This window comes from Hetaerina americana, unplaced genomic scaffold (assembly GCF_022747635.1).
Source record: "Hetaerina americana unplaced genomic scaffold, ioHetAmer1.1.p SCAF_4, whole genome shotgun sequence".
NCBI lineage: Eukaryota > Metazoa > Arthropoda > Insecta > Odonata > Calopterygidae > Hetaerina > Hetaerina americana.
The window spans coordinates 73,371,554-73,515,732 of record NW_027286985.1 but is presented as its reverse complement, the minus strand read 5'-3'; the positions used below and the strand labels follow the sequence as shown (position 1 = coordinate 73,515,732).

Genomic DNA, 144,179 nt, shown 5'->3' with positions numbered 1-144,179 from the left:
TTTTTACTCTATTACGGTCAAGTTGTGAGTAAAAAATAATTAAATGCAATATACTTAGCGGTAAAATTATTTTTTTGATTTTCCACGAAAATATCAATGCACATTTTCTAAACTTTTTCAAGAAGATAATTAAACTATCCAGGGAATGTACCGTTATCCAATGCTTTCCCGCCTCTGGAAGGACTCCCTGTGCCTAAAAGTTACCGAATCCTAAACGAATTTATAAATTTAAATCCTTTCCGATTCCCCAATTCCGCTCCTTGCTCGCACACCCCGCCGTACACTGTTTAGTAGTTTTCTTTGTCTGTAAGCACGTGGATAAGGATGCAATTATCCAATGTTTCACATTAGCCGTAGTTTATGAAATTGGATTTGAACTTAACACTTGCAGCAGAGAGTTTAACCGGGTCAATCGATGTGGTCACAGCCGAGGTCACTGTGGTTTCAGGCGGACCACTACCCGGCGACCCGCTCCCAGGTCCCAGGATGGCCAATTCGTCACCACGTACGACCTACTCTTATATCTATTTGCTATTTTTTCTTTGCACACTTTTAAGGTCTGCATATTTGCACGCTCTACGAACACGGATAAGGGTGAAAACGTTATAGACGAAGTCACATCCTTCCTTAGGTAGAGAATATAATATATAATATGAATCGAATTCTAACTGAATTTAAGATTGTTAAGAACTCATTCTCGTTCTCTGGATCCTTTCAAACGGCGTCCGATAAAACATACTGTATGTCAGAGCACATGAATCGCTGAAATGTTCACTTATGCCTATTGTCTTATGCATGCCCCCACGATAAATTTTAGAATTTTTGCAGAAAACACTTAACGTAATCGTCAATGACTATAAAGCAAATAGTGATCTTAAGCTGCAAGTTGCTTGAATATAGTATGTCGACCAGTCAAAAAAATTTACATGAAGGTAGGACTCAATTATAAGTCGATAAATTAACACGGGGAGAGAATTTCAATTAGATAATTAATTTTCCAACAAGAGAAAACTATATCGTCGATGTTAATTTGGTGAAGACACACAAAATATATAGTAGATACGAAATTCTTCATGAAATTAGAGACAACTCTGATGTAAAGTGACATCTTTATTTATATAAATTATGATACAAATAATTAACAACGTAAAAGATTGATCTACTAATTCAGTATGCAAAAGAAAAAATAAACCCTTTACCATACTCGAGAAAAGAATATCCTAAATCCGCCATAAATTAGTCCTCAGTGTAAAAACTCTCATAATTGAAAAAAATAAAAAATGATTGCTGATGTTGATGAAAAGTTTTTAATTTCGTAAAAGTTTTAACCGTAGTATTAGCGAAGCTACTAAAAGATTATTTTAAATGAGCTTTTTCTCTTAAATAATATAAAGTTCAATGCCCATTTTAAACTTTTTTATCGACGAGGAAATTATGACAATATTTTATATGTACTTCATTCCTCAATTGTATAATGATTTATGCACAAATATGAGAAGTAATCAATCAAATGGAAGCGTCACCGACCCAAGCTATAAAGGAACGAGGTCATTGGAATGAAAAACTTGATTTGTTCAGGGTGGCCAAATGGAATAACGTCGCTTTACATCAAATATTAACTATGGCCCTAGTTGACTTCCGTGAAATATTTCATTACACCCTATTCTTCCGTAATTGAACTTTCGGCTTGTAAATAGAAATTTCAACTGCAGATACACGATATTTACTTCTAGTCTCAATTGCTCACGGTGCTGTTAATCTCGCCGTAATATTAATACTCCAATGTTAACATGCAACTAAATTTATTCTAATAAATGCTTCCGAGTAGAAAAACCTCCATTTGAGGAATAATATGCTTATCACTCAAAATGCCCACCCTAGATGAGAATATCGTTGAGCATTCCTGTACAAAATTACGCCTTAACGTACTAATTGATTCTTAAGGCTGTTATCATAGAGGCGTTCGGCCATCCACTGCATAAAATTTGCAACATTGATTCATCCCCCAATTAAATTAACGTAAGAGCGCATGTCTTCAACGAACGTCGGCGTTCATTAGTCCCTATCTCTCGAATGAATGAATTCACGAAGAATAAAGGTCTCCTAGACACCGGTTCATTCGCTGATGGTGGAAGCAATTGACTGCAAAACAGAAAAGTGTAGGGATAAATAAGGGGGTAGAGGAGGAAGCAATAATTTCGCAATTTGACGAATCACTTGACAAATTTATGCGCTCGCTTACGGCAGAGCACTCCTACCCCACCACGGATTGTCACAACCTCCTGGTCGAGCTTGAGGTCACACGAAATCGAAAACGTATTTGAAAAATTCAAACCTTTTGGAACTGACTCGGATTCAGTGAGGTAAAAAATTGGCCATTTTGCGACATCAATCAAAATTTCTGATTTCTGAGATTAATGTGATGCCATTGAAGCGAGTTATATTCACCGCTATCCTTTGAGTTTTCTAACTCGAAGGAATAATTACGCAAGCTACTTGTACTTATGAAATAACCTCCTAATTTTTGTCTCTCTAAGTTTTTATGGCTTTTTCGTGCTTTATGGTTATTAAATTAATTTTATAAAGGGAAAATGAATTGAAAATATAGCTTTTTTCCTAGGGAGATACCTGAATAAAATGATGTCTCTCATCTACGATGTGAAGATTGTGAATACACACGCATCCTCGTTCTACCATACATCGGGGTAAACGTTAAATTTCTCTCTTTTAAGTGCATCCCACATGAGCAACGTCGCTCAAAGATAAAAATCATGTAATTTTTGTAACATATTTTTTAATTTTAAATTAAGACTCCGACGTTATTATGCTACTATTAGTATAGTTTTTAATCAAATGATAGGTATGCGAATGTTTCAGAATTACGAGACATTGCGTATTGACTTTTTCGCCGGTTAATCGAATTAATCAAGCTTAATATTCAAGATTACAGATAAGAATGCAAATAAACCTAACGTAAAGTGTGGACTTTTTGTAGCTGTTACAAGGTCAGACTAATCGATTTAGAACTCTAGGCTGCGTTGCTTAGTTTGATACTGTTTCCATTCTCCTAATCCGTACTAAGAATAAGAACGTGCAGGCATTTGAACGCCTTAAAAAAAGGGTTACTTCGTGTCCCAAAGTGTCGAGGTGGTCCGTTCTGTGGGATGCCGAGCGTGCCTGCAATGGATGTGTAGGCTACAACAATCCCTCCGCCCGGTCTCAGGTGGAATACCGTGACCGTGAAGGGAATATCTTAATTTTTTTTCCCCGATTTCATCATATTCACAACGAGGGCTGCTGTTGCGAAGGGAACGGTGAGAACGGGAAATTGGAAGGACGATTTTTACGGCTCCCGCCTGGACTTCTTCACCAAAAAAATAATGTCGTCCCCTCTCTCGAAGTAGAGGGAGGGAGGATGGATATGGACGGGCAGCAGGAAAAGGTTCGGGAGTGGACGGGGGCGTTCGGTTTCCTTTGCTCGGACACAAGGCCGGGAGGAATCGGGAAGAGGGCAGCGGCGAATAGTAAGAATGCAAACGCAAATGGAAAAAAAATAATATCGCCACCTCTCTAGTAGCCTTTCAAAGCCAAAGTTGGGTCACTCCTGAGCATTGGGAAATTCATATCGGATCGGGAAAAACAGCAGGTGGCATGAAGCGAGGAAACAGGAGGTTGTCGCTGAAAAATGAGGCGGGGTCCGATCAACGTGTTTTCGAAACTGCATTCAGGAACATATTGCGATCCAAATCAAATTTCGAGGACTTCCCGAAGAATCATTTCTTATAGGATGGAACTTTTCTAAGATCATTCTCTCTAATGTATATACTGGGTATGTACGCTAGAGGATGAGCGCAGAGAGGAGGTTGTATGTATATACAATATATCATACATTACACGCCGTCTCCACTTGTTCCCACGCTACCACTCAGCCCCTTACTCTTTATATAGCTGACGACCCAAATTCATTGTTTTACGATATATACCTGAAGAAGCTGACGCAGTAACGGCGGCACGTGTTGTATTTTGTAAAAAAAGTATAGTGAAAGAGTAAAAACCTAAGTCACTTATCAGAAGTTTCTAGAAATTAGAACCTCCTAAAGTATCCGAGATTAAATTATACCTGTAGAGTGTAACAACTAAATATATCCTTTTCGTGTTCCATCCTGAATCATGTTTTTGTGAGCGAATCTTTTAACGCGTTCATCAAACGTCGTTCTTTAAAATAGTGACGATTTTCATCCTATTTATTATCCAAGAATACAATTAAATAAATCCAATTACAGCGAATGGAAAATGGAATTTCAGAATATTTGTCTTTTCTGAGCATGATAATTGGGGAGCAAAAATCAAGAACGCTTAAATATTCTTCTTCTCAAAATATCGCTTCATGTCAGTTTCCAAGGCTATGGGGCTTACTTCTGAATGAGAGTTAACATTCAATCCATAAATCAACGAAGACCCGTGAAAGTAATGATTTCGAGGCAAAAGGCCTTTTGTGTGCTCCTGTATGGCACAGTGTTAATCAAATCACGTTTTCAACCTATAAGCGAGAGATGAGATGTGTTTGCGTTTAATGTATTTGGTTGCGGAGGAGGAAGAAACGTTGGCGGGAAAATAAATTCTTCTGTCGTATATATTCACCGATATGTTTTGGAAGGACGTAATTACTCTAAATAAATCTTTTATTACAATTATCGCCGTGAGTGTTGAATGTGAGTGAAAATGGTTGACCGTGACCACGAATTACCTAAAATTGAACGAGGATGTAGTGATCTCCCAAAGTAGTTTATGTAGATTTTAAGTCATTCTCAGGGGAAATATCAAAGGGGAAAGTCAGTCTGGTTATTGTGTATGTCAACCGTTCAGTTAAGAGGTAAAACATTTCGTTTAAAGCTTAACCTAACAGCCAAATGGAGCTATCTACTGTGTATATTTTACGTTGAAGATTAAGTTTTGGGAAAACTGTTGGAAGCATTTTGCGCTCCCAGCAGTTGTCTGTTGGATGTTTAAAATATTTTTTTTGCTTTTTCTTGGGAGTTTTAGATGGTTATAATCCAAAAATATGTATCTTCCGTCATTTTATACATACTCGTAAGTAGCAGTCTTTAGTGTATAATTACATTTTATTTAAGATGAAAGATGCTTCTCATTCATCCGATTTAATGTAAAAACAATTCTTTCCTTTAATTCAGCAGAAAACTGGAGTTGATTTCAGTACCATATACCCTAATAAGTAAAAACACAGGTTTGATTTGAACTCAATAGACTTTAACCGAACCAATTTTTACTCCTTTCGTCAATATGTTAATTGAGGATTCATTTCATGCGACGAAATCCTCGGCTGTGAGTACTGAAGAGCTAACTATGAGCTTTGAAATGTGCCCTTCTTTTCAGCTGAAGTAAAATAAACCTGTATCAAGAAGAAAGGGGAAGAAAACTCCAATGGCCGTAAGGATTAGTTGCCAATCTCTCGTCAGACCAATTGTTGTGTTGGTGTGACGGGAATCACGTCAGGGACCAACCACAACCTCTCGACCAGAATACCCTCTGTGGTGGTTTACGGGAGATTAATCCGCGTCAGGGACCAACACACAGCCACACGCACACTATCCTGCCTGAAATCCTTCACGAGGCTGTGAGACCCTGTTAAAGAATTTCAGATGGAGATGGAATCCTTCACGAGGCTGTAGAGTAGACCCCGTTAAAGATTCCAGGATATTCTCAAGCACACACTCTGTGGCGGTTTACGGGAGATTAATCCGCGTCAGGGACCAACACACAGCCACACGCACACTATCCTGTCTGAAATCCTTCACGAGGCTGTGAGACCCTGTTAAAGAATTTCAGATGGAGATGGAATCCTTCACGAGGCTGTAGAGTAGACCCCGTTAAAGATTCCAGGATATTCTCAAGCACACACTCTGTGGATGGCACAGACCAAACACACACACAAGCACTCGAGAAACGCACACACACTCAAAAGGGCCCAACTTCTGGGAGAATCTTTAACGGGGTCTACTCTACAGCCTCGTGAAGGATTCCATCTCCATCTGAAATTCTTTAACAGGGTCTCACAGCCTCGTGAAGGATTTCAGACAGGATAGTGTGCGTGTGGCTGTGTGTTGGTCCCTGACGCGGATTAATCTCCCGTAAACCGCCACAGAGTGTGTGCTTGAGAATATCCTGGAATCTTTAACGGGGTCTACTCTACAGCCTCGTGAAGGATTCCATCTCCATCTGAAATTCTTTAACAGGGTCTCACAGCCTCGTGAAGGATTTCAGGCAGGATAGTGTGCGTGTGGCTGTGTGTTGGTCCCTGACGCGGATTAATCTCCCGTAAACCACCACAGAGGGTATTCTGGTCGAGAGGTTGTGGTTGGTCCCTGACGTGATTCCCGTCACACCAACACAACAATTGGTCTGACGAGAGATTGGCAACTAATCCTTACGGCCATTGGAGTTTTCTTCCCCTTTCTTCTTTATTGAGAGGCCGTAGAGCTCATTATTTCTTGCTAAACCTGTATCAGACAAAAATTTCTAAATCGCCCGTGCGAAGTCCCTTCAATCCTAAGTTCAATGGTCTGTATTTTATCACTGAGGTCAGAAGATCCAAAATATAAAAGATTCCTTCGATAATTAAGTCTTCCCAGTTTATGCTATTAGAAAATTTAAGGTCACTTTAAAATTAGCAAGTTTTGGCGAAAGGAAAATTAAAGCATATATTAAAGTTTAATTTGTATTAATTAATGATTATTGTATCAGCATTTTCTAGAGTGTGTTCAAGTACAAACATGCATCTGGCGTTACCTTTTAAACTTTGATAACAACAGTCGGAAAGTATTCTGTGCATCTATTGTTGAGATAAGCTGCATTTGAATCTAATAAGACGGAAAGGATATACACGCAGACGGAAACGCAGATTCAGACGGAAACATTTTTAAGTAATCTGCCATGAAGTTGGCTGGTTTTAAAAAACCAACGATCGAGAACACCTTTCCTTTGAAATCAGAAAGCTCCAGTTTTCTTAACGGGGATCCTTTTGCAAGAAAAACGATTTAATTAAAATTAAGTTAATCCTACCATCTAAACTTTGACTTCACACAATATTCATATCCATTGCTCAGTTAACCTGTAATCCTAAAATACCTCGTGTTTTCCAGTGATTCTGTCGATGACAGGTTTAACGTCTTTAAAAATCTCAGCGTAGTTCTATAGATTCGAATTAAATTATCCTCCATGAAAACAATTTCAAAATGATCCACTTTAATGAAGTCGTCGCCAAAAACACCTAGGAGTCCTCCCGTGGATGCTGCATTCCGTACAAAGCTCTTCCTGCTCCCCTCAAACAGTTCAGTGGTTTCTTGCCTGCGGTAAATAAAAATGAAGGCGTGTATTCAATGTGGCCCAATCTAAGGTCGGTAACCAACCCCTCGTTGCTTCTATTACTCCTTTTGAAAGCCTTCCATGGAAGGGACATGTTTCTTGATCCTGCTTAAATACAGGTAAGTTGGAGAGGTACTGAGCCATATGCAAACAAAGACGAAACGCCTGATGCCAGGCGATTCGTCTTTGTTTGCATATGGCTTCAATGAGTATACCGTTAACTCTTACACCTCACCCTGCGGGACTCCATGAGAGGGTACGGCAGATGATAGATCTCCGGGCAATAGGATAATTGGTGAACGTTAGCGAGGTTGGATCGTGACTGCACCAGTCAATGTGTCACCTTAGTTAATGTATTATGACAAGTGATGAAGTTAATGTAACGCCCATTTGCGTATGGTTTTTAGAGAGAAATGAAGAGTGTAGATCGTTTTTAAGTACTCTAAGGCTCTTAATATTAATAAACGTGCTTTAAAATTTATTTTTGACGGATTCTGAGGCACAATTTCTTTTAAACTATGCGATTTCGGTAGTTTTTCCTCACAAATGTATGACTATATTTGAAGAAATAAGGATGGGTACTTTTATGTTGGCAATATTGCCTCCCTTATACAATTGGGCAGATTATAGAAAATTTATTCCCACACCGATAATTTATGATTCCTCTCGGGACAGTCCTCTACTTCGATAAGAGCAGGCCAAAAATCTTGGATTTTCGATGACAGTTTCCATCTAAACTAACATCGTGAGACCCTGCTTTATCATCGTCATTTGTTAGAGTGCACCTAGGATTAAAATTTGAGAAAATCTATGGGAAATTGAGGAATTGTATAGGAAATGCCAATTCAGCCTCCGAAACACTGGATATTATTTTATATTCGCGACTTTCACATTTCCGTTCGTGATTGTTATGGTCAAGTATTTTTCTCACGATGGGAAAAGGACTCCTTATATCGGCTACCTCGGTAGTTAATTCCATAAATTTCTTGTTGTTACCTTACAAGCCAATTTAATTCGGGGCTAAGGTCATTGCATCCGTTTCAGTGTTCAACTTTAAATATTCGTATTTATCTAACTATATTCATCCAACTAAACGTACAGCTTTTCAATATTACTAGTTCAATTCTGCAATTAGGTCCTTCGCCCAGGATCCCAAATTCTCGACTCTTATTCAAGATGAGATGTATTCAAAACGATATAACTCATATAAAATATTTGTTTCAACATCACGTGTTTTCGTTTGTTCACATAGAAAAATATTCCTGCAGGAATATATTCGGATATTCCTTTGATAAAGCCAATGTTCCCTTGATTTAGCTCGATAATTGTGGCTTAAGGGTGCTCTCCATGTCAGGTCCAACTTCAGCTGATTCCCATGTATTTAAACTAGGCCCGCTCTACTTATGCCTGCCCCTACGAGTCCCTAGCTCGAGGTCGAAGTCATTATTTATGCCATTGAGCTTCACATATATAAACGTATCGACATTTTCCAGTTGTTATTATTATTATTAAAAATACACATGTGCTGATAGACAGTGTCAGGTGGCACACAAGTCCCAAGTAATCACAAAAGATAATAGATAAAATCAGTCAGTAAAACAAAAGTACACTTAAGGGAAACTTCCAAACACAAATCTCTTTAACAAAACAAGAGAATCCCCATCTCATTTACCTCCATCATCAGATTATGCTGGTTCGTTGAGCCTACTTACGATACTGAAAGGTCGGCATTTGGATTTTAAATCTTTGATTGTTCTTGACATTTTGTGTGCATGAGTTTATTAAACGGCTCCTTCTTACCATTTCGGAGCAAAAGTGGAAATTTCCCGTCCTTTTTCCTCTCGCCCTCTCCCGTGACCTTGGCTTTGGTTAAGTTTTTCGTTCCTCGGACGGGAAAGAGCAGAAAGGTTTCATTACTTCATTGTTGTTCATGGGTGCATTGTAAAAATTATCTTTTCATCTTCCTTTTTATGGGTAGGAAATTATGAAAATGTCAGCGACGCAAATCGCCTATGCAAGGCTTCCCTGAGAGGACAACAACGACCGAAAAAACTGGAGGGGGGAAGGGGGGCACGCAGCAACATCTTCTGTGACCCTCATAACTCAAGCAAAGCAGTCGTGCTGCACATCCAAAATTAATTATACTGTTAATCTCTTATGACTAAAAAAGAGCACTAAAGTGCTATACAGGTATGCGGTGTTGTTTCACTCATAAACCTCTGCTAATTGATTCAATATAACGTAAAGTTGCTCTCTCCCTGCCGTGTTTGATTTACGATGGCATAATTCTCTTAAAGAACCTGTTTAATTTTCAATGGAATCTATATCATCACGGTACTTCTGGGTTTCTTCTATCAGACGTAGAAACAAGAACATAAAAAGTATAAATGCCTACAATTTAAATGCTACTCCATTGGCGCTTAAAGACTTGGATTAAAGTAGTTAACTTTAATCAAAGGATAGAAAAAAGTCCTATCATAATCAGCAACACATTTCATATTTCAGTTGTGCTATTAAGAATTCCTCGCTTGATAGAAATAAAAAATGTCTATCGGCAGCCTAAAATTTCCTTAATTAGATTTCAGAAAAAATAGTTTTATATAATGCATGCGTAAATTCATGTGCGTAATAACTATCGGTTGAAGTTTGAATTAATTTTTAAGACTAATAATAGCATCGTACCCACTCAATTACAATTCCATCACTATATACTTATCATGCAGAAATTTTGCTATGAAATGGAATCAATCCGTCCATTATTTTTCAAAATTTGTTTCGCTCACTATCCTCCCATAGGCGATTACCTACACATGAAATGATTTTAAAAACCCGTTGACCAGTTATGCCTGCCAACTCAAAATCAATGCCAAAAATTAGCAACATATTAAATCCGCCGGAGAAAAACCTCAAAAAAAGCTCTGATTAAGCATATTAAAACAGTAAATAAAACTTAAATATCCCAATGAGACACAAAGAGCATAGTTAATGGCCGTAGGATGAACATATTCTGAAAATTTTCCAGCGTAACAAAAAACTATCCATCTCAAGGCAGGCAGGCAAGAGATCTCACGACAATTCCCTACCTCCATTGCTCCTTTCCCAGTCACCTACATTTCGAGGGTAATTTCTTAATCAAGTTCATTTACGAACAAAATGGAAAATTTTAATGGAAACCGAAACTTAAATGCCTTGAATCACGCACGAGCATAGCTTGCCACATCAGATAGTTTATAATAGGTATAAGGTCGGCCTTATCATCAGTACTCCATTAACTTGAACTCTATCTATTCCTCCTCGTGTCAAGTTCTAGTGGATTAACCCATGTCATACATTTTCCTTTCTTCTATGCATTTGCTCATAGACACTCACTTGTAGTTTCCTTTCCAGCATGAATATATTTCCTAGACATAACGCATTCTCATTAAAGACTTAGTCTCTACAGTTCATTGCAAGCACAGACCATATGTACAGTTATAGTAATAAAATGCTCTACTGAAGAAACCGAGTATGATTAATTTCAGCAAATGAAAGTCAGTGGTATGATTCCGAGTACAGGTGACTTTTTAATGGTATTGTTTCTTGGAATTAATGACCACCCGCACGGCTTTGTAATAGATGTCCTTGCCCTAGCATGACTTATTACTGAGTGTGGCTCGATGTTACTGCCGATTATGTCACGTTACTCGATATCACATGACTCGAAAGACAAAGTCTAAATAGTCGTGGTATACAGAATAATGACATTCTAGTATATGGCGATTACTTGAGTCCGTTAGTAACTTGATTTGGAAGTAAAAATTGTTCAAAAATATTAGCAGAATAACGTTTCCATTGTTGATAATCTATCACATATTCTTCCCTCTTCGGATTAGCAAAGTTTAAAAAATTCTTACTTCAGGTTTTTTTATTTTTTTACACAGTACCCTACAGGTCACCTCTAGGATGTGTGGCAGGGGGTGATTACACACTAGACTACTCTTGATCCAAAACGCCACTCCCTCGTACCGAGGCCGGATAACGTTATCCCAGGAAACTTACTTTGAGAACTAATCTGTTCCATTCCTCTCAGCCTTACCATACATTTCCGCATTGTCAAACTTGTACATTGTTTACACCTCGGAATTAAATGAGGCAGAAAGTATACGGTATTGAAGAGAAGCTTATTGTACTGTATGATGTTGAGCTGTCTTTTGTCATGAGAAGCGAGGAAATTATTGCTTTATCGTTTGGTAGCTTTTGCCCATCCAAAACCTACCTTAACCGGTAGATAGGGATAATAATTGTACTCCAAAGGGACTATGCATCTAGAGCAATATGCGTGTTTCATTGAAATGAAATACTATCCAAGTACCCCATTTTCACGCCGTTTACACGTACATAGTCGGTATGTATGCTTATTTACAGTGTATGTTAACTCTCATACAGCAATGCGGGAGAGAGCTGCACTTGCAAGTTTTGTATCTCATGTATTCATGTTTATAAAATGTGCTAAAGAAAGCAACTACAAAGGGACCAAAATAATGAGTGATTACAATTTACGATTGCATGGAATTGTTTCAAGAATCACAAACTTAGTCATTTATCATGAGATTTATTCGATGCAATATCCTGGTTTCCACCCTACCCATTACGCATTGGGCAACCTGGAATAACAAACGAAAGATATACAAAGAATTGAAACTGCATAAAATTTACTCAGAGACACCAGGATTCATCGACAGCGCAAAGGGAGGTGAGTTAGTCCTAGGGCATGCTATAGTCTGTCCGAGTTTAAGTTGGCGATGACGTCACGCGAGAGGGAAAATAAGGGCAGGAGAGAGGGTAAGTATGAGGGGTACAAGTGCAACATACGCCCTGCGCAGTGACTGATTTTAGCTCCAACGGTTCTTAGTTGATGATTCTGTCCATCGACGGGGATGCAACCCGTGGGCACAAGTAAGCGGCAAGTAGCAGCAATGCGTACTCGTTTGAAGCGGAGGAAACCGACTTATTTCCCCTACTCCCGCTACCCTTCCTCTCTAATATCTATTGAATTTAGGATTACTGTTTGCGTACGTTTCCTATCATAGTAAACGTGTCCTCCCTCCCCTTTCATCCGAGATAAAGTAGTAATTACATTAGATGAGTAGTAATCCTATCTGAACAGCGATTTATTTGGTAGGTGCCGGTAGGGGTATCCAAAACGAACTTTAAATATGTATCCGCCGAAGCTACGCAAAATTATCAAGAATATGTCTACGAAGAATCAAAGATTACATAGATCCCAATTGAGTCTCGCTCACTTACGTGTAATTTCATTTTGAATTAAATCAAAACAACGTATATTTCACATATTTTATTAAAAACTCGAAAACGACAGATATTTTTTCGATAAGTCATGATCATCAGCGCTAACGCGATGATGTGGACTGTTCCACAAAACCGGTCGTTTATTTGAAGTTTTTAGTAAAATCTGTGAAATCTACAGTTTTTACTCGTTTTTCGTAGTTTATAGAGTAGCATGAAAGATGAGCATGATGAGCGAAAATCAGTTTTCCTTTGACGAGTAATTAGCTTCCACGGAACGTCGAAAACCTATCATTCTCAATACTACCAATAATAACGGATTAAGCGTTATAATCGGAGGAGTCAAAGAGTTCTGGTAGCACTTGCGGAGGTGCCAGTGGGGTGAAGTGGGGGCTGTCGAGGAAGGTTAGAAGGGAAGGAGAACTAGAAGTTGACTTCTCCGACACCACCGGAAGTCAGTTTTTGAAAACTGCCTTGGAAACCACCGCCGAGCAGCGAATTCCACTATCCCATGTTTTCTGGGGGGGATGAGAAGAAGAGTTTCAAGTGAAGTGGAGTTGGTGTTGAGCGGGCGGGAGGGGTGTAAAGGAAGGAGAGAGAGATAGTCATCGGATGGTGTATAAGGAGGGGGTAGGGAATGAGGGGCGGCAGCTGTTACTGCCGACCGAGGATCGGAATGCGAGGAGAAATTAAATCGTGTGAACAGTTGTGGCAGTAGCCCACGAACATAGAGACTGAAGGCGCACACGAACCATACAACCGCGCAGAACACACCAGTGCCATTAAAACTGTTTCAACGTATGCGATCTCTCTTCATGTTAGAACGGTGTGAGGGTTTATTTATTGTATGAAGTTAAAAATATTTCCCTTCCCGCTGAAATATTAATTCATTGAAATGCACAATTGAGTCCATTGGAGATTGCATTTGCTTTGAATTTCTCACGGTTTCTCCGAATTTACTTTTAAAAAAGATGCAACTCTCAACTATGTTATGGAGCTGGTAGTATCATATAAAGTTTTTGTTGACTTTATCATAAACAGGTATGGTTTTCAAAAGATTAAGCCTGAAGCCTGCGCCTTTACATTAACTTAATAAGAACAATGATCACTATAATTATAGTTCCGTGGCCAGATTCCCGTATTCCTACAGTTTTTCATGATCAGAATTCTCATCTTTAAATGTTAAAACAACGAAGATTGGTTTTCCTTTTTTTTGCTTCACCTTTGCAGTTTCTTCATCGCAGCTTTCATTATGAACTCTCCTTCCATTCAGACAAAAAGACACTCGGTAAAACATTCACGTCCTAGCTATCGCGGAAACGTAAATTACACCGAAATCTGCGGGGCCTTTATCCGACCAAGTACCCCAGGAGATGGTGTTAGGGAGGTGTTTCGCCCACCCAAGGAGAAATGGACAACGACGCAAGCGGAAAAGTAGGTATACTCGTATACCTTCCGACAACCCTCGTACGGCATGTCCATTAGTAGCTCTCTCCATGAATTGAATCCTACCTTATTACTCTACAATATGAAATTTCCATCATTTAATATCTTCTTGAATCTCTCATTGATGAAATTTCACCATCTCACCATGTAAAGTCCCATTAGCCATCACACTATGCCTATACGAAATGTTCGTTATTGTGAAGAGTTTTCCGGTTTCTGTCATAAGATGTCATCAGGCCTATATCGTGTAGGTTCCCAGGTTTTATGCCATTTATAAGTACTCTCCTGCTCTTTGAGAAAATATTTTTGGCTATTTCTATTTGCATGTAATTTTCTTCTTTTCCCCAGCCCTCTCCAGTAGGCATTCAATGCACCCTGATTTAGATTAAACTTCTCAGTATTTCGGACTCAAATTAAACCTCAGATCTGTATGCTTGACCATGATCCACTCCACGTATTCTGGCTGGTATGTTGTTCCCATGACGGTATCCGCATCGCTTCTCCACGAGTCGGGAATTCTGGTTCTTTCTTCAATCATTACGTTTCGCTTAATGGTGATGAACCGACAATTCGCATGTCCTTATGGGACGTCCCACAGTTCGAAAATGTCGAATTCCGACCACTGGACTCATTCCAACGTTTCATGCGACTGTTCTGTGACCTTGGGAGTTGAAAAATTTCGTATACCATTTGCCCCGCTCCTCCCCCGCCTCGAAGCAATCAGAAATCCACACGGCTTCAGAAAGGAATGAGACCAGGGACGCATGAGCTAATAGGGAGGTTTCGACGGCTATTAAAAGTTATCACCGACCTATATAAGCCGCAGCATCCACAAATGTCAACAAGTGAGATGACGGTAAATGGTGATGATACTAAAGCAAGAAATTGACCGTCCTCTATCATTCAAAATAGGAGGCACGCGTCTACGGGATTACATCACATAAATGGCCGACCCGAAAGTCATCTCCAGATACGGGAATATCGATTTCAATAATAATTACCGATCCAAAATAAACCAATAAATGATCAAGCAATTGCGAGATGCTTTTGCGCAACATTACACAATTGGCCTTATAGTCTATACCTAATGTGTACTCTGAATTAATAATTTTATGAAATGTATTACTAGGACGTGACAACATGCTACAGGTTTGTATAAAATGGATCTGGAATCTCATATAATGATAATAATAGTTGAGTGTAAATCAAAGATAAAAATGCTAGATAATCATCAACTATGTGCTGATCTTGAATATCTGTTTGAAGTAGCTGTCTCCAAACACTAGTTTATACTCGGTGGCAGCTCCATAAGAAGGAAGCTCATAACCTCTCATTCTCTGAAAAAGTAGTGATACAAATATGAACCTTAAATTATTCTTTCGAAGAAGTAAGAACATCAAAACGATAATTGTATTAGATACAGTAACTTTCAAGTACCTTGACGACAAAGGTAATGATTTATGGAGTATTTACTCTTGCACGACTCGAAACTTGTAGTGGCAGGAGGATAAGCGTAAACGGAAGGATTTTGAGATTTTGGTGCGAAGGTGCGGAGGAGAAATTATTTAAAATAAACCTTCAGAAGATATTTTTTTGATTTATTTGAAACTTCGATATCCCGATAAATCTTTTTCCGTGTTTCCATCCCTGAGTATAGGAACAAATACACTTCTGGTAAATCATCAGACCCAAAATGGACAAAAATACATGTATCATTGCGAAAAGTAAATACCTCAACAAAAATGCATGTGAATAGTCTATACACTTCATACCAGTAGAAGAACGTCATGGAAAAACCGAGGTGAAAGGGCATTCATCCCGAATGGAGAGAACCTAAATGAAAAAGAGAGGGGGCCTCCCTTCAGAAAAAAACCCCGAAAGGTGTCCCTTTGGGAGTGTTGAGGCCACGAGAGACCGGGGCAGAGAGGAGGAGGTTCCAAAGCACTTCAAAGTACAGAAAGAGCCATGGGACGAGGCACAGGGAAGAATAAAAAATATCGCAGGCAGATGAGAAGAAAAAGGAAGACAGAACTGGAGGAAGGTGGAGAATGCCGAAATAGTATGAATTCTCCTCTTACATAGGATCTCCCTTTCACCACCCCCCTCCCAACCCACTCGTTACCAACGTATCACACACACACACGCTATCTCTATCTCTCTGAACTCCTCATTCACCAACCCTAACTAGCACCCCATAATTAAGACTAGGAGGAAACCTTACTCCTACCCCACGAAACTCACCACAGAAGAGTCGTAGCTACCGACCCTTGCTTAGGGCAAAAGAGGGGCAAACTTTTAAGCAAATAAACATGTCTGGACGAGCCGGCCGCTCCTTCCACCTTTTCATCCTCCTCTCCCGCCGCGAAGGTGTGTCAGCGACCCTGAGAAGGACGAACAGGGGGATGAGAGGAGGAGATACCGAGGACGCGACAGAGCGGCGGAAGGCGCGAGGGAGGCTGTGAAGGTGGGCGAGTGGGGGGTCAGCAGAGCAGGGAATGGGGATGTAGAGGGGCGGGGGAGGGGTAGGGGAATTGACTGCGGTGGGAATGGTACCCTTCCTTATTGAGGAAGAGAAGTAGGGCCGTAGGATGTGCAGGCGAAGAGGTTGCCTGGGTGGGGGTGGAGTGGGGAGAGCGGTGGGTGGAAGGGGAGGAGGAAAGAGAGAGAGACCCCGGGAGACCGCCGCTTTTCCGCCGAGCGACCGGGCGGGGTCGAGTGGAGATGCAGGGGGAAACTTGGGCCACTCGGACATGATGAAAGAATAAATGAGGAGACATAAGTGATGACATCTATCCGTCCGTTTTCGCCACAGAACCCAACCTGCCAGCTGCGAGAATATTCCACCTTCGCATGCAAGCTTCCGCGGGTATCATCCATTGGTACAATTATTTTTTTGGTTAACCATGAGTAAAAGAGATTAATGTAAAAACGTTTTCCTGTTTCATGAGTTATCACTTTTCACTGGAAGATGCCGAAAGCAGCCAGAGAAATGCTGTCGATATAAATACGCGTTTTACCTAAAAGGCAAATTTTACTACAAGATTTCATATTGTGGCCCAGAAAAGTCGCTCTATTATTTACTTCACGGTAGACGATATACAAAAGACTGACCAAACAAATAACTAAGGAGACCGTCAGCGAGAAGAGAAGATTTTCATGCCGACCGAGAGACTAAGAATTGAAGGAAAAGATAGTCAAATAGTTAGGAGTGTAGAATCATGTAAGGCTGAGGCGCGAATGCGTAAAAAGGAGGAAGAATCAAATTAGTTACATTTGAAATGTGGGCAAGGAAATGAACTGAATAGATTCTCAGTGTGAAAAGGGTGAACCCCGAATAGAGAAGAGTGGAAAAGGAGCATGTCGAACGTTTCAAAAAACAGGAAGATATGTAGACCAGGCTAAGAAGGAAATGCTTACTGATGGATGCCCTAGAGAGAACTCCCAACGGAAAAAATGGAGAGGACGCAGGAAGTGCCAGATAACATCAAGGTGGATAGAAAATGAAGAGGGCAGGAGAGAAAATAGTGGTAAAGAGATTTAACATTTGATTGCATAAATTACAATGTACATTCATAACCTCTAGGCAGAGTAGACAAAAGTAGTATTACATTTATGGAAAACTTCGGCTTCAGGAATTCAACATAGGAACAGCCTGTGAACGCCTTTTTAACAGTTTTACTGATGGCCTTTGGCCTCGTATGTGAAAAGACTTCTTTGGGAAAAATCACTCAAACACGATTAATCTGAGGTAAACCAAATTTCATACTTGCAATTTTCACTACGAACTGCACTGGTTTAAATGATTCCATAATAGATCTAATGTGGAGTCTTCACTCGGAGACAATTCCCCTTTTTTATCGATTGCCTGGTTTAAATCTGAATCGTAATCCTAAATTTAATCTTAAATGCTTACAAGTTAAATCCTAACTTTATTTTTATTAATGCAAAACTTCATCCATAACCGATGATCCACCTGCTTTGAAATTAGTGGATTGACTCAATATTGTTTTATTTAATCGAAGGAAGTACTTTACAATCACAACATAAGGACATAACTATAAGAATATTTGATTCTAATTGCTGTTATTGGACCACAATTAGCAATTACCCTCAGTTCAGCTCAGTCATTTCCCGCCCCCGTCAGGTTTCTTTGAACATGGATCCGAGGAAAAGAAGTGAGTTTAACTACAGGATGAAATAAAATCGTCATATTCTTTATTCGCTTACTATAACTAAGAGATATGCATGAAAGAAGACCGAGTCGTGCACTATCGAAAAAATACGAGTCGAGATGAATTAGTAGTAATAATGTCAGGATAGGTTAACCGGGAAAGAGATCAGGAATGGGATTATATTGGTAACGAAATTTGCTATTCTCTATGCTTGGAATAATGGAAATGTATTTTTAGGCAATCACATCTCTCTTTCCCCCACTCCCCTAAGAAAAAATTTCAACTCAAAATAACATCTATCGAGTCAAGATGTGTCGGAGTACGTTAGAATCTGTGCTTTCTAACATTTTTCAATCTGGGGTATTATCAGGTTGGTATGATTATAATGACAATTGAATAATTAATTTATTACCATGACTATTCAAGAATTTCCTGTGTTTATAAGCATCAAGAATATCGTCTTACAAGGGTTCAAAAGGATATAACTTTCTCTTCCTCCCTGCAATACCGTTGGGTATATGAAGATGCAGTGGGATATCTCCTGAAAATCTGGACAGACATTCCGTGGTGCCACCAGGATAATTAAGAGGAACCATATTTCCACTCTTGGTCATGTTACCGAAGGTAGCAAATACATCCCCTGAAATATTTGATGAACTTCCACATCCCTCTTGTGCCTTTGGTCCCAATCAATCCAATACAAAGCAAGAGCAAACCTTTATATTTTTTTGTTCAATCAACTCTGATCCCATTCCCTCTCGGCAGGAAGCTCTCAATCCTACAGAACAGTTCAAAGGTCTGCGGGGGAAGCAAGCTATTTGTCATTCGTCGTGCTTTCTGTTGGCTGCGCTTTTTTATCGCGAAAGCCAGCGTACGAATATTGTATTCACAACTGGCTCCGTGCGATGCAAATCAAAAGGGGTCAATGTAATCGCAAGTGCTCTCGATAGATGAAATTTCCCCGCTCAGGCAATCGTGCGTATCCCGCAGGAAGTGAAGGCTTACGAGGAGGAGGAAGGAAGTGTCAGGAGACGGAGATTTCACGTTGATTGAACGTGAGGGCTTAAGGGTTTTGACTTGTGTGTAACGGATACGCGTAAGCTGCATGGATGGACGTAAATGTTAGCGTAAAACTGACCTTCAACAGCCGAAGCTCTCCCAAAGGTCATAGTATTCGGAATTCTGTAAAGGGATCACCCCGTGTAAACTTTTTTCCTGCACGACAAATCCCCATTAGATGGCATAGTCAAGGTATTAACTGCCGAAGGTATTGTGATTTAACATACGGATTGCATTAAATACATACACTGGCTGTTTCCGCTGGGTATGAACATGTACTCGTGTATATCTCTGGCACAATTATTTTCATATCGGGTAATGGGCAGAGGTCACGTGTTCGTTATAATACATAAACTCGGTGATCGCTGTAATTAATTCCTTGTACATCGGATTTTTCCATCACATGAAACACATGTGCACGCTACCCTTCGCAAATTACCATCCAAAGGCCAGTATTACACAACTTTTTCAATCTGGGTCCAAATCAGAGTAATATTTGGGTCTCGCGACCCAGATTTAAAAAGGGAATCGCTAATTAAATCGCAAATGAAAAAATGAAGTTGATAAAATCACGAGCGGAATAGGATTCGCTAACCACTCCAATCAGTTTGGTGACCCATATATGAATCGCAACGTGTATATTTAAAAAAAACCTTGCTGCAAACGAAAAGGGCTGAGTAAGAGAGCTTCGTTTTTGCCTGAGGGCACGGATTTTTTTATATTAGTAAAAATGTCTAATTAAGCCACGAGGATGTTTTCATGGTTGACATATTTTATAATTGCTGCACAAAATTTATTGATAACTATAATATTTTTATACATTACATTCTGTACAATTTTGACATACATTCGACATCTATAGGGATAAATTTTACACAAAAAATCAACTACGATTATTGAGTACATTAATTGATTCAATCTAAATTGCACAACAATGACCTCTTCTGTAAATAGGTGGCGTTGACTGGTAAATTATTTCTACTTCCAAAAAAATTATTTTCCTTCTCCATTATTGGACAGTTCTCCTCAGCTAACCTGGGCGTTTACACCCAGAGATTAAAATGCTATTCTCCAGAATCATGCCAAACAAGCAGCTAATTTCAAAAGAAGCCATAAGTAATTAGTATGCATGCGATTTGCATTAAGAGCGAACTTCCTTCCTCACTCATACACGAGAATGAAACATTATATAAAGCTGAGAGTATAATTCATATATATTTAAGTGCTAGGACTCACCGCTGGTTTGTGTGACCTCCCAGCGGCACCTCCCGACAGAGGCGACCTCTCATCATTTCCAATAATTGCTGGCGAACATTATAGGCAACATATAGTATAACATCTCACCTTGCTATTCTTCCAATACGATAAACTGAAATAAAACATGTTCACCCGCCTCTGTATGTAGGACGTCTTTGAATGTAAAAGTATGCGTTTACCGTTAAATTTAAATTAGCCAAATGGCAGGAACAAATTATTCGAACAGTCAAATTTAATCATTATGAATTTTGATCCTTATTAAGTCAACTAAGTTTTAAACAGTAACGGCCTTCAATCCATCATACTTTCGCAACTCCGAGGTTACTTTGAAAATATAGGTGAAAGAGCTAGCAGCCATTTGCTGGCGAACAATGTTTTGAAAGTGCCGAATGGATTTTTATGACCAAGAGAAATTTCTCATTCTCGAGCTTCCATGAAGGGATTCTTGGTTCTTTGCTTAAGGATAATGTTAATGCAAGGTGTATTTTCCCATCGCTCCGTCTAAAATTCCGTCAGTCCGTCTAAAATTTATATAACCGCTCTAAACTCAATAGCTAGGAATTCCACGGATGTTAGGCTTAAAAAGACGCATTATATTCATGACTTATAAATAAATAATGGATTGGAAATATTGTATTATCACAGCTGCCATTACATTTTATAAGGTTGGTTGGAAAATGGGAATTCTGTTTCCAATGAAAGCAAAAGCGAAAGTCATCGACATAATATTTTTCTAAAATTTTATTCTCATCGCTGTAAAATTGAATAACATCTTTTATATTTTCCTAAACCTAGGAATTTCCCACAAAGTGAATCGATCGACATTGTTTTTATTGACGCAGTGATAGGAACTTCATTGTTTATCCGGGAATTACGGTATAAAACACCAATGTTTGACTCCAGCTTTAAAACTTACAGAAACAAAGGGTTTAATAAATACTTATACAAGAATAAACCCGTCTCACTTTAATTAAAGTTATCAATTGTACAATAATTCACCACGGGGTAAAAGGACCAGATAAAATTGGAAACTCTCTGTATCACTTAATACTTAAGTATTAAAAATGCTGACACGGTGAAGCCACCAGCTATGAGTAATTACATCATCATAGAACGTATCACTTAAAGCTTTTGGAAACTTGTTGATTGATATCAAAATAGAGAAATTCATAAATTTCGGAATTCGTCAAGTAATAAACGAACGGGTAACAACATCTACATTTTATCTATGATTTTTTACCAAATGAACTCAATAAAAATGCCACTTTTTAAATTTAAATAAGATATGTAGCACCTATGAAATTTTATTTAGCACGTAGCTCCAATGTGCAAACGCTACCTAAGTTCGCACGTGGTAAATACGATCAGAATCGTGGTCCCGATTTCCTAAGAATCATAGTGACGAAGACGCCCATTCCATTGCTGGGCCCATTGTGCCGAGACCCCCAGAATCAAGGACTAATTCTAATAATTTTGTCCATCATCGGTGAATGGGATAATAACTGATGCGGTTTCGCTTTTCCTTCTTCAAAAGTGTCTCTAATTTGATGCCATCACTCAAAGTCCGCCCCACTGGGATCTTTCCAGCCGCCAATGAGGAAAAGGTGTTGAGCGGACTAACTTCAGTCTGTTTCTTACCCTTCGACTTATCTGGCATTGAAGACCCTACTGGATGCAAATATCATAACTCCTACCAGCAACGCTCCAAGATTCATCAGAACAAACAAACCCTTCCACTACTTTAAGACTGTAATCTATGGGGAGCAATCAATAGGATTAGATATAGAAAATATTTCCGCTCAATGACATACGTATTCATCAAATTGTTTATCCCCAATAACTCATTAAGGGAACTTTTACGAGAAATTTGTGATAATAAATGCTTACTGAAGAACTAATGGTAAATTAAAAAAGTAAAAAATAATAATTTATGATTAATTAAAATTCAGATAGAATTATAATTATTTTCTTCTGCATGGTCTTAATTTATTTCAAGATGGAGGTATATTCCGTTGGCACGAAAACATTTTAAAATAATATCCCCTGAGTCTATACTCTTGCGATATATCAAATGATAAAGAGAGCGATCCTATGTGACTCCTAAAAATAATATGCCTCAGGGATATTTTGATTTGTCGACGACGTCGCTTCTCGACAACATCCATCAATTCGTGCGGTGAGGTCTTTACAGACAGACGAGAGAGCGCAATTCGCGAATCCTCATAAAAATAAATGCAGATGGAACCCCCTTATTTCGCACCATAATTTAACGTAACCGTCAAAAAAGGCGGAGGCACAAGGTGGAGCCGCAAATGAAAATGGAGGAATTAGAGAAATTATTGGATGCATGAACAACTGACGAATACGAAGAGGTGTTATCGGCTTCGCAGAAAAATGAATATACGATATCTCAGAAAAATTAATAATGAAAAAAATGTATATGCATCTGAATAAGAAAATACGATAAATTTCATAAGGACATCCGTTACATTTACTTGAATACTATTTGCACATAGGTACTCATACTTGGTGCGGGAAGAATGAGAGTTGGCTGGAATGGGAGGTTTGGAATATGCGTGTGGAGAAGAATGAAAAAAGTTCAAAAAACGGAAAGTAAAACAAACCAAAAATATCAAGACATGATAAGGGAAGAGAGAAAGTCGTTGGGAGAACTCAAATAAGGAAGGATCGATGGGCATATTGAGCAGCAATGGAATTCTGAAGACCAAGAGAGAAGGGAAACCCAGCATGGGTTGGATAAGCAAAGTAAAGCAACAGGCAAGTTGAACAGGATGAAGGGTAAGTTATGCGAAACTGAGGAATAGATTGTAGAGCAGTGTATTTAGGTAATTAGCTTCTTTTAATTCAGGTCTTAAAAGTGTACGAGTTCTTACTTCTTTGTCCCAAGATTCATCAAAATGTATACCCTGACTGATAGACAGTTCGTAGCAATACAATTATTAACGGATTACCGTTTATAGAGTTACTAAAGCTTGTTCCAGTAGTGTGCTGCCGATGTGGAAGAAACTTTCCTCGGATGTGAGACGATAGGAGCAGCAGAGAAAAGATGATTTCAGGCGATGGAAATGCGTTGCCACGGAAGAATGGCGAAAACAAAATGGATAAACAGCAACAAATGAAGATTTACTTCGAAGAGTGGTTGAAGAGAGAACTTAGGAGAAGAGCACTGGGATTGATTGGACTTATCCTGAGGTATGATGGCTCACTCTAGACCATAAGTGGAGGAAACACTGAGGGACAATATTACAGAGAAAGGTCTAGGATGAACTGCGAGAATCAGGTGATGGAAAATATCAGTTTCAGGAGCTATGCATGAGGGTATAAAGGAGGCTGGAAGGGAAAAGGTTGGTTTGGAGAGCTGTGAAAACCAATCCTTGTATTGATAACCCATGATGATGATGACGATGGCGACAGACCCTCGCCGGAAAAGGGAAGAAGAGAGTCGACAAGGCGTTCCGTATGGAAGGGATATGGTGCAGCTAGCTGTGTGTGAGGGAGGCAGAGGAGATACGTGTGGTGTCCAGGTGCCCGTGTAGGTGCCTTCACAAAATGAGGCGTATCCAAACGCAAGTCGCACGTGTGTGAAAGACGCCGTTTCACTCCCGAGAGCGTGTTGCAGCATGTCTGCGAGAGATGGGCAGGTGGGGGGTGGATGCCCTTCCTTCCCCGGATCCCTCGGCTGCGAGTCGAGAGAGAGAGAGAGTGGGGGGAGGGAGGGAATATATGGGGGCGGCGGAAAGAGAGGGAGCATGAGGGGAAGAAGGGTACAAGGGGTGGGGAAAACAAGGCTTGGCCCTGGGAGAAGAAGGAATCCACCTTCGAAGATGTACCTGCCCTCAGAATACACACACTCGAGCGTCCGCCTATTGCGTCATAGTATAATAAACACCCATTATTGTTTACTAGGGTAGAACTGAAAAACAATGTAATCGCCACTGAGATACGATTGTGACAGATAATTAACGTAGATAATTATTTAAGGGCAATGCACTTAAGCCCGTGTTCTTAAAGATCATGCAGATATATTTTTACCTCCTCCCTTCGTGTATTACATGAACCACATATTATTTTAAACAACAATACGATAAATTAAACTTTCAAAGCGTCTCCGCAGACTTCATGCATATATCTATGGATTTAAAATCGATGTATCGATCAATGAGCTCAGTTAGTTTGCGTTCGATTTTGACATTGCATCAGCATTCCAGAATTTTCAAAGGTTATTGGAAATGTTTCAAATTTACAATTTTTTAATTTTTCCTTCCACAAACCCTTTTGTTTTTTTCAGTTTAATGATGATTTTCTTTTTGAACGTGGATCAACATATTCCACCCTCAATTCCAAGCAATTTAATCTCTTCGGGAAAAAATGTTTACAATATCGTTTTGGTCAGCGCATTCATTCATCAGTCATACAGCAAGAGATCATGAAGACAGAGCATAAAGACTCGTGGAGCCGAATAATGGGGTTGCGCATTCTAACCAATTAATTTTTGAAAATTAATTAAATGAATTGAATCCAGTATTTATAAAATATCTATGTAGGGCATGTTTTATCTCCGATCATATGCAACCCAGTCAGCCAGTCTTCAAGTAATTATTCATACCAATGTTTCTGCAAGCATTGCTGGCTATTTTTGAGAATTCGCACTTTGACCTGCCTGGTCCCGGATGTACTCTCACAGCCCCGTTATTCAAAGCGTGGACATTTCCTCTTGCTGAATACCCGTTCATAAATTATGGATTCTCAAAGAGAAAAAGATGTCGAAAATGAGAGGAGTATTTTTTCCAAGAAAAAATAAGTCATGCACCCATACTCGTATATAGTATTTTCTCCCAATTCCTGCTCGTAGCACCAAGGCATGGAAGAGCTATTCTGTAAATGTAAAGATGATTTAACTACCCACAATGTATGTACAGCTGTTTAAAAACAACGGGACCATTAAAAAACATGAATTTTCTCTAAATTTCAACACATTTCTCTGACTTTCAGTGATATTTCATAAACAAATGGAAAATATTCAACGTAATTTAATTTGCCACGACGATGATTTCGTTTCGACTGAATGCCATAGAGTGATGATGTTGCGTCAGGTGGCGACGGGGTGATGTGACGAAACCTTGATTGTGGAGTACACTGCAATTTCACCAACCTTTCAAAATATGAAAGATTTCCACCAAGTTTACGGCTAACACTGTACCTTCGAGGAAAACATTCGACGAGACGGACGAGACATTAATTTAATCGCAATATTTGGAATGTTATTCAAAATTATTCTCGAATAGCCCGCGTTCAACTTTCACTGACGAACCGGATAATCCTCTACATAGCATGTTTGATGGTAAATCCTAAGGCCATGGGCTCTGACTTCTTCGCGTGTGGAATTAGGAATGAACATTTTTTCTTGAATTGCGTATATGATGAGATAGTGGCAACCGCTGTTGAAGTAGATTAAAACAAAAGCATTTCATCATCGATAGCTTCCGCAAACAGAAGCACTATTGTATTTTATTTACAATAACTAACGGGTCCGATTCGATATGGAGATGGGTTACAGGTGAACCTACCTTACAGTGACATAATTGAGTGGAGTTCAGGAATAGGAATTATTTTTAAAAATCCTAAGTGTCTGATAATATTTTTATCGATTCCTCGTACTATCACAGGAAAAAATGTCTATGCGTCCAGTTTTTTATGTCTGTGTATACATATAAAACATACAAACATATACAGCAATCAACCCGAAGGTCGGTTTGGTAGGTGATGGTAGAAACGGTTATAAAGTTAGGTGGTTATGGTTTCCCAGGAAGATCTGGTACCCGAAAAATCACATAGCTTGGGTGGAGCTGAGGGTGCCCAGAGAGGCTTGCCTGGGAACGGAACCCGGGCCCTCAGGTCAGTAGTCCAACACTCTACCCCCTGGACTACGGCGACCCACGTCTGTATGTGTGTGTGTTGTATATACACACACACACACACACACACATATATATATATATATATATATATATATATATTCGGCCTTCTTCAAGTAAGACTGAAAATTTCGGAGAGAAATTAGCGGTCTGGGGGGGGGAGGTGTAGGGAATGCTAAGAGAGGAATTAAAGATGGCGGTTAAGGGTGGGAATGCTAAAAGATCGTAAAGCTATAGAAATATATATATATATACACACACGAGGGTCATCCGGAAAGTAGTACCCGTTCGTGCCGCATGAAGTGCTGACGACGCGAGTAGCCGCTGGACGAGGTCAGATAGCTTCAGTGGCTTGTCTGCCTTCTCTGAGCCAAGTTGCGTGACGCTAGCATTGCCTGTGTTGTTTCTGTGATTGTTTACAATGTTTAAAAAAATTGAGAACGCCGCCAGTTGTGAAGTGAGGGCAGTGATTAAATTCCTCAATGCAAGAAACGTTCGCCCATGTGATATTCATCGCCAATTAAAGGAGGTGTATGGAGACAATGTAATGGACGAGTCGTCTGTTCGGCGGTGGTGTCGCAACTTCAACATGGGGAGGGGGAACACACACGACGATGAGCGTTCGGGGAGACCGTCTGTCATTACAGACCAACTGGTGAGCTCAGTTGACGAATTCGTGAGGAACGATCGGCGCGTCACAATTGATGACATCTGTGAGCATTTTCCCAATGTTTCTCGAACAATTGTTCATGAAATTGTTAAACACCATCTGCATTATGCAAAAATTTGTGCAAGATGGGTCCCTCGCGTATCTCAATGAGCTGGCGGCGAAGGACTATGCAGCAGGAATACAGAAACTTGTCACACGTTATGACAAATGCCTTAATTTGCTTGGAGATTATGTTGAGAAGTAGTTTAAAGTATCCTCTTTCAAATAAAATTTTTTATGTTTGTTAATACGAGTATTTACTTTTGTGTCTTTATTTCACGAACGGGTACTACTTTCCGGATGACCCTCGTATGTATATATATATAATTATATATATATACATATATATACTCATTTATATAGAAACAGATATAAGGAAATGGGATAGGAACTATTGATAAAAAAAAATGTAAACTGGCATAAATAATAATTACCACTTTCGTCGCTTACAAACGACGTTCAAATTATGATAAACCATTCGCCTTCGTTAAACCCCTTACCTACTTTTAAACGGGAAATTCCGACACGGCCCAGGTAATTGGCTATTTTTGTATCTACCACTTGAGAACCGACAGAAAATCATGCTGGTCGTGCTATCCAAATATGGCATGATGCAACAAGACCAAAGTCTAACGTAAACACTGAATCATAGTTAAAATGAATTCTACACTAATCTACATTATGAATAAACAATTCGGAAGTACGTTCGACGTCATGTGAATGCCAAATTTGATGAGAGTAAAGTACCTACTCGTATATTCAAATCGCACACCATCAATTTTTTTTTCGATGATGCAAGAAGGCCGAAGTTCAACATGATCAGGTGATTACGTTGTGCTCTCCTTATGTGAGACATTCAAATCCAACAGTTTAAAAGTGAGATCGACGTATCGCTATAGAACTTGTATGCATAGACTTTTATCTCTTCCATGCATACTTTCAATATGCATCTGACGCTGATAACTCTGACGGGATAAGATTGACTATAAATATCCAAAAGAGCAAACACCACATTTAGCAATACCCCAGATTTCCCCAAGTCCACATTACTTAGGATACACGGGAGAGACTGCACTACGTGAGTACCCCGTAGTACCGAGCGTCGGCATCTTTGGCACCTTCCCGAGCCGGCGTCCCTCCGGCCGCCGGCCGGGAAGGGAACAACCGTCGTCAGCGCACCAGCCGGCCTCCGCCCAAGGCCGTCTCCGGACGGATAAGACAACTTCTCTCCCCTCCGCCCCCACAACCATCACTTCCCCTACTTTCCCTTCCTGTCCACCCCTCTTCCTCCGCCCCTACCCTTTTCCAACCCTCCCTTCTCCTCATTTCCACTCTTCCCCTACAACCAACCCCCTTCCCCTTTGCTGCCTTCGTCCGGTACCGACACGGCAGCCAGCCAGCCAGTCAGTCTGTGCCAGTGAACCGTTGCGAGTGGTCGAGTCTTTCCCTCCCTCCTGCCGCGGAAAGTCCTTCCATCCCTCCGGTATCTCCTCCCGCGGGAGAGAAGAAGTGTGCGGAAAAACTTCAGGGAGTTAATTCTGTGATAACAACGAAAACTCGTATTATTTTTTTTACGCTTTTAAATCCCCGTGAGCTGCCCATAAAGGAGGTGTTAAGAGGAAAATCCGGACGCAGTTCCAGGAGCGAAAACTTAAAGAGCAAACGGGAAGGCTTTTCCAGAAGCCTTCGTTTTTTGCCCTTAAACCCGTGACATAAAGGACCGAAGACGATTCATACACCGCAGCCGCTGGACCCTCTTAAGGGCCGGGACATCATGAGGGGCGGACAAGCGGCCCTTGGATCGGTACGCATTGCTGTTTTTCTAAATCATTTCTCTCCCATTGTACTTCTGTGTTGTGATTTTCTTTAAGCGTGTATCCGAGTGGTTTTTCTAGCTCCCTCGCTGTGTTCGGTCATAGACTGTCCGCGACGAGCATTTTTCTTCTCGCCCGATAGGATAGAGCCAAGGAAATAAATGTATTTAAATGCTTTAACCTTCCGAACTTCCCAGAACCAGCCGCTGGCTAACTACAGTTGCATAGCACGACGATAATAATTCATCAATATTTGTTTACACAACAGAACACAGAATTTCTCTGGCATCAAGCGACTGCAGTCCTCTCCCGGAAAATCTATGGCCAGAAAACATAGATATGGGATGGATTTTTCTATCGTGTTCATTTCATTTGCTCAGCAAAATGAGAATAGAGTTATTTCTTTACGTTTAAGGGGACTCGCTGGAATGAAGTGAGGGAAAATTATTAAAAATAAGTAGAGAGCCATCGGAAATTGTTCGTATTGTGTTTTTCTTATCCCCTCGGGAGTTTTCACCGACACGACGTCGGGGGCTAACAACCCCCGAAAACACATTCGATTCGGTCCACCCTCGCCCGATTGGGTTTATGTATGTACGGATACATATATACGCGTGTGTATATACCACACCCAGGAAAAAGAGGGACCCTATATGGCCCGCATATACGTGTTTATGTGTGTACGTGCGCGAGTGTGTGTTTATATGGCAGCCGAAAAGTTTACTGCCCTCTTGAGGCTGTTGAAAGGAAAAATAACGAGAGACGAGGCCGGGATACTTCGTACTCGCTTCCTTCTGAAACCCTTCCTTTCTTTTTTCTTCCTCCACTACTCCATGTAAAGGAAAGAGAGATTTATTTTGCGACCCCCTTATTCTCTTTAGTTCGACGACTTGAGGGATTACGGCGACCTCCAACTCGTTCCAGAAGTTGCGGCTCGTGTCTTCGACTCGGGTGTTATTGCCCCGTGTCTCCTGGGCAATAAGAGTGGAGGATGAGGGTCAAGTGTGATCGGTGTGATCGGATGATGCTCAAGGCCCATCCGGGGAAGATGCATAATATAATATGAGAATAGCGGTTATGTCCGTCGAGCTTCCGCCGGCAGCGGAGGAACCGATGACTCCTTTCGGAGCTCCGAGAGACGATGATTAGAGCACTGTCACGTTCGTGAACTGTGGAACTGTTTACGCGGAGACGTGTCCTGCGAGAAAACAAAAAGGAAGCTATACACGTTCCATAATGCTTTATTCCTTTGGTTATTATATTGGGTGATGAGCTTCATTTTACGCGTCCTCTCTATGCAATACGTCAACGCCTAATTCCGTCGTAATTAGTCCGAATGATATCCTTACAATCCAAAATGACGCAGATGACCACACTAGCCCCTAAGCCCTCCAAGTTGGGCCAACCACGTTGCCCTGATGTAGAAAAACAACCAACGACAATGCTCATCAGTCATAGGAAAAATAGAACAAATTTTAATAGATTTAACGAATTAGCATGTATTCATTCGTCGAATATTATTTTGGTAATACAAGTTTTTCAGGACTCGATTTTTTATTCAGGTTGATGAAATTCCATGTACGAGGAAGTGAGAAATATTTAAAATACATGGCGTGTGCAAGTCTCCGCGGAATGGGTAGTCAGGATTACAACTATTAAAAGAAGGGACCGATATAAATCTACAGCCTGCGGTAGTCATGAAAGCAGCAGCTGTCATAAGTGAATGAGAGAAGACTTTAAAGCCAAACAGAGAAGGAAACAATATTTTTTCAGCTATCAAGTTTGCTAGTTTTACACTTAAAATAACTGGTGTACATAACCGAGCGAGATTACATTCATTTCATCGCTCCCCATTTAAGTCTCACGGAATATGCAATCTCAGTGAATGATTTGCCACATGAACAAAACTGTATTTTCACTCTAAATGCGATGCCTGAAGGAAGCACAGGAAGTTGATACTTATCCGTGCAAAGAATTTTCATTTCGGTGGATTTCACCACGAACTAACTTCAAACGATGGGAATTTTGAAAGTTCGTCATGATTACCACCTTATTCATTTTCCATCCTATTCATTAACGTGGGCGGAATTGAGAGGAATGGTAATAGAACGATTAAATTTTACAACCTTCTACTGTCGATCGCAGACCGAATAGTTTCTGGCCGACCATCGGAAGTAATGGGCGGATGAAAACCCACGAAGGGGAGTTTGGAGAGAGACATCTTCTTCGAGAAAAGGGAATCCCGTGAATGTGATCATCAGCTGAGAGTCTCCGAGCTTCCTTGTATTTACGGAGCGCGGAATGCGTGCGAGGGTGTGTGCACAGCCCAAGTTCTACGAAAATTCCCCAGTGATCTTTGCCTTGGCCTGGAGTAGCCCCGCCCGGGCCTTCGAAGACCCGCTCGTCGCCGAGCGCACGGAAAAAGGGAGTGAGGTGGGCGCAGGTGTGTTTAGGTGAAGAGGAGGCGGACCCCAAAAAGAAAGAGATCGAAGGCGGAGGCGGGAGAGGAGCTGCTCCAGTTCGGGCGTGGGCCGGCGGGAAGGGCAGGGCACCGGTATTATAGCGAGTGACCACCGCTGCCCAACCTCGCGATCACGATGCGACCCGTGATATCGCTTCTATCCGATTCCAAGAACTCCTGATGCAGAAAAGTTGGTCGCTACCTATAGATCGATAGCTTTCTTAAAAGTTCACGTTAATTGTATTTCAATTCAAGCTGAACAAGGGTGTTCGATTTCCTAGAAAATATGGCTGAAATTTAATGACGGTTAAGTTTTAAATTTGGTGAGATCACTAACTTTATTATTTCGTCGACGAAAGCATCCCTAAAATCTCGATGTGAGAGTGGAGGGTGGAGAAAAGAGTTTCCTTCAACCCTTTCGCCTTCTCCCTCTCTCCTGCTCGGGGGAAGGTATACTGACTCTGCTCCTGGTCACTTCCCCCCTTCTCTGTCACACCAACCCTTTAACTTTACAACAAAAATCCAGAATCGATCCGATTTTTCCTTTCGCCGGTGTGTTATGAGTAAGACGGAGAATATTACATGGCCATTACGAATGCTTTTATAGCAGATGTGCGTTCAATTTCTCTTAGCTGATAATTCCAGACAAGATAACCAACACCGCCAGGTCCTCGCCCTCGTCAGATATGATCGAAGCAGTCCGAAGTTTCGATTCTCGTGGAAAATATAATTTTTGTCCCATTCAATTCGACTTAATAAAGCCTGGACCACGTAAAAATGGATTTCATGCACGAATTCGCTGCGCGGCCTATTCGAAGCAGAGAGGCTGTATCTTAAAATAAAAAGCGAATACATCACGCTTGCTGTTGATAATTAAATAATATTACAGTTAAGTGCGAGCTCGAGTTTAGCTCAAACCATATACTCGTAGTAACCGGATGATAAGGAATCCAAGCCAGAATGAGTCTATTTTCGAAAGATACTCGTAATCCGAATAAATACGATAGAAATGAGATCATTATAGAAGTGGAATGGAAAAAATCTTGTGTTTACCGGGGTGAAGGGACAAAAGAAAAAAACTGAACTAGGAATGGCCCCATAATCCAACAAGTGGAGGAGATTGTGATTGGATTTTCAGGTGCGCGGCGGTCTATATGTGCTGGAGCTGAGGTCATTCATTAACCGTTAACGCAATCGAAGAGAAAGCATTGCAACAGCGAGCCACATGCGTCCGTGCACAGAGCAAGATTCGAACCGGCGGCCTTCGGGTTTCCCGGTGAGCCTTTTGCATACGGTTACCAATCGCGTACACGATAGATATTTGTGTTCCGAGGACAAAGTATATCTTTGTGGCAATTGCATTGCAAAAGCAGTAGTCGACTTAAAACCCCTTTCTTATAGAAAGGATACCGATCTCTTTGATCAGGGAATTAAGCGATCTATTGCGGAATTCGTTAAGCAACGACATGTAGCCTTCAAGCCACCGATATTGTGTGTAGCAAAAGGCGATCTTTCACGATAGTAAGGCTATATGTTCACGATGTATACATTACGTAACATCAAGAAGGAACGATTTTGTTCATTATTTTCCTTCAAAAATGATTTTGAAGATAAATGTATTTAAATAAAATTTAGGCGTTACATTCCGAAAGAGCTCATTCTAATGCAAGCAAAATAAAATGATTACAACTTTTTTTTCGATGTTGATTCTGAATATATCTCTGAACCACCTTGCATTTTAATCTAATTTTTCACTCAGTTATCTTTGGAAATCGCATATCAAAGAATTAAAGTTATTATGAACATTTGCACAATTCAGCACACATTCCCCCATTCCCGCTCAAAGCTATGCAATCCAGATATTATTTATACATTACGATGCAGTGTTCCCTTCAAGTGTATCCAATCTTGTGAGTGAGGGGTTAACGTTTTGTTCATTATTCTGTTTTCCGGGAGATAGTGAGAGGAGGAGGAAATGGCTTGCCGTGGGGATCAAGTGGAGTGAGTTGCTTTAAGGAGGTTACGGGGACCGAAGAGGACGCAGCAACCGCCCGACCCGTCTCCCATACCCTCTCTGAGTGCGTGCGTGCACACCTATACAACTCCCTCCTCTCCAATCCTCCCGGTTTACGGTGCTCTCCGCCGAACGCCCTCCGGGGGCAGCACGTCCTACTCTCTGGCAATATCATTCATTATGCTTGTCGTTCGCCTCGCCGGCCGACCGACCAACAGCCGACACCGCGGTCGGACATCGCCGAGCCAGGCGGCCACCGAGGAGTGTGCCTAACTGCCTGCCCGTATCCCTAAGGCGTGGATGCCGGGTTATCTATTTTCTTTATGAAGCCCGCATCGAGTCGCGGGGAGATAAACAACTCTCAATCGATAGTTCTTTCGTAAGAGATAAGGGAGGTCATTCGGGAGTGGAAGTTATCGAGCTACCGAATAAATATTACGCTGGACTTGCGACGGCGTCGACTTCCTGACTTCAGTCCCGCTTTTTTCGAAGACAAATGGGATTTGTCAAATGTTCGTCGTTATAGATACTCGATTACTTTGTAGGCGTGTTCAAACAATCATCATGGGACACTTCGATTGATAAGTGGCGAATGACACGGCGTCCACTGTTGCCGTTTTTCTATCATTAAATTTCGCCTACTCACCCAGCCGAATGTCCTAAGGTGCAAATTTTCACGATTTCGGGATTCATTAAGGTGGAGCTATCCTATAGATATTGAAGATATTGACGTACGTGGATATTGAATATCACATTACACGATTTAAATATTTGTCGCTGGTTTGAAATGGCAGTTTTAGCACGATAAAAATAGTATACGAGGAAGAAAAAATACATCCCATCTATTTATGTTCGGACATTGGAAATTAAACAAATAGTTCAAAACGGCATGTCATACTGATAATCACAACCAATAAACAATCAATACTGATAGTTGGAGATGTTAGTACCAGTCAACAGCAACACCAACGATGTGTAATTAAAGGTAATGATTCTTGATTCACTTAATTCGCGATGTCCAAAATATAAGGAAATGACCAATATTCCCAATTTTTCCTCCCCCATCAGTGCAAATATTTGAAAAGTTTACGTAGTGTTTATTTATGTAATACTAGGGATAACAGCAAGCAAAATATTTTCGTTCTTTGATTCTTCACGAGATTTTCCTGATTTCGCTATACTCTGCTATTGATGAACTCCTTACAAACACACTCGTCAACAAACGACGGCGGGCTTGTGAATATGTACTTACTAGAGGGCGGAAAGAGAGTTAAAATTAGTCGTAAATAATTGAAAGAGAGGAAAGAACCAGCAAGGAGCAGCAGCGTTTCCCAACTCCCGGCAATTTCCACGTTTCGACCTCTCTCGAGAGTTCAGAAGAAAATGAGAACAGCGAGCGAGGCAGCAACTACCTGTTGAGTCGGACTGAGTGAGGGAGAGATTGCGGTGGAGAGGAGGTCGTGATTAATACCGTAAAGCGATAATGACTACCATTGCGTAAACGTAATTGTAAATTTTTATATTCGCTTAGTGCAAAATCGTACTTTAATGCTTTTTGTGGGGAGATCTTCATCTATCTCCTCGATTGAGAGACCGAAAAAAGATTCGTAGTCGTCGTAATCTTAGACGAAAGGTTTGGACGTTGGTGTGGTTTGACCAAAGTTAGAAGTCGGGTGGAAAGTAAGTAATCACTGAGGTGATGCGCTTCTCACAGCCGCGTGTGTCGCAGGGGGATGTACCTAAAGGTTGGTTGCATCGAAGACAGAACGCAATATCTCGCCGATCCCCTCGGCCACCCATGCGTCGTCCCTTATCGCCTCCTTCCCGCGCATCGTCGCAAGCGGGCAGCGAGAAATCGCATTACTCAGTCTAAACCCGGCCTCGAGCATTTCTTTATATTTCAATCCGTTTGGCGTGATGAATGCACGCAGAATCCTCCCCTGCTTGCCTGCCCGGGGGAGTGCAGAGGGGGAGGGTGTGGGTCGGATGAGGGAGGAGGGAAATGGAAGGGGGCAAAGAGAGAGAGAGGGTGGGGCGGAGAGCGGGGGGGCTACTGGCGTGGTTTTGCAGCGTCAGAAGACTAGACGGTGAACGTGTTGCATCGCCGTACCGAGATCCCTTATTCTCCCCCCCCCCCCCCGCCTCCAAGCCCCTGGCGCGTCCCCCCACACGCGGGGACATATTATGTTCGGTGCGCTTAGCACTCTATAACGCTCGACCACCGTCGCCTCACAATAAAAGCGTCGTGTGGAGTTTCGCGTGTTGCCATTACGGAGAAGCGCCACCCCTCACACCAACACCACGGTAGACCCCCCCAACATCTCCACCCTCTCGCTCTCGCCTCTCCTTGCAAAGAATTTTCACGCTTTCACCCTCTCTCCTGATTCGACCGTCCTCATAGGATGACGGGCCATGCTACGAGACGCGATGACGAGACCGAATTTCGTCACGTTTGTAAGATTGGTTCCCGCCTCGTTCAACTTCTCATGCTTTAATAATGTTTCCCTATCTACCTTCATGGTGTGCGACTGTGAATCAGCTCTTTTGTCATGCGTGCCATTAGTTTGATCTCGTTTCGCTCGCCGTCTGAAGTCTCTGTTAGTCAGAAGAGTTTTTAATTACACTGCAAGTTTATTATTAATGACCTTTCCCGTTTATGTGTATGCGTACGCGCATGCGTTTATGACACCAACGGGACAAGAAATTCCTTTTTTTCATGTCCATCCCACGCAAGCAATATGGTAGCGTTACTGAGCATAGCATTACTTTTTTTAAAAAGGCTTTGGCAAACTGTGGTTGCATTTATTAAATCCAAAGTCAGTTAAAATGTGGCGGGGACCAACTAGCTTGAGCCATCTAATCTTTACGACTGATTACTCGGGAATATATTCCAGATCACAAAGGACCATTTCATGAGCAGACAAAGAAATATTCTTCTTTTGAACATCAGTTTATCATTATTGTTGGGTAAAAATATCGAGCTCATTGCTTGCTGATTTTTTTGTTGCCGTTTTCCTGTCGAAATGCCAATAAATAAAATAGTGGCAGTTTTTTCAGTACGAGAACTGCAAGGTGGCCGGGTAGCTTGGTGGATAAGGCGGTCAGCTACCGAACGAACGGGTCAGGGTTCAAATCCGGATGATCCTGGACATGATATAAGAATAAGCAGATTTCTTTTCGGGCTACCGCAGACTTCACAGAGAAAGGTAGTGTCACCATTGAATTTAATGCTTTCAGAGTTAGGATGCTCGCAATGCACCGCTAGGCCTCCACCCACACCCATTGAAGCTACGGGTGGAAAACTGGTTTCAAGAATTCCCGAGTTCGGAACTACAACGATCGCCTTTGAGATTCACTTGGGCTTTAAATCCACACCGGCGCGAAAGATCCCCCCCAATAAAAAGAAAAACATGAACGAGAAACAACAAACTGCAATTCCATTTAAGTATCGAATTCATTTCGTCCTCGGCAAAAATGAGCGGCCGGCTAGGTCGGTACGTATTTAGTACAGCCTTTGTAGGTATAATATTTATGTACAAGGTGACCAGGAGACGTCAGGCGAGACGTGAGTGTCATGGAAATGCCTTCGCGGTTTCATCCCCCCTTTTCCACCCTCCCCGGGAAAAAGGCATCTTTCTCTCCCACCCCCTCCATTTATGCCAACCAACCAACGCCCTCTTTGCGGCCATCATTCCACCCCACCGCGTCTCGAAAGAAGTCCTTCCCCACCTCCTCCCCTCCTCTTTTCTATATTATATATATATATATATATATATATATATATATATATATATATATATATATATATATATATATATATATATGTATAAATATGAATTAAATGAAAATATGATATACACATGTCTACAAAAACGAACACCGGGGCACTGCTGTTGTCCATACGAACTACTGCGGGAACCTCAGGATTTTTACTTAGGTCAGCGCAGGGAACTATGATGGAACGAAAACAAATACCGGCAACGCATATTTTTCGGGATTCCTTGCTGCGTGCTGCATATGTTTTCAAAAAACAACATTCCGTTCGTCCCACTGACCATTTCCTCTGGAAGACACCAATCACCGCGAAAACCTTTAAGGACATCATGGGAGTCCTACTAAAAATCAATAATCTTATTAATGACCGATGTTATCGGACGATTTCCGGATGCAATATGCATCCATGCACGTATGCCTCCAACGCCCAGTACGGATGGAGGGTTTAATGAAAACTGTCGGCGAGTCACATTCCAGCCAGCGGGCCGGACCTCGGGCAACCCGACTATGAACATCAAGGGGTAATCTTTTTCACCTCTTCCGTCTTATACCACACACACATTACCGCCGGGGTACCTAGTCCAGAATTGAGTCAGCTGTTCCCACGCCTCACACACACGCACGTGGACGGGCACGCACAATGCGGTGGTACAACGAACCAACATACCACCCTCTCTCCCTCCCCCCTGCCGCCTCCTTCGCCACCGTCCAGCCTCATACCCCCGTCCCTATCGCCCTTCCCTCTCTCTATCCCCACCCCCGAGCTCCTACTATCTACCACACAATCCCCAGGACACACTTCCCCTCACGGTCGCCTGGGGCGCTGGCGGCCGCAATATTGCCTCCCTTCCCCCGTGAGCGAGCGACTTGTTTGTGCGTGTTTAAAACCCTTTCACTCAAGTGGGGGTGAAGATGGGAGGGGTGGTGATGGAGGAGGCGACTAAACCGCGCTCTTGCGGCCGCCAGTGGAAACATTCCACGCACACGAAAGAGTTGCTGGTTCGCGGTGATGGTGTCTCCCTCACTCCCCCTCCTTTCCTCCCTTCCTCACTCCCTCTCTGACTATCCATCCTCCTGCGTCCTCAAACGCGACCTCCAGAGCCACCCCTTCATCGTCCGCCCCCTTCATCCACCCCCTCTTCCCCCCACCGATTTCCCGATCTCCATCCCGACGTGGGAAAAGGAGTCAGGAATGTTTTGGTGCGACGGCGATGCCTCGAATACCGGAGGTGTCGATGGTTTCCGATCGAGTGGGGGGCTGGATGAAGAGTGGTAATACAATAGGTGTCGGCGAATATAGATTGCAGTTAATAGATTAAAAGTGGAGATGCCATAATGGGGGAGTGGATGAACTTTTTCAAGCGTGGAATGAGGAGGATATTCGTTTTCAAGCGTTGGAAAGATATCACGGAACTTATGCTTCATATAAAAATGTTCGCTCGTCGACGATTAAATGTCAATGAATTGACGATTAGAATTCGCAACATGGGTGGACGGAGGTGGACTATTTCTTTCTTTTCCAACGTGACATCTTAAAAAATCCCTCGATTTCTATTTAAGTTTTTCCAGTCGGTAAACTCTCCTTTCAAATGGCCTTTTTTGTGTGTGAGAAAGCGAAAACGTTTTAAACAGGCGAAGAGATAGGAGAGGATTGTTGGAATTTCACTACCCACAAATGCCGATGCTTGGCAAACTATCTAATTCTTGATAACACGTTACTCCGTCTGTTGGTGGAGACTGAAGGAAGGTCTCCGATGACAGGGCGAATCTTTAAACTTAAGTTAGATCGATTTCAATAATAGGTATTTGTGTCCGAAGTGTGGTTTATTCAGTATTAGAAATTACCAAAAGACAATACCTGCATTATTTCTTTATTCTTATTGATATTTGTTCTCTCTCCGTTAATTTGAACGAGATAAATAGGACGGTTGGAGGCATCACTTTGTGGAAGCGATTCATACTGGAAAAGAAAATATTTTGTTCTTCCCCGTACGTTGTGAAATGCATGTGGAAGAACAAATTATTTTTCTTGAATCAGATAGTGCAAATAATTGTGAGCGAGGGAACCACGTTCAAAAATATATCCGAAAATATTGATACCCCTATGGAAATAACTCGAGATAACATATTGGAGAAAGCATCCCGAAAATGTGTTTAACTAGTCTTATAGAACGAGCTCAATACCATTTTTATAAAAATCTTTTTTCAGGAGTGGTTCGTTTTTCGTTCCTTTTTATCGGTTAATTTCTCGTTTTTCCCATAATTTATACAGCCTTATAAGTTAATTAATTAGTAAACATTTTCGTGTGACGACGGTTGTTCAATATTTAGACTACTTAAAGCTACCACCGGAGGAGGTGCGTGGAAGAGCAGTAGAGACGTGACTGGGGGGGGAGAGGGAGGACGGGAGGGAGGCCTGGAGGGGATGCGGATTCGCTGCGGGGAGTGTTAGCCACTTTGCCTCGGGAGAGATGCGATTTCCCATCACGCCGATCCTCCCATCCCACCTTCTTCACTACACACCCCATCTCCTTCCCCGCAATATATGAAGAAAGTTGAGAGCTGAAGGAATGCTGCCGTTGTCGCTGGCTGTGTCGTCTTCTTCTCTCTCGCAGCTCAGTCGAAGGGGTCGATTTGTTATCATCGAATCGTTCGATATCGCATTTCTCGCCACTGAAGAAAGAGGAGAACGAAGTGACCAAGAGTGAATGAGGCAGATCTGAGATGCGTATTAATATCGCCGTCGATGAGGGATATTCCAATGACTAATAAAAAAGTCTACTATCTATTTGCAACCTCAAGAATGGCTCATGTTGCTACTCTTCTTGTTGGTGGAGTTACTGTTGGGGTGGGGAGTGGGCGGGGAGTTGGGCGGGAAAGGGGGGGAAAGGGGGGGAGTGTGGGGGGAAGACCAGACCAGACCATTTGAAGTAAACCTATAACTACTCCTTCGGATTCACATCCTTTAGAGGCAGAGTTGGTATTTGTGTTGTGGTAATTTTTAATAAGGTTGGTAGGGTGACAGGATAGTTCAGTTGTCTTGTTGTATTTCAATTACTTTTTTCTTTTTTTTTATTATTATTATTGTTTTTTTTATGGTTTTTTTTCGTAGAGTTCATTGTTATAATTTTTTTTTATTTATTTATCAATTTTTTTTTTTTTACTTTGGTGAAAGCTCATTTATTTGGTAGTAAGGGTGAAGTGAGGGATACATTTCTCAGGTAGGATCAGGTGGGAGTAGGTTAGGGATATCAGGAGAGCCAGGCCCTTGTCTCGTTTTAGTCTTTTTCTGCTGAGGAGTTTCCTTCGGTGGGGGGAAATTACGATGAGGTTGGTTAAGGGTAGGATGAAAGGTTATATTTGCCGGCAGGTTTAGGCGTCTCTTCTTTTTAGGGATGCACGTTTTAGATTTTACCAGTTGGTGTGGGTAGGGGTAAATTCCAGAAGGTAGTGACGAGGACCAAAGGTTTGCGATGAGAGGATTTTTTGGCTGTTCAAGCGACTTCCTGTAACTTATTAGGGCGGCATAAATGGCTTCATTTATTGTTGGAAGGTTAAGTTCTCTGAAAACATTCACTGTTGGAATAAACCAGCGTGCTCCTCCAAGCCGGCGAGCAATCTTGTTTTGCCAAGTCTGTACTTTCTTTAACGCAAATGCAGGGGCTGTGGCCCATATTGGAGATGCATACAGAATTTGAGGAAGTAATACTGACTTTAGGATATTCAATTTATTCGAAAGAGAGGTTTTTGAGGTTTGAGTAAGAAGAGGATGTAAGGCAAATGCGGTGGAGCGGATTTTGGAAATTTTATGGTTGATATGAGGAACGAAGGATAATTTAGAGTCCATTACTACACCTAAAAATGTGTGGGTTGGTTTCTGTGGGAGAATTTGTTGATTTAAGGTAAGATAGGTATTGTTATATTTTGTCGGGTGTCGAGTGAAGCATACTTTGGTGCATTTAGAGGGATTTACAGATAATCTCCACTCAGCAAGCCAGGACTCGATTAGATCAAGGTGTGCTTGCAGAGCGTCAGTGGTTTTGTAAGGCCACCAGCTCTGAGCTGCAATGGCTGTGTCATCGGCGTAGAGGAATAGGTGAGTATCAGGGTGGATGGGAATGTCATCTATATAAATGTTGAACCGGCTTAACGGAGGAGTATCGCGACCCTACCCCCTCACTACACCACCTGAACATTTTTCCCAAATAAAAAGGTATCACCAGGCATGAATAAAACAAAAACGTATAGTGGTTGTTTTGTTTGCCCGAGTACATTCAAGAGTGTCGTGAAAATTAATACGCCTCTGGCAGCCGGAGATGGCACACAAATTCTATGAATTAAATATGAAAACCGGTACAGTGACGACAAGGTTTCTCGCTTACAATTGTTGAGGTGCTTAAACTTTGGTTTTGCGGTGATCACGAGCTGTGAGTTGGGAGAGCCAGAACTTTAAACAGTGCGGGGGGGGGGGGGTCCATTACTCTTCAATTCATCGCTGTTGTGCGATTTACTTATTTCGTTTGAGATCTTAACAATTCGTTTGCAAGAGGAGCAAACACAAGGGCCCTGTCTGTACCTTTCTGAATGTTTTAATCTCGCATTTTGTCATCTGGACCGGAGGTGGTTCCTATCCTAACTCGTTTTCATCTACAGGTATTACAACTAACCTGTATTATAACTAATACTTACTTAAAATAAGGTCGTAATGGCCTAATATACAGTGCTAATCCACTAGCCAGAAGGTTTCGGGCTCAAATCGTGCTCGATACCTTCGGGCAACCTCATCAAAAACCTCAACGAGACGAATTTCTGTCCCTATTAAAAATGTTGGCGTAGTAAAAACGAGCTAACCCGAAAGTATGAATTGTACACGCCTTAATAATTGAATTGAATGATTAAAATTGTGAAATATTTGCATGCTTATTAATCAAGTCAACTCCAAATTAACTTTGATGTGCGTACATGTATTTTAATTTTGAATGTTAAATCCATTATTGTGGCAATATTTTTTTTCTCCAATACGAATTCCTTTCAACTTATGAAGCTTGAAACTGTAATCCTTATTCGGAATACTAAAATATAATCATTTTTACCTACGAGTTTTATTTGCCGTATTCTGGCGGATTGTTTAAAATTGCAGAAAAGACTGAAACATTGAGTATAAGGCGTTGATACCATTGAATTTTGCAAGGAGTTTCGACGGGAGAGAGACAGCACGGAGTCGTCATCTTAAAAAAAAGAATACGTCAGTGTCACGACTCTAATCGGGGTTCCAATCCGCGACCTTATTTCTGGTCAGCCGTCGAGCGGCTTACCCGTTGGTATAAACGGTGGTCGCAGGTCTCAATTCCGTCCGAACGGAGCTCATTATCCACCTGTCTCTCCCGCTGGGTCGTGTCTAAATGCCAGCTCAACACAGTCCTTTATACTGCCGGTTGCTCTGTGAATACTTGCGCAGTTTTTACACCACTCAGCATAGGCACCCTGGGTGGGGTATGTGTCCCGAGGAGTCCCTGGGAGTGGGTATGGGTCCCGAGGATGCGGGGAGTTTTTGTGATTGAATGAGCGTGGCCCATTAACAATACCTGTGAGAACATATCTCTTCACTGGCGACCCCCCCCCCCCCCGATGACCACACGCCGTGCACACCACCGATCTTGCCTTCGTCAGAGTGGAACCGAATCGACGTTCCATTCGTCCTCTTGTGGGATTGATCGCACCGCCGGCCAAAACGGAGAGACCAGGAGCCGATTCCTCAAAGTCGTTCCACTCCGGAGGTCTCGGCTTCGCGGGGGGAAAATTGCATTCCTCAGTGAACTGGCGCTGGATAGGGGAGGTGGAAGACATCGGCCGGGTGCAGTGATGTGTTTCGTCACCGTCCTTACGCGACCGCGTGAGAGAGAGAGTAGGGGAGGGATATTGCCGTCGAAAAGCAAAAGGGCAGCACGAGGCGCACGCGTTGGGGGCGGCAAAGGTAGGAGAGGGGGGAAGGGGATCGCGGCCACCCATACGTGCCACGCTCTCTCCCGGATCCGATCGTGATCGGAGCCTTCCCTTCGTGTAGGACTTCTCGGCGGGGGAGGGGAGAGAGACCGCGACTCCTCTCTCTCCCACAGTTGGCATCGAGGAATTGGAAGTTTTATTTCGCCCATCACTCAACGACCCGCGTCTGATGCCTTAATGGGCGGATCCAGCAACTCGAGTTGAGGGCCCTGAGAGGATAGACCTAAAGTATTAAGATTTACGACAATTATTATAGCGCCTTTGAATGTAAGGTTGCGATCAATGAAGCGTTAAAGCATGATATTTATGAGGATAATATTAATTTAAGATATAATTCCCAGAGGGAGAGCTGTGCCCCCTTTTTCCTTTCCGTACTTCATGGTTCCTACCCTAAATACGCTTACAGTCTCCTCCACCATTACTTTGTTTTTGAACTGTCCAGTTGGGATGATGGGAAGGGAAGGAGGGTCGATCAAAATAAATATTCTTGGCGCTCTCCATGACGTACAGAAATATTTTATCTGTCTAATATATCTACTCACTTGTTCCATTCCCTGTATTGAAAGCGTGAGATAATAATCCTTAAATTTACGAACATCTTTATCTCATAGGACTAACAAATGACAAAGAAGCACTTCATGATGAAGTGTTTTTTGGCAAAAAGAAAAAAAATATTATCATACATGAAAGCAAATGGGGGAGGGTAGCTTTCTTCATGGGCGGGGCATTCTTTTGGCGGATTTTGCTTCATGCAAATACGTTCATTTATTTTTCTATTTCAATTATCATGGATCACAATATGATATGCATGCATATATAGTCATCTTTACACCGCCATGGCCAAATTATGAGCGGCGAGAGGTCAGTCCAAGATTTAGCAACTTATCGTTAACAATGCTTTTATTTAGGTCAGTTAGCATTGAATCTTAAAATTAATACTCGAGTAAATAAATCAATTCCTTCCAGACTTGTGCACTTCGAGACATCAGATTATCTCCAAGAAACGTATGATTCGAGTGGAGAATGGAAATTTCCAAACTAAGAAAGCGATCCTCCGGCTTAGGGTTCACTCATCCCCGTAGCCCGTTTGCCTCCGCCAAGGCGCCCTCGCTGCACGCCCAGTGCATCTCAGCCGCGGCCTTCGAAGGCATCTTCAGATGCCAAAGGAGGCAAACAAGGAAATAAAAAGCGCCGTGCTCGACCCCGGCGGTGAAAGGATTTCAATGCTCGAATCGTAGAAGGGAGCAGATGGGAGGGAGAGCGCATTGAGGAGGGTGGGGAATGGAGGGGGTGTGGCGGGGGAGGAGGAAGGGACAACAGAATCACCAGAGGATGTGAAAAGGCCAAATGTCCAGGGGCCCCTCTCGTCTCGAATTAGGTTCGGCTCTGCGAATTTGGAAACAGATTCGCACTTTTTCTGTAGGTGGGATTGGCTCTCTTGTCGTAGTCCCACTTCCTGTGCTTTGTGCCTAAGGACGATGGTGTGGGTGAATGGAGTTTGGTGGAGAGAAATAGAGGGAGGTGGGAGGGTCGGGCGTTGGCGAGAGGGAGGTGGAGGGGGAGGGTTCGAGATTGACGAGAGAGAATCTCAAAGAGGATTCGCAGCTGTCTAGTGAATTCGAACCTCATTGGCCCCTTCAAAAAACTTAGCCGAATGGAAGTGCCTGGAATCCGCAATGCTAGCGACAATACAGAGGCGACGAGGGGCAAAAAAAGAAAACATTTTTCATTTTCTTTCGTGAAGGTTCGATAATGCCTATGCCAACGTATTTGCTCGTTCCGTGATAAATGAAGAATAGATGGCTTCCATTATTAATGGCCTTAGTCGGAAGCCATTACAACCACAACGATTAAAAACACAACTTACACTATTAGGTATATGCCGAGAGGACAATTCAGGTCTCTGACAGAGAAGGAATAATCTTAGCCCATATTTTATGGATAGGCGAGGCCACAACGACATCAGACAATGGCAACTTTATTGTAACGGCAAGTACATAGCCGGAGAGACCTATGTGAGGCATCCACAATCCTCCCAAGGGTTTTTTTATCGAAGCCGATGAGATATTAATTAAAAACAGAACTTTTAGTCATTTTCAAGAGGCAAAAGCTTGTTACTCATAAGTTTTCTAAAGCGGCAAACTTGGAATTTCAAAGGCGCACGCCTTAAATTTACTTATTTGGACTGTAATCTCTTAAATGAATCAAGGATAGTAAAAACCGCACTTCCCGTGATAACTGTGACTCTCTCGCTTCTCTCACCACGGTGAGGCGGCTTGCGTTTTAATCTCAAGTCGAACGATGTAAGTTTTTGGTTATCTTTTCGCATGAAGTCGCGAGCATATCATCTGCTTATCGGTTCGGTGTCGGGAGGAAAAAACGAGTGACTAAAACAAAAAGGCAAAAGTATGGCATTTCCGAACGGAGTATTGTTATTCGCACCACACGCTTGACGTCGACCAGTCCGAACGAGTCGAAGGTGCATCGACTGGGAGCGAAATCTCCGCCCATCTGATGGCCCGATGAAAGTACGAGGGGGAGGATGGGATGGGGAAGGTTAACCCGCGACTCGTGGTGGTCTGCCCTAAGAGGAAGAAACGTGTTACTACCTCCTTTGACTGGTCCGGGCAGGTCGGCGCTCGTCCGGGGCTTGCCCAACCTCCTTTTTCTCTCTCTCTCTCCCTTTTCTCTCCACCCCCCCCCCTCTTTCCCTCTCCTTCAGCCTTCGGCGACGGCTGGCGCTTCTGGGGGCAGGTGGGGTGCGAGTCCGGGGAACGGAGGGTCTTCGTTGAGGGGATGAGGCAAAGGTGCGGCTGTGGAAACTGGAGGAGCGGAGGAAGGGATTAATGGACAACCCTGCGACGTTCGAAAGGTGCGGAGGGGAAAAGAAATGGTTGGAATCCAGCAAGGGCTATTTATTTTTTCTTCGTATGGCGTTTGAACGAGAATGCCGTGGAGGCCGCCTCAGAAGTCCTCAAAAAATTACCCGATTCCCTCCATCAACATTTTTCGGGAAAAAAAATGTTCAGATTGCGGATTATTTTGGGCCAACTGGGGTCAGCGGTTACCGTCTTATTTTCTCGTGCGGTAACTGTCCCGATGGTATCGTTTCTTTCGAGAATTTCAGATAGGGCACAATGGTGAGTTGAACTCTACGAAAAATATGGCGATTTCATTACTTTCCCGTTCCGTCACAGGTTTACCGAAATCAATTTAAACGAATTTGAACGCTTTCATTTGACTGCATTATCGAACGCTAATTATTTGAAAAATTGACGTGATAAAATGCAACTCAGAAAGTTCTTCACAGAAAAATTTCTCGTTATTGGAAACCAATGACTGTCAAAGAACAGAATGTGACTGAATGATCATAAATATCTGAACCATCCACAGTCCTCGACTGAAACAATTATTTGAGGACTATTGGAAGACAGCCTTGACATGAGAGAGGTTGAAGGGGATGGTCTCGTGGTTTGCATGACAACCCGACCCCTTCGTTGACCCCGGTTTTTAATGCTGATGAGGTCGATTAACAGCGTTTCCTGCTGCGGAGGCTTGAAGAAGTTTGTGTAATTACTACGGCTATTTTTTTCTTCGTTCCCGAGCTACAACCATATCTGCCCAACTAATGGAGGCTGATAAAATTAAAAAAATCGAGGAAGCCGAAGGATGAAACTGTGATTGCCACCCTCTCTCCCTCTTCCCCTCTCGTTCCTTGCCTGGGGTGGGTGATCGTCTTGCCACTACTTCCGTTTCATCCTCCCACCTTCCTCACTCTCCCTCTCTGATAAACCCTAACTCACCATGCTACATTTGCCTCACCAGGTGCCGTTAGGTAGCGCCACGTCTTGGCCGACAACTTTCGTGCAGATGCCACCGTCAGATGGGCAAGGTGTAGGTTTTTATTAGTCCTTCAATCAGAAGATTGGTAGAGCGCAGACCTTCGTTCTTCTCAGTCCAGTGGTAATTATCTTACGCCCTATATGTATAGCTCTTCCCTCTCGAATCACTCTTTAATTGGGGCTCGAATCTATCTGTCCACCGGCCTTCGTCGAGGAACTATTACTCTTATACCCCCCTTTCTAATCTTTCTAGCCGATCAACTGTCTCTCCGATGCCTATTTCAATGGTTAACCTCTTCTGAAAACTGCCTTATGTGGAAATGTGTTCTAATATTTTGTATACGTTCTTACTTTCTCTGTAGCTCTGATATTCAGATCAACCGCTTTCAGCACCGAAGCCCCCTGTACTCTTTGGATTTCTTTTCCGCTCAGCAATGTAACAAGCTTCTGATTCACCGAGTGCTGAACGCCACACACGATATTTTTCTCGCAGTGTTTCCATGTTTGTAAATATATCTCTTTTGACTGTGTCTCTCCGTAATGAGAGATTCCTTAACCTTCTGAAAAAATCCGTTGAACTTACTCCATTCCAAAATTAACAGCTTTAGAAGAAACTAGCCATGGATGCCATTTAGTTTTGACTAGGTGATCTTCATCTTCGCTTGCGCTACGCCTTCTGGACCACTTTCGGTTTGGATTTAACTGATTGATTTGCTCCGTACTCCTTTACGGAAGAGCACCTAAGGGTGGCATTTTATCTGATGATAAGTACCGTATTCAGCCAAAATTGGGAGATGCCGCGAAGGTTGCTTTAAAGGAGTCATCCATCAGGTGCGTCGAAATGGAGGAATTATTCAGTGTAAAAGTTATTCACCTTGACCGAGACCGAGCTAGGAATTCACAGGGTAAGAAGATGATCCTCGTTAGCTGGATTGGCTTAAGCAGGTGGTCGGAAATGGAGGGCTCCAGATTCGGGACCCGACCAAGGTGAATGATTTCTACTCTTCGACAATTCTGTGTTTTGACAAAGGCACTTATGTTGGGTCATTGGATATTGGCCGTTACGGAAATGGTACTGCATGACTATCCGTACACAATACTCGTATGGTGTGCTTTTGTTCGTGGAACTTTGAAGTGTGTTCGGATATAAATTTATTTTATCCGTCCTACGCGAGGGGTATGCGCTGCTCATGCCTACCGCTGGATTCTGTGTACTCGGTTGAAGTGGATTTGTGAAGTAATCCTCTGAATAATTTCCGCGGTGAGCATTGGTGGCGGGGGGGGGGGGGCGGGGAGGAATGAAATCCGTTATTAATTACGGTTAGATTGGCTCAGAGTAATTGAGCAGGATTCGGAACCTTGTCCCATTAAGATTCTTTTCCCTCGGGAGCGAGCGAGGCTGGAAGTGATTTCTTCCGCGGCAGGAAGGAAGCCGAGGGTGGTACCACCTGCCGACCCTACGGCAAAGCGGACTGGAAAAGGGAGAGACACGCAGATAGCCAAACAACGGCAGGTTGTTACGCGCAGACCTCTTCATTTTTTTTATTGGGGCGAGGTCCGCCGGAACGATGTTCCGTTTTTTCTCCACAATCCTCAAGCCGAGCGGCACCAAAGAGAGAGAGAGAGAGATATTTGCGTGGAAAGAAGTTGGGAATCCTTATTTTTCCGCACCCATTGTTGCGGGAAACACGGAGAAAGAAGAAAAAAATTACAAACGACCGCTAAACGACTCCTTTCCATCTAGTAGCATTCAAATAATGATTCCCCCATTGTCTGCAATAGAATTCCATTAATGAAATCCTCTCCTTATCTGCTTTTCCGCGAGCCTTATAGTGGTATTTCACCCCTTTCCATTCCATTAGCTGAGTTATACATTTCAACCGTGGGTTTCCTCTAGGGTTAACCCCTTTAAACCTAATATGTCAAATATTGAAGTCTTCGGCTGTCCGATTTCTTCCTAAATAATCATTAAACGTCCTTCCTCTTCTCAGTTTTCTTCGAATTGGCTTTCGTTCTATGATAGCACATTGTAGCGTTTATGGCTCAACATTCCGAAATACGTATAAACAATTAAGATTATAGTGGACATGAGGATTTTTAAGTGACTGCACGCGTATATCTGCAGAGTTGTAATGTCGACCGATTTGACGCGCGAAATTTTCGTCGAGACGGAATTGGCGATTCAGACTGGTGATTATGCACCTCACGATTGCTACCGCTGCAGGGAGCCAGGTACATAAAAAATGGGATTCTCTCCACCGTTTCCTTCGCGACCTAAAAGTCCCGCTGTTCTGGTGTGTTTATTTTTTGCACGAATGGCTGTTTTCATTGTTCCCATTTTGCCTCCGTGGCGGCAATTGTTCCATAACCCATGCATCCCCATTACTTCAGCGGAAATAAGCGTAGGCACTTCATCTGTTCGTGCCGAGACGCTGAATAGCACTTCCGGATAGGACTGATGGATTGCAACTTTGCATGCGAGTTTGAGCAACTTAGCATCGGAAGAGGGAACGAATAATTTGAACCTAAGAAAATCAAGAGAATGGCAGAAATTAATAAAGCGACTCAGTCCAGTCATTTTACGTTTCGATATTTTATGTAAATTGGAAGGGATTCTACTCGCTCATGTTAATTGTTGAGGCCGAACTTCGCATATATCCATTGTGATGATAATTGAAAAAAATATTTTCACTGGAGCGTTCCGTAAATGCGATAAAATGAATTTTTACATTTCACTGCACTAAAGCACCTTAGAATGCTTCAGCGAAATAGAAATTTTAATATTTAAAAATGTTTTATGAATCTACTTGGATAAAATCACTTATTATGTATGTGATTTGTCTATTTCGCTCATTATCATTAATAGAACTCAACCTATTAACGTTATGTCTTGGAAGGTCCATGACAAATAATATGTACGTATCACGTACTGCGTGGGATTACTGTTAAATGTGTTATATATATATATATATATATATATATATATATATATATATATGTGTGTGTGTGTGTGTGTGTGTGTGTGTGTGTGTGTGTGTGTGTGTGTGTGTGTGTGTGTGTGTGTGTGTGTGTATATATATCTATTACTCCCTGTAATACTTGTTTACCTGACTTCTTACTACCTAAAGGGCGCCCTAACTTTGTCTAACCCTAACTTATCATCTCTAATAGACGTCCCTAAAAATCCCTCTTATTTTAGCATATAACTGAGCCTTCCTAGTCATTAAGTATCTTATTATTTGGGATTTTTCTGATTAATTTTTATCTCACACAACTCTCATTCCTGTTAACCCTCAGACATATACATATCTGCAATCCCTTTTGGTGCCTCGTTAATAATACTAGTCGTTTGTAAATCTGACTGATCAGTTTCTCACCCAGCGCCATTCCCAACTTAATCCCTTCACCATGCCACTCTCTGCTCCTATTTGATTTCTTTTTAATTTTTAAACATGTGCACCAATTAGCCCAAACGTCCTCTTCTGAATTTTCAATATTTTTGCCTCAATTTCCAATGGCATAAATGCTCGGATTTTTATTTATGAAAGCCTCTATAACTATACCTTAGTCACGAGCCGTAAAATACTTGTGATTCCGTAAATCGGAATAGATCTTGGTGTGGGTTAAATCGCTAAGTCAACTCTGTGGACAGCACCGGCGCACCAAGCGCTGTTGAGAAATACGCCGTTCCCGTTAAATCACGGCTCGTTAATCGGACTTGGCTTCTGGGTCCGGGGAATGAATGTGCGGAACCGTCAATTAAAAACCTACATAACACGCTTAAGATTTCCTTAACAAGTAACGGCTCACCCTTTTTCTCTTATGGCAATAAGGGATTACCTCACCCAACCTCGTCGCCCTACATTTCAGCACAGCTCGGTAACGTTCCCCGGGGGAAGTTAGTCTTGTCCGAATATTTAAGACCAAAGAAAAATACATATGTTCACTACATTTAATTGCGATCGAGTTCAATTTTTGCGTGGGTGCCCCTGGAGTGCAATTAACTGCGGCGAGATAGGAAATGTTCATTTCGGAGGGTTTGCCTAATGCTCCGTGCCTCGGGGATCGAGTCTCAACCAGATTGGTGCGCTCATCAATCACGCATTGCGGTAACAAACATTTCTGCATCTAATCCGATCGAATGTCGTTTATTTCTTTCAACGAATGGTCCTCTGCACGAAGGGCGTGTGTTCGAGGATTGCCAATCATGAACACCTTTCGGGAACCGAAACCTTAAACGGTGAAGACGATATATTTTAGCATGATATTAATATCGTGCGTTCGTTTATTCGTGGGCAAGATCGATTTTTGAATGGATTTGCTGGGGGCGATGGTATGGCCTAAACTCCTGGACAGCCGCAGATGTAGTTTGCGAACTATGATTCCTCCTTTTGTAGATGACTTATCATTGGTTTTCGTTGGACTCGTAGTGAAAAAAGTTGTGCATACAAACTGTAAATGTTGCAGCTTGAATTGATATGGAAAGCTGGGTAAGGCAAGAGAAAAGAAAAAACGTCATTTTTCAAATATCCGTACGTCAAGGGCTGGGCTTCGATCGCGAGTGACGACTATCTCCGCATGAATTTGAAGTATACGGTTCCGTCGACGTTTGAGCCGATTTCTCCTGGTACACGTTTTATGCAGCTCGGATGTCTCAAGGAACCTGGTCGAAAACCATCTTGATGAATGACTCAATATTTTATTGATGCTATTATATTGTATTATATTACTCGTTATTTTAGTGGAGACGTTTATCCTATTTAGTGGGTAGAGCGTTCAGCTACTGACCAGGGTGCCAGGGTTCGATTCCCGCTTAATGATGGCCCTTCCCTAACCTTGAGTGTGATTTTTACACGCCTTTATGAGATTTTAAGAAACCAGCATTTTGGTTATTTCCTGTCAAGTTTGATGGTTATAGTAATATTACTTAGATTCCATTTTATTTGTTTGGAATCTTATCGAGTTTAGAACGTCTGACTCTAATAGCTGTTAGGTGATTTAGTAAAGATGAGTATACTGGTCTTGGAAATATTAAGACAGTTCCTTTCATGAAAATAAGAGGGTCTTCACATGTCATGATCATGTGATAAAAGTAGGTGCCGGCGCATTTACACCACCACCACCACCACCTAGCCTCTTCACTACACACTTTATTTAAGGTCGACTTCGCTGGGAGCCTTGCATAATAACAGTCTCCCGCACACGACCCGCGAGATTTCCTATCGAGGCCGAAGGATCTCGAATGAGCCACAGCGCCGAGCTTCCCCGCCCACTCTCTCCAGCGCTCCACGAGACTCTGTCCCTTTCAAAAGTCCGCTGCTCGCAATCTCTGGTATATATCTTCCACCTTTCCGGCGCGACGACCTTGGCGTCGGTTCAGTAGGTTATGTTCGCGCGGGCTAGAGCAGGATTTCAGTCTCGAAATGGTGGTCTTCTCTTCAATGTCTTCGTACCTCCCCCTTTCGTACCGTACTGGATTAAAGCAGAACGATGAGTAAGGGGAGGGAGATCCCTTAAAGTTAATGATACGTCGTGAATCTGGTACGCGCTAGGTCAAATTCGTGAGGAATACGCGTCATCATCAACTGTGACTATGGCAAAAAGTGTTTGCTAATAATATAATGACGGAAAATATTAATTAGTTTCGGCGGCAATAGGTTATAGCACGTGCGACGAGCTTTTCTCTGTCCGCAACCCGGCCCGTTGGTTTAGCCCCAATTACCTGTTTCTCCAGAAATCTATTCATGATGACCAAATAATAGCACTTTGCCACTTGATTAAGTATAATAACGACCAGTTTTCGATTTACCAGATCACCTTCTGGTCAAAGAAATCTATTCTTGCGTTGGAGCCATGACTGGGCAAAAATTGAACCTGCTGATAATAATAACACGGTTAAAACTTTTGGTGGAACATTTTCGCTCATTCATTTATTGCACCATGAGTGTGGAAGTATTATGTAAATATAATTTAATGTTTGGTAAGCAAAATGAATTGTTTGATATTAATTAGGAAAATTACGAATGCAGGAATAAAACGGTACATTTTGAGCGAAAAAACAGGAAGTGCCAATGAGGACATCAGGTGCCCATCCATGAATAATAATTATGACTTAAATAAAATTGATAATTAATATTAATTATGCACACGGTAATGATTTTGAATATCTGAACCGTGTATCGCGTAGCAGTCTACAAATTAGAGCGAATAGTTGCATGTCTGTGTGTGTGTGTGTGTGTATATATATATATATATATATATATATATATATATATACATATATATATGTGTATATATATACCTGTATATATATATATATATACCTGTATATATATATATATATAAAGAAATTCTATATATATATATGTATATATATGTTTTTTTTAATAGCTTCAAATTCGACGTGGTTTTAAACTTCCTTAGCTGATGTAAAGGTTATAACATTCAATTTTGTGTTGTGTTAATCCTCTAATCCTAAAAAGAGGTATCCTGGATCCGCTACTAGTACCATGATGAACAGAAATCATCCAACAGGATTAATATCTCAACATAACCTGAAATTCAGTAGAAATTAAGGTTGCCACTCTTGTGTACAACTCTTGACGTCTTCACTGGGAATTTAGTTAGAATCCACACAAATAAATGGAGCAAACGTTTTCCCCCTCTGATACCAAACAAGACATGTTGTTCAAAGGAAAAATACTCGCACGAATGTCCAGTCACGGAAGGAACTGTGCCTAATTGAAAACTGTGGCCTTTCTCGCGAATTTGGACGCTCTATGGATATTTACGGGATGACGGTTTCCCGAATTGGTTTTCCAAAGTCCTTAAAATTTGAATGCAACTACCTAAAAATCGCAAATAAGAGACACGTCACAAAACAAAAAAAAACACTTCGCACATTGAATAAAATTCATGAATCACCTTTGTTTATGGCGATCCCGCCTCGTGCTGTTACGATAACATCCGCAGCGACAAAAAAACACAGTAATTATTGTTGATTTATCGCATTTACGGTGATGGTGTTCGGTCGCAATTGTTCTGATTCCTTGGCCACCATTCGAAAAAGATGGCCGAGTTATATTTATACATTTTTTTAAGGGTCGGGAATCACCGTGTACTTTCGAAAATCCAGGTTTACCCTTTTCCGGGGAGTCGCAAGCTGCCCAATCCGATCGATGGCGGGGTGAAAGGAGGTCCCCCGGGAGCATCTGTACCCTCGGAACAATTCACAAATCATGCCCACCACCACGGAAATAAATAATAAAAGATGTGAGGGAAAAATTGAATGAATGCGATCGACCAGACAGCTGCCGTCTCTAACAAAGAGAAGACAAGCACGTTATCAAAATCCACCCCCGTGACTCCGAGCTGCGTGAAGGGTTCCGTCGATGAAGGCGACGTGACCCTCCTCTATTTATCCGTGACCCCGCGCCCCTGCTGGGGGAGGAGGATCGGGTTGTGGGTTGCAGGGTGGGGTTGTGGGGCGAAAGATTCGATATATTTTTTTCACTTCCAAAAGAAATGGAGCACAAAAGGGGAGCATTTGGTGGGTTTCGTTCGGGGAATCGCTCCGAATAAGGAGAGAGATGGCGAGAGCGTGCCATGAGGGCAAAAATGGATGAGGGAACCTCCGTGCGCGCGCGTGTGTGTGAGACGCACATAAGGAGGGTGAAAGAAGGGATCTGGGAGAGGAGAGTGGGATCCTCATCTATTGAATTGGCACCCGGTCGGCACCTTGTGTCCCCCCCCGTCTGGGCGCCCTCGTCCGTGACCCTCCAGGGAAATAGGGTCGTGGGTTTGGGCACATGTGTGTGTGGATCCGTCCTTCCCTGTGACGCTGAGACGAATGGGATTACGCACAATATAACCTACCGGCCAGCCCCTTGCAAACAACGGAGTCATGAAAAATCTTGGCTCGCTGTTTATCTCAACTCGAAGAAGTACTCCGCATTAGCGTTTGGTGGCGACACTGCAATACGCACCGATGTGAACTTAACCGATTTCGGTATCGCCATACAACGGCAATATAGGGCACTTGTTCGAACCCAGCAAATAGGGGTACAACCATTCCTCTATGCTTTTGCTTCGACGCGCTCTCGAACAATTCTTTTATTTAAGAAGACTTAAACAATACACATAATAACTTGAGAACAGCCGAGAGGGCCTGCCTTCATTACACGTACTTGGTCGTTTCCGAGAGTCGAACCTGCGACCTTTCAATTCTTCTTTCAAGTTGATGAACGATTTACATCTACATCTACATCTACATAATACCCCGCAAGCCGCCGCAAGGGCGTGTGGCGGGGGGTGTTAGGTCACCAACCGTAAAAACGAAAAATACCACATGCAAAAAAACAACACGGAAAATACACCCACAGCAGCGCACACACTCATGCAAAAATCCCTTCATCCAATACTCATGCAAACACATATACCGCAAAACAACTAAAAACTGCACCCCATGATGCAGCACGAAAGACATCCTACAACACGGAAGCCAGGACACAACAAGCAAGAAATTGAAACATCACTACCACATGAAAATGCACCACGAAACACTCTACCCCCAAAGAGTCTCTAAATGGCAGGGAATGCGACCCAACGTTGCAGGTAGCAGGAATTTGCCCCCGCGGAGATGGGACGAGGGATTGAAAGGGAAACTTAAAAACAGATGAACAGAACATGAATGAAGTCATTCGGAAAGAATGGGTTATTATAGCAAAACACATAAGGTTAGTGGAAGAGCATGCATTTAAATACAACTAATTATTTTTTAGACGCTGAGGGTGGCAAGTGGAATTTTTGCTATCTATAACCCGGCAGTTGCTATCCCGTATTGTCCGTGGGAAGAAGGAGTCCTTGAGTCGGCTAGTTCTGGCATCTATTTCCCGAATTTTATATGCATGATCCAAGCGACTAATGTATGTAGGAGTACGAATAATTTGCGAGACCTCGGTGCTGAAACATGCGGATCTAAATTTATTTAATAATTTCAATCTTGCATTGAATCGTCTCTCAGCCAATGATTCCCACCCCAAATCCATGAGCATTTCGGTGACGCTTTGCGTTTTATCGTAGGAATTTTTTACAAAACGGGCTGCCCGGCGTTGAACCTTCTCAATTTCCCGAATGAGACCTTTTTCACTCGGATCCCACACGCTGCATGCGTATTCTAAATGAGGCCTTACAAGAGCGTGGTAACAACGTTCCTTGACCTTCGAGTCACTTTTTCCGACAACGCGTCGAATGAATCCCAATTTTTTATATGCTTGACCGCAGACTTTACGTATGTGAGACCCCCAAGTTAAGTCTTTTGTGAATGTGACACCTAGGTATTTTACCGTATCAACTACTGCTAGGTCACCTCCAGCTAATTTGTAAGCAAATCCCGTTGATCTTTTAAAGAAATTTACCACTGAACATTTATTATAATTTAGAGTCAATCCCCAGTTAGAACACCATTTAGTAATGCAATCTAAATCCTGCTCTAGAATAAAACGATCCTCATCCCCAGATATCTCCCGATAGATCACCGTGTCATCCGCGAACATCCTAATTTTACTTTCCACTTCGCGGTTCAAATCGTTAACAAAAATCAAGAAAAGCAACGGCCCGATCACACTTCCCTGAGGTACCCCCGACGTGACTCGAACGCTGTCGGATTTACACGTGCTTTCGTCCGTTCTTATTTAATGCCTTCACCATTTTTTTCCCTTCTACTTTCCTCTCTCCCTGTTGTTACATCTACAGCTTGTGTGCGCGTGGGTCACGGATCCGTCACCACACGGCAGATGGCCGGGGAGGGGGAGGGTGCATTATGGTTGGTGCGAGAGGGTGGAGCTATTCTCCCTATTTTTTCCCTCTTCATTTCCCCTTCTGCCCTCATGGACGAGGAGAGGGACGCCGAGGATGGGGGTGGCGAGGTACACAAAGCTATGCTGTCTGCCGCCTCGCCTCCACACACTTTCAGATGGAGGGGTAGAGAGACCCTAGGGGGTTAAGGGGGAGAGGGGGATTGGCACCCCCTGAGCAGCTGCAGCGGAAGTGGACGGGAAAGGTGTTGCGGGTGCGCACGCTGTCTGGGATGTCGTCGGCACGCCCCTCCCCACGTCCCGGGAACCTCCCAACTTCACACCGACTCGGAAATCCGAATGAGATTTCCCTCAGCAATCCCCTCGCGACCCCTCCACGCACGCCGTGTCGTCTCAGCGGCAATCCCTCCGGATCTTCTTCCTCAGAGGGGACCTGGGAAGGAGATTAATGATGTTCCCTCACACCCGCAGCAGCCTGGCTCAACACTAGTAACCCTCCCCCAGCACTTATCTTAGAGCACTTTCACTTGCTAAATAATCGAAAAACGTACATACAACCGTTTGAATAAGGATAAAGAAATAACCTCAATACCATACCCTTTGAGGGTATAAGGAATGTGAAATTTAACGTAAAAACAATAACGTCAGTACGAAGACGATTGACCCTGTAAGCAGTTAGTAGAGCGGGTGGTATTTGCGGCACAACGACACCTTATTTGAAATTATGAAATTAATAATACTAATGATGTTAACATGTATAATTCATTGAAGAACTAATTTTTTTCGTTCTTCTCTTACACTCGAAAAGAAATGCAACATGAGGCACACGTTCCCTTTGTAGGACTTGCAGCTACGGTCTTCGGTTTAGCATGCAGGCGAGTCAATTCGACGGAGTTTGTCCGCTGACGATTGTGGACTGCAGTGCTGAATGTGCACTGCAGCGGGTCAAGAGGAATTTTAAAATGTGATCAAAAGCTGTCGAAAAAAATAAAAGCGTACTCAGGAATTACTTCAAAACTTTGCGATATTTTTTCCAACGTACAACTTTTGGAAACTAATCCTTTCGACACATTTCTTTAAGTACACTCTCCCATGTATCACCATGTACTGTAACTCACCGATTGCACTCCCGGCAAGATTCCGTTTTTCTTGTGTGAAGTACACATGTACCTACGTGATGCAGGATGCAACCACAAAGACGGCACACGCGGGGGGAGTCTGAACTATCGGCCCTTGTGTCTGGATAGCAATCTCGTGACTGCTGACCCACCACGACAGGTGATTGCACACATTTAATAGTAGCATATAGGGAATGCGCTAATCTTATCGTTTGATTTTCGCGTGAGTACGAGTGATGTACGCTTCACCCACTCAATAATCTTTGCCGAACAATTGTGACACCCGTGCATATCTCGCAAAGAATTGGTAATGTACACATCTTCCCCATCACCTTGTCGACATAATTACAGCTTGGCGTCATAATTGGACGACTGATTTGTATCAATCCTTTCTCCCCAACATCACCTGCGAGTAGAGACGATCGCGACTCTGATAGGCGGCGCGAGGCAATCGTAACTGCATTTGCAAAGTCTCCGTGCCAAACGCTCCACGAAAATTTCACGACGCGCACCATAAAACCGAGCGCGAAATATAAAAGGAAAAATTGAGCGCAAGAGAATGTTCTGAGCATCTCTAATGAAAAGACATGCGCGTAAAAATTTCTCGCTTAATTCTCCCATTTCAGTTTAATTTAAGGTTTTCGATGGGTCAAAAGTTTTTAACCTCCTAATAGCACAACAAGAATTCAACTCTCGGTGTCTCAAAACATTTCTTCCAATTACAAAACAACTTGTTCTCCTACTCGCTCGACAACTACTCCGGCATCCAACAAATACCCACCACAGAGCAGGAAGAGCATCCATCCCCCTTCATTCCTTTCTAACCACTTTTTTTTACTTTCTTCGTGTTTCACTTTTACATTTCACTTTTTACCACTACCGTTCCCACCAACAATTCATTTTCTCTCCCACCAGGCGTACAAGCTTTACTCACGTTCATCCGACTCGCATCCACATTTCTTTCCCTAATCCAAATCACCACGGCCGATAATCACGGAGAATTCTCCCCACTCGTCTCACGAGTCGTGAATCGCCGCCTTCAGCTATGGCATTCGCTTACTTCCCATGGTTCTCCTCATCTCTCAATTCATTCCACCTTAACATTTCCATCCTCATATCGAGACGACGTGCTTTTCTATGGAAGTGCACTCTTAAACACTTGGCTGTCGTCCCATTAGTCTTTAGCTGGATTGAAATCCGTTTAAGGAAAACCTCGCCTGCCTCTATGATCGTGTGCATATATAAACTGGCAATTGAAGAACTTATTCAATATCAATTACCGTCCGATTAAATCCCCCGCGTATACACATCAGATATTTACAAGTAAGTTGTGCGGGCGTCTACATGCGCAACGGGGTATCAACGCACACTTGAGGCGAACCTCACACACGTGTGTCGACATTTTTAAAACTATTACCCACGCTTCGAAGCGACTTGGAATCGGCAAGAATCCCTACTTCTGCTTCTCACAGAACAAAAACCATGGAGGGACCGGAGAGCGAAACAATGGCATTCCGTGATACCGCACTCTGGCACACGGGACGGCCTGTTTCCATTGTATATTTTTTAGGTGACATACCAGACCAGAAAACCAAGCGGAAACGTTTTGCAATTCAACTAATTCTTTCATCCCTGTTTTAACACTCTCGTTTTGCTATGTGCAGCTGATTTACGAAACCCAGCCATGGGTAAAACTCCCATGAGGCAAAAAAAAAAGAAGAATCACTATTAGACCACGAGCTCCGTGTGTTGAAATCGTCTTTAAGCATTGCGTATCTCTTGTCTCTCTTGTGGAGGTTACGCTTTCACGCCAATTATGGGCGTCGATTAAACAAGATAGTCTTCGCAAAACAACGACTACTAGAGTACAGAAATGTTTCGAGGACGACAGGGAAAAGCCGTGGCTCTTTTCCCATTGGATTCGTTTAAATGCTTATTTTCACACCGTTTAATGACGAGGATGTTGAACACAAGATTAATTTTTCACTTCATTTCCCGACTTCCATCCCCCAGAAGGATCTAATTTCCAATATTCCCCTTCAATGAAATGGGTCCCTTAATCGCGAGGATCTTATGGCCCCCGGTTCCAGAAGCGCGAATAGAACTAAATTTATTGCATATAGTATTGAACATTACTCCATCACCCGTGGATATTTTCCTAAATATAAGCCGAGTCGCAATCTCAGACGCATTTTAATCCTTGGCGCCCCATTCATATTTTTTTTGACCGCGTGCTGAGCCACTAAGTTCGCGATTAATATACCTTGCCTTTCTAAGGAGATATATTTTCATAAGGAAGCATCAGAAAGTATGGGAGGGCAAGGCAAAGAGGTGTGATATTGAAAGATTGTAAATAAGAGTTTCACCTCGTTAAAAATATCTTTTTTCCGCATTTCCTCTTCATCATCTCAAGGATATCAGCTGATCAAATCAAAAAGGAGGGTCCAAAATTCAATGATACTAGTTCCTGAAGCTATATTGTTACAAAATCGCGTGAAATACCAAAAAACGTTTCTTTTATCTTTTGTTTTCCTAAAGTTGAGTAGTAACTTCGAGGTGTACAATTCTGCCGCTGACCGAATGATCTTCAGCTCAAGAATACAATTATGACACTAAACCCCTTAAGCATGGCACCTTCGCTATATTTTGCACTTCAGAAACCACAGATGGTTCAGAACAAGAAACTTGCCCATATTGAGAGGCCATGTGCTCTCTTACGTGAAATTCAACCTTGTGTTCGGATTCCGGTACGATCTAATTGGCCTCGACTGCAAAGTAAAACATTTCGATCTTCACGTCTACGATTCTTTGCATGGATAATTTGATTCCACTCGTTATCTCCCAGGATTTTTGCCTAATTAAGAGGGAGGGGTTTCTGTCAGAGGTGCAATCTTTTTCACGAAGTCCAGTCTCGCCACGGACGGCATCCCATATTAGGATAGAGACCGTGGGGGGGGGGGGGGGGTAGTTTGTGTTGGGGATTTTTTTCAAGACGACCTCGCGCCTAATACTCTCCGCATTATAAAATCACATTCAGAATAGGACTGCGCACGAAATGGGGTGATGGTGCGCGATAGGGGAAGTGGGGGGTAAATGAGTGCGGAGGGAGGAGATAATTTATTTCATTCTTAACTCGCGCGCGTAGGTGTCGTCTTCGCTCACGGTGGCGCCGCCACTGTCCTTCGTCGGAAGCTGATTAAGACAAGCTCACATTATGCTCACACATTTCCATGGCAACTAGACGTTGACTCTCTTTGCTTCTTTCTTTATTTTTCTTTTGCGCCGCAACCCTCTTTGTTTTCTTTCTTTTCGCCGTTCATCTTCTCTCTTATTCATCAACCCTCCCTCTCCACACTTAACCTTCCCCGCTCAATCCCGCCTGGCTTCTTCCGTTGCCGAGGGCGTTGGCTGCGCTGGGAACGCTCCTTCACCGGATGCGCCCTCCGTCATACTCCTCCAACAATTCCATCGAAAGGAAGAAGGGAGAGAGAGAGAGAGAGGAAAGAGGGAGAATGTGAACAAAAAAATTGAGAAAGAAATGAGAAAAAATCCCCGCAGTGGACTCTCTTCTTATTCGGGTAGAGTCGAGGGTTGTCGGTCGCACGATGGAAGTAATTCGATTTATTTGGATGTTTTCGAAAGATTGCGCATTCGTAATTTACTTCGTTAAAAGACGGTCGGAGGGCTAACAAATAAAATAATTCTCTGTATTTTTGGATCAAGTCATTACTCCGAAGTATCGAGTTATCATCACAAAAATGAGTGAGGCAGTATCGAATAGATCGTATTGCGCATGTGCACGTAGCCGACCGCGTCCAAAAGGAAAATGTTCCACGACCCATTCGAAAACTTCGGTTAAATTAATGAAGCTGATCGGGCAGGGTGGACAGAGATTACTCCGTGAGGTGACCACCATTTCGTGAGGACATGCAATAACAATAAATTCCTCCGTATGGAAATATGACTATCTATCCATAACACACTTCTTTTTATTATAAGATAACTTAAGATTTCAATACCATAAACTTGTTTTCGACTCCTCGGCTGCACATTGGCGCATATACATATCTCAACTGATGGCATTTAGAGCATGACAATTATTTTGATGGTCTTAAATAAAGGATGCGATCCGGAAGTAATGCAATTAAATTTCCCACGCCTCTCCTATTGGTCAAAGTGGTATCGAACTACTTGGAGTAGGTGGGTGGGAGCGACGCTAAGCTTTGCCGCGAAACCGGTCTCAGTGCTCTCCAAACTGTGGAATCGGCAGGACGTCATTTATTGTAAACCTCTGCACGCCGACCGTGTAACGAAAGAAATGGAATCGAGTAACGTTTCGCGATTACTAAGTTTTGTGCTAAACTGAAAAAATCTAATGAGGAGACTAACAAATTTATTCGTGAGGCTTACGGGGACTCTGCTCTGTCTTACTCACAAGTAAGTGGTATTTCATTACCGGAAATGTTTTCAAAAAGAGAAAAACTATAATACACAATAAATGGGCTACACAGTTTATTTTCACCGCTGAGATTGATGCTGCCATCAATCTGCATTTCAATGGAACACGTTCATACTCTAAAACTTGGCGATATTTTCGTAGTATGAATGGACGCTATTTATGTACAAGCAATGGCCGAGACAGCACCTTTCATTTCTCCCGCCGACTTGGGGGTGTATGACCCACAACAATAATGCTCGCATCCACAGCTACATTTCGGTCACTTTGTAACATACATCGACGACCACACGGAAGATTGCTCCGCCTTGGGTATTATTAGCGAATCATCATTGAGGTTTACAGCCGCGAAACAATTCTGTACCGCAAGGTGCATGAACCGAAGGCGGAGGTCGAGAGAGGGTCAAATCTCTCAAAAAGGTTCCTGACGAAAAAGTCCCCCTCTTGGTGGCCTAAAATGGAAGCGGAGAAAAATTGAGCGATGGGGGAGGAAGCACCGGGACAGGGGGTGTGGGCCGGCAGGGGAGAGGGAGAATTAGGGGGCGGGTCCACTAAAATACTTGCAAAATCATCATCCCACGGCGTAAGACTCCAATCTTTTTTGGTTAATGCCGTTTTATGAATGCTTAATGGAGGAGACGGATTATGAATTTCCGTACCAAGGAGGGGGGAGGGAAGAGGTTGAAAAGAGAGAGAAAGAGAGAAACAGAGAGGGAAAGAAAAGGAAGGAGACTTGAGAAACCGGTTTCGTAGGAGATGCGGTGGGTTAACAGCGCGGAACCAGATAGTGTGTTTGTGTTCTTATTGCTGAAAAAAGTACACGAAAACAACAGACCGGACGGGGGATTTAACAAAACAAAAAGTCGCAAGTGAAATATTTTTTTCAAATAAGGGAAAAACAATCGATTCCCTCGAGTTTGCGGTATTGCCTAATTTGGACAAGGCTTCCCTCAACATCAAGGCCGTTTACGTCCATCCTCATGAAGTTTGTATTAATTTTCACCTTGTAGATACATCGAGGCTTGCGTTTCCAGTTTTTGCCTCGCCCGGGAGCGATTCCGAACAGATTTTTTCCGCAACACCTTGTTGCCTTTCCCTTTTCTTGGCTAGTTTTCAGTTTCCCTTTTTTTGGGCGTTAAGTTATAATAATTTCAGAGTAGATCGTATTAATTACTTACGCCAATCTTGCCAATTATGTGTCTCAGGCGATTACTTTTTCTTTCATTATTGCCCTGGAGGAGAAGCTTGGTCTGTAAATCTTCTCGCAAGTGTTACCTTTTCGGGGAGGTATTACATCCGGTCCCTGGGTGTAGCCGCCTCATCTGCCGCTTCCGGCCTTAAATGGCCGATCCCTCAAATCTGGCGAATGCAATTATAAAACACTCCCAAATATTTTTCGAAGCCTTTAGAGGGGCGTACTGGCGACAATTAACCGGGGATATACCAGCTAGATGGCTATCTATCTGTAGCTTATGTGTCTAGGATGAATATACTCTCATTTTCTAAAAATTATGTTGAATGCATTTTTGTTAAGCAGTAACAGTGATCACAATAACGCTGTCCGACCGTGCAAGGCGGTGAAAAGTATTTTGTCTCAAAAATAGTCTCTTTTATACTAACCCCTTGCCACAAAAATATTCTCTTTTATACTAACCCCTTGCCACACACCCTGGGCTTTCAGTGTACTATGTAATAATAATAAAACAAATAAAAAACTATATGTTTTGTTGAAATCGTTTACAACACCGTTATCGATGAATAAATAATATTGGTTTCCATTCTTCGATACTATCCTTTGTCCGATGGGCCAAGAAGTAGTTATTGGTCTACATTATCCACGGGAGCACTCCTTGGACGAATTTGACGTATCTTATTCTAAAGAAAGACAACCTCCGTTTTCCTCTATTCACGAAATTTATTCGCAAATGTATGATGTATGTTTACACACTCGTGTGTATGTATGCGCATATATATATATATATATATATATATATATATATATATATATATATATATATATATATATATATATATATATATATATATATATATATATATGTATATATGTATATGAATATATATATGTATATGAATATATATATGTATATGAATATATATATGTATATGAATATATATATGTATATATATGTATATATATGTATATATATGTATATATATGTATATATATGTATATATATGTATATATATATATGTATATACACATTCAAACACGAAATCCCGCCAAACGGCGAATAAATACTCATATATACAGAAACAGATATAAGGAAAAGGGATAGGAACACATATAAAGGACGAACACAATAGAGGTGGGGAAGGCGGAATCGAACGGATCACAAGAGTAAAAATATTTCCTCAACCGGGACTCGAACACCGGATCTTTCCACTTGCCGGGCGGATACTCTTAACCACTTGAGAGTATCCGCCCGGCAAGTGGAAAGATCCGGTGTTCGAGTCCCGGTTGAGGAAATATTTTTACTCTTGTGATCCGTTCGATTCCGCCTTCCCCACCTCTATTGTGTTCGTCCTTTATATGTGTTCCTATCCCTTTTCCTTATATCTGTTTCTGTATATATGAGTATTTATTCGCCGTTTGGCGGGATTTCGTGTTTGAATGTGTATTTGGCCAATGTGGCTCATCTCTTTCTTCTGGCTATGCGTGCCACGAAACGCACTGTTCCTTTCCTGTATGATGTTGTATGAATTCTAACCCACTGTCCTTTCCTTTCCTTGTGTATTGTCTATTTCTCCTTTGGTGGGTGAAACTGCCCCCTGACGCCATCTCTTGGCTGAAAGAATCGGGGCGCTTGGCGACATATTAGACCCATGGATCTCAGAGTAAATTGACTATCCTCGATAGCTCAAGTGGTTAAGAGTATCCGCCCGGCAAGTGGAAAGATCCGGTGTTCGAGTCCCGGTTGAGGAAATATTTTTACTCTTGTGATCCGTTCGATTCCGCCTTCCCCACCTCTATTGTGTTCGTCCTTTATATGTGTTCCTATCCCTTTTCCTTATATCTGTTTCTGTATATATGAGTATATATGTATATATATATATATATATATATGTATATATATATATATATATATATATATATATATATATATATATACATATGTATATAACTCCATTGAATTAAATGGAGCGATCGATGAAACATTTCCTTGGGCGTTACGTACGGGAGTTAGTACGTCGTTTGATGCTAATTATAGCCAACCTTCGGGCCCAGGAGGTGTCCATCAAAAGCGCTCGCTGCCTGCCTGGCTGCGGCTTCCGCAGGGGAGCCGTCACAGTCTTGGTCAGGTTATGGGGAGAGATTAAAGGGGTGGCGGCCCTCCATCCCATCCTACTCCCTTTATCCGCACGCAGGGCCGGCCGGGCTCGGAGACATGGGCGTGTGCCACCGCAACTCCCGCACGCGAGGTGTCGGGATAATTACAGAAATAGCGGACGACCTTCGCTTAACACTGATTATTCAATCGCTCGGATTGAAGACGAGAGAGAATGGGAGGGAAGAGGGTGCTTCCCATTGTGCCCCCACCCCATCCGGGCATGATAGTCGATCGTTGATTACGAGTTATGCAGGGAATCCTCTTCGCGCCCTTAACCCTGAAGAAAAAACAAAGAAGCCACTAGTCTCCGCCGGTTGTTGGTCGTTCTTGACGACTTCCCACGTACCCCTTTAGGCTGACGGTTTGAGAGAAACTTTGCGGGTTCGTGGAGTGGAGATTAATGTTCCAGTGATGCGAATCGCATAAATATGCTCCAGGGCGGGTCCGTAGTCGACAGCATTGAGTCACATAAGTGGAGGTGGAAGAGATAGTTACACTGGAGCGTAGTATATAGTCCTGGGATTGGTCCGCGTGCAATTACCTGTCATATGTTCTTGAAGAAACTGAGAGGAAAAGTCTTGTTTTGCACAGCACCACGACAGGAGTCCCCAAAATATTGTACCATGTCGAGGAGAGTCCGAGTTGCGAAAATATTTTTAATAAAACCACAAGAAATGACTTTGTTGTTTCCGGCGTTAACTAAATGGAATTTGCATTACTTATTGAAATGAAATTATTTACTTTGTGTGTGGAATTACGAAGTCAATAATTTCATCTCAATACAAGGAATTGTATTTCATGGATTCGGTCTCGAAAATTATATCTTTCTTGATATGCTCTCTTCATAAAATGTCTCCGTTCTTCTTATCCTTTCTTTTACTGGAGCAATTTACAGACAGAAATTTTAAATTCAAATGTTTGTTTTTAATAATTATCTCTCTCACTATTTTTTATTTTAGTACCCAGCAGTATTGTCATTGTATTTTTATTTCATTTAATTGTGATTTTCATTTTATTTAAATATTTGTACCCCTCTGAATTCGGACGGTGCACTCTAAACCCTCTGTTTTCGATACAGACCACACTTACTTAACTTTAAAGTCGGGTTGAAAGGTCCGAGTAGAGATCACCTGTTAAATGACACTTACGGTGCGAGAAGTTCACATATCCAGGGTAATGGCGGGTCATGCAGTTTCCTAGAGACCTCTTATTCCCAGAAAACCTCACTGATTCAATTACTTATCGACCGGATTTGAATTCTGGTAGTCAGCCATATTTCCTAAGTACTGTTAAATACTACATTTTAAGCAGCAAGCCGTGATTGAATCATGTTCTTGCGAGTGTTAGGTCACCAGACATTAGTTAACGTGATGATTATCAGCGTTGGGTGTTATTTTATATCCAAGAAGTTCGGATTTTCTTACTTTAGATTTTTCTTACCCTTGTCGTCATGAACTGTGTGAAGGAAAAAGGAATTCATAATTGACAGCATGATTTGGCAGCGATCCTTATCCCAGTCATCATGAATAATTATTTTCAAATAACTCCCTCGCATTTAAATCTTGCTCGGGAATCGATAATTCCTTTTCCGAATCGAAGAAAATAACTAACGCATCCTGACAAGTCTTTGTCTGACAGGAACGGTACACACACTCATATGATTGATTACCTTTACGTTGTTAGTTAATAAATTTTACCATCGCAGACATTAAATTCAATGAAGACCATTTGCGTCAATTGCTTGAACTGGGACAACATAAACCCTAGTCCCCCCGCTCAACCCCCAATATCCGTGTAAATCCATACGACTAGGGGATGAGAAAGGACACCCGCCCAAGTGCGCACAGCGTGAAAGAGCAAACACTTAAAGGATTCCTTGAGAGCTATAAAATAGTTTCCCCTTGGTCCTGCCTAGAAAAGGGCGAGGGCGGACACATGTTGATGACCCCGAGTGGCCAGCCGAGATGGAAGTTTGTGGGGACATCTGGCTGCCATTTGCTCTGCCATCTCTATTGCTCTGCAACCGCATGTCAAGTCCAGGCAAATGCTCACTCTCCCGTTTGTGCCCTCTGGGGACGTTCACTCTGCCGTCTCTGTTGTTGTTCTCTGTTAAGAGCTATGGTGGCACATCTGGTTTGACCCCCTCCCGCCACGCCACCTCACCCACAATCCCTCCCCAGCCACCATCACACGAAGCGGTAGTCCCTCGAAAACCCTCGTGTCTCTGAAACACCCTCATCACCCATCCGCCCGCGACCTGTGAGACAATGGGACCTTCCCCCTATCGCCACGACGAGACGGCTTCCTCCTCCTCGGAAAGGGATGGCCAATTGACCCGCCCGAAAGTGACCCCCAAAACTTGCCGGGTGGGAAGGGCCCATTTGTTAATTCCGTTGTGACTCAATGGGATGCTCAAGTGTGGGAGGGGGAGGGACCCCTTCGGTTGACCCTCCGTCAGCCTCCTCTCCCTCCCCGGGGAAGTCACCACGACAGGCGGTGACCAACCGTTCCCCGGCATCCGCCCACGCATCCCTTCGGGTTCGGCGAGCAGCTTACGCGATTCTGGCGGAGGGAAGGGGAAGTCATTCTGTGAAATGCAGTCGCCCAACCCCGTTTCCTGCAGCACGAGAAGCGAGACCTCCCCGCAGAAATCGACGCTCCAAGCCCACGAGCACGCCCCGTGCAAGACAATTCTCCCACACTGATGCTCTTATGATTCCGATTCCATTCGTCTCTCCGGTGGGATTCATTGCGTCGACGGAAGCATTTACTTTTCACTGTTAAGTCCTCGCCCACCTCCCATAGCCTCGAACAATTCAGCCAATGCCGCAAGAAATTTTAGCTTGATTACACGTAAAGAATTATATAATCGCCTATACAGACGGTGGTTCCATGCCTGGACTCTCTGTTCCCTATTCCGCAGATATTCACTTCTAATTACAAGTAGAGTGCATTCGGATCATTAAAATCCTCCAAGCTATGAACCTAGACAGATAAAAATTATCATTTTATTTATCTAATACTTCCTATTAAGCTATGAGATAGGCATAAGATAAATAAATAGTCTTTAACATACATTACAATAATAGTGCTCATAGAGCATAAGATACTTACATTGAGTAAGTTAAGGAGCTCGGAGTCTATAGAATTAAAGTATGTAGAGGATACACTTAGATTGGAGGCTTTGGGTTTGGCGAAGAAGAGAGAAAATAAGTTGGCCCGAAAGGAAAACGAACGATGAAGTTTTAAATACATTGGGTGAAGGAAGGAAGTTGCTTAGGGAATACCGAAAGGGAGTTGAGGAAATATTTAGAGGTAATGGGATCAGAAGGAAATTGTTTTGTTTTGGGTACGTAGGGCCGAGGAAGGAAGAGAATCGGATCCTTCGACAGCACGTAGGCAGATCGAAGTTACGAAGGACCGAAGATAAAATTAATGTTGGGAAAAGAAGGAGGGAGTTATCGCGAAACGTAGAAGAGAATAGTCGATAGGCATAGATCCTTGATAGGTAGAATACCTGGAATGAATGTATTTCTGTAGCTTATGGAGAGTTCCACGTTAAAATTTGGTGCGTGCATATGGACGCGTGTGATTTTTAATGAATATGTATCGGGCTTATGACCTGGAAGTGACCAAGAGCAAGAAAGGTTTCCCGCGATCGATGCCTGAATGGCTGACTTTTACTTGCCTTAGATTTGCCCGTGTCCTCTCATCGAAATCAATAATCGTGTTGATGCCCGGGTTACCGTTACAGTACAAACCGAGCGAGTCCTTAAATTTCCTTTATTTGTCTCCATTGAACGCCGAGTAATATTTCTGAGGAACTTTTCCTCCTCCTCCTTCTTATGTTTGTATTCCAAAATGTATTCTGCCCCTGCTGCATGAACAACTCAAGCGTAGAGAGAGGGAAGCACGGTATTTGTTTTTTGTATCGGATGAGTGGTTTTGCCAACCCTACCCTCCCCCCCCCCCCCACTTGCATACGCACGTTTACACGGACCGGGTCCTGCCCCTTTGTTCTAATTGGCGCGAATGGGAGGGCACCATTGTCTTCGAAAGTGTTGGTTGTTTTTTTTCATTTTAATTCCCCAAACGTTTCCGCCTCTACCCTTATCCAACCGAACAGACACGCTTCTTAAGAGATTTACGCACCGCATTATGCAATACTTGCCACCATGATAAAAATGCTGACATTTAAACATTGTCGTCGTCCGCGATCTCACCATGTTATTATCGATGGAACATGTTATTTTGCTTAAGTCTGCACTCCCTTAGCACAAAAGTGGTTTAATTAAATGAATGGAAACTTGTAAATCTAGCTTGCTACTAATCGTCAGAGGCCCCAGGTTCAATTCCCGGTGATGCCTTGGATGCCCTCAGATTTTCCGGGTAACAGAACCTCCTGGGTAACCGCAGATGGCTCAGGGAAAGGAACTGGCCTCCCTGATTATCGTGTGATTGCGCGAGTTTCACACGCCCAGTGAGGCTTAGTACTACTCGTATGTGAGCTTCAAATACTCATTCCATTCACCGCACTTCGGATGGATCTTCATGCTTGGTTCTAATCAATGACCAAAATACAACACTTATTGAAAGTATGGCATTTATAAGGACTCGTTCTGTAGTATATGACAGTGTAATTTGTAAAAATAACTTAAGTTATTTCGTACTTCCGCCATATCCTAGCAGTCGAGATTTTGAGCATGGATGTCATTTATACCCGAGTAGTTACATCGTAAACTACACATATCATCTAATACATATTTACGCTGGGCATGCATCTCTTTGGTAGAGAAGCCATAACAATTGTCGAGGAAGAGTGGTGTCAGCCAGATAAGCTAACAGCACGACTGAGCAGAAGAATGTTCGGTCGCTTTACAAAAACGTGTAAGTTCGTGAAGACTCTAGAGAGATTGAATAAGAGGAGAGAATTGAGAAAAGAGAAAAAGAAATAAAAGCGCAGAGAGAGAGAGAGAAAGACATTGTCTTCATTTCCTCGTTCTATTCTCTCTCTCTCTCTCTATCCCTCCTCTCTACCTCTTGAGAAATACTCGCACGAAAGTTAGCCGCCATCTCTCATCTTAGAGGACAACTTTCTCGTCGACATTTCTTCGTGAAATAACGGATGAAACACACTCATAATCCTCAACAACCCACGACGTATTAATAATAAAATTGTCCCCTCTCCTATCTTTATTTGGCAACCAGCAGTCGCTTTCGTGTGCAGGAATTCCCCAACGGTCGCCGGGCAGCAAAAACATTAAGTCCCTAAGAGATAAATACCTACCTAGCCTCAACGCTCCTGGGCATTATTTCGTTGAAGGCAAACTGCTTGCATTGAAAAGAATCAACGACGGAATGCATATTCCTCCTCCTAGATATATCACGAAAATAGCCGCAAGCCCCACTTTCCCTCCGCTAAATTCCGACGTTGCCTACTTTTCTAAGAGCCTTATTTTGCACAGCTGAGCATCGGAAATCAAGAAGGATGCTGGATGTGTGAAATTAGTTCACGTACCTTCATGACAATTGAGGGTATGATATAAAAGTTTTGAATTTTCATATGAGATTAAAATGGTTTATATTTTATATTACTGTCGATTTTGCCTGAATAATTTTATGGCTGCTTTCAAACTACCATGTTATTACTTAACTGACTTAATAAATGTTGTCTTTCTAGTATGATGATTTTTTCCATCACCATCTGTACTCAAAAGACTTACGTAACTATCCCCGCGACTACATTTGCATAAATTAGGTGAACAGAATTGAACAGTCATGATTCCCGCAGGACTTCAATAGTTAGGTCTAGGTTTCTTTCCCCCGTCCACGATAATAATACGAGACCTTATGCGGATGTATGCAGAAAAATAGTCGTCCATATTGAGAGTAAGACAAGAGAGTAGAGCGTAGTAAAAGCCTAAGCCTGTGGGTTACAATTTTTCAACAAAGATAAGAGTATTGATATGACGGCCAATGGTGATGCGAAATGGACGTAGCACCGTTCACACGGTTGCTGGCGTCTCGAAACACCATTGGCGACGTACTCCTGACATCTACGTGCTCCCGGTAATTCTGTTTTATTCGGATCGTGGCCCATATGCCTCATAACAGGCGAGGGAATGATACGCGGCTCCACCACTCCTCATAATTCCTCTCCCTCCTTTCCCACCGAAGAAGATGCATGTAAATAAGTTAGTCCGCCGCCTCGTCCCTCATTGTGATTCAAATGGCGCGCCGCAAAGGAGCATGGGAGAGGGTTCGTTACTCCGTCCTCTCCTTTTTGCCTTCGAGGCGCGCGATCCACAAGAAGCGTTGCTCGAATGGACGGAGAGCGGAAAGGAAAAGAAAGGAAACTTCGAATTGCTCATGACGAGCATGATATATAATGTCTTCGTTCAGACGGCGGATGACGTTACAGCCGAAATTGAATTCTGCTTCGCTCCTCGCGGATGTAGACAGTGAGTGACGTAGTAGCGTGGAGTGAATTCGTAGTGGGGGAGGAGGGCGGGGGCGAGGAAACGGAGGAGAAGAGGCGTTAAAACTGAATTTTGCTCCTCGAGTGGGTACTCCATCATATCGGAATGAACGGAAATTCGTGCCCGTTCACCACGTGACCTCGTCCGAATGTACTATTTTTGACCTGCAATTCGCCGCGGGGTGGGACCTTAGGGGAAAAGCTTTGGAACATCAACCATGTGGAACAGATATTGAATTCATCATTCCAAACGGAAAGGCGACGGGATACCGTTTATCAAAAGCTACGGGTTGAGATGCGAGTCATCATCATCATCAGTATTTCAATCCTAGGATTGGTTTACTGCAGCCCTCTATTCTACTCTATTTAATGTCAATTCCCTCAATCCCTGATACCTTCTCTGTTTTACGTCTTTCTTAATTTGTCGTACGTACATGTCTCTTGGTCTTCCTCTTGGAATCTTCCCTTCTATTTTTCCTTCTATTATATTCCTAATCAATCAATGGGGCGTCTATGTGTGTCCAATCCATCTATTTCATCTTTGGTACAGAGTTCTCCATATGTTCCTATCGTCTTCTGCTTTTCTATATACTCCCTCGTTCGCTACTTTGTCTGTCCATTCAATCTTCATCATTCTCCTCCAGCACCATGTTTCAAAGGCTTCTATTCTTCGCTGGTCCACTTTCCCAATGTTCCAAGTCTCGGAACCATAGAGCGCCATGCTCCACTCGAAAGTCTTGACGAATTGCTTCCTTGTTTCCAGCCTTAGGTTTCTTGAGCATAGTCATTGCCTCTTCTTCATGAACGCCTTCTTTACTTGGGCTATTCTTTGCTTGATGTCGGTCGAACTTTTGCCATGTTATGCTGCTGCCCAGGTAGATGAAGGATTCCACTTGCTCTAGTTTCACCCCTCGAATTGCGATATAATATCGAACCCATCGTTTGCATGAGAGGTTATGCTGATCACTTAAAAGTTCAGTTTCGAAAATCAGAGAAAAAAATATAAAATAAAGCTTGTTTATAATTTTTTATTTTTGCGACAATTTTACCTTTGATATTATTATTCATAGAATGCCACCCAGGGATGAAAAGCAACTTAAGTCGAGCCTAATTTGTACAGGTATATCCCATCCTTACCAAAAACATGTGCATTCGCAGGTGATAGCGGAGAGACTTGAGTGTATACCTGCATAATCCACCTTACACAATATACTTTTCGGCCACCAAATTCTTTTGAATTATAATTGGGCCAGGTGCTCACTTTTGTGCTAGCTTGCTCGAGTGTAGAGGAGGAATGATGGCGGAGGGGCCCAATTTCACGGCCAGAGGCGAAGCGCGAAGATTGCCCCCCACGACACGTATGGGATGGATTCGCTCGTCCGGCAAAGTCAAGCCCGGGGGCATCCCCGCCGGCCCTATTACGTCCTACAACCCTTCGATCCCACGAGAGGGAAGGGAAGGAGCGAGGGGGATGAGGTGGGGTGGCGGAAGAAGGGTACGGAATTCCCGAGAGAGACAGGAGCAAAGAATTAAGGACACGGCTCTCCGCGTCCATGACAACGCAATCGTCCGAAATAGTGGCCAACCGCCGTCCCCTCGACTCTCTTCGCCTCCATTCACTCCACCCTGCCGCCACCACCGGTCCGCCGGACCCACCTGCCCCTCTCTCCCTGAGAAGTCCGGCGACGCGTGACGCACGGACGTGAGCGGGCGGGAACGTTCACCCGGCCACGCAGAGCCGAACGGAGGAATAAGATACCCGCATGTGATACCATTCTTCCTTTCCCTTGCGACAATTCGGGGACGCATTTCGCGGCGGTCTATAAACGTGAATTTGCTCCGAGACCGCGTGCTCACTTAGAACCCGCCGAGGTCTTAATTGTATCCTTCTCTCCCTGTGCCCACCAGTGGCTGCTGGTGTTACGTATCGTTCAGACCACAGAAAAAGTCGTAAGAATGGAATTGAGATTTATTTGGAAGACGTAGTGCTGCTCTGCTCATAGAATTAAAAAAATAAGCAGTATTAACATAATGTTTGACAGGTAGTAATAATAGATTTAGGGGAGGCGAAACTAAACTTAACGTTAGAGGAGGCGGAACAAAACTCTTAACGAAAGGCATCAAGGGGTTTACAGTTTATCGGCCCCTCCAACGGACGGCATACACATTTAAAGTAAGTAAGTAAAGCACCTTAAGTAGGCATTGAGATACTACTATGAAAAATATCTACTGTCTCCAGGAGTCGACCCCGGGCCATCAGGGTGGAATGCCAGTATATTAGGAACCGCACCATCCTTATCTCCCGTTTAACAGGCTAGCGTAAATATTATGCCAATGATAAACATTACTTTTTCGATGTACCATCCGCGCTTCTATCCACCATCTGCATTTACGACCGGTTATCATGAATTACTTTTATTGCTGATATATCCGCACGAGCGTAAGACGTAAGCATGACGTATGACTGCTGGAGCAGGTGATGAATTGGGCAAAAAAACCCTTCCAATAATCAGATAATTCATTGAACCTTGCAGCATGACATTCTCAATATTCTTGGAGAGCCTGTACACAAACTCCTAATTTTTTTTATTGATTGGAATACGTAAAGCTAACAAATGAATGTTTATTCTATTAATCGTAAGTTCTTATGTTTATTCTCCTTAGCAATAGGCTACCGATCAAGATAGGTCAAGGAGCATGGGTTGGTAAAATCATGAACATCTATTAAACTTCTAAGCGCCCCTAAAAATATTCTATCCGGTTTAATTTCTTATCGATGAATATTTACTAAGAAATTCCCCTTTCAAATTACTCGCCTAGAGTGAAATTTCCTTGTTTTCTGTCCAAATTTTATTTTTTTCTAGTTGAAGATACTTTTATTTTTAACTCGGACAGCCCGAGACTCATTTCGCACGGAGGAGCCCTCAATTAGAAGCGAAACTCGATTCCCGCAACGTCAATGAGGAATAAAGCACAAGAGAAGCAGGAGCACAGATTGGAGAATTCGACGAGGGAAATGAAAGAATCGTCACAGGTCTCTTCCCAGGATAGGAAGTGGCACACAACCAAACACGCGAGCGCAAGAATACGATGATGCATATCTCTCCTCGAAGGGGAGAGGTGGAGGTGACGTGGGATTTAGAAAGGCGCGCGGTCGCGATCGGGGGGTCGTTCTCGTTTTGAAGGCGGCGAAGGACATCCGAAAATAAAGGCGAAGGAGGAGCGAGTGAGATAAAGGGATGCAAGCGTTTAATTCAGCGCGGCGGCGTTCTCGTGGCACACCAGAGGCGTCCCTTCCCGCATTCTTAGTCTGCTCACGGCGCGATCGGAAAAAGAGTTATTATGCGGCGCTGGTCCCCCGGTCGCCTCGCCCGGACCAGACTTTCCCCATCCCCGTTTGCCCAGTGGACGGACAAAGTGGGGGAGACCGCGGTGGAGAGGGTGCGAACGGGTGGGCGCTCCCGACGAGACAGAAACAGCAGCCCCCGCCCCACACACAGCACTCCCTCCTCTGCGGCAGATATTCGCAGTGATTCTGCGATGGCCGTAAGGGTTTCGCCACTTGTGGAGTATTTTATGGCCAAACGTTTAACTCTCGCTGTTTCTTGGCTCCTTCGCCTTGGCTTCTTCAGTGTTTTGCGGCCACGATTTCGCCTTAAAGCGACATTATTCATCGATTCTTTTGTCTTCAATACAAACAGTAGTTTATCGGTAAAAGAATTATTTTTGTGGGTCCAGGGATTAAGTATTAACACACTTCCGAGCTTCACCTAAACACGACTTTGGAAGTCCTAGACATGCATTGCAGCAACCGAGTTTTTAGCTGTCTTAAACTTTTATAAGGAGAAGCTCCTTCTTAAATGTCTATGTCCCTTCATCATCATCATCACGCAATACAAGCAATCCGTTAGCAATCCAAGGATTGGTTTTCAGCAGTTGTTAAAGCTAACCCGTTCGCTGCTAATATTTCCATTCCCTCTTTGTTCATCGCAGTAGAATTCTTGGCCTTCCTCGGTGATTCTTCCCCTTTACGATCCCTTCAACAATCGTATTCAGTTATCTGTCGTGCACCAGGATGGGTCCAACTGGGTTCCCTCTTCTCCTTCTGAGTGGCCTCCATAAGTTCCTCTCCTCACCCACTCTTCGAAGAATTTCTTTTTTTTTTCAAAGTGAATTTAGTACTTTTGCCTCCCACTTTATTATGAATTCCTTCCACCACTTGAAGCCGGAAACTGCGAATCTTATTTCTCCATTTGTTATTCTATCCATTTTTTCCAGTCAGTACCTCCCTTCATTCCGTTGAAAACGTCCAACCTGCCCCTCCATCTTTTTCTTATTATTTGCCCGTGTCCACCGGTCGAGGTAAGCTTTTATGGACTAAGGGTTTCAGCGTTGCTATACCCATAAGCCCCGAATTTAGCAGCGCTAAATAAATACCCTTACTCCCTTCATTACAGTGGCTCATTTTGTACCTCCTAACGCTGTCTACCTCACTGAATTTCGCCAAAAATCCCTTCAGTTTCCTACTCTTTAACTCACTCTAAATTGCCTACCACCATTCTTCCTAAACGTTCACGTTTTTGATTCCAGCGTTCCCCTGGCCATCAAAATGCTACATATTGTCTTCGCTCCCAAAACTCCTCCACTAATGCTCTACTTTTCACGCCTCCATTGAATTTCACCGAATTCTTCCTTCCACTACCATTCCTAACCCTTCGTGAAACCCTTTGCGAAAAGGAAAACGAACATTTTCTTTTATGTAAGATTTATATTCTCCGTTCTTCTGCACATCCACATCTCAAAGCCCACTAATCTACGCTCATCCTGTTGTCTCAAAGAGTCAAGTTTCGGAGACACATCAAAATTATCACAAATATTTTCTATTCGTATTTATAGTCCCAGTCATACTCCCATCCTCTCCTTAAATATTACTTTCACACAACGCAATTCTTCTCTTAAAGCCTTTACTGCTTTGTCCACTCTAAAATACTTCCTAAATTAGCGAATAGTTTCACCTGCTCTGATTTCCGGGCCCCTCACTTAGGATTCCTATTTCTCGGGAATTAATTTGTTGCCTCTACAACAATGTAATGTCCGAAAATAATAAAATGCAATTTTAACTGCGATGTCCTGCTTCCTGAACTTTTTGACGTGTTTTGAAAAAAAATAAGAACAAGCACATCATCTTTTGACGATAATCACCGCGAGAACGAAGACCTCGAAGGAGACTTTGCCTCCGGCCAACTCACCCTTATCCTTCTCGCCCTCCCATCCACACCCCCCTTCTACGACCTCACTCCTGACAACACCTGTGGAGTGTGCGAGTGTTGGAGATGTTCGACATGAGGAAATTGCTCCGATTGTAACGAGGTATACGCCGAGATACGCAGGGTTCTGGAAAGCGTTGTAAAATCCTAATATGCCGTTTCAATAGTTCACTTGAAGAAATATTTGGCATAGAAATCGTTGGAAAATGATTATTTTTTTGCTTGGGAGTTGAAAGAGGCGTTAAATAAAAATTTTGTGCATAACATCATGACTTTCCTCCGATGAAAGAGAGATATATTCGCCGCCTTAAAATTTCTTCCGCAACATTATATTGGGTTTAGAGCACACGGCAGAGAGCGACGGAGAGAATACGTGAAAATTAGAAAACTCCGGACAAACATACAGTGAGTATTCGATTAACCTTCGGTTATTCCAGCGAACAGACTGTATTCGTTGGCTCCCGGCGGTAGTTTCTTCCCTCCATACGTCCTTGTGACTGATCGGAGACCGAATTCCTCTCTCCCTCTCACTCTTTCTCGATCACGTAAAAAGGGAAAGGCGGATATTTCATGGAATTGGAAGTGGGACGGCGTCATCCATATACTTACACGTACATCCATAGGCAGCGGCTCCCAGCCGGCAGACATTACCGTTCAATGAAATTTCAACACCGTCACCGCGCCGCCGCCGTGCGAAAATTCGTCGGAATGCATTTATCTCACCAATTCTCTACCTGTATGATGACGGCGAAACGGCACGTTGAGAAGCAAAGTTTTTTTCACGAAACAATTACTGTATTCTACAGCTTCGATGGATGGGAGGGGCATGAATTTACGTGACAGTTGGAGGATGCCGTATACGTGAATATGTTCGCTAAAAACTATTTTAAAGAATACTTTTGCAAATTCTCATTGTAACCTTCATTATTAAAATAGGTATACGTAGACCCCAGAGATAAGAGAAAGATTAAATTGGTCACTGGAAACTATTTCATATAGTCATCGGCTTAAAAAGCAAGTTCACCTAGTTTCCCTCTTCCACTTCACATATTTTTTAAACCCTCTGTCCATCCAAATTAGCTCTTTTCGTCTTATTATGCTGTTAGTCGTCAGATCCCTCAGAGCTGTTTTTTTAAATATGTACCCAGGATGTTGTTTTTATAGTCATATTAGGGATCAATCTAATTCCCTGATCAACTCCATACATAACGATTAATCGTATACAATCTTCATACCTTAGTTATGGCATACTACCTTAGCAAAATTATTTCTTCAGATTAACAGCAATAACTGGGCGTGTAAAATTTGTCAGTTGAACTTAAAGCTGACTGACAGCTTTAATAAATATTAAATTAATTCTCGTCCTAATAAAAACTAACAGAAAAAAACCACGAGTAACTCAAGACGACAGATAGCTAGTTTGTTTCGATATACCAGGTTAGCACTCACTTCACTCTAAGCTCTACCTCGTGTGAAATTAACAAATCAGGGTGAAGTCCTGGGAGGGTCAGTTATTTACCCTGTGCAGCTAGCAGTTTCCCAGGAGTATAGATAGAGAACCCAGAAAACCATTTGAACGTAGAAAATCGCACAGGTCGTTCGAGGCTGGGAGTGCTCCCCCATATCTGAACCCGGGACCCTTCGTTCGGATAGCCGAACGCTCGACTCTCTGGGCCACCGCATCACACAAATACAATGGTGTAACATTAAACGTGAATGAGCCCACCACCCTGAAAAGGAGGAGGAGGTAAGAGAGGGCGTGAGGTTTGGAAAGGGGGAAGGGGAGTCCAATCTTGTGTGGGTTGAGTCATCGGCAAGTTCTTTTCAAGTTCGAAAACGTTCCATAAACGTCTTTAAGGTGTGGCATTACGTCACGCGAGGTGGGACGGAGGGACACAGGTGGGCGAAGGGGTGGTGGACAGGACCGGTTGGAAGGCGCGCTTTTTTTTCGCAAACCTCGGTATGTAACGTTCACATGTGGCATCTGTTCGTTTTGGATTTGGGATATCATAAAAGGAAACCAGATGGACAAAAACGCGACCGATTTCGTAATTGAGGAACTGATCGAAAATTAGGACTCCCTCCGATGATGCTGGAACAAGGGGGGCATTGTTCCGGTGGCTAGTAGCTCACCTGCTCTTGCGAGCAGGCAAAAAAATGAGACATCCCAAATATGTCAACCCCTCCCACGTCTCCGAAGACCAACGCTTTGGCACATGAGAATTTAACCATTTTCGATAATTAGAACGATGGAAGGACACTCTCGCAGGTGAGTTGTGGCATAATGAAATCCTGCTCACAACAGGAACAAAATAATCATCCGGATTGGCAAACGATTTCCTCTCACGACTGATCATTTTCACAAATTTATCGACCGCGAGTTTTTCTAATGCGGCACAGGTGTTTGTAGAAACGAACCTTGTCCAAGCATTAGCATGAAAAATCAACACGTCAATGATTTATTCTCTTCACCCCTTCCAAATGCATTCACAAAAGTCCTGCGCACAGTTTGGTCATCCGATATTGGAATATTTCTTTCGAGATAAGAGTCGATTTCAATGCAAACACGTCATTAATAAAAGGATGGTGAAAGGGATTCCCCAACGAAGTCGATTGGAATTTTGTGATCATTTTAAAATTGAAATCCATTATGCCTACCAGTCTAGCATCACGCACCTTTGCAAACCCCCAAATGGAGAGACAGTAGACGAAAAAATTTGAAAAGTCTACGAAGAATAAAAATTTCCTTCATCCACGAAACATTCCCTCCGCCCTTTCCGGCGAACCGACCATCTGGGTCGCACTAATACCTTTTGTGGAACTCTTCATTCCCTCGATCAAAATAAAATGACGCCTTTCCTATTTATACGTCTCTGACGGCGGGAGTTCCCCGGAGACCTCGCATGACGCGCCAAAAATCCTTAAGCAGAATCCGTGAGTTCCTTGAGTTCCACCGCGTGTCTTCGCGGGGTGAGGAACCCACAGATTCACTCTCGCGGATACACGGGTCCCCGTCACCTTCGCCGACGTTGGAGGACGCTCGCCGGGGTTGACGTCACCTCTTCGCACACACACCCGACCCGAATGGGCCGTCCGCAACCGCCGCCGCGCGGAAACCGACCGTTAAAAAACGAAGACTTTTTGGCAATCGAAGTGAAATAAAAGTAGAGAAGGTTCACAGAAATTTATGCCAGTTTTTTTAATTATTACGATCAGCGAGTAAGGGTCATGGGCATGCTTGAGGATTTAGGCCGGGAGCCCATTTGATTCTCGAAAAGAGCAGGTAAGGAGTGCCCTAGCGGCAAGGAGGGAATTATTATGGCACCAAATTATATTGGTCGATTCGGTGACCGGAATAAGAGGGAGACCGTCGCACACAGAGTCAAGTATTAGTTCTCCCCTGGCACGATAAGAAAAGTAACAAAATTGATCCTTTGAGTCCGAAAAAATGAGTATGTGTGTGTGTGTATATATATATATATATATATATATATATATATATATATATATATATATATATATATATATATATATATATATATATATATATATATATATATATATATATATATATATAACTTATATTCAAGCGCATGTTTGAACGAATATTTATGAATGTGTGGTTGGTATCCTAACACTTTACCACATGTCCTTGCGACGGCCTGCGGGGTATTGTGTGTGTACACGTATGTAGATGAAGCGACACATTTCAAGATCGCCGCGTTGCGTCATAATATCCGTCATTCAAAACGCGAATTTCGGCCAACTTACGTCTGGACCAACCGGAATACATCCATCCCACCTTGTTCTTCCCCGTTCGGAATTCTCATTGAATCGCTTTTCTTTGTGGAAACGGCGGTATATCCACCAGTCGAATCTTAGAGTGAGAATCAGGTGCGAATTATCTCACGAAACAACCCATAGCATTACGGCAATTTTATTGCTCGCTATTGAACTCGTTCCCTAAACGTCTACCATGAATATTTGCTCGGGGCTTTCAACACTAGTCAGCTCGACAGCTGGTGATATTTTCGGGACATAACGGTCGTCGTACATAGCGCAATATGCTAAAATGTACACATTCGACAATCTTTAACCTCGAATTCAATTGCGGTTCATGGTTATTGCCCTAGGAAACACTCAGTTTTGGTTATTACCTCATAAACCGAGGAAACGAGTAAAAAAACGATTGTGGTCGAAAAGAAAATGTGAAGATCAAAGATAAATTTTTTTTGCGCCTTCACGCTATCGATATTCTAAATGCGATCGGTTTTATCCAGCAGTACTAAATGCGACTACGGGTCTCAGTGTCCCAGCTCCAGTGATTGGGGGTAGTGACAGGAACTGTTTTTAAAGGACTTCGTTTTGTGAAATTTGAAAAAAGTAATGGAATGTACAAAAACTATCGTTGACGTGACGCGGGTGCGTTGTAACGTCCGATGATGACACCCCTGCCCACCCAACGAAACCATTAACTGATCAATTTCAAAAATGATTCATCAATCAAATGGACACGATAAATCTTTCCCTGAATGCGCAATTTTCTCCTGCCGTCGCCGATTGGTCGAACCTCGCAAATAAACTAATGTCAGAGAATTTGTGTAATTCCGTTCCTGCAGAATGAACGACTCTTCATGAATCACGAGCACGAAATTCCGTGATTTTGAACTTCTAACAGTAATGATGTCGAACTTTCGGTTAGAGTGGAAATGAGCTGACGTGGGAGCCATGACGTCACCCCCAACCCTTCCCGATATCACCACCCCCTCTCAAGATTTGTTCCTCTCACCATCCCCTCCTCCTTTGTAGAGACGAGAGAGAGAAAAAAAATCATGGAGGTGAAAAAAACCTCTCCTTAACCTTCCCGCGCGTGAGAAAAAAAATGGGAGACCATTCACAAGAGGTTTCCAGCTCTTTCGTATCCGAGGGTGTGTGGAGAGAGGGGAGGGGGACGCAGGAGAGGAAGTAAAGAAATCAGTCCTCTTTTTTTTATTTCTTTCGCGTTTCATTTTTTTCTCCCCCCCCTTAGAGTGGGAGACGACTGGAGGATGTCTGGTGATGCTGGGCCGGGTCGAAACAGCTGTTGTTTTGCCCGTCTGATTTTTTATGCCTTATTTCGTTATTTTTTCCCCTTCCCGAGATTTCCGGAGTGGTTGTGTGTGTGGGGGGGGAAGGGGTGGTTAAGGGCGTCGAGTGGGCGGTAGAGGAAGGCGTGGCAGTTGGTGGATTTTTTTTTCAATCTTTTTCATTCTGCCGGAGGCGAGTCTTTTGAGGACCCCAAGAAGCCCTCCCCTCCACTGCACGCGCGTGTCTAGTTTTGGCGAAAGTGCCTGCGCCTCCGCCTGTAGGTCGCAATACGGAGCTTTCGTAGGCCTAAACGGGGAAGAAGGGGTCCATTCATTCATTCCGTAGAGTGCGGAGAAACGCTCCACGACTCATTCATCAAACGAAAAACTTCGGAATGATGGAAAGCGAAGGAAATGGAGGAGGAGAAGGACTGACAAGGGGTAGAGGGATGTAGAATATAAGGAGGATGTTGTCGGTTTTTCTGTGATGAAAAATGAGCCTTACGTAAAACACTACCGCAAACGGTTATTTTAAACATTTTAAGCAGAAGAAGAACTCATCGAAAATTAAAGTTCCGGTGTCTTAATATGCGATCTGTCGGGGTACAGATCCGCCTTGGTTTTCTTATGGTCAAATACTTGAGCCTATCTTCCGTTGAAGAATCTGTAAACTCTGCTCACTAATCGTCTTTCACGTGGAATATCAACATTGACCCATGCTACTATACTATAAGTATGTGTATTTATTTGCGCCTATACTGCATGTACTCGTGTCTGCAAATTATGTCACATGTGAATCTATGCGAAAAATATATGCATACACGTATATGTGATAGCATGTGTATGCATACCTCATAAAGGCATTATATATATATATATATATATATATATATATATATATATATATATATACATACATATACATATATATATACATATATATACATATATATACATATACATATATATATATATATATATATACATACATATATATATACATATATATATATATATATATACATACATATACATATATATATACATATATATACATATATATACATACATATACATATATATATACATATATATACATATACATATATATATATATATATGTAGATATATATATATGTATATAGATATATATATATATATATCTACATATATATATACATATATATATATATCTACATATATATATACATATATATATATATCTACATATATATATATACATATATATATATATATATATACATACACAAAATGTGCTGTTTTCGGACAATGCTAAATAAATAAATCTGTGTGTGTGTGTGGGTCGCGGTAGTCCAGGGGTAGAGCGTTGAACTTCTAACCGGAGGGTCCGGGTTCGATGATTCCCGGGCAAGCCTCTCTGGGCACCTGCAGCTCCACCAAAGTTATGTAATTTTTCGGGTACCAGATTTTCCTTATGTGTGAATTGCACACACTGTATAGTGCTTAGTACTGGGTGAACTCTATCATCGCCCACCAAACCGACCCTCAGGTTGATTACTGCGTTTATGGTTTTATGTATGGCACCATTTATGTGCTTGCTCGTCAAAATGATGGAATCATTGAGGTTAAGCATCATGCAGTGAATCTTTTAAAGTTATACTTAAAAGCATGCCAACCACACATTCCCCAGCCACATTGTAACTAACTCGGAAGTGTATTTGAGTAGATAACCGGTACAGGAATTTTAAGATTTCAACGCAATCGGAGTCTTTATAGATACAAATCTCCCAGTAGTGAGTGACCGTTACGCGTAAAAATATAACGGTCCTTATTTGACTTTGCATTTATGTCACGGTCATAGAGGGTTATTCACAGAACCGCTCATATGTTAACCAAATAAAACTGCTTGCAACAGCAGCAGATACGCCAAACAAAAAAAACCGTCGCTTCTAACTGCTATCAACGCACAAACAACGAAAATTACAGTCGGGAACCAATAGTAATTGGAGCAGTTTTTTTTGAGTTATGGTCACTTTTATTTCGAGGGAACTGTTTAAGAGGCGTTGATTTTATTACATTTTTTTACGACTTCAACCAAAGGGTTTAAGTGAAGAGCTTCATTCCTACTCTAAACAATCCCTTCCCTTTTTTACACCTAGCCAACTGAAGCCGCCCTTTGAACGCTTTTTAAGCCAAACTTGTGGCCTCGTCATTAAAGCGCCAGACCGAAAATGGCGGAGCAGGAAGCGGCTACAATCGGTAGGAGTAAGCCAAAAAGCATTTGCTTCCATATCGCCCTAATAAAAAAAATACAGGTTTTCGCCCATTTCCCAAACTCTTTCTGAAATTATGAAAGCTTTTGATGGTCTCAACCGAAAACCTGAATGGTCCCATGCATATGAATTCACAACATGGTGAAATAATCTCTTTATAACGGATTTTTCCTCCTCACTGCGGAAGCCATGCGGATCACCGCTTTTTGCGCACACCGCCTTTGTTCGACCGCCTTTACTTCGTGAATTGATTTAATGTTATATTGAATCCATTCGGTGCGCAATACAATAGCACTGTGGCTTCTTTTATTGGATATTTTCATAGTACCTACAGAATTATACGTTTAAGCGGACATACTTTTCCCTATGCTCACGGATGAAATAGTTTCTGCAGCAAAAAAGTGTGTTGTAGGAGATAATTTATTGTTTAAAATTAGTTGATCAAGAATACATTACGGAACAGGGGAGAAAATTTCGATATGCACATAATTGCAGTCGTAGTTGAGTTATTTTCTTTATATTAGCAATCACAGTAGAAATGGTGGACTTTAAAGCACGAGGTAACAGACCGTAGTGTTCCTTGTCCAACATCTGTTATATCCTCCTGGAAACTGCCCGAAAATTCTAATCGTGTGTTGTGGCCTTTCATCGGGTTCTAAATTCTGCCTGGGAAACAAGAGGTGGAAGGGAGAAAGAAATTGGTCACATTAACATAACTTCCTATGCGCCATATCATGCGCTGTATGTCTTCGTCTGCAATATGTTCCACTCTTTCATTTAAACCTCTTATAAGCATTGACTCGGGAGAATAGGGTAAGGATATAGATTATTTAACAGAGTAGAATTGGGTAATAATGCATCCAAATTGACGGTAGATCATGCTTTTAATAAAGAAGGCACGAAGAATTGTATGCACTCACGATTTTCGATAAAATGATACGTGCGCTCAATAATTCAGCTCACATAGGGAATAAAAGTCAAATGGCCACCAAAACTAAATAAATTCGCACATATTTATTTCATTATTTTAACAAAACCACAATTTAGGCTGCGTGGTAGCCTAATGGGTATACGCGTTTATGCGTTCGACTACTAACTCTGGGGCCCAGGGTTGTAAATCCGAGGGACACCTCTTTACAGACCAATGTGAGCCTATTCTATATGGTTTTATGGGCACCAAGTCCCATTGAGTGGTGGGGGGAGAACGTGGAAAGCCTCCCGTTCCCGATTAACGTGTGAATTTTTCCTACTGCAGGAGTTGGTGCGAGTAGAATTCTAAACCCGACCTATCAAACCTAAAAGTGGATGGCAACGTAAGAAAAGGATGATGGCGTGAGGAGAAACGATGGGGCATGAGTAATAAAGATGGGTAAAAAACGGTTCCGGGTGGAAATTATTTTATCGACGCTCTCTAACCCTTCAGTATTGGGCCCCGAATCACGCCAACCGTCGCCTTACTGACGGTACGCGGCTTTCAAAGAGGGCTCATGACCGAATTTTTGCCGCTGAAAGAATCGTAATGCCTCCAATGGACTGGTGACTTCAACGCTGGACTAATCTTTTTTCCCGCCTTCTCCTCCCCTTCCTGCACGCTTGCTCGTCACACGGCGTTAAATAAAATGAAGGGGAGCCCGCAAGGGATGTGGACGCACGGCATGCCATATCTTCCCGACACAGGGGGCAGTGCCCTTTCCCCCTCTCCTCTCCCCTCCCCCGGTCGACCATCCCGAGCCCTGCACTGTCGCACGCTTTCCTCGGGGAAAAATCCTCGTCGCCGGCGAGATGGATACAGGAGCTTCTTCTTGTTCGGGGAAACGCAAAAGTCTTTCGCCCTTACACCCGAGTAGATAACGAAACGAGATGGGTAGGGCTTCCTCCTCTCCCTCCTCGACGGCGAAAAGAAGTAGGGACACACAAAGGACCTCCCTTATTGGAGGAGGCATGACGACGATATGGCAGCGATCGTTGCGGGGGGGGGGTTAGGAAGGGGCGGGCGGGAAAGGGGGCGATTAAGGGGGATGTTGGCTTCCGAGGATATAACGGAAATTAGGGTCGAGTAATTTTGTCGTGGTGGATCGAGAATTTCCTTTGTAAAGAGCCCTACGAAGTAGAGATGAACAATCGACAGCCGAGCGGAAGCGTCCTCGGAACCATTGAATCATGGCGTTGGAATAGTGAAAAATATGTAGGTCTACCAGAAAATAATTTTCCGAAGTAAGAGATATTTCAACTTTCTGGAGTGAATAGTTTCCCGGAAGAATATTGTAAGACCTTAGAAACGGAAGGCACCTTGCATTATGAATAAAAACAGAAGGATAAGTACATGTGAGGAAATAATGAAGGATACAGAGATAGGAATTCGTAAATGAAGCAGAACAAGAAGTATGTAAAATGTAGCTCATAAGTAAAGATAAAGAAACTAGCTGAAGATGGTAACCGTTGTGAATATTAAATAGCCGCCAACCAAACAAGAGATTTTCACTCAAAAAAGAAGAGACGGCGTGTGACAATCATTGACAACTCGATTTTCCAGCCACCATAGAAACCTCTCATCCGCCTGATTTCATCAATCGCAACTGAGGGAAATTAATTCGTGGAAAGGGTTAACGGAACCGTACTCCTGCATTACTCATGGGTCAGGATTAAAATATTCAGAGCGTATTCTACTATATATATATTGTTGAATATTTCCAGAATAACTTTGATGAACAATTAATTTTTGATGGATGGTTAGCATGCTTTTCGTGTGGAAATGACACGGTTGACCATTCAAGTAAGGCTGCAAGTCTTATCTTTTAGGTCAGCATACTCGTATCTTCGTTTTGCGTGAGAACTGGAAAAATTTTAGATTCAAATTGGTCTCAAAAATTATGTTACGATGAAAATGAAATTATCTTGCGATCACTTGTGCATATACTAAAACGAAAGCTACTTGAAACACTCATCACGGTATATATTATAATTAAAGTACATTTATAATTTTTGCCGCATTTTAATGTTTTAAATACAGTCGAAGTGTTTTCAGTCAGAATTTTCCACGGTTTCAGTGAATACGTTTCTGGATCCATATTTCCAGAAAAGAATTTAGGAAGTACTTCCGAAATTAAATTGTGAAGTTACTTCCATATTTCCGACTGAAATACAAAATTTTCGAAATGAAACACCTGAAATACACCGCTGCTGACACATCAAACCGCGCTGAGCGGCTGGCCGGTGACTAGAATACGTGACTAACGCAGAGTGCTACGCGAGTCACTTCCACACTCCGGTGAGGTCACTTGATGTTATCCTCGAGGTATAATATACGAAGAAACATTCTAAGTACGGTCTAATAAGAAATCTGGTTGCCTTGATTTGCCCTCACCCTTGTCGTTATTTCTCACCGGGAGAACTTAAATGTATCCACACCTTTTTCTCTCGTTTTACCTTGTGCCCTTCATTTATTGTTCAAAAGATAACGTAGATGTAAAGTTAGCACCGGCATGAAGTGCCACTTAAAGAACGCATCTAGAAAAATACGCTCGTGGCCACGTTCATGCTTTAAAATTAAGAATAAATGAGAAAATATTATTGGATAAAAAGTATCTTTTGCGATGAATTAGTGTGTATATTGGACTAAAATTATTGTATGTAGATAGATTAACTTACAATGAATCCAGATACTTGAGCTTATGAAGCTATACTAATTGGGCCCGGGTTCGAATCCTGGCGGCGTCGAATATTTTCAGTGACATCCCGATTCATACTTGAGGTGCCTTGTGGAGGGCACTTAGAGTGAGTACGCCTTCCGTCGGATAGGACGTTAAGCTGTGGACCCCTTGGCGCCTTTTGACAAGAGTAGGCTACTGCCGACGCCGGGTTTCGCTCCACCCTCTCCATTCCTGTCCATCCCTAATGGTGCAAATTACCTTAGCTTGCGCTCACCTCCCCTAAATGCCACTACTACTACTAATTGAAGTAATGAACTCGCGTTTCCACATGAATGAGTATTTTAGAATAAACTCTTAGTTTAAAAACATCACCATGAAAATGACAGCAGTAAAAATTTACGATTATCGAGTAATGACTTAAACAGCTTCCTCGGGGCGTTGTACAACATTTGATGTTTTAACTATGCAGAAGAGATACCAACAAAATAACAGCAATTGATGGAGATGAGATAAACGCTAATTCGCGTGGCACGAGTGTTGGAAGAGAGAAAAATTTCGACATTTTCCTCATCAAACGCTACCAAGGAATGATAATTGCTCGGGTGAGAGGAGACGAGAGCTAAAAACGCAGCATTAGAGGCAAATACGAGGAAAAGGAAACGTAAAAATCTTCAACTGTCGCGCCGCAAGCAGGGTGCAGACGTTAGTTCCTCTTTTATGTCGCGGTTCACCGGGCAACGAGGTCACGAAAAAAAATTATAAGAGGGCTCCCCTGCGCAGTGCATTCGCCCGAGTGATCAAAAAGATCCATAACAGACGTGTATGTGCGTTATTTCTCGCGTTACCGAAACACGGGTCTCTGACGAAGGCCATGAAGGATCCTTAGATGACTCTTTCGTCTTCTCTCAAAACCGATATCTGTGACACTGGAAGTCTTCTCTTTCCAGTGTTTCATACATTTCCATAGCGTTCTTAAAAGAATTGAACGCCTATGATACGACAGGTATTGAGCTAGGTAATTCATAATTGCCTGGATGAAAAGTTCATATGTTCGTACCCGATATTATCCAGCGTTACGCTCCGACGAATTCATTCAAAACCATTCTTTCAAACGCGTCGGAAAGAATGAAGATCTCACCTTCCCCAGCCTCCGGAAATTTCAACGCCAACGATTGATGTTTAGTTAGAAGAGTTTTTCGCGCATGAAGCCTCTCCCAATGCTGTTATCATCGATTTTTAAAGGTGTCCTGAAGTCCTACTTATGCCATCATAAAACTCGGAGTTTCTTTCCTCGCGTCAACTTCAAGAGAACTACGATATTGATCTCATGGTAGAAAGCACTGTGAGGCCCAATGACGATGATTCTAGTTAGCTAGCACTTAGCTAGTTCCTTGTTTTCCTCATGAAGGAAGCCGTCCCTCATGCAGTACAAGGAGATAGAGCGGATTTTAGAATTCAGAATTCTGGCGTGGACTCCTTATTAGTAATGTAATTCGTACTTCCACATAAACTCCCATCCACATAGTTTAACAGCTTCGGATAGGGAAGGGGCTTCGGGAGATAGTGAAGGAGCTATCATTGACTTTAATTCCTGGAGAGGAGTATAATAATGGGCAGGGAGCAAGCGGCATGAAGCTTGAAGGTGAGATAATGAACGTAATAACGCTAGCGGAAGGGGCAATTACCTTATATTTGCCCTGCTGACGGCATTCTTAAAATTTCTATCGGATAAATTCGAGATCTCTGCCGTTCGCCTGTTCGATAAAACGCTGATATTCTCGCGAGCTGAGTTGTGGTGGCCTTAAGATTTGCCTTATCGAGCGAGACGAATACGAAGCGTCCTGACTGGAGGTCGAAATCGAATTTGTCGCGCGCGAATACGAATAGTGGCGTTGCGCACGCACGTACCGCTCGGCTCGACCGAATTTGGTGCCGTTCGGGTGGAGGAGGAGAGTGGGGAAAGGGGGGGTGGACGGAAGACCTGGGTGGTCGGTGGGTGGCGCCTAAATCAAAAGGCACCGGCGGCGGGATTCCGCCTCCCGCCCTCTGACTCGAGGAAGAAAGAGTCGCATCCGGGGGGCGCGGCAAATCGATTGTGGTGAATCGGCAAAGAGAGCGGCGAATAAGCGGGGCGTTAGAATCGGAAGGGGGGAGAAGGGTGGCAGGGGGAGGCGCCAGACGACCCGAGTCAACGGCAGGAGAGAGAGACACGCGTATCGTGCACGCGTGTGGAAGGGCGCGTGGGAGGAGGAGCGAGAGGAATGGACGAAGAATGTCAGCGGACGAAGAGGGCACAAGCGCAACGCTCGGCGCGGAATTCGCCAGGTTTAAGAAGGTTAAGGAGTGACTCGATTCCCGACTGATACACAGGGTGCTTGCTTGCTCAACATGCAGTGAAACTAACGTGTTAGATACCAGAACAGTTTGTTGCTAATATGTATTTAGTATTTTTATTACCCTGAAAGCCACACCAGACAAATTTTGATCTGAATACTTTGTTCCCATAACGCGGTCAGAAGTTGTAGCCAAGGGGGAAAAAGCTGATGGAAAGGAAAAATAGGGGTTATTACTGTTTTGGCCTGGTTTATGGAATATAATCTAAAAGAGCTTAACGTAATCGAAAAATGCGAGTCGTACTAGTTCCTCCTCTGACGAGAATAACTCAAAAATCCATGGCATAACATTTTCATGGCCGTGTTACAAGGACCCAGATTTCACTAGATGGTCTTGAAGTAACACAATTAGAAACAAGACCTAACGCGTATGTCGTGTGTTTATCCTGAGGCAGAATCATCATGACTGGGAATGGCTTCTTTCATTTCTTACCCTGATGTCGTGTAGTGTGATGTGTGTTGTGCGTGGGCATTCTTTAAGGTGAGATATCAAAAAAAAAACTTCCATGGCATCTTCATTTCAGTTGTCGTTTATATTTGTGCGGTTCTGAGACATGTAGTCACCTCTCTCTCCCATTTCGGATGCGGTGGTATTCTGTTAAGATTTTCCCACACAATGCTCGCTTTCTCGCGCCACTTCACGCAAGATTCACAAAATATTTCGATATTACCCATTGTAGAATTTTTCTTAAACGTCGGCGTATGGAGAAAAGTTTGGACGATGTGGTAAGCATTTTTGGGAAAAGCTGTGAGCAGTTACTGGGAAACGAAAGTATCTAACTAGGTTGCAGAAAGAGATCGTGGATATTTTAACGCATTTCATCTTCTTCACATAGTGCGGCACTCACTGGCACAGTTTGATACCACGGATACCCGACACAGCTCATATCGTCCGCGAAATGGCGTTTTCATTATCCTTCACCTTATTGGCAATAACGAAATCGCGAGAGTGATGCAGATATCCTTACATAATTGTCCCCCAGCACTATTTTTTTCAAGCTCTGTTCGCGAATACGGGGGCAGAAAACGCAGCGCAGAAGTACAAGAGTTTTCTAATTAGACGCGGCTGAAACGGCGTATCGCAAAATATTTGTATATTTTTTAATCTGTCTCCGTGCAAAGAATGACGCATTCCCATATTAGTCACAGAACTCTCCGGTTCATTCGTCAACTTTAGCATGCTTACTAAGACATGTATCCCAAATCACAATCATCTCGTTTATTCCATTGGAGATCCTTCCGTCTGTCTTTCCTGCCAATCATTTGCTTATAACCTTAAGTGGCTAGCAAACATAGCAAGTGCTGAATTGCGTGATTCCGATGTTAATTTACATCGAAACATATGATGGCCAAGTCCTCGAGAGCTCTAAACTCTGAGGGTACGATTTCGGATGTGCAATGTATGTTTATGAAAGTATTCACCGAAATAGGCGCGAGGACTGGCATATAACTTCGTATTTATGATGGAACTCACATTTACGTTAACGGCAGCCAACTATGAAAACGTACGAGAAAGGTACTTCAAATTTCCGATATATATCTTTATTTTCATCCTGAAACTTTTAGCATCATCCCCTTTGAGCGTAAAAGTGCATCGTTATAATTAAATTCGCGAATTTTAAATAGCCATGAATGTTATAATCCCTACTTGTATGTAGTATTAATTATCCTCTAGCGAGCCCGAAGTAGAAATTTCTCTTTCTTCGAAAATGCATTCTGAAACGCTTTCATTTCATCCGATTAACTTTAAAATAATATTCTACTCCGCTGAACTTGAGAATTTGTTCAATCCCTGTTCACCTTTTTTAGAACTCATTCATCTCGACCAAGTTTTTATTAATCACACCGCATTACCATAAGGCAGCGTTAACTTCAGTATGATGCGACGTGTTCCCATGTCTTATCGACTTGGGGGGGGGGGGCATGTAAATGGTTGAAAAATAATATCTTTTACTCCCATTTAAAATTTGAGTTACATGGGAGCACCCGTTGGGTAATTTCATTTTTCCAGCTCGTAATTAATAGGTGGGGGACACAAGTGAATCTGTGGATAGGTAGCCGCCCTTGAGCAACAAATCTATCACCGGTGAGACATATTGAACGGGTAGAATGGAGAGAAGGAATATGGACTTGCCATAGGCAAGGAGAGGACGAGACATCTAGACGGAGAGTTGGGGGGTGGGGGCTTGTTAAGCCAGGAGGTCCCCCAGGAGTGAGGGAGGGAGGACAGCCACCCTTCTCATTGAAAGAAGGAGAGCGGGAGAGATGTATACATTTGGCGCAGGAGGGTGCGGCAGTTCCGTGAACAACAAACACGCACAAACCTTTTCGTCCCTGGTTTTTTTTTTCGATTTATCCTCCCTTCCGTGGGCGTCCCGGATGACGTGTTCCGGACATTCCGCGGATTCTGGTCGCCATGGTAGGACACACACACAGACACAAACGCCCAGTGCACAAACAATGGAATATCCCTCCGCTTTCTTCGAAACTATTCCTCTCTTTTTTTCCCCCCATTCCTCTCAACCGTCCGACGGTGAAAAAATAAAAATAAATAAGGGAGACGGATCGGTAGACACCTTCCCTCGGCCATTTCCGTCGCAAAGCTAGAATTAAGTAAGGGGCCAACTTGACTCCTTAATTGTTTGTTGTGGCCAAGAAAACAATGAGATATACATTCGGTGAGGTTTTTTTTTCTCCGCACTCGTCCTGAATATGAGAGTGGGATCATTTGATCTGTGGTCTCGTTTATGCTGTCCGTGACCATCATGTATGTTTCAGAAACACTTTTAAGAGGCAATTTTCGCGTGAAAAGGAATGCGTCGTTGTTTAACTTGACCGGTGTTATTTTCTGGCTAACCACCGCGACCATATGGAGCCAAATCTATCATAATTATACGGGTGGGTGAGGTAAATCAAGCGTCAAAGGCCGGAAGCTGGCCGTTAACATTCCTTTTTTTTAAATATATTTGCGATCCGATTCATCGCCCCAAAAATGGAATTACAACTTTTCGACATTCGGCGGTATTCGAAGGTTACTTCCTTTTTTGGAGTAAAATGTATGAGGTACTCCGAAGGTAAAAATAGAGGTGATTTCATCCGTTTTTCCAAATCCCCTCCTTTCCAAATACCATGGCAGAGTAAAAATTACTGTAACTAAACTCCGAATTTCAATTTATAAAATCGCTCGCCCTCTAAAAGCTGCGGTTACACTTAGGAGTTAGCCCGTATGGAAACCAAATAGGAATTAATACCTACACGGACATCATACCCACCTCAATTAAAATTCACCAACGACCACTGCCGCGTTCGATACAAGGATGTAGTAGCCGCCTTCCTACTCATCTTTCGAATTAACGCGACTGCTTCGACAAAACGTACGGATTGGACGAGTACACTCGTAAGCAAACCACTTTTTTTTTCTATAAAATCCGTGCCTTAACTGAAAAATCAATGAAATTCATTAACCATCAATACTTAATTGGGAGAGAAAAGATTTTTAGGGCTGGTTTTTGGCCTTGCCGGCACTGAAACTGCATTGACGATAGCAGTGGTGTCAGCCTTTGAAACATCGGCAATTGACTTTTCGACCCGGATTGAGTCTCGGAAGCTCTTCGCCAAAGCAAAAGCTACTGCGTTGGGAAAAACTTGAGTTTACAACCCATGTTTTCGTGGAGACACTGCACGTGTATGTATATATTTATGTATGCATGTTTAAAAAGTGCAGACATGGCGTTTTACAAATTGTATCGGTATGCCATTCCATTCGATAAAAATGAACTCTTGCTTGTACGCAGGACTTAGGTGCGTTTTTTCCACTCCTTCCGCCCGCTTCTCCGCCTCTGAAGGGCCTCTTCTCCCCTGTCCATTACTTCGTTGGTCATTCCAGCCTCGCGATAAGGGCGGAGGCGACTCATTCTTCGATGAACAACGAAGAGTGGGCATAAAAGGTCGCCTTGTCACCCCGATGCGTAAACCCTTGCCCTCCGCCTCCCTTTATTCAGTGGTTCGAGGAATTGGATTAAGTCCACTGCGCAACGGATGGACGCGATGATTAAACCCCAAGCCAACCTCTCCCATCTTCATAAACCATCACTCCGCGCGTCCGACCACAAACAATGCATTCGCCGACGCCCGCATGCATGACTAAGTCCCCTGTGATCTCTCGTAATACCCGACGTGGAATGCGGCGGCGTAAAAATGACGAGGAACGCTTCCCCTCGTGTTCTAATTATAAACGAATTAAAAAGCACGTGTGTTGCCGTATTATCTTAAACTCAAAAGTCAGTCTGGTCAATTATAAAGACTGTTTCGTCAAATTTCTTCGATGCGATATTCATGGCCGCCATACGTCCGCGCGTTGCGCAATGATCAAGTTCATCGGTGAAAAAAGAATGAAACCCAAGGAGATGGATTACAAAATCAGTCGTTTTTTTTCCTTATTTCTCGGGAGTTGACTGGGCAAAACATTCCAAGGCGAAAATTTATTATCCGGAGAGTCAAAACAAATTCGCCTTCGATGACATGAAATATGTCGATTCACCCGTTGAGAAGGGTTCTTCCACTGCGGAGACGGATTGAATGACTTGTCACTGCTTTATTTAAAAAAATTAACCCGCACAACTCAGGCGGTTTACCGCAAGAGAACTCTTATGATATCTGAACAAGTTCATGTCAACCAAATGGTAACGCACGTCCAGCGACAAGTGTTTATCGAGAACCTGTCAAATGTCCGCGCTGGTTCCATTGAAATTCTTTTTGCACTCACCAGAAACGTTTTTCCAAATGTTTTGATCGACTTTGGACCTTTTTGTGAGCGGCTTAAATTCTACTTCAACAATTGATGCAATCGAATTAGTTGATACTGAAGGTGAAATTTTAGTGGATTCATCATTACACTGTAGGTGTTCATTAGGTATACATCTATATATATATATATATATATATATATATATATATATATATATATATATATATATATATATTGTTTTTTCACGAGAGAATACGTGGTAATACTTAGCTACTGGCCTGACGAAATTTCCGTGAACGTTGTAGTAATCGACGATACCGTCACTAGCAAAAAGGCAGTTGGGAGGGAGAAGCAAATAAGTAATATATTCGTCTTCGGGAAGTTAAACCGAGATAGTTATTAACTTTACCCTAAGCGAGCCTTAAGTAACTATAACCTATAGTATACACCCCAAAATAGTACAGGTATAATGCCCAGACGAATAGTTTGTGACCGACCCGGATAAGTCAGTGAGGGAGCCGATTAACCCGGTCTAGTTCATGTCCCACCCACAGTATCTGCGTTCGGTAATGCAAAAAAAACCCAGCAGCGACGAACCAAAGCGCACCCGCCCAAACTCCTGCTTATACCCGAAGAATTCAGCTTTTATGACGCGCGACGCAAGGGTCGCTAACGACCCCCAAATCCGCCCCAATATCTACTTCCCTCCTCCCTGCTCAGCGGGAGGAGGGAAGTATCCCCATCCCGACCGAACGGCATTTCAATCCCCCTTAACCACCCCTCGTTTCCCTCGGAACTTTATGACACCGTATGGGGAAGATTAATGCCACGTCACATCCCCTTACTCCCCTTCGCTGTAAGACCCCAAAAAAAACAACAAAAAGGACTCAACCTCGAAATTGAAGGGAGCCCCGCGTCCGGGTTCAATGAGGGTTCGGTTAGGCATACGCGCGCGCGAACTTTTTATTTTAATCCATCCGCGCCGTTGTTTACCTTGGTCCGGGATCACCAAGAGAAAGAAGAGAGAGAAAAGGCTCATTTCGTCCCACTGATGTGAAACGACGAAAAAGATTTTCCTCCTCCAGTGTCCGAGGTTAGGTTACGTACACACTCAAGACGCACCTATCCGCCGTATCCGCACCTTTTTATCATTTTATTTTTACTTGGGGGAAAGGGGGGGGGGATAAAGAGAGGACATTCCTCGGATCATGATCTCACGACTCGGCGGGCGCTTTGGGCTCAGCGCGCGCGGCCTTTATTTATAGCCGGTGATATAGCCTTCCTCCTTTCTCCCGGAGGACCGAGAGAAAGACGTTAAGAGGCAGACGATGGCTCTTTTCCGTAAGCGCGATCGCATGGTACATACTTGCGGCATTATCACCGCTATTATTATTTCATCTACATCTGCATTTCAAGGAGTCATTCCCGTGAACGGGCCCGCATGGAAGAGCAGCCACTTTGACGACTGCTAGCTGAGGTGGAGGGAAGAGGTCAAAGCACGAGGGATGACGGTTAATGTGTCCTTGTAACGCTGACCCCTGCTCCACACAAAAAGCGCTCCTATATAAAGATATTTATCGACCGTGTGGAGACGCATTCCCTTCGATGCTATGCATCTCTTTCCTGGATGTAAAGACTTAATTTTTATTCCTCAATGAATGGGATTCTGTCAATAAACTTATTCCAATACGTTAAATTTGATTTTAAAACAGGCTACTTAATGAGATTATGTCAGAGATATTATTCAAACCAGCTTCCATACAATATATTCACCCGATAAAGTCGACATAATTAATCGCTGATTGAGTTACATTGGTAGTCTCTTTCAGGGTGAATGCATTAGTTCTACTAACTAATTCCATCAAACACCGTTTCCAGACTCGTATGAATTAATTCAACAAATATAAATAATGTTGTGTAAATTATTGATCTTTAGCATTTATCCCACAAACCTCTCATTCCTGAATTCTGGTGTCGTTGACATCGGGTGGAATATATTTTTTTTTAATGCTTAAAATCTGCACTGCCTTTTCTTTACGAGACATGGACACTGCTTTGAGCATTCAACATTACAGTATTGATACCATTCATAGAGATGCATAAGTGATCACATTAAATTGGATACCAAAAGAGTAACAATTTATTTCTGTGATAATTCTACAATCTTACGTTTTCGGAAGCCAAAAAAGAGAGCATTTCGATAGGATTCCAGCCGAGTACACGACCCCGAACTCTCACCTTAGCCTCAGGTAAACTTTATGACGGAGGACGCAGGATAGAACTATATTAAAATATTCATAAATTACTCAGTGGGGAAATTAGGCTAAAATACGTGGTGTTTGACGATGTAAGCTATTGAGAGGTCTTCGTGAGCCTTCTCGATTGTCCCCGCTTTAAGTGTCGCTCGCGGGAATAATCGCCCCTTCGTGGAGGTACAAGGTGCATCAGTACCCCAGTCCCGTTTCGTGGGGCGGATACGTGAGGGAATCGTAGGATTCTTGGTGCCAGCGCCATGCGTCAGCCGTTCACGAGTTCGTGAATCAGTTGAGCCTCCCGTGGGAAAGCGGTTTTTGCAGTCAAGTGGGGTAGACTTGCTCCACGCCTCCCTGCATAGGCAGTCTCACTCGGTCGGGCGAAGGCCAACCTGATGCTCGCGGTTAGTACTGCGGGGATCGAAGTGAGGGAATCTATGGAATCCGGGCGTTTTTTTTCTCGGAAGGGGGATGAGTGCATCCTGTCCACATCAAGTCCCCAGAGGTTCCTAGCTTCGCCAAAAGGAAAAAGTTGCAACGTGTTCCGCTGCTCGCGACATCTAAGGGCTGCGTAACGAGATACTCGATAGTCAGACAGGTATGATACCCGGCTATTAGCCGTCATACGACGGAATTCGATCTTTTCAGTTCAAATTTAACGTGAGTTATTGCATTTGACTACACGGCAATCGTTTTCTAAGTGTCGCATGGAAATAAGTTTAAACGATCCCGCGCCTCAATAACTTTAATGTATGTTATTCTCTCTCATTTTATGGGAAAAACATTGACCCACATCGATTAAAATCTAATATTACTGTTGAATTCAGATTGTGAGGTAAGTATAGTTCGAACATGTTTCATTTTAGTAAGTCTGTTGAATCAAAATGATGATACTGGACAAAGTTACGCATAAAAATATCCTAAAAACCTAGTTATATGACGCTGGGCCTCAGTTTGTGCGGGATATTGAGTTCCTAACCTAAAGCTCACACCAAAATTACTAACATAATGTGATTTAATGCAGTTTGAATATGTACACGTGTCAAAAAATTAGATATTATTGCTCAGAAAGAATATAAATTATGCAATTCGGGTACTTTCATCTTTACTGTCTCATTTACCTACGATATTTATGAAACCAAAGATCTTCAGTGAATGCAGATCCACATCCTCTAAAATCGTCTAAATATTTCCTATCAATTTCATAACAATCATTTGAGGCAGATCTTCTCACATGCTTTGCCTTAGAAGAGTGTTGTAGCGCAATTTCAAGGGTTTTCACATTACAGCGAAATCTGTCGGTGTATCTTTGGCATTCCACAAGACAGGGGATGTCTCGTTAGTGTGCCCCAAGCTCGAGAAGTTTTGGAATCACTGAACCAAAGGAGTCGGGACCATCCAGTGGTGCGCAAGGCCAATCGACCAGGCAGGTCTTATAATCCGGCATGTGAAAAGGCAGTCGGGGAAAATATAGGGTTCCATTTAAATGAACTCGAATTATATATAATTTGAAGCTGATTGAAATCTGCACTGCCACAAGAGATGAACGCAATTAGAGTTAATAACGTTTCATGTCCATGGGGAATATCACGAAAAATAAATGTCTTCTTTCCGCGAAAGTCACGCAGAACACTTTACCCGCGTATCTGATACCCCAGAAGTGCTTTTTTTTGCCCGCGACACAAAATTTCGACGCCACTGGTTAACAGGGGTCACACTACGAGTCTCACGATACCAGCCTAGTCAAATCTTTGCTAGAATGTCAAAACAAGCGATCTATGAAGAAAATTATTGGCCACTGTCGTGCGGAATTCTCATTCTCCATTTCATGGATTTCTCCCGGGTCTCTTTCTAGGGGGATTCATTCTTGCCGAGAAATTGGGAAATGTCGCGGCGGAATCAAGAAAACTCCTCCCAAAATCCAACCTTTGAATAATTGGTTTCGGGAAATTAGATAAAAATGTTAACCCTTATTCTGTCAGACCCATTTGCGAGTCAATTGTTGGGAGAATTGAATCTCGATCGATGAAGCAGAAGCCTCACTCGCCAAGACAGGAAATGTAATCAGGTCCGATGAATAAGGGAGCTGATTTAAAGATTCTTAAAGGAGAGAACTTGTCCACGAAGAACCTGCTTCTGTTACCTATTACGGCGGTAAGCTGTTCTTTCTTCCAATCACTTAATCATTAAACTTGCGAAGCCTCGCAAACTGAGTAAGTGGTTCCGTGATTTTATTTTTCCAACCACATCAGATTACAGCGCATTATGTATGCTGGCGAGCTTCGGCATTGGGGAACTCGAGATTCGGTAAAAGGCTCAGAGAAAGTCCCTTGGGCACCACAGGACGTATGACTTAGATATCTCTGTCAATGTAACATAAAAATAAAGCGTAAGATAAACCAAAACATCATCCCTCGATAGCTTATTTCCAAGGAGAACAATAAAAACAAAAGCTTGAGTTACTTTGCGAGTTATTGAATGAAATTTACCAAGCTGCTGATTGAAAAGAAAACCCTGAGTGAAATACTGTTGCGTTTCTGTACCCATACGTATACGTCGACAGCAGATGGGGTGTTCTGAGATGAACACCCCATCAGAGAACGATTGGCAGCACGAAAATTTTCAAACTTACGAATCACGAACGCCCAACCTCTCTCCTTCACTGGACCCGACTAGCCTTTAGACGTTTCTGCGACACGAGAATGAGCCCTCAACACCGAGCATGAAAACTTCGTCCACATCCCGAAGGACTGCGGGGAATTAATCCGCAAACGGCGTGATTCATCTGTCCGGGGAGACTTTTGAGGCCTCGGGAGAGGACAAAGAGCCTTCTCGTTTGGGTGGCCACGCCCTGAAAGAAAAGAGTTCCTATTCAAGTTCCGCGAGGCACACCCTCCTGGCATGTGGAGACCGATCTATCCGTTTTCTCGTAAAGAAGTGTACACGAAACGATTTGTTAACTCGGGAATGATAACTTCCGAACTTGATTTTTTTACCTCTATGGAGCGATACAAATGTGCGCAGTTGAATCTCATCGGGAGTGTTGTCGCCTTTAGGTTCGATCGAAAACAAATTATTCAACACATAAAATCATTCATCACTCCCTTTCGCTCTCTTTGGTACCGACATGTTTTCTCGTTCGACCCGCGATGGTTGTTTCCTGCCAGAAAAGGTTGCTTGCCTTATCTAATGCCGCTCCCACAAGAAGGAAGGAATTCCGTTCAATACCGTCTTCCACCTTTTTGGCTTGTAACGCCTTTTTCAGAACTCTTGAATAGACGGAGAGTGGCAATCGTAAGCCAAAGGAGCTTTCCGCCGACGTGAGACACTTTCCAAGGATATCATGTGTGTAGGCTTGAGGTTCTCGTGATTTTCATGTAAAATAATGCTGCCCTCTAGTTTTAGAAACGGAGCATCACGACTCAAGCAATCTTATTTTCTGGGAGCTACATTAATTTAATTTAAAAATAAACGGATACGCATATTGTTGCTTTAGGTAATTTTCACTGTCATTACATTATTTTATTCGCATTTTACTGAAGAATTCGTGTAAAACCTTACTTCTCTCGGATTTTTTTCCGATTTTGGATGGAAAGGGATCAAATTTTTCACCCGAGGAATAGTTTTGTTTAATAAACCAGGTTTCATCATTGCATTTAATCTTTGGGGAAAAAAATAAAGAGGGCTATAACCCAGCCAACTTCCTCTCATAAGCTTCTCTTAATAATAATCTCTTCGGCCATTCCTTACCTCAGAATACCTACCCACAACAATCATTCCCTCAGAAACATACCCAGACATATATACACGTGCATAATTAGGTCGTCCTCTCAATGCATTAATGATCAAAACCCAGCTCTTGAAACCCTAGCATCCAGTAAAAGACCAAGTTTTCTTTTCTGTCGCTCATATGCTGTCAGAATCGTCAGGATTTGTTGCAGTTAATTCTTGCACATGAACCATATTCGAGTTCGAATCACCACAGAAGACCTACTGCTCTGAAAACACGCTCAAGGGTATGACTTGCATTCTAATCTCTGTTCGCGAAACGGAATCCCCAGGAGTCCCATTCAACCTCGAATTCAATTCTAATATTTCGCAGAATAATTTAAAGGAATGATTCGGGAATTATTCGATCGTCATCATATCAAATCATTAGAAAAGTTCACGTCTTCGGGCGTCGCTCGGGTGATGGAATGATATTCATGACTTTCTGTGATCATCACCAATCCTGCAGTCTCTTGCGTCGTCGATCGCTTGGTCAGGTGCGACAGGACGGGGCGAAGGCGTTTGCGAAGAAGGAGAACCCCAGAGGGAGGCGTCTTACGTTTCCGAGAACGGCGACTTCTTGGGGCAGGAGGGAGGGGCGGTGGGGGGGGGGGTGACCGTCCACCCCATCTCCATCATCCCCCCCCACACACACATCGGCACACAAGTCATTCAGGTTTGCCGGTCACCGTCCGCAGTCGCGCTTGGGCCTTCATCAGCGGGTGAGGAGAGGAGGAGGTCCTTTTCCGCGGCGGCACCACCGAGGGGGCCGCCGTTGGAGTTGAGGGGAGGGGGTCCCTCAAAAGGAAGGAAGGAAGCGTGGTAGGGAGAGGAGCGCTGCTTCTTTGTCTTCGTCGTCTTATTATCGTTTCCCCAGTCATCGAACCTGAGTGAACCTTCCGCCGACCACTCGCCGCGAGGGCGGCGTACGTATTTAGTGCGCGCAAGAGTGCGGCCGATGCACTCACGGCGCCTCCCCAAGGTCGCTGGAGATTGCTCCCAATCGGTTCGCACGCTGTTTCCCTCCTGCAGGGTCGGGATGGGCGACATGTATCGATTAAGTCCACAGCGATCATTTTCTTTCGACCACCATATAATAACGAGGATCAAAATCGACTATTTTCCGATTATCGATGATTTTATTTCGACATTCGATTTGTTTTGTCTCTTCAATTTTTTTAAATGGCTTATCGGGTATCGAACAATACCAGTTAGACACTTATTGCCGTGGGAGATATGCCAGTGAAGTCGGGGAAACCTTCATGCTGGCATAAAATTCTTTTTCCCGCCACTTGGGGGGCGCGGGGGAGAGGTAGGCTGATGGTTCGACCGTTCCGCTACACGGAAGTCGACTCATTCCATGAAGGAGTACCTGCTTAAGTTTCAAGATGAGATTTTATTCAAAGAAGAATTCGCGAAATAATTGGTCATCAAAGAAACAAAGGATGTCATGAAACAGCGGGGTATTTTAAAGAAAATGAATGCCATATTACCCCTTGCTCGACGTCAGCTGTGCCCACTCACCTAACGCTCTTTATGTAGTCTTCTCCCTCACGTAATACAAGACTTTAATTCTTATAAATACTCACTTGTAGTCGAAGCATTGAAACAATCGATTTCATCTGTCTGTATTTCATAAAGCCTATTCATAACTCAAATACTATTGCATGAACAAAAGCCTTTGTCTCGCCATTCCCTGCTACACACCCTAGTGGTAATTTACTGTGATAAATATAGATTGATTAATATAGTAAGAGTAAGAGGAGAGGGAAATTTGGATACAATCACGGGGAATATCTTTTTCTTCAAACGTTTCTTTTCCTCTCTCAACTTCAGTAACAATCAGAAATAATATATACATAAGTAATAACACATGAGTAATAGTTATTTTATGATCGTCGTAACCTTTTGGCTAAGCGACTAAAATATGATTTTCCAAAATGACGAATATTCCTGGTATTTGTGCAGACAGCAGCAATAAAAGGATCGCTAAGTGCGGACCTTCTCATTACTTGATGGGTCATTTTTAATGCGTTGTTATTACCAATAGGATGGCGCCTAAAAGCGGTGTTAACGCCATTGAATTGAATATTTATGTATTTGACGGGACGTCAACCAAAGATTAACTAGCTCCAGTCCGAATGTCAATCACTCCGATTTATTATTTACAAATGTAAAAGGAGGTGCAAACGTATCCACAGCAGGGACAAACCAAGATCGCCGTAGACATAAGTCGTCAGAAAATACGGTGAGCTAAAAAAAATAATTGAGTATCTTCGGCTGGATCATCATCCATCGAAGATTTGACTTTCTCGGTGTTCGACGCAAGTTTAATCAAATAAACTGGACCTGGTTTTCCTCCTCCATCGGCTGAACGTTGAAGCGAGCGGACCCTCACCCGAGGAAATTAAACGCAATATATTCCAGGAGCGTATCAGTCGATTTAGGCAACTGTCGAGAACGAAGGACCCGTGGATGGAGCGCGTTGCAGTGAACCTTCCGCATTTACCCCTCGTGAGTGCCTCTCTCACCCGATTCGATTGGAATGGAAAACAGTTATCCCCGGCAGTGTAGGGAAAGAAAAAGAAAGGAGGATTTTATTGCCACGATTGCCTGTCTGAAGACTCCGGGCCGCGCGGCGGGTTGCACATAGTAACCCTCCGCCCCGCAGAGCGCGCGATTCATCCACCACGCAATCGCGTGTCGCCCTGCCAAACGCACACACGCCGGCACCTGTTTTTTTTCCGTTTCCTCTCTCTCTCCCTCTTCATCTTCTTTTTCTCTTCGTGCAGTCGAAGTGGATGCCTGCGGATCTGTGCGGCTGGGTGGTATTTGTATACAACTCTCCATATTCTGCATCACGTTCGGTCATTCGCCCCCCTCTTTCATATATCACCCAACCGTGACTCGCGATACGACGTCGATGAGGTACACGCACCTCGCTCGAAATTACTCGCTCTTAAGGAATAAAACATTTACATTTCTTGTCGTCACATTCACGGTAGGGCTGCTCCCGTAACAACATGATGACGGGGATATTTTAGCCAACAATGAAATAATGTAATTGAAAACGGCAACATAAATGCGAGTGTTATTTTTCAGAAGTCGAAGGAAAGGCGCTATGCATCCTATTTCTCACTACGTATGATCTAGACAATATTCCGGAGGATAATAATCTAGCATAGTCACGCCCCAAGAGGAGCATAATTAATCATCAATAAAATATGTAATTTTTACTCATATTATTAATAGCAAATTATCTAAGTCGATTGCTTATCGACCAAAAATTATCAATATCACCAACTTCCAATGACTAACGAAACCGATGTAATGAGTGATACGGAAAAACATGAATTAGATTTTCAGGATTTTTAGCGAAAACTGAGTAGCTAGTCTCCTATGCTCGTATTCTGAAGAGATATCGGAACGTTATTCCGTGCAATTGTCAATATTTTTTCTCGACGGCTGATTTCAGGATCTGGGTTCAAATCCTAATCACTGGATATATCTGACTCCACCAAAGCTGCTGGATTTCTCGGATGCCACTCATAATTCTTCACCGTTTCTGCCCTTGTGCTACCAACTCAGATTTGTAAATTTCACACGCCGTTCGGATCTTAGTACGGGGAGCAAAAACTGACCAATGAGATCGATAAACTCCGATTTTTGTATCATAGTAATTCTTACAAAATATGTGAGGTGAATCGCGAATGATTCCAGGTGAGGAGGAACTGAGTGGGGGGGATTGCTTCGCCCTACATATCCTCTCAACACCCGCTGCAGACGTCTCATTTTACTGTACGTATTAGGGGTTGGTAAATACAACATTATTCCTAGATATTTTTGAGTGACTAGGCACCGATACCGTTTCCAGCCCCGTTAAAACTGTAAACATATTCGACAATTTTTTACACTCTGGCGTTAGTGTGTGATCCGGTAGGGAAAAATCTTAAAGGTGAAGATCGCTACTAGTGAAATCGATGGACAAAATATTAATTAGCAATATTTTATTCAGAATGGTGAAAAACATTTTAAATGTAAGATCGGCACTGGTACTGGGACAGGAAAACTTGACATTTAGTTTTCTTGCCCTTAGTAACGATATTGTTATCCATGATATTTAGTGACAAAGGTATCTAGGCCTTAGTTACCTCGATACTTAGTACTTAGATACCGGTACCTAGAATTTCTGACCTGGATACTGATACCGAGGTATCGGTCCCAGTCCCGACTCTGACTTAACGATCCCCAGTCGTGGCGGTCCACCGAACGCGGCCAAATGAAAATTCACTTCGTGAGCGGTCCTCTAGTCGTGTCCACCTTCCTCACCGAGATTTCCCTCGTTCCGCAAGGAAGCTTTGCACCCCGCCCGGCCGGTGGGATGGCGAATCGACTCCGAACGCGAAAGATATCCCTCGGGAAGAGGCGGAGCTCATGACCCGCTTGGGAGATTGTCCACTCCGAACACGCGGGGTCCTCCGGGTAGACTTTTTGAAGCACACCCTCTTCAATTGTTCCCATCCCGCGGAAACGCGGCGGGGAAAACAATGGGAGGAAGGAAACGAGCGGGTCCCCGTGCGCTGGCCACTTCGCTTTGAATCTTCGCCCCTTCCCCTCGCCACCCGGGGGGGCAGATTTAAAAAGGAAAGCGCGTATGAATAAGTAAATTGAAAGGGGAACGAGTGGCTGGCGCTGCCTGATACCGTGAAACGCTCGCTCGACGGCATTGCACTCATTGCGTAGCAGCGTACCTACGCCGCGCGACCCTCTATAAAGACCACTCGGGCGTCAAGAGAAGAGACTACGAATTCGCCTCCGACTCTTGCTTGCTCGGAGACACGCTCGCGAAGAAAAAAAAAACGCACGCAAATAAACGCCGTCGTTGAGGCACACAATGCAGAGTTCGCAGGAGCGTATTTCGACCCCAATTTGAGAGTGGAAAGAGAGTTTCGCACCATTGTTCGGAGGTTTTTTTTCAAGGGCCTTTCTCTCTTATTCGTCCCCCCCCCCATCTCCCTCCCGAAAACCGTCCCCGCTATACGTCCTTTTCGTTTACGGACAAGCCCCATGGCGCCAAAAAGAGAGACCGGATAGCCCGCTTATTCGACGCGGGTCGAGAGATGCATATTAAACAAAGGGAAAGAAGGAAACAAATAAATATTTGATTGCATAGCAACTGGTCCTCCACGAGATGAGGACTAGCTACTACGAGTGCACTGTTCTACAGCACGCTCGGAAAATAAAATGCGAAGAGATTTGGATGAGCGCTACCATTGAATCGCAATGGCATTTCATGATTTTACGAACAAAAAAAGCACCCCCTAGACCAACTGTTGCAACATTAATTAAACAAAGGAACTGCAGTAAAGCGAATAGCCACCAGAACTTCAAGAAATCACTACCCTGTTGAGATATCGTTTATATCGCACCGAAGACGAAAGCACTGAGGTAATAAATATCACCAAATGTGAAAATATTGTATTAATTACACCAAATTGATCCGAAAAAAAATTACTAGAGCTTTCTCTGCGCGCATTTTATTAGTGCAGGACGACGGATTGTCGTTCAATTAAAGATTAAAACCACCAAATTGACCTGAAATGACCATTGGATTGCCTATCAAATACTTCGAATTGAGAAATCTCCCGCGTAGCCCCGTGATACACGTAAATGAATAAGCAAAATCGAATCCACGGTCGATTCATCCCGACTTTTCTCTCTCGCCCTCATATGTCGAGACCAGCAATCAGATCAAGCGTTGTCCAATTGGTAATTTCAAGAAACTCTCCCTGACCATTATGATAAATAATTTTTAGGCTGAGGAGAGACGACGAGTTCATAAACCAATGCAGAGAAATTTGTGATTAAAGACAACTAGGTAAAACTCGCTGCTCATTTTCTTAATGCAAATAACTATGGAACAATTTTATTGACCGACCTAGGTATCGCGTTTTCGCCTCAGTTCCGAGGAAACTTTCTCTCACACTGGTCACATAACTGTGTAAGCTCTCGTGATCCATCGCTTTTCCACCTTTGACAATGACACTGTGTCTAACCGGGACTATCAAATTGAATTTTACGTGGAAAATAAGAAGATAGTCTCATTTTGAAAATAATGCTCAGATGTTTTCACTTTGAACCATTTTAAATTTGCAGTGAAATTGGTTCGCATAAAGCATACGATAACCTTTCATTCTATACAGCCTTAACTAGTGATTCAAAATTACCGGTGAACGGTAAATTTTTGGCAAGTCCAAATGTGACTAGATTGCGAGAATGATGGCACACAAATGGCTATCCGTTAGGTGTGGGAGAAGCTATGGGATCGGTCATCACGTATGGAGGCCCAGTTTATGCAGCGGCGCCTTAATGCATGGACTCTCGCGTTATATTCCACAATCGCGGATTGCGATCAGCTGAAACACGTTCACTGTTGGATTATCACGTGCCCGACGGTCGGCTAACTCTCCGTCGGGTTCAAATGCGGCTGATGAGCTCGTTTAAAGCTCGATTTGCCCGACGAAGGGAATCCCGCAGGCCCGGAGAGATTCACGCGCGCTCATTCCCAGGACTCTCGCTTCTAGAAACGCTTAGAGACTGGGACCTCGATCGCATCACAATGAAGGGAGAATCTTTCCGAGGTGGCTTGAAGATGACAACTGAGGAACGATGGTCGACGAGGGAAGGGGGTCACTCGGGAAAGCGCAATGATGCCCAAACAAGATACACGTGCTTATCGAACGGCAGGAAGAGGTGCGCGGCGTGCACTGTGGATTGAATCGACAAAATACGATCCTTGCCTCTCATTCAGGCATTAATGGTCGAGCCCATTGGCAACCCACAATGATTGGTAGAGAGTCGTTTTTATTTTGGGGCGAGATGGAAACTATGGAGAATCTTTATGATAACTTCTTCCACTGACGACATGCTGTGACTGCAAATGACTGGTTGTACGAGGGTCATCCGGAAAGTAGTACCCGTTCGTGCCGCATGAAGTGCTGACGACGCGAGTAGCCGCTGGACGAGGTCAGATAGCTTCAGTGGCTTGTCTGCCTTCTCTGAGCCAAGTTGCGTGACGCTAGCATTGCCTGTGTTGTTTCTGTGATTGTTTACAATGTTTAAAAAAATTGAGAACGCCGCCAGTTGTGAAGTGAGGGCAGTGATTAAATTCCTCAATGCAAGAAACGTTCGCCCATGTGATATTCATCGCCAATTAAAGGAGGTGTATGGAGACAATGTAATGGACGAGTCGTCTGTTCGGCGGTGGTGTCGCAACTTCAACATGGGGAGGGGGAACACACACGACGATGAGCGTTCGGGGAGACCGTCTGTCATTACAGACCAACTGGTGAGCTCAGTTGACGAATTCGTGAGGAACGATCGGCGCGTCACAATTGATGACATCTGTGAGCATTTTCCCAATGTTTCTCGAACAATTGTTCATGAAATTGTTAAACACCATCTGCATTATGCAAAAATTTGTGCAAGATGGGTCCCTCGCGTATCTCAATGAGCTGGCGGCGAAGGACTATGCAGCAGGAATACAGAAACTTGTCACACGTTATGACAAATGCCTTAATTTGCTTGGAGATTATGTTGAGAAGTAGTTTAAAGTATCCTCTTTCAAATAAAATTTTTTATGTTTGTTAATATTTACTTTTTGTCTTTATTTCACGAACGGGTACTACTTTCCGGATGACCCTCGTATGTAGTTTTTCTGTGATGAGGGATAACGAGTTAATGATTAACTCTGGTATTAAGTTTATGTATTCTATCAAGGCTATTGAAGTCATTGGCAAAATAATGACGGGTTTTATAATTTAGTATTTGATAGAGTAAGGACAGGACGTGATGTTTCCTTCGATATTCCAGAAATAGCCAGTCTAGTTTGTTCAAATATTCAATAATGTGATGTGCAATTTTCAAATTGTGAACTTTTAAAGACCATGAAAAATATCCATCTATAAGAAGACCTAGATTTGTGACAACATTCTTAAAATGGAATGAGTGTGCCTTATGATACCAATTGAGTGGTTGAAATAGAGCGATAGATTTTAGCAGCTTAGGCAGCTTTAGCAGCATATCCAATCACTATAGCTTGCATTTTATATGAATTATATAAAGGGCGAGAAAGAGAGGGGGCCAGCATGTACGGTTATCACAAAAGCTTCAATGGCTGTCCACAGGGCAGTGGGGGGCTGGCTGAGAGTGAAGGGCGAAATAATTAGGAACATGCAAATAATGGCGAAAATAATTAGGAACATGATAGTTATATTCCGTCTCAACTCAGTTCATGAATGGCATCCTAACACCCCCCCCCCGCTACGCGTCCTTGGGCCGAATAATTCTGTCTTATGTAAATAAATTAGTACATCTAATTCATTTGTGAATTGTCCGTTCTGAATGTGTGGACTGCTACCTGGTAGTCGGTGACTGGGTTGCATGTTAGCCCGCTCTTTAATGGGATTCCTTATTTGCGTTCTAGTCAGTGAAGTGGTTATTAACAGTAGAGCAATGGTGACGTGTCTGACGGATATTGCATGAATGGCGTGTTTAGTCACCTCTTCCACTTGCCCACACAAAGGATCGCCGGACACCTGTGTTTGTTGAATAATTAGATTAGATGCAAAATGTCTGGTGACGTAACACTCCCTGCCACACGTCCTTGAGACGGCTTCCGGGGTTGTCTATGGATGTAGATAGAAAATGTAGATGTTGATGAGACCATCACTGTTGTCAAGGCAAGATCTGATTTATGAAAACAAACAAACGAGCTCTGCCTTCAGCCGCAGTCAAAAACTCGCCATTCTTCTAGTCTCACTTAAAGGGTTCCATTTTTGGCGAAATCCAATGAGTCTAATTTAACTCCGAAATACAGTAGTCCAAAAAATGTTCGCGTTTGTACCTTGATGTTCTTGTGGGAGTGTGTAATTTACAGTGCACGGTGAAATTAACATTTTTGTAATTTCTAGGGGTTGCCTGCTAAATATTTTCTTTCACATAGTTAGATACTGCTACAAAATGATTGCCCGATTAGGGATTACTTGAAGGACGCAGACTGACATTCAATTTTTGAATATGGACCAAAATTTTGAACTCCGGACAGCCCCAGGTGCAGCAACACGCATTCCCGTCGGTGTTTGAAAAGTTTTTGGATGTACTATATGACTCGTGAATAAAAAATTGAAAGAGAATAATCTCTAATTAGGCCCTACACGTCCTCCCGTTCATATGCAGTATATATATATATATATATATATATATATATATATATATATATATATATATATATATGATATTTATGTTTATTACCCATGAAAAAATGTTAGTGAAGTTTCGTGGGTTTACGTTTGCATCAAGAGATCACGTAAATCTATTTTAGAATATTTTCGAATGGTTGCACCGTCATTTTTTCGCAGTTGCTTGTCATCTGACGTTTCCTCCTTTGTCACTGTCACTTCAGTGATATAACTAACTGTGTGCCAGAAATGTATCTATGTATAAAACTCGGTTTATGTAGTCACGCACGTCTCGGAAACAAAAATTTCATATTGATATTTCCCCCTTGAAGACTATGTAATCATTTACTTGAGATTCAATGAGACCCACTAACACTGCCACGCTCCGAATTGAAAGCACACCTTTATCTAGGTTTGTGTGTGACTTGTAATCACCCCCTGCCACACATCCTAGTGGTGGCTCGCAGGGTACTACCTAAAAAAAAACACAAGTGGAATTCACGCTTGAATTATAGAGAATTCGAGCCAATATTTTGCCGTAAGAAGCCTCGTGAAACTTGGCTTTTTGCGTAACATTTGTTCCAAAGCATAAAAAACCCTAGCAACTGGTACTTCTGGGTACCATTTCATGGTTAACTTGCTACACTTATTTAAAATGATAGGAATGGTCTCATTTCTGGGTAGATGGGTAGATCACAGGTTGAGTTAACCCAAATGATGAATATATTATCATTTAGGAAGTAGCGTATTTCGCTCACCATGTTTAAGATCCACTTCATTTAACTGCCCGCCTGTTTATTAGCAATTCTGCAAAAATGAAACGTCAATCGTTTCTTGAGGAGGGTGGGATGAAGTTACATAGTATAGAGTGGTAAAATGAGTAAAAAAAAAGATCTGAGGAGAAATTTCACGTTCAGTGCTTTGCGGACTACTTTCTAGCTGTAGATTCTCCTATTCTAACCCCCAATATTCCTTGCAAGATTCTTATGGATAGCTTTAATGGCGAATATTTAATCATTATCCGAATTAGACTTTCAGCAGTACGTTTTGGCTCGACAAGGAGCCCGAGGATAATTTTGACAGTACCCCGAACCGTATACTTTGAATATCTTTTGCGCGATTAGATACCGGCGCGTACAAAATCATCCGTCTGTTAACTATTGCGGATTGAAGAGTCCAAAAATTACACTCAAATGTTGAGAAAAGACGAAAGAAAATTATTCCTGGACGTGACCTGTAACTTTATAAAATTTCAATGGGATACACTGCTTCCCGCGAAGGCCGGAATGTTGGCGAGTTCATTGAATCGTCTCAAGAGGTGTACTTACTATACCCATTTCCGGCACGATGGATTTTGCGTGGGAGTGGAATGGGAAAAATCAGCGATGTGTGGGTGTAAGGAACTGTTGTTTTGGTTTGGTCTCCCGCCGCGGAGCGTCGCTCGCAACCGATCAGGACCGAGTCCCTCTGTGGGCTTTGACGTGTATTAAGTACAGCCATGAACCGCGCAGTTCATACTCGCATGAGTAGCTATACTTTGCATTGACGTTTCCCTACCCCATCAAACAGCATATAATTAGCATTAAATCATGTTGAGAGATCTAATTGATCAAGTTTTCATGAAACAACACCAAAATTATTCAACTCACAGAAACATTCAAAAGGTGGACGATCAGTTTTGGAAAAACTGCTACCTACAGTCACAAAGTCATTTGTTGAATTTTTTGCTTCAAGCTAAGATTGTTGACAACGTTTAACCCAACAGAATAAATTAATTGGTAAAATAAAGAATATAATAGCAAATAAGTGTCACTAATCAAAGTAATTATTGCTTTTTCCAGATTTTCCCAGATCCAGAAGCAGAGAAAGCCATCATGGGATCCATGGTATACTGCATCCACCACAAGGATGGGTGTAAATGGACAGATGAACTAAGGAAACTTAAGGTATGGCAATTGCAAGTGTTCCTTGATGAATAATTTGTCACATTACCATCGTCCTCCAAAGAATAATTAGCTGGGAAATAAACACCCAAATATTTACATGGGTATATTTCCATTTTTTCATTACCAATTATTATTTAAGTCGATTGGGAGGCATTTAGTCTTCCTTACAAACTATATTGATTTTTTTAACCCATGCATGGAACTATACATATTTTGATCATGTTGACCACAAAGTTTACGATTCATTTGAGAAAAAATGGAAGCAAAATTTACTGTATGGAATATAAAATTCTAGCATTGCCAGCCAAGTTAGTGAGGAAGATATCATGCATGCCTTCCAACTCAAGGAAAATAGACCAGTGGTTGTATCTGGGAGCACACACATTCCTCCTAGTACAACTTTCAGAGATGAATGAATCTACTTGAACTAACGCTTACAAGTAGTCTTTAGGGAGGCTACTTTACATTTTCCATTGTATGAATATATGTCTTTTATATTAGACACAGAAGAACTAACTTACACTTTGAGCTAACTTGAACTAATGTGCTATTTTCATGCAGCATACATTTTTCTTCATTCGGAAATTAATTATTCCAACTTATGAAGACAGAGATGAGAGTTACTTTTTAAAAATATCAAAGAACAGTTTTCCAAAACGCTAATTTTCTGCTGTGATTTCTCAATAACTGTGCTCTTTAATGAAATTTTTCGTTCTCCTTCCCTCCCAACCGACCAAATGACAGGCTCACCTGAACGCATGTAGGCACGATGCCGTCCCATGCACCCGTCAGTGCGGTGCCCAGATCCCACGGGTGCTCATGGAGGACCACCTGCGTCATACCTGCCCCAAGAGGCGGGCCCGGTGCGAGTCTTGCGGCCGAGAGTTCACGGGTGAGCTGCTAGAGGCACATACAGTGGCGGGCTGCCCATCTGAGCCCATTTACTGCGAGGGGAAGTGTGGGATCAAGGTGGCAAGGAGACTGCTCGCCCAGCACAGGGCCACCGAGTGCCCCAAGAGGCTGGTCCCCTGCCGCCACTGTGGGAAGGAGTTTGTTGCGGACACAATGCAGGTCAGTTGAGCGGCTCACCTCCTGAAAAAAGATTGGTTTAAGAACCTGATAAAAAGGAGTTCTTTCCCATGTATAATCTGTTGACTCTGCTGAAGGTTACTAATCTGTTAAGGTCAAAGGAAACAGGGCAATTCCACAAGAGTATTTATTGAAGCACAAGCATGGTTTCAAAGTTGGCTGTCGTCTTCAAGTGGCACATGACATTATATTAAAGACTGAGATTTGCTTTGCAATTTTTACTCCAATTATTATTTCTTGAAATAATAAAGTATGTAGATATTTTAAAGTGTTTGCGGTCTTTGAACATGAATATTCACTAAATCAAGCCTTAAGAAAATGCAATTAACAATGCATGTTCACAAGGTATCTCATGTATATGTTAACTGATGAGAGAGGGGTGTGGGATGTCCCAGTTTGGCTAATCGATATAACAACAAGAGATGGGGATAATGGGGAACCCATCACTGTAACAGGGCACAGATGATTTCAGAATGCACAAAAGACACCCTTCCCCATACCCTCCCCTTAGCCATGGAAGTGGTCATTGCATAACCCTCTTCCCTTCCCATCTGCTTCCCTCTCAGCTAAAATATATACCTGACCTATGTAAACATATTTAAAAGAACCATGGAAGAATTTATAATCACCTGGAGCATTCTCTCTAAGTTTGAAGTACATTTCTCTGAATATATAAAATTATTAAATCTCATGCTGTGAAATATAGGCCAGTAAACAAGTGCTCTACCATTACCATCTGCAGTCTCTTTATTTACAAATTACAAAGACGTGTAAACTGAGTAGTACATTTGAAAAAGGTGCCTGATGATGATGTCCAGAATGAAACCATGTTTTTATTCAGGGTATTACCATAATTGATAATCTTAAGGAATTGCTGTTTCTTTTACTCCTGTCACAAAGGAATTATATGTAGCCTTGAGTATTTTTTTGCTGAATATTTCAAAATTTCAATAATTAAAGTTTATTATTGACATCTTTTAGTGCATAAAATGTTGCCATAGAAAAATTTAACATGCCCTAAGTCTGTTAACAATGAAATGAACTCTTCCCCCACGATTAAAAGAATGGCATCTTCATGTAACTGTGATAATGCAATATTCAAAGTTTAACTAAAAATCGTGATGATGAAGTGTTCAATTTCATGAACTTTCCCATTGAATTAAATGAATTTTATTTTTTTCCAGGCACACCATAGCAAATGTGGAAGATTTCCACTGCCATGCCCAAACAGATGTTATGTTGATGGGACAGGAGGAGTCACAGTCGCACTTATACCTAGAGAAGAACTTGATGCTCATCTGAAAGACCGTTGCACCTCTGTCAGTGTTTGCTGTGCTTTCAAAGATGCCGGCTGCAGATTCAAAGTAAGTGAATTCATATAAAACTTGCTCAAGATCTCGCTTGAGTAGTTCACACAAGACTATTTACATTCACTGTGAGAGATCCATACGAGTAAAAGGAATGGTTTAGGACTTGTATTCCCTGAGAAGGAAAAAATTAAGTGAATTCATATAAAACTTGCTCAAGATCTCGCTTGAGTAGTTCACACAAGACTATTTACATTCGCTGTGAGAGATCCATATGAGTAAAAGGAATGGTTTAGGACTTGTATTCCCAAAGGAAGAAAAAATTCCATTTTATCTTTCAATGGTAAAACATTCCTTGCATTCAATAATGATAAGAATGTTTTACCTGCAGGATACAAATAATATGTAAATGAATTAAGAAGAGTATTTGAATTCTTCAGAATTCACTACAGAACCTACTCGATCTTTTGTACAATTTCTTCAGGACTAATTCACTTGTTTACACAGAAATATGCACTTTCAGAGAGCTAACATTTTTCAAACAATTTTTTAAAACCATAGTAGAATTATTTCATTAAAGAATGTTAATTTTGCCTTTCCTAAGTAGGATATAACTAATTCAACCAAAAATTCCTCTGCATATATACAATAAATACATTGGAAAACAGGGTCCTTTTACATTTTCAATCAAATTAATTTTCTAAAAAGGCACTATCTACAAGATATTTTCTACTCTCACAGGCTAACACTGCATTACGAATTATGCTTGGTTAGAACTGTAGAAGTATCCCAGTAATTTTAATAATTCAGTTAGCATGGCTGACTATCTATCTGATATGTTATGTCAAATTTTCTCACAGATTGGTTTCAATGAGTAACCACTGATCCAATTCATACAAATATTTTCTTCTGGTCATTATTTATAAAACTCAATTCATTTCTTTCATTGAAGGGTCCTCGCCATGCTGTGGAGAAGCACTTAGAGGAAGGAACCAAACAGCACCTCCTCCTTATGTGCGGAGTTGTCTCCAAGCAGCAGCACCAGATCTCTAGCCTCAAAGGTGCTCTCGGGAGGTTGTCCCTCAACCACACAGGTGAGAAAGGTCAACAACCCCCCAAACAAGAGATGATCATGAAAAAGGGACCAAACAGTCTCAATCTCATCCTAATAATATACATTTTAAAGAATTAATGAACATTGCAAATTCTGCCACAGCTGTAAAGTTCTTCAAACAGGTGTTCTCTTGATCAGTTGTGATGCATTCAGTTTTCATGGAATAATTAATTTTCTAGTGGGAAAATATTGCTTACATCTTTTTTTAAGAATATTGCAACCCCTGAATCAGACCAACTTTGACAAATTAATTGTAAAATGTTAATTGAATGCTGATGTAATTATCATACACAACGAGGGTTTTTTTGGACTAGTTTCATCACCGATAAGTTGAATTACTGCCTCATGACATGAAATTTCCTCCTGTTCATCACATATTCCAAAACAATTCAATTTAAACAAAATGGTATTCTGCATAAATTCATTGCCTGATTAATTCAAATGTTTTCATTAATCTGATAGTTTTGTGATGTGAAAATGTAATTAGTTGCATGGTGGGGGATCAAATTTATATTGTTACTTCACTTAATAACAGTATTATTGGCTTGGATGAGTTAGAAAATGGATTTTCATCCATTTTTGATTCCATTTCAAATAATGGCACTGCTGTCCATTACTGTAATGGTATAATTTTCCTCAATTTTTAATAATATTCTTCAATTTATAGCTAATCATTTGCCTTTCAAATTTGACTCAGTTAATGGAACTTCATTTATTTTAATTATCATGCTCACTTTAACTGTTTCATTTCTTTCATAATGGCAGTAAAATGCCATATTACAAAGCTATTTTCATCAGGTGTTAGGACTTACACAGTCATAATGCTCATCGCCGAATACCCAATTCTAGCACATATCTTGAAAATGTACAATAGGATATATAATTATAATGATTTCCCTCACATTATTTTAAATATTATCTTTTTACATTACAGGCACGCTTATTTGGAGGGTGACAGAGTTTGCATCCAAGATGGCCGAAGCCAAGACCAAAGAAGGAATGGAGCTAGTGAGCGCACCATTCTACACTAGTCAATATGGTTACAAGCTTCAGGTGAGGGCACCACCATAAATTATTTCAAGAAGATTAATCACTGCCCCTCAAATGAGCCATTTAACCTTTCTTCCCTCGTAAGAGGTTGAACTTCCCATTCAGTTTCACAACCCCTGTTCCCATTTTATACATACTGACTTTGACCTTGCTTGTATTACTGATAGAATGGTAACACAAAGGGTAGAGCCTTCAACTACTGATTGGAGGAGCCTGGGTTAACATCCTAGGAAATACCTTTGGACAACAACATCTAAAATAGGAGCAGAATGACTTCCTTGAAATCAAAATTTTATTTTGTTGTCATAAAATCCGAGGGGGAGGGTGACAGGGATAAAAGAAACTACCCTATTACTCGCTGAATGTGTGGATATGGGTTGAAGGTGAACACTGCCCTCGACCATGAAAACCAAACTTCAACTTTTGAAGTAATTGGTGTCACTTATGCCATATGTTTAGACTTAAAACAAATCAATTTACAATCAAGAAAAACTTTTGGGAAGAAAGAGGAAAAAAAGCTGAACCAAGAGGAATATTAACAGCAATGTTTCAGGTTTCTCAAGCTCTATCTCATTACTGCTACAAAGGGGGAGTGTGTACGCATATTTTCTAATTGTATAAAAATACTCCAGATAAGGACTTTATTCTTAATGGCGACAGCTTAGAAATTTATCTCAATTTAGTATTTGCATGATCTCACAAGCAGTCATCTTAATTCAATTTTTCTGCTGTGAAAAGCTACATTTGTGTTTTATGTCTAATAATTTTAAAATTAATTCCATTTCCTCAAGTCTAACGGTAGCAATTTTCCTCATCCCATAGGCATCCCTCTTCCTCAATGGAAATGGAGCTGGTGATGGAACTCACATGTCTGTCTACATCAAGATCCTGCCAGGAGAATATGATGCTCTTCTAAGATGGCCCTTTGCCCACTCAGTGTCTTTCACCCTTTTCGACCAGACCAACGTCCCTGAGAAGGTGAGATTGAACTTCCTAAGTTCATTATTGCCTCATTTTCCCAGCTCGAATCCTTCATGCACATTAAAATTTTTTTAACAAACTTCATTCAATCTAATTTGTATTAGAAGCTTTATAAATAAGGATGACAAAAGCTATTCTTATTAATCCTAACTGTATTCTATTTTACAATCTTTTTTAAGAATGCAATCACATTTCTTTCATAAACGGTTTCACTATATTTCACGAACTATAGGCAACTTGCAGTGCACGTTTCTGTCATGCAGGTAGATTTTGAAGTACCTGCATCAATATATTTGTTATAACATTATACCAAACAGGCAGCTAATTCCATCAGCCAGAGTAAATAATTCTTGTAGTGCTGAATGGCAGCTCTGTACGATGATTAAAATGTGTCATGAAGTCATCAATGTGTCTTTCTTCACAATGCATAGAAATTGCATGAGAAACATGTTTAAATGTTTGCATAAACAGCAACATATGGGTTTATTCTCCTGAGATTGAGGGTAATCAAACATTGTGGGTGTATCTGAGTGCCTGATATTTTGACCCATGGATTGGCAATGTAATTCACATATGACCATTCTGGTTTTCAATTGCTAGAGGATGTAACTGGTCAACGTGGGTGGTGGTAGTCCAGTGGGTAGAGCATTGGACTGCTGACCAGAGGGTTCCAGGTTCGATTCCTGGGCAAGGCACTTCGGGCACCTGCAGCTCCACCCAAGCTTAAGTGATTTTTTGGGTACCAGGTCTTCCTGGGAAACCATAACTGGCACAGGGAAAGGAACTGGCCCACCTGCCCTGATGTGTGAATTTTCACACGCCGTATAGGGCTTAGTACTGGGTGATCTCTACCATCACCTACCAAACCGACCTTCGGGTTGATTACTGTGTTTATGGTTTCACTGGTCAACATCCTCAAAGACAATTGAGTGATCTCATTTTCTTATCCCAGCGAAATGAACTACAGAATTATTATTTTAATGTTTAATCTCTACAATAAATCAATTATATGATATTTCCCAGATATTGATGAAAGCCTATGAAGAAAGCAGTTCTCTAATGAAATCATAATACTAAAGCGATCAACACACTTGAAAAACATTCATTTATAGGTTCGCAGTATCACATTATATTTAAAAATATTTTACCATGGCTGCCTCCAATGTCATAAATAATTTTGGAAAATCTAGCTAAGTAAATTCTCCAATCAGAAATTGTGCACATGTGCGGTGAATTTATCTCCTCATTTTCTTCCCAGTAACAAGCAAATAATGTTAGCCTCAGCTATATTATGGTCAAAGTCATCAAACAATAATGAGAAATATCTTTTTTGATTGAAAGGGAAATGTTTTCATGCTAAAAATTATAATACAACAAAGGCCAAATGAATGATCATTTAAGTGAAGAAACACGCCATTTAAACACGACGCTCAAGATTAATTCCAATATAAACATCTCAGCCCTAAGCCAATTATAAACATTTTCCTTGTTAGCACAATGATTTTTTTCTGTGGTTAAGAATAAGACTATGAACTGCTTGCTGTTCACATGTGTGTGTTGTGCTTATTTGTACATACAGTTGCCATTTCATCCTCTGAATCAGTCCTGAATCAAATATTCTTATTCTCTAATGCAATGAGAATGTATCACCCAGCAATCCCTTACACATAGGTGAACATTCATCAAAATCTGGTTGACCTTTGAAAGCATATTAGCTAATAATGACAGTTTCATCTCTAACTTTTCAGTTTTTAGGTATATTTGTTTACATATCACTCAGCATTCTCAATGATTCCCTAGATGATTAAGCCAGTAGATTAATATCATATATACATCCATTTCATTTGGATGCTGTCTGATGCGCCATTACTTCAGGCTAAAGCAAAACAGGGCAAACAAGATAAGGGCACAAGTATACAACTACAGAAATGTGGTTTTTCCACATATCAGGAACACCATGGCGCATAATGTAACATAACAATAGCATTACAAAAAATTTATAAAAAAATACTTTCCCCCAAATTACTGTGCTCAACATTTCTCTTCAGCAGCATAATTACTTCTCCTGATTAATAACAAATTCACCTCTTTTTTTTCCCCAGGCTTGCAGCATTGTTGAGAGTTTCATACCTGATCCAACATGGAAGAACTTCCAACGTCCTAGCAGAGAGCCCGATTCCCTTGGCTTTGGATTCCCAAGGTTCATCCCTCATGAGACACTCAAGAGGCGACACTACATCAAGGATGACACATTATTTCTCAGGGTCAAGGTTGACCCCAGCAAGATAGTAGCCGTGTAAAGAAAAAAAAACTCGAAAATTCCACAAAGTGATATTAATTGTAAAATAAAAACACACAGCCATTTGGAGCAATGTGCAGTGGATCTCTTTTGCACCGAAGTAGTCAGAGAAAGAAAACAATTGGAAGAAACGAAGCAAGCTGCAACAAATGCTTCCCCCCCTCCCCTTCCTAATGCTAGGAAGTGCCCATATATATTTTATTTAAAACCTTGGCACGCCATACCATTGTACATATTGTGTAAATGTATAAAATAAAACTAATTGATATATATATATTATTTCACATAAAAAAACAAAATCTAATCATTTGCATAGATTATCAGAGGAAATCAATTGTTCTGTGTGTGTGATCGATATAGGATTAGATCACTTTTTTTGTTATTCCCAGTGGAATATTCATTGCTAGACCACCAAAAAGCAGGAACCTCATTAACCTCCCCACTTGCACATTGATGTTGAGTTATGGCTGTGCTGGAACGAAAGAATTTTTAAGCACTGTATACAGCAGTGCTGTAAGTAAGCCAAGTGCATCCTCCAAGGGATACTTACTTGTTCAGCCTCATGTTTATAAGATGAGACAAGAACACAGTAATTCTGTATAAAAGCATTTCCAGTGACATAAATGCATTAGACTGATTCATCCAACAAAGCTAGCTGTGGACAGTTTGATGAGGTTACCTGCCAATAAGTCTTTAATTTACAGAATTTATTCAACCATGTTAGTTCATGCTTGTTAAGTGAAACACAAAAGGTATGTTCCAATGGCATACTTAGTTGCACTTGAAATGTCCAGTATCAATTAAAAATCCTGAAACATAAATAACAATCAATGGTAAAAGGAAATGATACCAGGAAATATTATAAAAAAATGGTTTAATTATATACGTGTATAACCAGACACAATGTATAAATCTGAAGTTGACAAGAATATACTCTCTCCTGTTAACAATGTCTCTGTGAATACATGCTATTATTGTAATAGATTCCATCTAATACAATAAATCATTATATACAAAAATGCCTTTCAAAAATACTTCTCTAAGAAGTGTTATTGTTAACTATGTGTATGGTTATGGCTACAACAATCATGCATCTTCAAATATGTGAGAAACAAAGCAGGTACTACAGGCTGAGGTGGAACTCAACCATCAACAGAGTTACAATATATAAATATTCACTTCATTGAAGTATTCAATGACTATGAGCAATGGTTACAGGTAACCCAAGCCAGTTCTGACTTGGTGATTTGATAATACAAATGTAATCTAGGCCTCGTTATTTATCACAATAGCTATGGAAGGTGCCGAATAGAACCCTCAAACAGCCAAAAGTTTCCGCAACAGGTGAACTAAATATTATTTTCAAAAGGCACGCCAGTACCATCCACATGGAATGAATGATAAACACTGCATTTAGCTCAAATCTTTTCACAACCACACGTCCACAAAGTTCCGCCCATTTCAGCTACCAACAGCAAATGAAACAAACAAATGAACCCCCTCCTCACTGCGAGAAATCCTGGGAGGCTGATGCCCTCGGCTGTGTGTTCTGTGTCAAAAGAAATAACACGAGGAGCACAATGAGAGGAAAGCGACAACAGCAGAAAACAACTTTATCCGAACCCAGATACCACAATACAACTTGAGGATCACTTGCAAAAAGAACTTAAAATTAACATTCCATTCATCTTGTTTGCAGAAAATGTTACAGAGAAGAAACCTGTCACATAAATAATTATCATGCTTAATGGCAAGTCAGTTATGGCTGTAACAACAAATTTTAAGTACAAAAAAAAAAGGATTTCACTTTGCACTCACAAAAACTCGAAATATTATGCATAAGTAGATTAAACTACCATTTGAGTACATCAATATTTGCAATCCTGACATCCTCACAGAAGGTAACTGTGTACAGTGAATGATATAATGATTTGAATTCTGAACAAACTGAATTTTTACACGATCATTCACAAATGATACAACGGATAAAGCCGGCACGAACAAAAGGATTCGCATTCATAATTAAGTATCTTGCATACAGGATGTTGCAGGTGGAATTTCAAAACTGCTGAGATAGGGTAGCATCATTTCAATTGTTTTGAAATCAGAAAAATTAAAAACATGAACATTATGTACTCAATTTTAAGAAACTTCAGAATTTAAAAAATTAATGCTGTCTGTTCACCATTGTCTGTCATAATTGAGAGAGTTTTGGCAGTGCAGCCTCATGAGTTGAAGAACAGCACTAATTACAAAATTTAGAGATACTATCACATTGACTTACATTTGAGACATTTACTTTAACTTTACATGAATATTAATCAAGTAAATGTTTTCTATTTGGTAAATTAATATCTTCAACCAAATGGTAAAAGAATGTTTTTATTTTATAATTTTAAACTAATAAGGGTAAAAATGACTGCTCACACTACCCATTACAAAAAATGAGAAAAGATCATTCAAAGTGCAACTTGAACATGTAAATTTAACACAAAAATGTAATGAGATTATCGTTTATTATGCCTGAATTGAAAGATTAACATTACACAAAAGAACAGAGGAGTCTGTCAAGGAGGCATGCTCAATAAAACGTGCCGAAGACAAGGGAAGGAAATCAAGCATGGCAAACAAGGTGAGATATGAATAAATATCCATAAACAACAATAGTGCTTCCAATGGAATAGAGTATAAACTCAGAACCAGACCGGTAAAAATGTGCCTCGGAAAGAGTTTAACGAAAGACAAGATTATGAGCAAGCTACAAAGAGAGAAACATTTTCCCAAAACCTGAACATGCAAGGAAGCTGCAAGGGAACAATAGGTACTAAAAAGCAGCAGAGATGGTTGCAACCAGTGGAAAAAATAGGTCAGGCCTAAAGTTATCAATCTTCTTGGTGAAACACTAATCAACTAATGACACAGCAGACCATTCCTAACGTCACATTACACAACACTCAATTCATCACCAATCTTTAGAACTCAACAGACAACACAGATGAGTAATAAATGTTAACATAGTCCAGGCAATAGAGAAACAGTATCATATTACCATTCTTCATAATACGAGATTAAGTCCAAGGATGCAAGGAAGAGAATACTACACAGCATTATACTAGGACATACTTCAAATGATACATCACACTAGAGAAGAGAAATTCACTTTAACCTTGAAGAAAAAAAAATTCCACCTGCATGCCCACTGGAATCCTGCAACACTATCAGATTAAAGAAGAATGTCACTTCGCACTTGGGCCAACACACGAATTAATGTGACCTTAAACCTTGAAATATCATTTATTTTTTAAAATAATTTACCATTCAATAGTTATTATTAATTCACTGTTTCTGAAAATTACCGCATTGCTTTGAAATGGGCCTTATTTTCCCTCTGAGGCCAGAGTCATACTCAGTTCACATAGCAAAAGCTGGGAAGACAAATACATAAGAGTAAACTTCTATATTTTAAGCCCAATTACCCCTATTTTCTTCCATACTATCAACCCACAAGACCAGAAAAGCCTTCCATTTGGACCACATAAGAATATCATGAAAACTGAATTTTATCACGAAATTCACATAATAATGAAAACTAAAGAAATTAAATTTCTGCTACCACAATAAAGGAAAGCTAACAACAATATGCTCATTTTAAAAAAGTGGATGATGGAATATAAGAAGTAAATATCATCTTAGTGAAAGCAACACCCAGGCCTTCATCCACCCATTTCACAATTTTGAGGGCACTCTTGCAGCCTTAATCACAAAAGGATTGAGCACTAATTGTTCCAAGAATTTAACGAATGCCATCAATCCCTCTTGAAACCCAAACTGCTAACAAACAGACTTTAACTGACATGACTTTAACTGACATAACAAACAGACTCACTGCACAGATACTAAAGACTTTGTAGGTAAACTTAAGCAACTACAATCCAATTGACCTGAGTGATGGAATGTAGAAGAGTTTTTCACAACTACATCATATGGGATGAGACCCAATATGTTGAAGGGAATATGCTACCAATAGAATTTATATGCTATCCTCACTGAACAGCAAAATCACTTGCAATTAAATTCATTATTAATTCATAAATGATAGTGGTGAAGCAAGGCAAGCCATGGGCCACCCATTCAATTAGTCTACACACCAGTGATAATGTTAATATAAATTAACTACAAGCTCGTTATGAAAATAATCACAAAAACAGAAACAGGTCAAGGCACAAAAAGAATATCTACAGGTCAGCTGTAATAAATAAAACCATAATAAACCATATCATTAGTTTTAAAAGAATTAGCGTAAAGTCAGATAATGACCATAAATAATGTGATATAATACTAACATTCGATATTTAAATATTAAAAGTCAACATGCTACAAATATATCTTGAAGTCCACTATGGCTATTGACACCCTGCCAAACAAGTGTGGGCTTCTGATACCCCCAACATTTCTGGTTATTAAGTAACGGACATATTATGCGAAATCTGGACTCGATTCCTACAAATGCTGCAGTAATTACTTCCTGAAGACTTTAACCGTTCTCTAAATGGTCTGAATTAGTAGCCACCCCTAAATTGGGGCAACACAAACTGAAATTATTAAGTATCGTCAAGAGGCATACATCTAAACACAATTCATTAGGCTAGGATAAAAATAAGTATTACATTAGCTCGATCAAAATTTCTTTAACAGTACAGCTAAAATAACATAAAAACATTCGCAGAATTTCAGGAATGGAACAAAGTTTGAGCTGATACGATATCAACCTTTCGCTGATTTATTAACATTCAACTAATTAACTTGGATTCCTAACATTATTAACAATTGTGGTTTCCGCCAACTCTTAAAATGCTTAGAGACAATCTTTACAAATTTGGCTACCGAAATAGGAAAAAAGACTAGAAATAATAGAAATGCCAGCGGTTTCAATTCATTCTGACAAGAATTTACCATTATATGATTCAAAGATCAATGCATCTAGCATTATGTTGGCAAATAGTAGGGTTATTTTAACGTAATTCATTGTTCTTCCGGTAACGCTCCCATGTTAGTTACCTCGAAAAATCATAAGTACACTAAGTACCAAACGATTGATCTACGACTTCATGCATAGTCATGGTAGATATTTTAATGAATATGATCAACATTTTAACGTGCATGATACAATATCTTCGCCTGAGGGTATTACCAATCATATTATAAATGTGATCATAATAAAGCACAATAGCTATCAAGTTGCCATAATAGCAGAATAACCCTAGAAATAATTTAATAAGGATCACTATCAACCCACCCTACGCAATCGTTGAAGCTGATCCAGGGCATGAGGCAACAGTGGTCTCACACTATTCAGTTCCATCAACGTCAAATGATCGAGGCGAGCATTGGTTCCACCACTTTTAATAAACAAATCAACAGAGGCCCGGAGCTTGGACATTCTCATATCCCAAAGGTCCTTCAGTGCAGTTCTTATTTCGTCTGCTCGAGGCACATCTTCACCACAAGTGCCTAATATCAGTTGAGCTTCAGCCATGTAGTGTTCACTGGGCATTTTTGTGAAAAACCTGTATCAAACAACAAAAAGGGGTTACCAATAGAAAATTTCCAGGTATTGGAATTTTAATAGAATTTTTACAACACGAAAAGAGAGCTAAATTCATACCGTGATGCTGATTCTTCTTCCTTTACTTGTTCCAACTTTTCGACATCCATCCAATCTGGCACAAGTATTCGACATTTCTGTCTTTGACGAAGGTTCACCGCCATCCATATAGGAACCTTGACAGGAAGCCCAGCCCTAAATGGACCAACTTCTCCTGATATTAAGTAAACCCTATCGAAATTAAAATTAGGAACTATTTCCACCATTTGTTTCTCAGCAAGAAACTCAACCTCTGCGGGGTCCATCATTTTAAAGCGAATTATAAAGGCAACATATGCCTTCTTTGATCAGAATCGCGCCGTTTACCAATATCAAAACTACCACTTACATCCTCTGTTGGAGAATATCGGTACTACTATAACGGACTCACAAAAACAGTAGACGGTAGAATTTTTTAAAATACCTGCAATACTAAAGTTGTTTTGGTCATATATTTGGGGAAACATTATAGTCTACTTACAATACAGACCTTTTGTAAAACATTCATAACTTGAATAACAATTTAAACCCATAGTTCATCGAATTTCTCGCGTTGAAGAGAATAAGTTCACTCACTTCCTTTCTGCACCGGCATTCACATAGGGTGCCATCGAAGAATACTCCTACTGTGTTATGAGCGCCTATTACAATTGAGGGAATTGGTGTCTGTCACTGTCACAAGCACTCGTTGACGAGATTTTGCTCCACCCCTTCCGCGCAAGTGAACCTTTCTTCCGAGACGATTAGATGTTTCCTGAGCGCTCTTTCTTGTAATTTTGTTAACTCGCGTCTGACTTGTTATTTCACTTCCAACACGATGAATGATGCCCAAGCATTAAGATATTGCAGATGAGGGCGTAATATCATCCAAGACTTTGTAATAATGGACCTGCAGTCAGTTAGTGAACTGGCGTCTGCCCTTATCAACTAAGAAGACATTTTTTTGAGCTGGAAGAGAAGGCTGTCTCGGCCCGCCGAGCGGCAGGAATCGATTGACTATCGCCCAGCGCGTCCGTACCGTTGCCATGCCATCGACGCGGCAGGCAGGGATTTCGGGCCAGGAACAAGGAGAGTCCCCCCGAAAAAGCAGCCAAAGATGTCCACCTCCTGTAGGCTTATCTTCTCCTACCCTCGTAAGAAACGCGAGGGTGCACCACAAGCGACGGGGATAGCGATGAAAGAAAGGGAAAAGAAACGAACGAAGACGGACCTATAAAGGACACAAAAAAAGCCGACTTTGCCGTGGGAGGAGGATGTCTTCCTCCCCTTTTCCCTCCCGCAACTAATGCCGTACAGGTAGGGAGGGCAAGTTTCCCCCACCCTCCTCCCGCAGTGGTCAAGGGGGAGGGAGAGAGAGAGACTAGGGCCGTCTTCCACCCCGCTGCGAGAGAGAGCACCCCGAGAATAAAATAAAATGGATTTGGAAGTTTCCCTCCACTTGCCACCGCTAATTTTTTTCCGAATGATGGAGCACGTTACTTCCCAAAGCGCTTATTAAAATCCCGAGGAAGGGGATGAATGTTTCGATACCCTTTCGCCGTTTGGATAGTGGGAGGGATTAAAGTAGAACACACCCGAGAGTCTTGGCTCCGCCTCTCCACAGAGAGAGAGAGAGAGAGCGAGTTACTTCCCTCTATTTCCCTCCCTCCTTTCCCTTGGTAACCCTCTCTCTCTTCCCCTCTCCTCAGAGAGGGGTAGTATGCGGATTGCCTCCTGCGCCATCTCCTCCGATGTATGGGATCCCACTCCGTTGGGAGCCACAAATGCTATGATGTATATCGAAAATATCTCTTTTCCTCCCTTAAAACCCGACTCGGTCGCCGACTCGGCGGCCTCCAGCTGTCGAAATTAAAGACGCCGAACGCTTTTGTACTCTTCCCTAACGCCCGCGTTCTCTTTCCCGCGCCACAATATCACTTCACAAGGTACATACTTACTCATCATCGAAAAAGTAGAACTACTTTATTGAAGGAATATTAAACAAAACCATTCAAAGGCAGAGAAAGTTTTATCCATCTCCCGAGAAAAGGTGAGAGACAATTACACGGTTTTCTTACCGTAACGAATCGAAATACGTATTTTGACCTCGGCGCTGGTGATAGATATGTAGACAGATAGATAGATAGATGCCTGAGGCGCTTTACCCTTATTCTGCAAATAGGGATGGGTATTACTTACCTACCTACTCGTGCATTGGCATTATATGAAGTCAGCAGGAAGTGGTTAAGATCATGAAACTGTCCTTCTAAAGGAAAAATATCTTTTTCGAAGTGTAGGAAGTTGATTATTATTGTGTTCATGTTCGCCATAAAGCTGTTCGAACCTGGGCTGGTTTTGAGTTAGGCTGGCACAATATTAAACAGCCAATGCACCTCACTTGGATTGGCTTAAGTAAAATTATCTCCGTTTGCAGGGAATATATCCGTAATACTCAACGTAACAATGTTGCCTAGCATATGATTTACGATGCCCTTAAGAAACTCGTCGATTTTTCTACAAATATTTTCCTCGAATCAAACAAATCCCCATGGTAACCCACATAAACTTGTCTTTTTGACATTAAGTGGTTACGTTTGCCATTTCAATTTCTCTTCTGTACTAAAATGGATGAGCTAACTTGGGGAACAAATACTCGCACATATCGACATCGAAGCAAAGCTGATACCACTTCCCTTAAAGCCAGCTGCCCACCCGCTTTCTCATTTGATGCCTTCAAATTTACAGAGTGGCGTAGAAAGTTTTATTGGGAGATTTTAATATTCATATTGTGCTCTGAATTATATTTTCCCTCTAGCGGCACAATATACGAGTATATTGTGCCATCATACTCGTAGTATGATGGCAGTGAAAAACAATATTTTTCTTCTCTCACTGTTCAAGGCCAAATTCTAAATCGCTATTAAAAAAAGTTGGGGAAAATTCTTCTAATTAATGCAAAATGAATTAATAATTAATATCGCAAGGTAATAGCACCGTCATCATCAATTGCTGTACTCAATTTGGTGGCTACAAAGAACTCGAGTTATATGACATTTGATGTCGATACTTCCTCGAATATAAATTTATAATGTCTCGTAATTACCTACCTACCGACCCTTGTGAGTATTTTTTGTGTTGTTTCTTGATTATATAAATAATTTTTATTAGAAAAAATTGTAATTTTTATTTTAACGATACTACCATTTCCAAGTATATGCATGTGGTCAATACGCATCCTCTCTTGTATTTATCAGAGAGAGAGAGAGAATTCTCATCCAACACCATCAAGCCTTTTAGTGCGAAGTGAGCACGTAATATGTGAGTAGACTACAGCCAACTATGATTATTCATTTCATTGAGATTCCGTGAACGAAGTGTTCCATTAAGAGATTTAATTTATTGGAGACATGCATATTACGGGGTGTGGGTCGCAGTAGTCCAGTGGGTAGAGCGTTGGACTGACCAGAGGGTCCCGGGTTCGATTCCCGGGCAAGGCGCTCTGGGCACCTGCGGCTCCACCCAAGCTAAAGTGATTATTTCGGGTACCAGGTCTTCCTGGGAAACCATAACCGGCACAGGGAAAGGAACTGGCCCCCCTACCCTGATGTGTGAATTTTCACACGCCGTACTTAGTACTGGGTGATCTCTACCATCACCTACTAAACATACCTTCGGGTTGATTACTGTGTTTATGGTTTATATTAAGGGGGGTTGGTAATTATTGAAGCATCAATCCATCGAAGAAGCTGCTTGTGGACAAAAATTCAGCAAATATATTTTCTTACGTCCATAAAACCAGATATTTTAAGATTATTTTTCATTGGTTCAAAAGCTTCAAGGTAATTCCAAGAGTGGCCCCATGCTGACCATCTCGTATCGAAATCTGCCGACCTTAAATGCCTGTTGGTCTAAATCGCCTACATTTTAAAAAGGTTTGGAATTTTCCCTGCCATTCACATCATTCCGAAAACGGGGGATTAGACTGATTTGGTGGAAAGCGGCGCCCTTATTTCCTTACTGATGGTCCCGGTTCGAATTCCGACACTTCCGATTTATTTTGATCCCTGTTTGGGCACTGTATGGACTCCACTTCAAATATATTATTACTATATTCGTCGGACGTGGCCTCAAAATTAGGCATTAGATTTACTCTAACACATTTTGCTATTCGAAATCATTAGAGATTATCATTCTTCCTTGGATTATTTATGGCATCTCTCCATCCTGTCATGCTCTCCGTTAACCTTTGGGGAACGATGCCGTCAGCATTTACTTCCATCATCTGTAATGATTCATCCTTGCTTCATTCTCTTATTCTTCTTTACAATACGGTTTTCAATGAAGTAATTTGCCTTAAGAGGTCTCTTACTAGTTTTTTTCCTTCTACTGGTCGGAGTCTTCCATTAATTTCTCTATTCGCGAACCCTTGAGAGGATTTTTCAATTTAAAAATGTTTATCCGCATGATAAAAAACTTTTATTGATAAAATTGAAAAACATGTACATGTGGTATTCACTTCTTTTATTTACAGGCTTGTGTTAACGGCTGTGGCCACTTTTTACCATCACCATATGTATATAAATAAATAAATAATATATATACATAAATCTGTGGAAAAGTGCAAATTGTTTTCTCACTATCGATAATATGATAATATTCTATACTTGACCTTACCTTAATTCAACTCATTAGATAGAATATCTCGAGCAAATGTTATCCCAATGTCATATGTTATAAAGAGTTTAGGATTTTTTCTGTGCCCATACTTATTTTGTTGAAACAAATTTGATTAAACCCAGGAATATGCTTTCATCCATTTCCTGATTCCTAGGCTACTCCTTGAAATATATACATCGTAAGTGCGACAAGAGTAAGTTCTCGTCATATGTACCCGTAGAACAAAATAGTCGAGTAGGATCGTACAAAACCCACATTTTGCTGTACATTTACCGTACATTTAAAATGCCCCATGCGAAAATCTTCTAATTACAGTAGTATCTGATAATTGCGATTTTTATTAATATCCAAAGCGGTATTATCGAGAAAACTATTATTAGTGAAACAGCCAGAGGCCATATCTCATTTTTGGAGACAAGTATAACTTACCTTCCTTGAAATCAGCCGGAAGCAAAGGACCTCAGGACTGCTAAAAGTTTCAGCAGGTTTAGAATCGCCAATCTCGTTTGTTGGCGTTCTCAAGAGGAAGCACTGGTGGGATAAATTCCGTCACTATCCTCTTCGAAGAACGAACTATTTTGAAGCTATCACTGCTCGAATAACATTCAATATGGTTTTGCGCATCCCGCACATCGCCGAGGGATGAAATTGTATAGATCATCGGTTATGTAATGGATGAATTCATCCTTAAAGACGTACATACCTGTATGATCAAAACCCGCCATTTATTATTTCATATCCCACGAAAGAGGAATCCTTGGTAAACGAAGGCCGGCCCGGAGCTCCCTCAGTTTTGACAGAGGAAGTCTTCGTAGCCTAAAGAGGCTTTTTTTCCACTCTCGGCACTAAGTAGGCTCGATCACGGCAAGCGAAGGCGATACGCGACTCTCGGTACGGTCTTGAGTAAGGTCTCACAATCGGTTCAATCCCATTGATGAAGACCATTACTTGAACCATCTGAACTGAACATCTGAAAGAGGAGGGATTGGGATCGAGGGAAAGTAAGAGAAAGAGAGTATGGGAGAAACGGTGAGAGGGGAAGGTCTTTTACCTGCCCAAGCGTCACGCCCACGAATCCGACCACGCGCGGCGGTTCTCTCGTCCCCCGGAGTATGCGCAAGCCACCTCCTCGCGTCTCATCTCCCCCGCGGAACGGAGAAAGCGTCCGAGGAAGGATGAAGGCGCGCGCGCACGGCATCACACACACATAAACAAGTCGAACTCATTTAAGGCGAGTATAGTTTTATTTATATCCATTGCGAACAGTCAGATTTGGTTGGAACTCATCAGGGTTTTTTAAGGTTACCAATCCGCTAGTTCGGTAACGAGAAATATCAAGGATTTTTGCGCTAAGTTCCTTTAGGTTAGTTTCTCAAGGTATATACGTACAGACACTTGACCTACCATGTGACTACCGAGGTACCGGCAGCTAGGATTCTTGGCATGGATCACTGTATCTAATTTTAAGTTCCAAAGGTGCTAGTCCCGGCCTGACATTTCGAATGATTTGTGTCATTTACAAAAATACATTTATTAATACCCTCGTAGAGATAGATATAACTATCTCACATTGACCTTCACTTCAGGATTATTCAAATCTCCCCACGCCTGAAGTGTGCCCTACTCGATCGCTATCACCAAAATGTGGAATATCCCCGATATTGTGTATATATTTTTCAACAGGCTTTGGTTCAGGTACCGGCACCTATGTTCTGCGGAAAACCTAGGAGTCATGTGATGATACTCGGCACCAGGACCATCAACATCACAACACGGTTAAAACAATCACTATTTTAGAGAACCTTGCGGGTACAACGAGCAAATCTCAATGCCATATAAACAAGCAGAGGCTGAACTGCATTGCCAAAGACTAAGAACTATTTTTGCTATCGCAGAACTTTTCTCATCCCCAACCTTTTCCTTCCATGTGTCTGTCCACATTCCTGATGAAAGCACTCTCCAGCCATTTTACGGATATTAATAGTGATTTATGAAAGTAATTCATAACTTATGTCAACCTTAAATGCCCTTATCACCTCTGTTTATATTTGAGCGAGTGTGCGGGAGAGAGAAAAGCAATGAGTGAGAGTATATGCAACACATTGCTACATTTAACAATAATCGAGCGGCGAAGATGACGAAGACCAGCGTCTTCGGTCCCTATCATTTCATTATAATAGTTCTACTCTTGTACTGCCTCCGCCGTTTCGCCCACCCCCTCCCGCAGACCTCGCCCGAACCTCTCGTGTGGACCCTCTCCTCCTACCCTCCCTTCCCCCTCGGCACCTTACTCTTCTCACACCCCATATCCTCCCAAGCGTGGCACAGGAGCCTCCCTGACGGTACATGGTAAAACTGCGCATGGAAGCGCACGTATGCATCTGCACCATTGTTCGGAGGAGAATGGTGTTCCGTAAACGCTTCCGCTTTCTCGCACGGCAGAACGTACGTGCCCTTTCTTCCTCCACCCAATTCCTCGGGCTTTCAAAACGGAAAAGACGACCGAAACCCAGTTTTCAGCCCGGAGGTTGGCTTGACAGTTGAGGGAGGAGCGCACCTGCACTCCGGGAGTGAATTCCACTCATCCTTGGAAGAATAGTTAGCAAACGGTTGCTCCCCTTCTGCTGCCTGCGTGTTCCCAGTAAGTTTTCGGCTCCGGAAATTGACACGTTATGGGCTTATCTGGGCGGTTGTCCATGGGGAACACCTGGCTTTGAACCCCGCACCCTCGGGCTTAAAAGTTTAACGAAGTGCCCGCTATGGATTCGGCCAAAAGATGACAGAAAGCATGTCAATATACCGGAATGACGCCGGAGTTATCAGAATGATTATGCAAATAAAAAAAATATCTGTTCAGCTTAGTTTCGGATAGACCCTGAATTACGGGACTGGCATATTAATATGACTTTTGGACTTGAGCGGGATACGTGTAGTTGCTGAAGTGGATTAGCCCATCGCATCGCCCAGTATTGCCGTACCATCAGGATCGGCACATCTTACACAATATACTCAGTCCAAATATGATAGGAACAGACCGCGTTCTTCTATCCATCCAATTGGCTTTCTTGATGTCTGTGATCATGACAAATTTCACCCATGTGTTGATTTTATCGCTAGGAATCACATTTTTTGGGGGAGCCACAGGCGGGCGGCTCTGGAAAAGGAATTAGCCTCCCCCCACCCTCACGGGTGAATTTCATACGCCGTTGGACTTGAAAGGAGCCAAGCTCCACCCACTCTCGTCAAACCAGCCTTTAGGTTAATTGCCATCATTGATTTCATTTCGAGAATATCTTTCTGCATCCCATTCCCGAACAAATTTTCGTTATTACAACTTCGTGCACAAATTTCAAAACAATTTATTTCTTGGGAGTTAGTTTTCATTGGTATTTTCCACCATGATTTTACTTCGGATATTTTTTTATTCGATTAGGGTATTATGTTTCCATAGTGATGGGGTTGTTCGCCGCTCTTATGATTTCGTCAAATTATTTATATATTGTCCGGTTAGAAAAATCATATCCTATAACTCTATAGGAACAAATATATATGCAGGTGAGGATTATAAAAGCCATTCATACTATTCCTGTGCATCCTATCCCTTCGTCTTCCGTCATACTTATTTTCATGCCTATGATTTTATCGTATTGAGAAGCTTGTTACTTATATCTTGGTATTTCGCATCAAATGTTTTTCCTTAGTCAACCCTGCCATTACGCAAGTGCCTACTCTGCGCATGCATCAAGAGCTTAAAAAATATTCGAAGATACAGGTAAAATCTTTTAACAAACCTTTTCTCTCTTCATTTGACAATGGAATCGTAAATTGATAATATTATTTAGGTTATTATCGATTTTTATCCCCTCACAGCTTTAATTCATTAATAATAACATTGACGAAAAGTTTCAGATCTAAAAAGTAAGTGCTATTACAGTGTTGTGCGAGCTGTAGCCACTCAGTTTCTTTGATTGGCATGTACATATGCGCTTGTTGCCCAACATTTTTTAGTTTTTTTAGTGAAGAAATATGAATGAATCGTGCACGGTATCTTTTAAAAAGTTAGAATAGTGTCAATATTTTTGGGTCAGTACTTTTCGCTTTCTTCATGAGGCCGAGACGATTCACTCATCGGGTGAGTTTTCATTCATACTCCATCTTCATATTATTTCGTATCTCTCATAAATATTGATTCACTCTCTTGAGCCTTCATCATTCAGGCCTCGTGAATGTGGAGAGCAGCTTGATTCCTCGGAATTTTGAACTTTCCTTACCATTCCTTAAATTTTGGTCTTTCGTTTGCAATATTCGTTAGAACGTTGCTTTCCAACTTCACAGTGATTTAGCAGAGAACCTACCTATAAGCCGCATTTCAAAAAGCTATGTTTCTAGGTGATACCCTTTACTCTTGATACTCAAGCGTCATAAACTTTCTTTTACCAATCATTGTAAATTATTAAGTGCATAATAGTGAACGCGTTTCCATGCAGCGAGAACTTCTGCCAAGACTGGGAATCGACTACAAGAGCACCCTCCTCCCTTTCTCTTCCTTACGTTCCCGCCCTTCCTCCCAACAACTCCTTTCCCGCTTACCCGAACTTTTCCAAGGGTCCACAGCCCAAGGTAGTTTGCCACTTCTACGACAGGCAGCAGCCGAAGACGAGGAGCAGAGAGGCAGATTCCGCATCGTAGCGCCTCTATAGTATTGCGGCATAGGACGGAAACAGGTTTTCAGTCGTCCTGGGCCCTCTCGACTCATCTCCGTCCTTTCCCTTCCCCACCGCCAGGAGCGCTGGCGAGCCTGGTGTGCGAGAGAGAGATTGTGCTGGTGTATTTGTGCGTGGTGGTGTGAGTATACGAGGGACCAGAACCGATAACGCCACCTCCTGAAGCCTCGTGTTCGCCTGGGCGCAAGAAATTGGTTGAGGTCGGTCTTGCCGTAAACTGCCGATCGACAGGTCCCATCAAACCGATTCCGATGTATTTTTCTTCATCGATCGGCCGTCGGGGGGTGAGGAGGGTGGGTTCTCGAAGAGGAGGAGGTTTTGGACGCTAAGATGGGGCCGCAGGGGCCCAAGATTATCTTCGCCCTCATCCCCCGCCTTCCATCCCACAACAAGTGGCGAAGGAAGTAAAGTATCCGTCCAACCCAACCCGCCCTTCTCGCGTGCGTAAGAGATACGCATGTGCCCATCCTCCTCTCTGACGTTCGGGTGGTTTCCGCGGGAGGTGGGAGAGCGTAGGGGGGGGTGCGTCCCTCCGCCCCCGCGCCGCACACCGGGTGCGGCGGCGCGAGGAGAGCGCCGCGCCTGCGCGCAATCCACCTGAGAAAGCGCGGGAAGTGACGTTAGCGAGTCGCGCGCTTGGGCGTTTTGCTTCATCCCTCTGCTTTCGCCGCGTTGCGAGGGTGTGTGGCTCTAGTATTCCGACGTTCGCTATTCGTTCTGAAGGGTTAAGGAGATGAAACGATGGGGGAGGGTGAGTGCAAGATACGGGCGGACGAAGGAAATTGTTTAGGGGATGCAACCTTGTGGCGTAATACATGTGGTCTGTAAAATTATTTTGAACCACAAATTTTCATTCGAATCCCCTGGTTTTACTCCCTATTTAAATGCTTCTGAATTGAAAAAATTGTACATACTATATTTATGCTTGGGAGTGAGAGAAAGAGAGATAATGTCATGGCGAAATTAGCACCTATGAACCACTCAATTAATTTAATTTCTCGATCGATTAAAATTTATACTGGGACATGGAGAAGAAAATTTTCTTCTCTCCAATTACCATGTACATTTTTTTCCTTCCTCTCTTCGTGGGGGTTGGGCTTTCCCCATGCACACCCCTTATGCATCCACCCCTAGGATGAGACTAAAGAAGAGTAACGAGGGTCGATTGCCGTAATAAAACATAAGATACCCTAGCCATAATAGTTTCATAATATCAGTGCAGGACTATCACAACTCAAAATTTGATGATTTGAGATGACTTTAAAATTCCTTTTGTGTATTTGAATGTTTTTCTAAAGCTACGATTTGTTCTTTGAGATTTATTTCTAGCAGCTTAAATTACAGTTAATAATTCACCGAGGAGAAAAATGAATTCAATTCAAATATACTACTCCCCAGACCACAATCTTGAGTTATGAAAGTGCCAACATGTTTGAGTTTTTACCATTTGTACTGAGAAACCGATGATGTAGCCAATACAATAGCATCCCAATTATCAACGGGAATGAGTGGCTGAAAAACCGCACATTATTAAACTTTTATTAAACGCAAGAAAAAGAGAAGATGTGAAGTCAGACGAGATTAACCCATATAACCGTATATTTTAACGGAAAATTACCTATCACTCACAGAAGTAATGCTGGTAGTCCGTTCGATATAAAATGGAAAAATTTACATCTCATCAAGTTCAAAATGAATTTAAAACGCCCATAGTAGTAGTCGGAGACACAATCCAGACAGCCGAAATTGTAGATTAAACCGAGTAACAAAAGTATTTGTAATAGTCCACCTATCTTTTACCTTCAAGCGAAAGCTCTAAATGTAAAATAAATGGGTTTTCGAAAGTGGAAGCTAGTGTTTTCAAATCACAGTTCGAAGTAAGAGGTCAATTGCGACGCAGAACGGACGATCGTTTGTCCATTCATCGCTTCTCATTGCAAATTGTTGACCTCTCAGTGGAAGACGGAATTCGAGCTGTCCACTCAACCGTTTGCAGCGGACTCCGATTCTCAATCTGAAGCTCAGACTCCAGTCTCGAAATTTTACAATGTACTGGGGGCATCTTTCCCTTTCATACGAGAGTTAATTGGCTGACTGAACTCAAATCTTCTAAAATTTTCCTGGCTGCGAGCATTCGTTAAATTTTGTCGCTAAAAGTAAGGAAGTTATAAATTGAATGATAATATTTTTCCCTAAAGTTACTCCTCGGGGTAAATATGAAAAAAAAACAAATTCCGTCCACGTAAATATCTCATGTGGGTTAACAAATGTCTGCATACGCGGGCTGACAGTAGAATGGAAAAACAATAATATTACAATTAATTAATCGTTTGTGACAGATCGAATCAATTATTTCCTGCTCTTGAGGAGTTCACTCAATGGGATAATTTAGGTGTTTAAGTTTTACTTCACTCAACCAAATTTACTTTACTATTAAGTATTATAATTACTTGTAAATTATTATGTGTACTTGTATTATTATTTTCTATCTTCACGCTTAGCACTTCCAAAAAGAAAGATGAAATTTTAAATATATATATTTCTAAATTTAAAACTAATCACACGGAACAAAAAAATTATAAACTGAGGGATAAAATCAGCAAAAAATGTGTTAATGGAATGTTGCAAAACAGAAATGCTCACCTTAAGTTTTATCTACTCAAGGTAAGACCAGTAAACCTGAAAGTCAAGAAACATCAACTCCTTAATTATTTGAGCATAACGGAAAACTATCTTACTTAATCTCTGGGCAAACTGAGCAGCTTGGAAAGGTCGATTGGCACAAAAAATATGCAATATTATCTTTATATATGGCCAGTTCACTATACCTGGTATATGTTTTCCAAAGTTTCTCCCGCAACATGTTTTCTTTTAGGGGTTCATTAAACCTTTCAGACGCAATCTCATGCATCCCATTTCACGTAAATTCCGGTAAGAGACAACTGCAGCGTAAGATTCCCGAAATGTAAATTTCGAATAGTACGATATTTTTTGGAAGCCCAGTGCACGTAGTCACCGTAAAAATTTTGCTCAATTACCCTACATTATGTCGGAAGAATATTTGACGACCAAATGGTTTCAAAGGAAGAGAAAAATATGCATATCTTACCACAATGATGCTGCGAGTTTTCAGCGTGCTGCCACGGCTAAAGGAAAGTGATATTAAAAAAAAGATACTATTTTTTAAGTTTAGTTTCACCTCCAGTTTTATGACCCATTACATAAGTGGAGGTATTTCAGTGAATAAAATATCACTTGACAACTTTCATTTTTCTGAAGACTTAGCGTGTGAGTCATAAGAACCCTGAGTTACCACTTGCACGCCGTTGGCATGAAATGATATTTATCGGCCCTAAAATAAACGATCTACGGAACGGTGCCGTGGCAATACGTGAAAAGTGACCACCCGTTAGAATTCTTGATCTCTCATACCTCATAGTTGTCCTTGAGTTCGTAATCGAGCCAGAAGTTTTTACGGTAGAAAGTAAGATATTATTTAAGAGAAATAAAGAGTAATTCGTGCGGAAAACAGGTGTAGCGAGAATTTGAGAAAGTGACCGAATAGTACTAAGCAAGTGCGTATTCGGGTCCGAGTGAGAAAAGTTTTGATTACGGCATTACATATATGGTAATTCAAAGGAGATCTATGAGAGTCAAGGAGGGGAACATTTCAGTAAGGAAGAGGATGCTGAAAGTACCTTGAACATGACTACTTGAGACTCACTATATATGAATACGAATATCATTGGCTTCCAAATTCGTATGACAAATTAAAATTGTTTATCACTACAGAAAGGTTGAATATGATTTGGATAACATTTTTGATGAGTGCTATTTGAATCACCGAAAGGCTCAAGTAAAAAAATACAAATTTATTCAGGACGCACTGTAAAACTTGCGAATTCGCTGCTGCTAAGAGAGTTTAAATTGTTTTACCTCGACCACATGAACCATTTAAACGTACCGTTAAAAATACTAATGTATAAGATGCCGTGACGTTTAAATTCAAGGCCAATTTAAAACAATGTCGATCCTTTAAATAACATTGAAATAGAGCACTTACTAGAGAGCTCTACAGAGCGCCTAAATAAAACGAGCCCTTAAATGCAGTGCAGCCACTTCTTTCAACAATATGACCACAGGGCGCATTAATTTAAGTCTTGATATTTATCGTTCCGCTAATCAAAACGATGTTCCTAGCTACAAAACCTTCAAGGGCTCAATTTTTATTCATGTAGTTGGTGCTTCTTTTCAATTCTTTATTGATATATCCTACAAAAATATCATGCTGGTGGCTTTTGAGGCCAGAGTGGTGACCTTTGAAAACTCAGCGATTTTGAGTACTTCCCTAAATTCATTGGTGGCCAGGAGACTGTGATTTGGGATGAAATTAAAACGACTGATCGTTGGCGATTGTTTGACATATGAAACCATTTAGAAACATGAAATACAAACAAGTAGTAAACACTAACCAACTGACCAATTGAGCTGCTAAGAAAAATTTATTCGATGGTCGCTAATTAATCACAAAGGAATATTAGGCTCTCCGAGGCTTTTCTGCGTCGAATTTAAACTTTAACTTCCTTAATAAGGATTTGTTCAGTGCTGATATTTTTATACTGAAGAAATAACTCTTGAAATGAGCTATATTTTCTTGTTTCCCAACAATACAGCTTTATTTTTGAATATTAACTTTAATTTCGCATCATCCTCAATGAAATAGCTCGCGCATTATCTAATTTAACTACTGCACGGATGCGCCTTAGAAAGGAATCTAATGGCACATGGAAATCCAGTGTTACTAGTTATTTTCACTAAAGCTTTATGCATCCGAACAATAATTCTTAGCGGCGTTGCGCTGGCGATATTTCGCAACTCATGCAATACCTCCAAATCCAGAAATTCTTGGCGCACTGGCAAACAGTTCTAATTTACCTGAGAGCGTCATCCTTTACTGTTTGATAGAAACTGATTAGTAGCAGTAAGGGAAGGACACTCATCCATTGATATGGAGACATATTTTTACCATGGTGACAAGGCGCAGGAGGCTACCGTTACATGCAATAGAAGGGCACGGATTTACATTGATGAGGAATCAATGGGATGGGAGAATGAGTAACCGGCGTAGTGTGATACATTCCTCTACCATAGTTTTGATAGCATTGCTTCCATGTTTGATAAATACAACAACACAAGGTGCTTTCACTTTCTAAAGTGACCCATTTTTTTCTCTAGTTTGGTAGTAGATAGATAAATGTAGTTGAGTTAAAAATAGTCAGGTACTTTTTATGGATAATTTACTTTGTGCTTGACAGTATCCCCTCTACTTAGAATCGCACAGTGAGAAATAATAGTTTCGAATAGATCCGTTCAACAGCCTCTTACCGGAAGTTCCCGAGTGATGAATACATACGAGTATATGTATACCATACTCGTACTATGTATAACATAGTTGTTGTTAAATTGGTACATCTGTTGTTGATATTCCCTTTAAATCTTAGTGTCATAACTTGACATTTGCAAAAGTTACGTAGCCAAGAGTACATCTATCTCTGTGTGTGTTGGCGATTTTTTACAATTGCAGAAATGGATTTAAATTTGCAACAACGAACTTGTATTAAATTTTGCGTAAAAAACGGATTTAGTGGCGCACGGACGTTGGAAATGTTGGAAAAGTGTTTCGGCAACGATTCTCTAAAAAAAACGGTCGTTTACCAGTGGCACGAGCGGTTCAGAAGTGGTCGTGAGTCAATCGAAGATGATGAACGCAGTGGCAGACCATCGACATCGAAAGTCGGTGAAAAAATTGATAAAGTAAAAGAAATGTTGGTCAATAACCGCAAATTAACCATCAGAGAAATAGCGGAGGACTTGAACATTGCCTATGGATCCGCCCAAGACATTGTGGTTAATGATTTGGGTTTCCGTCGTGTAGCAGCAAAGTTGGTGCCAAAAGACCTCAATTTCATGCAAAAAAGAGACCGTGTTGACGTCGCAAAATACATGATTTGCGAGGCTGAATCCGATCCCACATTCATCAAAAGGATCATTACTGGAGACGAGACGTGAGTTTATGAGTACGACACGCAATCCAGACATCAGGCAAGTGAATGGCGTTCACCAAATGAGCCGAGACCAAAAAAACCACGTCGTTTTCAGTCAAAAAAGAAGGCAATGCTGACGGTTTTCATGGATTACAACGGTGTAGTGCATCATGAATTTTTGCCAGAAGGCCAGACAGTAAACAAAGAGTATTATTTGGGCGTTATGAGACGTTTGCGAGAAGCAATTCGCCGAAAGAGACCAGAAATGTGGGCAGAAAACTCGTGGATTTTGCACCATGATAACGCACCGTCGCACAGTGCTATCATTATTCGTAATTTTTTGACGAAAAATGCAACAAATACCATCCAAAAGCCACCGAATTCACCTGATTTGGCTCCCTGTGACTTCTTTCTGTTCAATCGAGTTAAAAAACCATTACGGGGAACGCGTTTTAGCAGCCGAGAGGAAGTAATGGAAAAATCGCAGGAAGCACTGATGGACATACCGAAAACCGACCGTAACTTTTGCAAATGTCAAGTTATGACACTAAGATTTAAAGGGAATATCAACAACAGATGTACCAATTTAACAAAAAAACAGAACTCAAATCGGAACGATGGGAGCGCCACACGGTGGTTATTCCGGGAACTTTTTGATCAAGGTAGTACTAGCTACATCCATATTCGATTTGCTATTAAGACTTACCATATTGAAACCGAACGGCCATCAAGACTTTGATATTATGCAACACGCCGATAAGAATTCCTGTAAGGATTGTCACTGAATGCAACCCATGAAAGATATAGAATTAATTTTCATCGTGCGTCGCGTCTTTGCGTCACACGTTCATTCAATGGCAAACTACCGCCGTGAGATGCCCGTATTTTACTCCAGGGAAATAAAGAGGGGATCTAAAACTTCACCTTCCTTCAAGAACTTTGTCCTGCGTCTCACAATTAAAAGTTTCTTCGTTCCTAAATCTTTTTTCTTCGTCAATCCCTTCATGACAGCCGTAGAGAAAAGCCAAATTTGGCCTATTGCTTAAAAAATATGCGCAGTGGTGGAAGTATGGAGTTCATCGTTGGGATAATGAACTTGACTAATGCACCCATTTACACCAATGTTGTTCTCGAGCGGGGAGTACTATTGTCGATTATTTTATGGGTAGGCGGTGGGAGGGTAGTGGGGAGGTGGAATGAAGACCTGGGTTTCATCTATTGCACATGATCTAGGGGTTTCGGAGGGAACAGCTTAGCGGGCCAACTAGGGTCATGCCGTTTAACAGGTCATCAGCAAAAAGTGGTCTCCGGGGCACCAATTACTATCCCCTCGACACTGCAAAAGTGGCAACGCAATATTTTTACACACCCGGTCTTCGAAGTCGTACTCAATAGGAAGACATTCTCGTAAACTCAGTTTGATATGTGAGCTTTGCAATGAAGTCTTTAACAAGTGATCAACATCGACTGAACGTCGACTGCCTCGATGGATTTAAATTAAGTTACCCACGTCAAAAGCCAAGGCTAATTTATTCGGTTTTATGTATAAAATTAATATTAATTATATATATATATATATATATATAATACTTTAAGGCTCCTTATTATTCCTCCATTACAGTCTTCATTGTTATCTCAGTCAGTTATTGGCTACTCACGACGATGACTGTCTGGGGTTGATAAATAAATAATAAATTTAATTTGATTGACAAATTAATTCCATTAATGTGATTAATAGATATACTCTATTTTGTTATGAAGCATGGCTTAATAGAAGCAGGTAGAATGAAAAACCCATCCTCTGCCAGAAACGCTGCCTAACGTCAGCAATAACTTCCATCGACGTCATCTAAAAAGACGTCGTGTTTTTACGCTGCGGATAACGCACCATTATTAACGAGTAATATGAAATATTAAATGAACATTGTTCTTCAACAAATCTCATTTCAATGTGTTTTCGCTATTGCGTTTCAAATCCAAACAATATTTGTAAATGTTCCCAAGTAGTCGCTTTTAGGGCACCGCTCTCTGCTTGAGTCTACACGCCGTCTCTTCACGCCTCCCTTCCTTCAATCCCTAATGTTACCCGCCAGAAACCCTCATCGCATTATTTTTCTCCCTTCCATTCCTTGGGCTCCCCTGTTTTTTAAGACCTCACCTCGTAAAACACCATTGTAATTCTGAGAGAATGGGGTTCCTCCGTGGAAAACCGCAAATGATTCTGCTACACAGTCTCCACCGCCCACAAAATGAGGACGGAAGTCATCGACTGTGGATCAACTACAGGTATGTCTTCGGCCGGAATTTACGTCTTT

The 144,179-nt window shown here is 41.9% G+C and overlaps 2 protein-coding genes across 2 annotated transcripts; one reads left to right on the top strand and one right to left on the bottom strand.

Moving 5' to 3' along the window:
* The first annotated feature begins 28,670 nt into the window (after positions 1 to 28,670).
* Positions 28,671 to 121,753, top strand: Traf4 (TNF receptor associated factor 4). The gene is made up of 8 exons (XM_071590368.1): positions 28,671 to 29,052; positions 112,852 to 112,956; positions 113,701 to 114,027; positions 115,230 to 115,409; positions 116,305 to 116,446; positions 117,401 to 117,519; positions 118,339 to 118,494; positions 120,600 to 121,753. Exons 1-8 carry the CDS (start codon positions 29,023 to 29,025, stop codon positions 120,795 to 120,797), a joined length of 1,257 nt encoding a protein of 418 aa, XP_071446469.1. The 5' UTR covers positions 28,671 to 29,022; the 3' UTR covers positions 120,798 to 121,753.
* Psf2 (DNA replication complex GINS protein PSF2-like protein) lies at positions 121,673 to 126,756 on the bottom strand. The gene is made up of 3 exons (XM_071590370.1): positions 126,462 to 126,756; positions 126,093 to 126,363; positions 121,673 to 122,345 (listed from the first exon to the last, which is right to left on the bottom strand). The coding sequence occupies exons 1-3, from the start codon at positions 126,707 to 126,709 to the stop codon at positions 122,301 to 122,303; spliced, it is 564 nt and encodes a 187-aa protein (XP_071446471.1). The 5' UTR covers positions 126,710 to 126,756; the 3' UTR covers positions 121,673 to 122,300.
* Between the last annotated feature and the right edge of the window lie 17,423 nt (positions 126,757 to 144,179).

What these genes read in the sequence shown, in the direction of transcription:
- Traf4 (XM_071590368.1), top strand. Translation starts at nt 29,023, where the DNA reads ATGAGGGGCGGACAAGCGGCCCTTGGATCG. An exon ending in GTTGTCCCTCAACCACACAG is followed by an intron (nt 116,447 to 117,400) that starts GTGAGAAAGGTC and finishes TTTACATTACAG; the next exon opens with GCACGCTTATTTGGAGGGTG. An exon ending in AGACCAACGTCCCTGAGAAG is followed by an intron (nt 118,495 to 120,599) that starts GTGAGATTGAAC and finishes TTTTTTCCCCAG; the next exon opens with GCTTGCAGCATTGTTGAGAG.
- Psf2 (XM_071590370.1), bottom strand. Translation starts at nt 126,709, where the DNA reads ATGATGGACCCCGCAGAGGTTGAGTTTCTTGCTGAGAAACAAATGGTG. An exon ending in GAAGAAGAATCAGCATCACG is followed by an intron (nt 126,364 to 126,461) that starts GTATGAATTTAG and finishes TGTTTGATACAG; the next exon opens with GTTTTTCACAAAAATGCCCA. An exon ending in AGCTTCAACGATTGCGTAGG is followed by an intron (nt 122,346 to 126,092) that starts GTGGGTTGATAG and finishes CTTTTGACACAG; the next exon opens with AACACACAGCCGAGGGCATC.